This window comes from Serinus canaria, chromosome 3 (genome assembly GCF_022539315.1).
Source record: "Serinus canaria isolate serCan28SL12 chromosome 3, serCan2020, whole genome shotgun sequence".
Lineage (NCBI taxonomy): Eukaryota > Metazoa > Chordata > Aves > Passeriformes > Fringillidae > Serinus > Serinus canaria.
Window position 1 is genome coordinate 22661295 of NC_066316.1, and position 142938 is coordinate 22804232.

The following is a 142938-nucleotide window of genomic DNA, read 5'->3' on the forward strand; positions in this document are numbered from 1 at the left end:
GGGCAGAGGTTCCACAGCCTCTGCACAGCCTCCTTTGATGTTTCCCCCCTCTCACTGAAGCTTTCATTCCTGGATTTAGGCTGTCCAGCAGGTCTATTGAGACACTTGTCCCCAGTGTCCAAACCAGCCTAAGGGTGCTATTATTTTTTTCAGCCTGTGAACCAGGTGCTCCCAGAGAATGTCTCCCTTCCCTACCCTCCCTGTTACCCTAGACATGGAGTCATGGGATGCAGGTGAGGATGAGTTGATTTGAACAGCCAAGTGGTGCTTCTGACTTCTGCAGTGTAGATGTTCTCACAGCCTCTCTTGCTGTAGAGCCTTTCAAGTGCTACACTTGGGTCTGCTGCCTGCCAGCTGAGTGACCTCCTGTGAAAATGCCTTTAGAAACTGATCTAAGCCTGCTGTAGCATGCAGACTGGAAGGGAAGGGTGTGGCTCTTTTCCTTTTGGGGTGGCTGTTCTAAGATAAACTCTTGCACTTGGCACAGCGAAGGCAAACTTGGCAAAGTGAGGAACGGTGACTCTGCAGTGCACCTCAGCCAAAGCAAAGTTGTGAAATGGGCCTTTATCATCAGCTTCCCCTGTTCCAACATGTTCTTCTGTTGGGATTAGAGTGAACACAGTCCTTGCAGGACATATACAAGAGGGCTCTCAGCATCCTGCAATCCCTCACTGTGTAAGCTGGCTCCTGTTTTCCCTTGAATTGCAGCTGTAGAAGTGCTGGAAATAGCTGGTCCTCTGTCTTACAGTGGATGTAAGGAAAGAATGCCAAAATTACCTCTCTAGCCCTCATCTTCCCTGGGGCTGAACCCTGGAAGGAACCTGGCACACAGAGCCTTGGCTCTTGCAAAGGTTGCCATGATGGCAGAATTTCGGATCATTCAGTGACCAAAACCTTTCCGGTGAAGATTTGCTGGGAACAGCACCTGCCTTGTGGTTGTGTAACTCCAAGCTATGCTGTAAACAAGCCACTTCAAACCCTTGGGATTCAGAGCTATCTTTACCATGCCCAGGGCCACTGAGCAAGGCCTGCCTGGCTAACAGGTTATTTCCATGACAGCAGGCTTCATTTGCTGGAGCAGAGAGGCCCCAAGGTTCATCCTCTTCAGGAGAGTATTAAGCTGAGCCATATACAACTTGCTGCTCTGCTATTTATTTTTTGTTCAATTGATACAGATCATGCAAGATGCCTGATTTCAGTGCAGCTTGTAATGGTTGTTCAGGATTCAGCATACTGATGGCAGTAGATAAATGTACTCAACAACGTTGGTGGACTCTGTGTGGGCATGATTGAAGGCTAAAACCATCCTCTTAAAACTCCTCTTAGAAACAGGGTGCTGTCATAAATTGTATTACACTATGATTTGAGAAGTGGCGTGTTTTACATAGCTTGCATGGTTAGCAGAGCCACACTAAAATAAACCCTCAGGATTTCATAGCCTTTGTTGGTTCAGTTCTGTGACTGAGAAGGGGCTGTCACAGCCACAAAAATGGTGAGACTGGATTGTGTCAAAGGTCTGGCTGATCTGGTGAGCAGTCTGTATGTGACCAGTGGCATCTGTGTAAGGAAAAGAGCAAAGGACAAGGAAGCAAATCCAACAGCAGGGACAATTACACCTCATATATAGAACCCAGCTTACTGTGCCTTGTAACTGGGAGACTTTTGGAGCCACAAGTGGACCTTCTATCCATAATTGGCTCATGCGCCTTTTTCTTTCAGTTTTTTAGGTGGTGGGAGCTTTTCTCTTTTTGAACACATGTAAATTTATAACATTTTGGCACCCTGTGGCAGAGTTCTACTCCTGAACTGCAATTCTGTTACAAAAACCTGTGTTTTGCTTGTCTTAAGCTAATGTGTCCTAGTTTTATTCAAGAATCCTTTCACCTTCTGTTGGAAATGTTAAGAGTTGACCCCTCTTCTTTTCTACCTTCTAACTGAGAGCTCTGTCATTCCATGGAATTTTCATTGCTGGTGAGGAAACAAAGAAAAAGAATGGGGCATGCCATGTTAGGAGAAAGAAAGAAAAAAAAGAAAGAGCCTGCAATTTAAAAGAAACACAGCCAAAATTGCATAAATTCTCTTTTCAGAAAGAGAGATCAGATGGAGATTTTAGTAACTTCCCCAAAATTCCACAAGATGAGTATAACAGGAATGCAATGAAACCTCCCCATTTCCAGTGAAGTACTTTAATAATAAGATCATTGCACTGCTGATGTTTTCTCTCAAGTACTCTGTGACTTCCTAATATGTAGCAGCTTTTAGAAAAATCTTCCACCCAAAAAAAGTTTGTGAGTTTGCATTGGGAAATTCAAATGCAGAGCGTGTACCCTACCAAAGTCCTTGGCTCTGACTGAAATAGTAAGCTTGATCCCTTCTCTTCCATTTTAGACATTTGAAGAGCTGAGGTCCTTTTTGAAGTCCTTTTTGCACTCAACAAGCACGTAATTCTTAAATAACACAAGTAGCAGGCATCTTGCAAGACTGCAGCTTGTTTTGTTTGTGTCACGCAAGGTCTCCTGCTTTGTGAGACTCTGAGTTCAGAGTCAAAGCCAGAACAAAACATTTTTGTATGAGTTGTCAGAGATGTCACTTTGTTCTCTAAAGGTCTAAATGATTATCCCAATTGTCCTTTTCTGTGGGTATGGGCTCATTTACTGAGAGGCAAAGTTTCTCCAAATTTGTTTCATTAGATGTGGAGGAGGCTGGAAAGGAGCACTTCCCAAATGAACAGGGTTTTTTTCAGCTCTAGATTGTATTTTGGTTCAATAGAAACTTCTCTTTGAGGCTCTTGGAACTCTGGAAGGATTCAAATACACTGCAAATAGTATCAGATATCTGGAGACTCTGATTCACCTCATGCAAATAAAGCCATTGCATTCAGGAGTAACTTTACTTTAGGTTACTGGGTTAGAGATGGCTGTTTATTTAAAATTAAATCCTGGAGCAAGCTGAAGGAAATGACAGTGAGTTTGGTGAGGTCTGTAGTACCTATCTGCCCTGGTTAAACTGAACAAGTAGAATAGTATGTTGCCAATTAAAAATGCTGGATTTCCCCCATCTTTACTCAGAGCTTTAACCCTAGTTAGAGCTAGTTAAAGTCTGTTTAATTTCTTTCAGTTTCAGCAAAAGTGAAACAGTTGGTTTCTGTTCTCCTGTGCCCAGAGGGAAACAAAAAACTCCCTAGTATGGAAATGTAAACCTTCATTTTGGTGATCTGAGTTGTTATCAATATCACAGGCTACGGACTGTCATTTTATAAAGATTGTATACAGCTGAAGTGGCCTTCCTAGTAAGACTTAATGTAAGACAAATGACTAAAATCAGAAATGGATTTATTTACAATTACAAGCTTAAGTTTGAGGTGATGTGGCATGACTGTCGCAATTAGTGTGAATGCTGTAATTTTTGGGGAGTCAAGGAGCCTTTTCTAGCAAAGCTGTTTGAGTGTTACCCTAGAACCAGAATTACTGCTCAAAATATAGATTCAGGAGTCAGCAGCTAATTATTAGCACTAAGCAACCCCACATTTTCTTTGAATGACTAAATCTACTTAGAGCTCCCCATTCAGACAGGCACTCAGGGATACCCTGAACTATAAGCACATTGTTTAAATCCATTGACTTTCATTGGATTTAACAGGTCTTTAAAGTTCAGGCTGTACTTAGGGAAGCCACTGTACAGGGGACCTACAGAATAACACAGGCAGGTGACAGTGCTTTAAAAAGCAGTGCCAGGATGAGCCAAGCACGGCAGGATTCTTGAAATGTGACAGCCCTGTAAAGCAATGAAAGGGACAAATTTGTTTGAACTGTGATTCGAACACTGCCTGGACTGGGGAATGTGCTCCTCCCTGTGTATGCCTGTTCATCCTCCCCACATCTGTGCTGGTTCAAGGTGAGCTTTTGTCACGTCTCAGTCACTGTGTGACGTGCATGATGTATTCCAGGAGAGCTACCAGCACTTCCATAGCTTGAGCCACAAATAAGATAGAGAGGTCTGCTTTTGGGATGAGTAAGGGAACCCTGTTGAGGTGTTTCTGGACATGGTTGTGCAGTTGCCTAGTTTGAAACTATCCCATGCAAAAGTGTAAGGGTGTTAACCTGTGGTAGAAGACAGATGAGCCTTGTGCAATTTTGTGTTCTTAACCCCACTGAGCAGCTTTGTGTGGAGTTTGTTTCCCAAGACACAAGGCCATACTCCCTGATTCCAGTGGTTTTCTGGTTTTATGTACTGGCTGTTCTGTGCAGAGAGCAGACTGCTGGAGCATCCAGCACACCAACTGGTGGTCACTGATACCTGGGGAAGATGGCTTTGGTTATGTGTAGGTGCCTGCAGCAAAACCATCCTTTTTTTCTGATACACAGACTGGTTTAGCTGGAGCTCAGCCCTGATAACCTGTCCATCTTTTCTGTTGAGAAATATTTGTGGTGTGCACTCCTTTAGGACTTCTTACACGAGTTTGTCCCTTGCACAAATGCTCTGGTACTGAAGTTAGGTGGGCATTAATAAAGGGGTGAACTTAGTTCATCCTGTTAGGGGAGAGAAAAGGATCCCCTTTCCCTTCTCCATCAGAATCAGGGTGGCTTTCCATTGTGGGACTAGCAGACAGCCTTTTGGATCGCTTTCTCTTTGTTTCTTAGACCTGCTCAAATCCTTACAAAGTAGTTTTGGTGTTGGTCCTGAAAAGTTAGAGGTAAATCTTAACAGCAGAGTTGACAAAACTAAGCTAAGAAGAGTGCAAAACAGGCAGATAGCTGTGCAGGTGGAAAGCTACCCTGATTTCAGAAATCTATTTCAGCTGGATTGGTTGGGAGTGTTTTCAGCAACCCAGGGCATTAGCATTAGAGCTCTCTACCCAGGAGGAATATTTGCTGTCATTTCATTCATTTTCCTCTTGTACCCAGAGCCAGGCACTGGCCCAGTAATAGCCTGATGAGTGCTGCTCCCTGCTCTGGAGCTACAATCCAGCAGTATGATACACAGCCTCTGAAAGTGGAGGCAGTGATGGGGCCTTTTGGGTGCACAATTGCCAATACAAAAGAGGAGGATTTAATTATATATATATATATATGTATAAAATATGATAGCAGCTCTCTTTAAAACACACATTGAGATAAAATAATGAAAGTCTCATTTTAGTTCACTTCTGCAATAGAAATCCTTTGAAGCTCATTTCCCTGGTATAATAATAAGAATGTTGTGGAGACTTGAGTTTCCATGGACTCACTTGTCTATGCTTCAAATAGGATAAGGGGAAAAATGCATTTATTGTGAAAACTGTATTTTGGGCTCTTTGATAATGCAACTGAAGTGCCTCCTCAAAAGGCAGAAAGGAAGTTTGCAAGATTTCTAAAAAATCCCAGTTCCTGCTGTTGTCTGCTAACCCTCAGCAAGAGAGCATCTCTTTCCCTTTCAGGCTCTGCACAATTCAGTTTGGCATCACTGTGCCAGTGCTTAAATAAGCAGCATGAACTACAGCACTCAGAGGCTTTTTGCACCCAAAAATTCAATGTTTTGAGGTTTTTGCTGAGAGGGCAGAGGAGGGAGATAAAGAATTCATCCAAAGCGACTGAAACAGTTAAGGAATATTTTGGTGACTTTGGAAGGTTTTGTGTCAAACTGCTCTGGCTTGACACTGGAAGGGACTGGTGCTTCTGCTGACGCTGAGCTCCCTCAGTGAGCAACACTGGTGTCTCCACAACTGTACCTGTAGCTGCCAGTACTTGCTGGGAGAGAAATATCTGGGATATAGCAGGGTATCAAGATGTGTGGCAAATTTCAGGCCTCCACAGTCAGAGTCAAAATACAGAAACATACAAAAAGTCTTTCTGGTTTCTCTTTGGCTTGCTTTCTGTCCCTATTATCTTGGGTATCCTTTGGCACACTATTAAGCAATGCAATTCCATATGTGCTAAACTCCTTCTTACATTCCTGGGGCTTTTCAAAAACCCAAGAGGCAATATCTCATTGTATTGGCTTCTGCTGTATTGGGCTCATTTAAACACAGTCCTACTGTTTTCCATCCTTGTTTGGTTCTGTAGAGGAAAATATCAAAATGTTTCCCTTATACACTTTAGCTTCCCTGCAGTACAAATTCCATGATTTTAGTGAAGTAGTAGTTTAGCTCTGTGTCTGCTTGCAGGTATAATTTTACCTTAAGAACTGATTATTTATGAGAAGAGCAGCCATATTACAATCTGTCACAAATGTGTACTATTGCAGAACAATCAGAATATCTATGTGACCAGAGGGTGAGCCTTGGCAGTGGCTCCCACACTCTCCAGGCTGGGGACAATTCACCCAACAAGGTGTCAGCAATGCCATGATCTCTTTGTTGCCCAGCCAGTGGCCCATTTAGTGGCTTCAAGAAAACTATTGTGCCCTGCATCTTATCTTCCTCACCTGCAAAGTAAACAGTGGTGATTCTTCACTTCCTTGGTACTAAGCTAGGTTAATAAATTTCAAAAAAACCTCAGTTTTGAGCTCTTTGCTGAGAAGGCACTGAAGTAATTCAGAATTATCTAATTAGATACAGCATTGTGCTGCCAACCAAGATGTTTTCAGCTGAGCCAGTCCATTATGTTAAAGAAATTCATAGGAAGATGAAACACCACGGAAAGTTAAATATTGAAAGACTACCAAAGAAAGTGACTGGATTTTCCTTTGTCTAGAGGCCATTGGGTAATGCTATCGGGAACAAGAATAGAAAACAGGGGAAGTCATGTGGGGCTTTCCCTGGTCTACCTTGAGCTTCTGGTAAGCTGCAGTTCAGGGAACTACCTCGAGCAATGATGTGCATTTGGACAATCACGTTTAATCAGCAGTGCTGGGGACATTTTCCACAAACTTGTCCAATTTTGTTTCTTAAGCTATTAATAGCATTGAGTTCTGGTTTAATAGGTGGTGTGTGAAAAGAGCACTTCCTTCTCTTTCAAACTTGCCTTCTAGCTTTGTTTGGTTCTCCCTATTATTTCTTGTGCTTATAAGAAACAGTGATTCATCTCTTCCTTACATTCCCTGGCTTGCTTGTGATTTTAGAGACCTTGGGCATATCTTCATGGCGCCTCCCTGTTGTTGTTCCCTTCCGTCCAGGGAGTCCCATTTAGCAGGAAAGTGCAAGTTCCAAGCCTAGCACAGCGATTTGGCAGCAATCTGGGATTTGATGTTTTTAATCAAAGCTGTGCCTCGACTGTGCTTCCAGGTTCAGGCAAGTGGTTGCGGAGTATGAACCAGAAGCGCAGGAAGTATCCCGGCTCTTCCGCTCCGTCCTGCAGGAAGCTGCTGAGAAGATCAAAGAGGAGGAAGAGGCCAAGAAGCTTGCAAGGCAGTGGAACACAAAGAACAGAACCAGCCTCTCCTTGACAACATTTAAATCTCGGTCCAGGATTTCCCCATTCATCAGTGACATCAAGACCATCTCTGAGGATGTGGAACGGGGCACCCAGCCCAACAGGAGGGTTTGGAGCATGCCAGAGTTTCGGAACACCAAGGATTTCTGACTCTATACTGAATAAGGTTTTTAGACACTGATCTTTCAAAAGTCCAGTTAACCCTTTTTTAACTCTACTGTTTCTCCTTTTTTCCATCTCTCCTTTCCTGCCTGTCTGTGTCTTGGAAACTGTGTCTGTAGTAACCGCTGCTGATGCCTGCAGTCTGTGACACCATTTATTACCAAACATGGTAGCCTTTCCTGTAACTCAGTAGCTATTCAGTAACCTTAAGGACAAGGCTCACTTACTATCTCATTTTTATTACTGCTTTATTGTGGAAAATGAATTAGGTTTGCTATGTTTGTCTTCTCCCTTTCCCCTCCAGCCTGGATATAGTTATCTATAAAAACTTTTGGCTCAAGCTACTGAGAGCTGCTGGCTGCACCAATCTTGCTGAAAGCAAGACAGCCACTTAAATGAGTGAGGCTTGCAGGATCAGGCTTGTGAGCTAAAGCTAGTATCTGATTTGGAACTGAACTTCCTTTTCTAACTAATAGCCTTCCTCAGCGCTACAACAAACTTCACAGGTAACCTCAGCACTGCTCTTGATCCGCTTTTTTGCTGACAGTTCACAATCCAACCTGAGTAGAAACAGACCCAAGCTTTTTGAGATTGAACACCAATCATGTTCCACAACCACCAGTTTATGCATGTTCGAGTTTCTTGGGCACTTTCTCTTTTGTGCAGGCAGAACCCCCAGAACTTTGCACCTGCAGAGTAGATAGAAATTTATCAACCTGCTGTGTAGATACACAGGTGGATACCTCAGTGATGTGTCAAGTGCTGTTCTGGGGCCTCAGTGCTCTGTGTTGTTAAGTGCTCCACCCTACACCCAGAAATAAATCAGAAATCACCCTATATCCCAGAAATCAATGTTTATGGCCAAGCCTGAGAGAGGCCTGAAGTAGAATATCTGTGTAAAGGGAAGGGTGAAGGGACTCCGCATTTATCTCCAGGGCTCTCTGTACAGTGGCAACAGTTGACATCATGTGAACTTTTGCTGCTCTGAGTGACTCAAGTGCTCTGGCAGATGAAAGTTCTTCTGAGACCTTGAAGAGACAGGAAAATGCCACTAAGGAAAAGCAGCTAAGGCCCTAACTCAGCATTGGCAGGGAGAGCTCTCACCAGCAAAGGAAACAGCAGGGCACACTGTGAAAGTCAAGTGTCCTGCAGAGAACCCAAGGGCTAGGATGCTTTTTGGTGACCAAGGGGAGATGGGGAATGAAGAGAGGGGTTTGCTTGGATGACAGGCTTCTGGGGAATCATCTCAGTGGTGTATAGCCTCCTGAAGGACCCTGAAGCTTTGTTGTTCTTTTGTCCGTTTCCAGCTATTTTTCCCTGGGGATCTTTGCAACAGCATGTGGGTTCTACAGCCAAGATTAAAACCCTTTGAAGCTGTGCCAACTCTGGGAAGAATTCCAGTGCATGAAATCTATCCTAGACTAGAAATGTGCAGCTTCTTCCAGAGATGGAGAAAGGCAGCATAAAACAAAGATCAAGATCAATCCCCTAAGAGCTCTCTGAGACTGGGATCCTGACTCTTCCCCTCTCCTCTCTGGGCTATGTAGGATTGAAGACAAGGCTTTCTTAGCAGCAGCAGGCTGCAGTTTCTGGCCCTCGGTAAACATTGCTGCCAGCAACCCCTCCTAGGGACAGAAAGCAGCTCACTTTTAATTAAATAGTCAGGGCTTCCAAATACAGCATCCAGTTTGGGACAGGCTATTCCAAGTTTAGGTCAATGAGGGAGAGTTTAAAGCCTTCTGACAATCAGCTTAGTGTTTTTCAGCATATGTCCTTGTGAAATAACGTGATTCCGTACATGAAGTAAAAACCAAGGCTAGACATACTTAGCATAACCTTAGCTGTCAAGAAGATGTAGGATCTCTAGCAAGGGGTCACCACAATTTCCAGAAACAATTCTTGTTTGGAAAAGAGTCAGCCATATTTTTTTTTATGTATTTGCAAGCCACTGTATGGTGCTGAAGACTGAGATGAGTTCCTGAATTTCATGCTGCAGCTCTGGATTCATTTTATTTGCACTTATGTTCTGTTTGGCACCTTCAGTATTGACTGCATCGATGTGATGTTTGATGGACTGCTGGGAGACACGGGACCTTCTGCCACACAGCTCTTTGTTACAGCACAGTGTCAGTAGCATGCTCACTCTTTCTTAAGGAGAATCAGCAGTAAGTACCTTCCCTGCAGCAATGTTCTAAGCCAAGGAAATCCCTGATGGGTGTTCACACTATCACAGCAGCCTGTGATTGTGCTGTGTCCTTCATTAACAGCTTCCAGCTGGCAGACACCATTCTGGTGCAGCCAAGGAGACAGAGCTGACCTTTGGTCAAAGCCCTGCATGTTATGGAGACCAGGCTGAGGCAGTGCTTGTGACAGCTGTTTTGCCTCAACTTACCTATCATTTATAATTCCACAATAAAATGTAATCCAAACTCTCTCCCTGTACCACTTGTGGAAGTTACACTAGGCTCCAAGTAGGATGGTAGAGGGATATTCAGACACCAAGCTATGAGAGATCTGTTCTTACTCCATGCTCTCTAGTACTCTTACAGAGTAGAAGTAGTACCATGTTTGACTGCAGCCAGCTGAAGGAGACTGACTGAATTCTTGCATTGTGTGTGCAGCAGCAGGTACTGAAGCAGAGCTGGGAGGTGATCAGGGTGCATGACTGCTGCACTGCTTCTAGTGCTCATTTTTCTTAGAAATGCTGTACACTGAACCTTAAATGATCCTTTGGTCTCAGCATGCAGCAACAACTATGCACTCATGTTTACCTTGTCCTAATTCCACATTTGGCATGGCTAAATTAGTGTCAGTTTAAATGAGGAGCATGAAACACCTGACTGTCCCCACCTACTGTGCTATGGTCCATGGCACTGGGCACACACAGCAGGCTAACCAGATTGTTTCTGGCTAAAGCCAACCCAAATGATCCACTGCAGGAGACTCACAAACCATAAATCTGGACTAGTGGTGGTCTGAAACAAACTCTCTTGAAACTTGTGTAGTGTGAAGATCAGGTCCTCATTGGTAACTGTCTGACTCCACAGCTCTGTTCCTCCTGGGCTGCACTACTTGCTAGTGTAGAAAAACAACAACAAAAAAATCTTGATGAGACCCTCTGATCTGTTTTTAGCACCTCCTGAGAGCTTGTCCTGTGTCTTAACTCTTTAAGGAGAATGAAACATTAACTATCAGCACATCATCATTAACAAGCAGAAGTGATCCAAACAAGAATCATTCTCAATCCTCAAACATTCTTTCAGAACTGAGCAAGGCTTTTGGTATCAGCTCAGAGCATCACTGTGGCCCCATTGCTGACAGTGTTGTGCTGTCCAAAGGACACTGTCACACCCAGGAAGAAGCAGTCCTAGACTTGCTATACCTGCTAATAAGTAATGGCAGCAGCTCAGCCACACTGCCCAGCTTCCAGAGGCTGGCACTCCTTAGAGCCACTGCTCTCCTGAGGGAGGCTGTGCAGCCCTGCTCCTGTGGCTTCTAGAGATGAGCCTGGCCATGGGCTGTGGCAGCCAGAAAGGATGGGGAGGCAGGAGCTGAGGTTCCTCACCCACAACAGCACAGAATTCAGGCAGCTGTCATGCCATGGGGAATTGGAGTAAGCTCTGAGGGAAATAGCTGTGTGCTGACACTGCACTGTTTATACATTTCAACACAGAACCTTAGAGAATTAAAGCAAAGCTGTGGAATATAAACCAATTTATTTGTACTTGTTGTCTTTAATTAAAGGTCTCCTGAAATATAATCTGTCTATATCTAGCCAAACACAACAGCTGTTCCACTGCCCTACTGTGTATGTATCAAAGCAGGAAGGCATGAATGCTAAAGGCATTTGATCTAAACAAAAAAACCCCTCCATCCTCTCTCTACAGACTACACATGCAACTGCCCACCTTCTATCTTGATACCTCTGCAATCAGATCTCAAGATATAAGGTGATAAAGAACCAGGATTAAGCAACTGCAAAGGTCTGAAGTTCTCGGAAGCTACATGGTCTGCAGATACAACCTTGAATCAAAGTCTTCATCAACATCAACATGCTTCTGAGCACGTCTTACATTAACCAGTATTACCACAAAAGGAGATGACATGAGAGACAAAATGGGTGTTTTGTCTCCAGACACTTTTGAGTCACTCTGTTGATTCCATACCTGATTCTGTGTACTGGAACACTTTAATATCAGCAGATGGCCCCAGAATGCTCAAAGCTCCCTGTGCTAAGCAACGTATATACAAAGCATGCATGTGTTCTTAACAAAAGGGAACCATTTTCTCCCCACATGAGGTATTACTGAAGCATGAATTGCATTGCTTAGCACATTCTGCACATCAGTCAGACAAGTGGCTCCAAAAGGGGACTGTGTGAGTACAGGGGTTAGAAAACCACAGTGCCCTAGACACAGCCTATAGCACAGAGTTACTCCTCACCAGAAGCTGGGGACAAGCAAATCTGTGTTGCTGCTTACCCTGCTTCCCCCAGACACTGCTATAGGCCTCTCCTAGAAGGAAAACTACAGTTCAGCTGAATGGCCATTCTGTTATTCCTGGGTCTTGCTGCACCTCCCTGCTAAAGGATATGGCACTGCAGTTTTGCCCAAAAAGCATTCTTACAAGCACTGGACTGCATCAGTCACAGCCTTCTTGGTGTGCCCTGCAACAGAGGAAGGGCTATTAGGCCTCCCTAGTTCCACCCACCTGTGCCAGGCAGAGCCATCATAATTTCAGTGCCTGCCTTTCCCTGGAACTGCTGTCTGCGTGTGGGCTGCTGGCACAAGGGACCTCTTGTTCCCTTTGCATGGTCGGACAAGCCATGTCTCAAGCTGGCTTACATCAGAGAGATACTCTGCTGGCCCTGAGTGCTGGGTCTTGGGCCCAGGTCTCCCAATGACTACCAGGTGTTTTCTGTGCATTTCCTGCTCAAAGATATTCTCAAAGGGAAAATCCTTACAGAGGAGATGTTAAAAAAACACAACAGAAAGGTGAGAAAGAGGAAAGAGGCCTGCAAGAAAACACCATATACACTGTCACTGGACACTTCAATTCTAAATTTTTAGGGTCTTGGCTAGGATTATCCCATATAGCATCTTACCTCTATATTTTGGCCACAGACACAGGTTGCCTTTACCAAATAAATGTAATCTAACCCAGGAGCAGAGACACCAAAGTGAGGAAAAGAGCTTCTGTGTTTTTGACATCAGAGTATCTGCTCTCAGGATGTAATTACTATTACATCTGTTTAGTGTTCACAGTGCTGTATCCTCAGAGGCCTCTATCAGGTCACAGTCCATCTGCAGTACCTTTCCAACCTTCCCAGTGTCAAGTGGCTTAAAGCAACAGATTGCACTTAATTTGACCTGAAGACTATTTAAATAACCAGATGTGTTATGAAGCAGTGACACTGAAATACTTCTTACGTTGGAGAGTTTTCTTTCTATATTCCTGGTACTGGTATTTAGGAGATGGAGAAGAGCAGAGTGCAGTTTCTGGAGAACTCAGCAGCCCCAGATAGGGTGGTGCACCTTCCAGGCCCCTGCTGGCTCTCAGCAACCTGCTCCTGTTGAATTCAGCTACTGAGAAGTTAAAGGCTTCCTTCTGCCTTTGGCACACAGGCACCAGCAGAAGAGACTATTGTCTGTCCTCAGCACAGCCAAGGGCAAGAAAGGAACAAAGACTGGATTAAATTCATAGGACAGCAGTAATACATGTTCCCCATAAACAACCATAATTAGGAATTTGCGAGCTAATTATAGGGTTTCAGAATAAGAAAGTGCAAAGCCAATGTCCAAAGGTTAAAAAAAAAAAAACAAAAAAAGATTTCTGTGACATTCCAGCTGGACAGCATTGCCACCTACCGGCAGATATTCCAGCACCGACCAACCAGGGAACCGGCAGCAGCGGCTTCTTAAGCAGGTCTCTCGGGACAAATGCAGATTGCTCACTCCCACACCACTGTTCTGTTACCCCTGGAGCAGCTCACGAGTGGAGAGCAAAGTGAACATAAGTGATGTTAGCCCTGGTGTTCAGTGCCTGAGAGGAGCACAGCACCAGTGGCCAGCACGCTGCCATGGGAGCAGCTGCCACCATGGACATGGTGCCTCTCAGGCTGGGTGGGGATGATGTTCCTCAGGCTGCCCCAAAGGGCTCTCGGGGGGCTCCTTAGATCCTGCTCATTCCTCAGACAACACTAGGTCACACCTCTGAAGCACAATTTAACACTGAAATTGAACAGGCAGGGAGAAAAAAATACCTGTTGCCAACAGGCAAAGAAATCTCAATCTCTGCACTGGACAGTAATTTTGATGATTAATTTTGTCCAGGGATGGAACTAGGTAGATGGGTGTTTGCCAATAATGTTAAGAAGTAGGTCCCCAAAAACTCACCCTATAACTTGAAATATAACCAAGTGCAAACTGGTTATATTCAGTATCCCCAGGATCTCATTCCTTCAGGAAAACCCACTATGACATAAAATCCAGCCATTCCACAGAGTCCAACCTTGAGTGCTGAACCAGAACTTTGGAAACTTGTTTCTAAATACACACAGCAAGGACCATGAGGAGGGTGTTCAACACAAGAAAAGACAGAGCTCCACCAGCCATCAAGGCCTTGCCCACACCAGGAAAGGCTCAGCAGGTGACCTCAGGGCAAGTCACTTCAAGCCTCTCTGACCTCTGCTCTTCCCCTGCATGTAGAGCTCATTCAGTTTTTCCTGCTGCAGAGGATGATTGGGAATGATACATTCTTGCAGCATGAAACCCCAAGTACATCCAAACAGCACAACCTGCCCAAGTTTAACCACATGAACTGTTACCCAAATGGCAGGCCCTGCTCAGCTCTGCAGGATGAGACACTTTAGTTCCATGGAGCCAGGCACTTCCAAGTCAAAGTGGCATTTATCAATATTGCCTCAGCTTTTCATCTCTGCTACGTTTCTGTGTGGGCAAAAGAGTGAAGTTCAAGCCAATTCTAAAGGAAATGAGTAACAAAGGATTGCACTGCCCACAAGAACTGGCTGGGATAGAGTATTTTAAACAGTGCCAGGGAAGATGGGCATGGCAGCAGCAGCTCAGAGAATGTATCCTTCATCTCCTTCCCCTGACAGTGACTTCTGCTTCTGAAAATTCTTCTGCTAAAAAAAGTCAGTTGAGTTCTGCACAATTCTCAGAATGGAAAATGGTGCAGAGCACAGAAGGTGAGTCTGATAGGGAAGACTGTCACACACACACATACACTCACACCAAAGGCAGGTTTCACATCTAAAGGCTTCTATTACTTGGCATTTTAGGAAGAACCTCAACTTGCCCAGCCAGATCACCTGCAGCCCCTGCCTCACCTTTTCCACTGCTCTCTTGTTCCAGCCTTCACCCTTGCCCACAACATGCACTTCTTAGTGGACCTGGCAGCAAGCCTCTCTATCAGCCATGTATGTTATCAGGTTAACATCCCACAGTAAACTAATTCACATTTCCCTCACGCAAATTTCTCAACCTGATTTTCATCACATTCCTCCTACTGTAACCTTCTCACCTGGTGGTGCACCTGCCACAACAGGGATCTGAAGCAGTATTAAGAAGCCAAGCTCTAGTGAACGGGTCAGTGAAATGAACTTCTTCCCCGAGGGTGCAAGATGTGGAAAATTATTCTGGCTGTAAGGGCCTGTGCTCACTAGGGAGGACTGGAATCTGTTGGCCTCTTCCCAACAGCAGATACTCAGTCCCATGAAGGGTTTCAGTGCTTGTGGGGAAAGATGGAGAAGGGAAGGATGCAACAAGACTCAAGCCTCTTTAGAAACCTGAGAATCTACATGGAGATGGGTAGAACAGAAAAGGAGGCTTACAAAAGCAGCAACTGCTGGGAAGTTTCAGAGAGCACTTGTAACTGACTGGGCAGGAGAAAATAAAGCAGAATCACTGCCACAACGTTTAAGCAGCTTGGCTTTGTAGAAGAAATGATGGCTTAGAAGTAAATGCTGGCACAAAAATATTTTAAAGCATCACCAAAGTATACCCAGCATGTCAGGAAAAACAAACAGAAAATTCCTCTGTCCTGAACACACACCAAAAAAAGGTTTGTTTTGTAAGAAGAACTAGTTTGACCCATTTTCGTACCATGAGAGACAACTACCAAAACCCTAAAGGAAGAAGAGTCCACATCATATTATGAAAGGCCCTTTGCCTTTCCCCAACTAATGTGGAACAGGGCTGGAGTTTTTATGATCTTGACCAAGGCAACAAAAAGCAAATTATTTAAACTAAGTATGAAGATTCCAGCCAATGCAGTTGTTTACAACTGTGATCTCTGGGTTTCCCATTGCTATTTTCTTTCCATTTTCCAAATTTCTATTCCCTACCCGCACCAAGTTTTCCAAAATTACACTGTCTTTACATAAAATATAACCTAGGGAATGGGACGGATGCTGTCTTTTAAGAGTGTGTTTGGGATTAACCTTGTTATGCAAAGTCCAAAGACAAAAGCTGCTTATCTGGGCAAGATGCTTTGACATCACTAGCTAGAAAACACCAAAGTAGTATAAATCAAAGCATAATCCTCATGATAAATAAAAGGGGCTTTCTTATTTGGTTGGTTTTTTTCCCCCCAGTGACATTTCAGAACAGTGCTTTCAAAAAAACCCTTTTGATTGTTGGATTATATGGCAAGGAAACTCCATTCCTCACCTATGCTTTTGCAAGTTTTATGTTCATAAGGATGTATGGAGTTTCTCTGCTGGATCAGGGCTTTAGTTTCTAAAGAGTCACATCTCTGCAACAACTACAAAATGCTTCACAACAAAAGAAAACTAGGGAAAGGAGAGGATTCTAGCATCTTCAGAAGGTTTCACACATCAAAACACTTATAAAATTATCCCTTGAGCAATGGTACAAATCTTTAGGTTCACTTCAAAACACCGTAGCAGACACAGACACAGTTTTCCATTTACTCTTTAATGATCTCCCCCCCACTCTGACTGCTGTACACTTAATGTTTTTGTCAGTCAACTCCCCTTGAGTCCTTCCTTCAGGCATTCCTAAACCACAGCTCCTGAGGAGCACCTGCTTCACGAGTGATTCCAGTGAACTCCCACAGCAGGGCTATGTACAGAGGGACCTGCTGGGTAACCTGGAGTCAAGGTGTGGAAGGAAGAGTGCAGGCTCTGAGCAAATTACCACAGCTGGCACACCCACAAGCTGTGCTGGGCTCCTGCTGCCTGTCCAGACCTCTCTCATCTCACAGTGGACTGCCAGCAGACCTGTGAAGTCACTGTCACTGCCTGCCTCAACACCATTCCACAGCTCTTTCTCCATCAGACTAAGGCATGTCCATGGTATGTGCCTTGCTGCACTTCAAAGAGAGAAAGATTTGATATAGGCTCACAGGATCAGAAAAGCAGGCCACAACTCCAGACTTTCAGTCTAGGAACTGCAACTCCAGATGGGGGGTGTAAACTATCTATTACGAACTGAACAACTGATTCAGATAAGCAAACAAAACCAGAGACCTTTCCTGCTTCTATTTTAGGATAAAAATAATTTGCTACCATTATTGCTCTAGAGTATTTTGCTGTTACACTTTCTAATGAGAGAGAGCAATAAGCTGTCCAGAGAAACACCACATCTCAAGTTCTAAAAGAAAATAACATATCACTGAATGAACTTTCAAAAAAAATCATTTATGTAAAAGGATGTTCTATTTACAAAGGTCAGTTTGCTCTTTATGATACGCATAACCACTACCAGAAAAAAAATATACATGAAAGAAACACTTCATCTTTCAAATACACATTTACAAATACTCTGCTTAAACTACTAGAAAAATTAAGACATTTGAAATTAAGAGTGCATTCTGCATGCAGTTAAGATAGAAATTACATTGCTGGACTTCAGTGTGTCATTTCCTATCATTGTGAACAACACACACACTTGGGCTTTTCTGAAACACCACAGCCTGGCTATTACCTTAGGATCTCAAAAGGAGGACATGGATCTCCCTTAACAAGTTATCAGCTACTCTGTGTTTTGCCATTAAGAAAGGACATTCCAATTTTCTTCTCAGTAGGAGGGTCTGGTCTTGTCCAACTTGGTGTCCTTTTCCCTGAGTTTCTCTTTAGTGTTCTGCTAGGATGATGGTTGGCTTGGTACATCTGCTAGTCCTTGGTGAGGACTCTTCCCGTTACAAGGCAGAGTTCAGAAATTCCAGGAGCTGGGCACGGTTCCGGTCTCTCTGTCGAGCAGACAAGCAGAGGCAGTGGTTGAACACATCTGTACTCAAGAGCAAGGCCACAGATCCCTGTTTTCTGCAGGGTTTCCACATCCCAAAGCAAGTGCCATTGACACAGCTGGCAGTGAGGCGTGGGTGCCCAGGGGAAGTGCCAGGCAATGGCTACTGGGGAGACAAGCTGTCACTATTCCATGAGACACTTCCTAAGTGGCCCCCTAAGGAGGTCTACTGGGCTGTCATCCTGCAGCTCACAGCCTGTCCAGGAGGGAACTCACACGCACAACAGATGCTCCTCTCTGGTGGCTGAGGCAACTTTCACTGTACTCACAGCAAGTCCTGAGCTTTGGGAAGTATCTTTTTCTCCCTATGCATAAACAGCAGCTTATGCAGCATAACAGAACCCTGAATTTGGGTTGTCTTTTCACGAAAGAGATGGCCCAACCAGTCAATTCCAGAGTTTTTTATAAAAAATTATTGAATCTTTAAATGTTGTAAAGAGGGGATGCTGTTCAATTCAGCAAAACCACAGGCCCCAATCAAAAAAAGGACCAACATCAAATATTTGACATCAAATATTGTAACAAGCAGGCTACTGGAACAAAACTAGCAAACATTCAGCATAATTTAACACACACTTTGGTGTCACAGAGAGCAGAAAATGTGTTTTCAGTCAAATTTAACTCAGAATGCTCAGGAATGCTTTGGTAGCTGCAGAGTTAACTACTAGGCTGAACCTGAATCTGCCAAGCTGGATACCTCAAGGAAGTAACATTTCCTGACCAGTACCAGAGCCCTCTGCAGGTCACCCTACGGTGTGGAAGAGTGAAAGTATTATTTAAGTGTTGAGTCCAAACATACACAGCAATAGCACACAACACAGTTCATAGTATTTATTTTCCTGGGTATCTCAGTAAAAACATTTGACTGCTCTGAGAAAATGCAGGAGGATTTGGTCCTTGTAATACAAGTAGGTTTTTAAAAATTCCTCTCTAAATAAAGGCTAGTCTTGCATGTGATAGAAAAACACAGTGAAGTAGCAATTACCACAACTGATCACAAGAGACTGAAAGAAGATGAGTACAATTAGCACCAGTGTAACAGAAAGCTACAAACTGGCTAATGATTAGAGGCTCAAAGTCTAAGAACCTGCACAAGCATCCTTTGGTTTATCTGCTCGTGACTGAGTATTTCAAGCCCCTTCATAACATAAAACCTGCCAAGAGAGTGAAATTTAACTCAGGGGGCATCACAGACACATTAAAAGCTACACTCAGTTTACAACTCTTAAATGCAAGACCCACTCTTCTACAAAAACTACTACTAGAAAAAATATTTAAAGATCCAGTATTTTTTCTTAGGGACATTTAGACTAATTAACTCTTACCTCTATATCTTCCTTAGTCTTCTTTATTTTCATCTTAATTTTCTTTCCAGTTATCATGCTGTAGTTCTCATTCTTCTTTTTGTTTTTGAAGAACTGAAATGAGATCATATGTTAAAAAGACATAAGCTTTTTGATCTGTACAAATCTTAAGTACAATTACAGACAATAATCTTTTATACTTCCTTACTGTCCACAACAACAGAGAGGTTTCCACTGGTTGATGACCAAACTGGTGATCCTATAAACATTTTTATGACAGAATGGATTAAGTATGTAGGTGAGAAAAAAACAGGGCTTCACACTCAGACCAGCATACCTTGGAAAGCTGGACAGGTCCTGTTTTCTCTTTCCTTTTCTTCTTCTCTTTCTTTTTCTTCATCTTGTTCTCCTTTTTCCTTTTCTACAAGAAGAAGACATACACTCTTATGCTTACAGACTAGCAAGGGCAAAAACCCCCAAACCCACAAGGATCTCTCAAGGTCACTCAAGACAGACACTGCTGCTTGCCCTTACCACTGCTGGACAAGTAGTAGAAAGTAATGCACCAGAGTCAGCAACCCTTGGGACTCTGAGCAACAGAAAAGGTCTGATTCCCTGTGCTCTCTCTTTTAAAGTAAGCCCAATATATAAAATCACTGAAAATTGAATAAAAAAAATTAAATCAGCAAGAATTTACTACTTACTGACTATAAATAATTTCTTCTGGCAAATTCTATAAAGTTATCAAGATTCCCCACTTCTCTTTTTTTCAGAGACTACTCTAAACTCCAGCTGGACCAGCAATGATCAGCAATAGTAACTTTTAAATTATTTCTCTTTTTGTCTAAAGTCAATTGTTCATTTATCAGTTCAGCTACCACAACCCTAAAAGCATGATTTAGATTTACACAGCCACAGACAAAAGGCTTGTCTTACATGACATTTAAGGTTTTGTTTCTTAACTACCTGTTTCTCTTTGTAAACTTTTACCTTTTTGTTGTGTTTTTCTTTTTTCTTTTTCTTTGACTTAGACTTAGGAGAATCTAAAATTAAGGAAAAAATAAACAACAAAATAAAACACTCAGTTTAGCATTCTGAAAATGGCATTTGATTTACAGATAAGACAGAAAAATGTGAAACCTATGAAGAAAGTGCTTCAGTTCAGCTATATGTATGGACACAGGTTGAACTAACCCTGAGAAAGAGAACACATAAAGTTACTGTCTCTTACTGGACTAACATGGAAGCTGAAAATACCTGATTTACTGATTCTGCAGATGTGCCAGCTTCACCTGAATCCTCAAAGTTAAATGCTTGAAATGTTAAGGCCAAAGGAGGACTAAATCAAACCCACAACTCTGGTCTAGATAGACTGGTGTAGTAAAAGAGATCTGCGTTTAGAAAATGCAACAAATTGAGGGGCTTAAATATATACAGCATGTTGTTACCAAGTAACATTTCTATGAATAGCAGTTTCTCTTTAGAAGGAATTCAAATTAACAGAAGAATATTGCAAACTGTATGTGAAGTGGCACCTTTACATACAATAGGAAAGGGTTATGAGAGAAACACCCTGAATAAGCAGTACTGGTATTCTGCACTGTCACTTGGTGGTGGTTTCACCACTTCTAAAGCAAGTTTTAAATGCTCTCAGGAGTGCTGTCAAAACTGGAAAACATATGTGCATGTGGCGGTAGCTTACCTCTACTACTACTGGAAGAAGATGACCTTGTTGATGAACGTGATGAGGAGGAAGAAGTGGATGTACTGCTAGAAGACGATGTGGATGAAACAGATGAGGATCTGCTTCTGCTGCGCTTTCGTTTCCTTTTCTCTTTTCCTTAAGGCAACACAAGGCAACAGTGACAAGCCTGCTAGTAACTGTGGCCTACAGAAATTACTTCCAGTAGAATTTAAACACAATAAACCTCAGTTTTGAGGGGTCAGTTGTGTTTTACCCCACTCTCCCAGTGTGCCATGGTCTACTGGCATCAGCAAGCAAGCAAACCCAGTAAGTGACACAGAGGGTGACACACAAACAAACACCAGAAAACAACAACAAATCACAGCACCTACCTCGGGCCTTCAGCCCTTCTTCTGAGGTTGCACACAGCGTCCTGCTTTTCTCATCCTTCCTGTTATCCATATCTAGTCAGAGGCACAAGGACATTCAATAATATAATTTCCAAAACACTGTGGCGGTGGGGGGGAAATTCAGAAACAGAGGACACGAGCGAGCAGCCTGAGGGCAGCGCCATGGAAGCACAGGGTGGGACAGATTGCAAGGGACCACAGAGGGTCTCTGGTCCAACCTCCCCGCTCCGGCAGGGTCATCCCAGGCACACGGCACAGGCCGACATCCCCCTCCCATGACACCGCACCACGCTGCGGGGGGGAAGCACGGTCATGCTCTTGCACCAGGAACCGGAGGCCAGACCCGGCTCGGGCGCCGCAGCCGCAGAGGCCAGGGGGGTTTTACCCACACCTACGTGTCGGGCCGTCGCTGGATCACGGATCCCGCCCACGGCCCTCAGCGGCCGGAGGGCCCCGCGCCCCGGCCCGGCCTGGCCCGGCCCACCCTTCCCCGGCCGCCGCAGGGCCCCGACCCACCCGCGCTGCAGCCGCGGCCGCCCCGGCTCCGCCGCCCCTGGGCCTCCCGCGCCCCGGAAGGGCTGGGGCCGCCCGCCGCCGCTTCCTGCCCTCCCTCACGGCGGCCGCGGGCACGGGGATGGATCGCGGCCCCGCTCCGCCGCTTCCTGCACTCCCTCACGGCAGCAGGGGGCACGGGGATGGATCGCGGCCCCGCTCCGCCGCTTCCTGCACTCCCTCACGGCAGCCGCGGGCACGGGAATAGATTGCGGCCCCGCTCCGCCGCTTCGTGCCCTCCCTCAGGGCAGCCGCGGGCACAGGCACGGATCGCGGCCCCCGCTCCGCCTGCCTGGGCTCTGCCCTGCCCAGCGTCCCTTCCCGCCGCACAGCTCCGCGTTCCCAAGCACGCCGTAGTCGTGGGAAACGGGAACGGTTCCTGCTGCTCTAAACCGAAACAAATCCAACCCCTGCTGAGCCCAAAGCCTGCCCAACCACAAATTGTCACGGCGGTGCAGCTTCACACCTCGAGTAGATTCATGATCTAGTTTAGGATTTACTGAACTTGGTTCTACGATATCCAAGTGCAAACCAAAATACCCACGAAGCACATTGATTCCTAATTTTAAGCAGTGTTGGTTTGTTATTTTTTTAAATTAGTGTAAACAAATGCCCAGTACTCCACATCCTTCAAAGTCTGCTTCAGTCCAGCCAAAAGGAATATAGGCCACAGTCCCTCCAGAAGGATGATAAAATTATTTATTCTTACATTAGTTTATGTACACAGTAAAGACATTCGGCTAGAAAAATGCCTCTATCGAAGTAAGAGATTTTCAAACAACTACAAACTATCAATAAATACATTAGAAACATATGGTATGCTGATGTAGAAATACCCTATGCTCTTTTGGTTACTTACCCAGTACAATATTATTGAAAAGGTTTTTGGCATTCTTCATGCAACATCAAAATTCTTCCTGACAGTTCATGCTACACAACATTTTTTCTTTGGAATGGGATGAAATTTAAAACCCTGTTTACAAGCAGTAAAAAAATCACTGAAAATTTTAACATAAATCTCTTAATTTTTGTACTAAAAAGAACAAATTTAAAGAAGGTTGTCTTTAAAAAAATTAATCTTCTCAACTAATTCTTTATAAAACAGGCAATATTTCAAAAGGGATGTTTCCATCACCCAGGATGAATTTGTGCTTTAGAATTCTAAAAGGAATATTCATGGCAAAAACCTAAACCCAACCAGTAGGTAGAGGAGAGACTGCAGTAGGAACTGCCTAAAACCAAACATGCTTCCAAAATCTGTCTAGGAAAACACGAAACACTTATCCACATCACTATGTTATCTATTCTAACAATTAGAAATGGAGTTTTAATAATACTTAGCTCTTTTCATGCTCAAACTTCTTCACAAACATTTAAATAGCCCTAACACTTCTGCAAGTATTATTATCCCCATTTTACATTTGGGGTGGTGGAGGCAGAGAGGGCTGGGAATTTGCCAGGATACAGACCACACACATCCTTTCCATCCTGCCTCCCTTGCTTGTCTGAGTTCTTTATCACTTTCTGTATTTAACACTCAGTGTACTGGAGAGCCCCAGGACACTGGGATGGTAGATTCCCATCAGCTGTTAGTGGTTATTATGGAAGTTGTGTCACTTTGAAGGTTACATGACAAATATTAAAGTAATGAGCGACATGAAATCCAGGCTCAGGGTTGATGTCACTGTCAAAACAAGCCTGCTCTTTCTGAAACCAAGTGTTATGCCTAATTCATTCTGGTTCACAGCTGAAATGACTCCTGAGGTCAGTGGTAGTGGTACACAAGAATAAATTTGTTCCTCACAGTCTGTCTCCGGGAACATGGAAAGCCCCTATGGTGGCTCAGTACATCTTGACATTATAAAACAAAAAGGACTTCTAGATCAAAACAAAGATTTCCCATGTGCTAACCCACCATGAGGTACAGATTACTAAGGTCTCTTCCCCTCCACCCCTGAGTTAGAAAATACATGTGTCTGAATTATGCCCTGAAAACCAGGTGGGAAAGTGAATGTCTAGCAATAAGATTACAGATATAAAATATTTTGCCTTCATCTTAGTATCAATCCTGGAATTATTTAGATTGTTATCAACATCCCTCAAGGGAAGGGCATTTTTCATTTTACCACATTTGCCCTCCTGAATTTTCTATCTTACACCTTTCAGTCTGTGGCCTGTTTTGATTTTTATCCTGCCTAGTTTACTGTTACTCCAAAACCAGCTTAGTTTCTTGCTGTCTCTTGATAAGCTTTGGAGCAATGGATAATGCTGTGGTGTTTCCCTACCTGACCTGTAAGAGATGAGAGATGCAAAATTCTGCCACTTGTAATAACAAAATCACTGAGCATGCAGAATTACAAACCTCTTACAGGCACCCAAAGGGCTTTAAAAAGGCACATGTGTTCTGTGTCACTTGTTCCTCAGTGTCTGACCTTGGTGGTTTTAGTCTGTCTCCAATAAACCCTGTATAATGCACACATTCCTTTGCAATATGGAAGGAACTTGGAATAAAAATTAATATCTTCAGACACCACAGTCAGCAGCTGTGTCATCCTTTAACAAACACTAAAGCTGCACCGATTGTCAAAATTGGGTTCTTACAGCAACCTCACTCCCTAATCTATTTTCCACCTTCTTCCCCAAACTTCTAGGAGAGAGGAAAAGTGCATGTTACATAAGTGAGCTATTCCCCAAGCTCTTCCTGCCTTTTATAGAGCTGGTAAAGCCAGAAAACATCTCTTTTGCACAGATGTGGAAGCAAAAGAACAGGAGTTTTGCCCCTCTTCCAGCAGTGCAGCCAGGAGCTGGCAGGCTGGCTGAGTGCTCTGCCTCTGGCCATGTCCTGAGAGGTGAGAAGCACCTGCAGCTTTTGGCTTCAGGTGGGGACTGTGGATGTTTGCCACCAATGGAAACCAGTCCCAAGGCACTAGGCAGGAGTGGAAAGGACACAAGAAAGCTGTTGTGACCTGGGGTACTCTGTACAGCTGAAAAAACAGGCTAAAAAAGTAAGAGGCATTGGCTCCTTCCTCTGGGCTTTCTGAAAAAACACGATTAAAACAAATAAAAAAGATGTAAGATACTTGGCAAATATTTACCCTGCCTGACTGAAGCCATTCTCCCTGCTTCAAAAATCCAGGAGATGGAGGGATCAAGACACATTGATTCAAATTTGCTAATGTTGAAATGTTTCCATTACAGACAGATGAAATGCACTTGTGTGTTTGGGCATGGCTTCACTTCTGTGTGAGGGAGAAGAGCCCACAGGCCTGCCTGGGCTCCTGGGAGTTTACTGGAGGAGGTTCATCTCCAAATGCCAGTCTGGTGATGGGAGCCAAGCACTCCCCCCAGTCTGGACTGAACCAATCTGGACTGAATGCATGTTTGTACCAACCTGGACTTCTAGCTGTCTTAAAAATGCAGTCTTGAAAAAAAGGGTAGAAAAAGAGAGGCTGATGCTTTGGCAATTCATTATCTGTCCTGTAGTCCAAAGCCATTAAGCATTCTCAGTAGCCTCACTGGTGGCAATTTGCTATTGCATGGCACCACAAAAGCAGTTCCTCATGCTTACAGCAGTCACATTGACCCGGCATGCTTTTCACAATTCCTCCAGATCAGTTAGATCCACGACCACTTTCAAGAAGAGAGTGTCATCTCTGATGTAGGTGTTCTTTGTGCTCTCCAGGACGGTGTGTGGCACGAAGCGCGGACAGCCGGAGGCGATATTCATTTCTCCATCCGGCCTTTTGAAACTGCTGCTGTTGGGGTCAGCTCTAAAGACTTCCACAATGTGATTTTTTTTCCCACTTTGGTCCAAAAGCATAAGTGTAACCTTCTGCTTGAAAGGCCACAGCAGCAGCGAGTCAAACTCGCCCCTCATGACCACAAAGTAGAGGGAGATGTGCGTTCCCTTTCCCGAGCCGTCCCCGTTCAGGTAGGCTCTGGCACACAACCTGTACCCACAGCGGCTGGTGTAGAAGGGCTGGCTGGCTATGGACAGCACACGGCCTTCCACTGCCTCTCTTTTCTTCTTCTTGTAGTCAGTGATTTTCCAGATTAATTTCCCATTGTAGCACGTGCCTTCCAAAAGCTTAAATCGTTCTTCGTTTTTATTGAGCTGTGCTTTGTGAATATTGATCTGGAGATCATGTTTGCTGGACTGATCTTCCAAAACAACTGAGAGAAGAGGGAAATAAAAAGAAATTAAAAAAAAAAAAAAAAAAAAAAAAAAAAGAGATACACATTTGTTAAAATAAAACTATCAGAGCCCTGGATAAAACGAGCACCCAGACTCAAGCTGGCAAAACTGATCTACCCAAGCCTGAGTACAGGCTATGAACTACAGCTGTTAACTTTTTAAAACTGTAATTGCAGCTGGTAGTTGAATAAGAAAAGCTGTCAACTATAAATCGTGAATGCCTGAATAGCACCACAGCCTCCATCACAGTGCAGGAGGCAAACCAAGACCAGCTCTGTGGCTCTATGGCCCTGCAATGTCACTGGAGTTCAGGAGACACTGTGCAGTAGGGAAAGGCGGTAGAACACCACACACACCATCACAGTTTGGTCTCAGAATGCAAGAAGAAAGCCCTTTCTAGTAGCACCAGAGCCTCTACTTAGCCACCAGTAAATCAGCAACCCGCCCTGGCTGTGCAGGGAAGGACCAACATACCCAAGCGCTGGTCATAGGTCTCCATCAGGGCAATCTTCTGTTTCACGGTTTCAATTGTGTCAAACAGGGGCCGCAGGTCTAGTTTACTTTGCTGCTGGTTTGCCATCTGTATTAGCTGTTTCACTTGTGATTCCAGGCGTGCAGACTTATCCAGGTGACTGGCCAGTGCCTTCCCAGTTCATGCCATTGGAGGAGGGTGCGAAGTAGAGACAAGAGATATCCATAAAACCAGGTATTTGCTTTGAATTAAGATAGTGAAGTCTTTAGCATGTCAGCAGCAGCAACAATATGATGCATTCAAAGTGCTCTGCTGGCTTAGGAACTTATCCCAGTGCTCCTTCTTGATTAATTCAGCACATTTACAGACTGAGAAGCCATTCCTCATTCAGAACCCATTCACACTGTAACACTTCATTCAACTCATTATTCCAATTTACACCTGCACATTTGCCCTGGGCATCTGACCATGAGGATTTGTACTGTGCTTTTTGCCCAGATCATGTATCCAAACTTCTGTATTGATTAAAATGAAAAGACAATACCATATTGTAAAAAAATGAGGAGGTCTTGGGGGCATTTGTTATTGCTGTGCTATTAATAACAACTATTACTGGAGAAACATATTTCAGGATGCAAAAAAGCAATTGGTAAAAAAAGTAAAATCAATGTCTCACCTGAGTGCTTACCATCAAGTTGCTATTGTTACCAAACAGTTGTGTATACTGTCTGAATTCTTTCTCACACTTCTTAATGGCATCTGCTAGCTGCTGGATTTTAATCTCTTTACATTCCAGGCTCTTATACAGGTCAGATATCTACAGATGGAAAAATCAGAGTATAAATGCTAAGGAACACCAGAACATACAGTGCAGAAATTATAACGTATCTGACTATATAAGAGACAGTGGTAAAGTTTACAAGGCAAATCCTCTAAGTGAACTAGATAGTGCACTCCTTCATTCACTATTTGTGAATAAGTACTAGCAAGAACTGAATAGATCTGTGTGGCTCCAGGTGCAAAGAGGCTCCTATCTCTCATTTCCATCGTGATGATCCATTCAGCTCTATAGTGGGATAATACATACTTACATGCACAGGTGCCTGTGTGCGTAAATGCATTTTTTTCCTCTGCTGAGGTCTAACCAGCAGAAGAGATGAGTCAGTGAGGGATACACACTTCAAAACCAAGTTTTAGCAGTTTGGGACTCTTATTTCTTGCATCAACAAGCAAAGAGTTAGTCCCCCATCAACTCAATTAATAGGACTGGGGGTACACCCAGAGTATCCTGCTGAGAAGTGATCTTGAGCAGAGAGGTGCTTGCAACTGCTTCTGCTGTCCTCTGTGCTACCTCCACACAGAGCAGGTGACCTGGGCAGCTAAAGGCTGCTTTTTGGAGCAACCTGGCTAGTCAATTAAAATTAAAATACTTTATCTCTAAACATCATATCCAGTGTAAAGCAGAGAATGAAAGCAATTGAGGTGAGCAATAGCAAGGAGCCTCCCACTGTGCCTGGTGGAGAATATATATGCCTGAGCACGGAGAGGTTTCCCTGTAATTGACTGGCTTCACTAGAAGAGCTTATTCTGTCTTCTGAGGTGTGAAAAACCACAAAAACAGTCTTTTAAAATGTACCTGATCTAAACCAGGCAACAAATGTAGAATCTCATATCATCCTCCAACCAGTCAAGAACTGCTGAAGAGTGCTCATTAAATATGACTTACTCGCTCTTCCAGCCGGGAGTTCTTGTCTAAAATCTGCAGCATGTGTTCCCTCAGGGCACTGTTTTCATGTTCAGCAAGTTTCCCTCTTTTAACCTTAGTGAGGCAGAAGGAGGAAGTGAAAGAATAAAATAATAAGATAAGCAGATTTTTGAAGCTGTTGGTAAAAAAATTATTGATGCAAACATTCAAAATGTCTCCTTTATGCCTTGAAAGGGAGGGAAGGGCAGTCCTGATTCTCTAGTATTTCAGCTTAGCCAGCAGAAATGGTTGTGAAAGGACATAAATTGGTTTTTTTAATTATTCTGATGGTTTGGGAGACAAAGTCCAGTCCTAGTACAGACAAAGATCTGTAAAACCGTACCTTTACATGACAGCCATACTGCTTATATGGACAGTCCACTTCTGCCTCGGGACACACAGCGTGGTGCTTTTCAATCTGCATGTATTAATGAAGCAGTTTGTGATTAAATAAATACTTAGTAATTCAAAGCACTAATAAAATCTAAATGCCAGCAAAAAGGGTGAATAAAGGCCATTGTCATGACACCACCAATCACTTTACCAGGAAAATGAGTATTCAGAATCAATAAGCAAGCCAGGTATTTTTCCACGCTGCAAAATACCCATGGCTTGCAGTGACAGAATAATCCACTTAGAAGATGGGAGATATATCCTTTTTAGGATCGAACAAAGGAAACTCTTAGAGCAATGAAATTTTATTGGCATGGGCCAATGTGGTCTGCAGCTTTCAGTTTTCATAAATTTATGTGATCTGCTGAATTGCAGTAGCAGAAAAAAAATAGTAGTACCTCTTTTTTCAGAATTATTTGTGAACAGTTTTGGAGACAAGGCACAGGATAATCGGGACAGTCATTTTTCTCATGATTCTGAAGAAGAAGAAAACAGAACAAGGCAATGCCTTTCATTTTTCTAAAGTAGTATATACAGAGGAAGCGATGCAAAAAGTAATCCCAAACATACAAATGCAAGTCACATATCACTTTGTTGTTCATAAGAGAGCATCAACAATTGGTGTGATTTAAAGCACATTTATTATACTTTCTCCTTCAGCTGCTCAGCCAAATTTTGTTTCAGGAGTTAAGTGCCATTGCAATGCTGGAAACTTTTCACTCAGCAACATCAAGGGGAAACAGGTGATGGCTTCCCAGGAATGCTTTATAATCTTACCTTTATGTTAATTAACACCACATATGTATTACAGTACTGGCACCTCTCTTCCCGAAATTTACAGTGCTGGCTCAAGTGCTCCTTCAGGTCTTTGCGAAGAATTCGATCCCCACATCCATCATTAGTGCACTGCATGCTTTCGAACAAACACTGCTGCAGATGCTCCTGCAACACACAGCAGCAGGTTAAATGCCAAATGGCCAGGGTGGTTTCCTCCAATCAGCAATCACCTAAGCATTCAGAATATGAATGAACACTGCTATTTACAAAGCTACAAGAAGCAAATGGTTCTTATTAAAAAAACAACACCCTAAGGCAAAGCTGGAACAAGCTAAAAGCTGTAATGTATGCTACTTACACTGTATAGCTGTCATAATCCTTGTACTTAAACCACCGTTACTACAATAACTCTGAAGACAATCACGGGAATTTAGCTGATCATAAATACACAGAGCTGTCATGAAAATCAAAGCCTTCAAAATTTGATCAAGCAAACCAACCTGATATCGCCCCAGAATTACTTTTGAATTGCAGTCAGGAAAGTTTTTGCAGAACACATGCAAGTTGAGAACTTCTCTTTTACAGCAGTTGTCTTTGAATACCTGTAAAGGAAGCAAACCAGCCTTAATTTGCAGTCACATGGGATGTTATAAATAATATAAAAGAACAAAACATCACTATAGATCTTCTAGGTGTTCAAGCATAGACACCATAATTGTGAGTATGGCTCTTGATAATTCATATTAAAAATTTGTATTGAAACTATAAATTCAACCATAGTAAGTATAGGGGTTTTTTTCCACCACGTAGTTATTCCAGAGATGCTGATCCATCCCAAACCAGCAGGACTAGTAGCACAGGAGCTGTATAACCACTGCCAGAGCCTGCCTGTAGGCTCTAGAAGAAAGCAGCTGGAGCTAACAGGCTCTGAAAGCCAAACCAGCTCTGTGCATGCTCCACTCTGTTCAAGCAGTGCCTTTGGGACAGAGGTGATGCCGAGATATCCATTCTGTACCCTCTGAGAAGCAGCACTGTTCTCAGCTGTGTGTGCAGAAGCAAATGAAGCCCCCAGAGCAAACTCTCAGCCTTATTTAGAGATCTTCCCGCATTGTTGTCATCAAAATTTGCAAGAAGTAGAAGATGACAAATGAAAAACAAAAATCCTGTGGACAGTCTGATTATAATTTCCTATCAAGATTAGGAGAGAGAGGAAGGAGACATTTTATTTCCCTGGAAAATTTCTGGTAGGACCAGTATATAGTATACTTTTAAGCTTTGGAATATAAATAAGCATAAATTAATCCATTATAAAACAAAACAACCAAAAGCAACAATGGCTTGCAAAATAAAAAGGATTATCTCTCTTTTCCTCTAAAAGTTAGCCAAAAGTAAATTAGGTCTTCAGGGTTAATGAGATCTAATAGAGATAATCAAGAAAGCAAATTATAGCCAAGTTAAAACAAAGACAATCAGATAAGCAAGATACCCTAGCAAGACAGGGCATTTAAAAAGCAGTCAGTAAAGTCTCCATTAAAAAACCAGGCATCTGATGACTTGGCAGGATTCAAAGCTTTGTGAAATTCTTCAGCACTTTACTGAAATACAGAGGACTAAAATGAAATTACTTTAGAACATGAGGTATAAAATGAAGCTTAAGCTAGGCAGCCATAATCCCTTTCTGGGAGAACATCACTGAGTAGACTACTTCCTTTAGCATTATTTCAGAGACAAAAAATCTGCTCTGCCCTGAGGACTGAAAGCCACCTTATTCTCAGCTGTCTTGCCTTTCCCATGTAAATGCTGACTGCTGAAATAAAGCTATAGCCACTTACCTCATGCATTTTTATTGTTTCTTTGTCGACAGGACAGGTGGGTACTGCATTTAACTCTCTAGATCAAAAGAAGAGTTGTGTTAACCCACAGGAAATTCAATTTATTTTATGCAACTGAGCTATGCATAATCCGACTCTGACAGAAGTCAGCAGTAGATAGCATAAAAACAACAAAAAGTCCTTTAAAAACACTTTCATCTGGCAACTGCACAGCCAAATTCTGCCCACAGCTCAAAGAGGACATAAAGCAGTAACCGTGAAAACGTAACAGAGAGCAGAGTCTGTCCTAAGAGTGTTCAATGGTAAAAACCACAAGCTGTTTTTTAATTAAGAGAATGTCATCTGACCATCTGCAGATCACAAATGTCATATCTCAAAATTCTCATTGTGTGCTTTAAACTCAGCCTTTGTCTACTAGAAGCAGTGCCCTCCTTGCTATGCCACTAAAAGGAGATCTCATGGCTTCTTTCTTAAAAGGCATAGGAATCATGTAAAATCCAGTCATGGAGGCAGTGCAAAAGGAGTCAACCCAGAGACAAAGCAGCAAACATGAAGCATCTAAAGTTCGCACAGCTAATTAGTGACATCCATCCAAATAAAGAGGCTCCTCTGCAGCCTTTCCAGGTGAAATCCTGCCCTCAGGTACACCAAAGAGTCCATAATATATTCCCAGACAGGTCCCAGGAGGGTAAAATCATTTGTACCAAGCAAGAGGAATGCCAGTAGCCTTGTGATCTGACTGCAGCATCTGGTAATATTAACATCAGTTTAAAATTCTGCTAAATTCAGAGGAATTATACAGAAGCAAATGAACACAGCCTAGTCTAACCATCAGCACCAACACACTGTGAGATATCAATGCAGCAAATTCCTCTGAAGAGCACCATGGCAGACAGACAGACCACAGCAGCAACTCACACAGCACTATCAGCTTACATCAACAGTTTCTTTATGCTGACTTCCCTGTGGCTCATCAGCATTGGGTAAGGTCTTTAGAGACACCTTAAAACACTGAGCATGCAGTCAGCGGTGTGAAAAGTGCATATGATGTGGCTCTACACAGATATTTACTGTATGTATTTTGTTGTATTGATTAGTAGTACTGTATTAACATTTTAACAGTATAGTAAATGTAGTTTTGTGGTTAAAAGGTAACTTTTGTAGTTAAAATAGGACCAATATCCAATATGTATGTTGGATATTTTTTTAAAGAAAGGAATGAGATACTCACACCAGATAGCAGCCACAGGACACCTAAATCTTTTGGGGAAAGAGAATTTATTGCTCTCTTATCAGAAGGAACTAACTTCTTCCTGCCTTGCTCAGCCATGAAGATGCCATTTAGGATTAAGAGGAAGAAGTTGACACTGATCAGACTGAATCCTTTGTTTGAATGGAATTTATGCATCATGTATGAGATGTAGGAATATTTAACGGGCTCTTGCTTTTAAGGGTTAATCTTCTGTAAACAGGTGTCCTTTTTCGGGCTTGTGCTGCCCACAAAAAGGTACTGGGACGTCTGTAACTCTTTGTTTCGAGACATCTGTAACTCTTTGTTTCTGTTGTCTCATAATGTCCTAATCCAAATTGTCCAAATTATTATTACTCTAATTATATTATTATTTTTATAACCATTTTATTACTATTAAACTTTTAAAATTTTAAAACCAAATGACTGGTGTTTTTCACCCTGGGTTCAACAGAGCCCTGCCATTGACTCCTTCAGCCTCTCACGTTGTGGGTAATATCATTACGGCACTCACTGCTGATTTATAGGAGACGTGGGCTGCTGTTTTTAGGAAAGGGAACAGGGGGAGCCTGCAGACACGGGAGGAGTCTGCTCTCACCTCAGGGCGAGGATGCACTGCTGGCAGAAGCGGTGCCCGCAGCCCGTCTGGTGGGGGTTGTGCAGGACCAGGTGGCAGTAGGCGCACTTGTACCGCTCCTCCAGGCTCTCCACAAACTTGTAGTCGGCGTCGGGCTCGAAGTCCAGGGAGCCAGTGCTGGAGGAGTTCTGGCGTGTGAAGATGCCCGAGAGAGCGGCGGGTTCGTCACAGGCCATGGGAGCTGCGCTGGGAAGGGAAGCAGATGCAGGGAGAAGCTCTTCAAACACTCCCTGGCAGCCACTCTGCCTCGGCTACCGCTTGCAGCAGGCTGCTGCTGGCAGGAGGGCTCTCATCTGCAGGGGGGAGACAGATTTCAGAGGGAAACGTGGTGCCAGCTATGGAAGAACAATAAAACACTCACAGAACCACAAAACAACGATCACGCTGCAAGCATCAAAGCACACTTCTTTGGAAAAGAGCTTCACAGTCTGAAAATCATTCCACAGAACTGTGATTTTTATGGTTTGGTTGGGTTTTGTTTTTGTTTTTTAGTTTTTTTGTTTTCTTGTAGCAGTTCTTAGTCTTAAAAAACGACAAGAGTCTCAGACACAGCTGGGGAAAGCAGAGGCCAAGTCTTGGCCTTAATGTTCACCAGGAAAGTCTCCACTTCAAGTAGAGCCCACCCACTTGAATTTACAAGTTCACTGCACTGGTTCAAGCAGGAGATGGCATTGTAGTTCACAGCAAGGAGCGTACAAAAAAGAAGCCAGCAGGGGGATTTTACCTTCGGTTTAGGTGTTACAGGAGTTGAAGCCTCTTAACTTGACATCTTTCTTTTTCCCGTTGATCATTCATTTCTAGCAGTAAACTCTTATTTTACTGAATTATGTGCAAGTTTTTTGGCTATATTAATTCTGTCTGAAAAAAGTGGTGGGAAAAAAAAGAAAGAAAAGCAGGGTTGCAATCAGAAGTGTGCCATAAGTTTTTCTTTCAACCTACCATAACTCATACACAGCACAGGAATGTAACGTTAATCTTCCAGTGGGAAAAACCATCAAGCCTTAAGCCACAAACCTTGAGATTTGCCACCAGTCCCTCAACCTTGGAGTTTTTTAATTTTTTGCAAGTAGCTCAAGCCCTAGAGGCACTCTGGTTGGCATTTCTTGCAGCTTTGCACTCAGAAGACATTTTCCTTACAGGACTGTACAAAAGCACAGCACACCTCAGCTGCCAGATCCTGATTTCATGAGGGAAGTGCTCAGTTTTACAGCTGTGCTGTAAAGGATGCTGTTTTTCCTCTGTGTGCACCACCCACCCTGTCAGTCTTACTGGCATCAGCACCAGTCTGAGAGCTCTCACTCATCTCCTCTAAGGTCACCAAGGGCATTTGCTGCTTTTGGAGGGAAGCAGGGCCAGCACATCACCATTAACAACCTTGTGTCTGGCATGAAACAGAGCACCCAGTGCTGACACTCTGCCCTCCCTCTCTGCTGCAGTGGCCTCCTGGCCTACAAAAGCAGCAATTAGTGAGCTGCCACAGAGCACCTTGGGCTTCAGAGAGCAACATCCATTTTCCTTTCTACCTTAACAATCCATACTGGGTGAGGAAATCCTGCAGACAGATAATGTGCCTGATTCAAAAACACACCAAAGCACTTAACCAATTAAAATGTATTCCACAGCCAACATTTAAGTGCTCCTGTAACTCAGCACCCTCGTTAGTGGCTGTACACAGTATTCACCTCCCCAGCTTGAGAGAGTCTCCCTGCCTTTCACCAGGCTGAATGTCTGACATACTCCAGCACAGCTGAGCATCTAACATTGGTAGCCCTCAGGAATATGAACTGTAATCATATTCCAGCCATTAAAGACTTATTATTCCGACAGGAGTTTGCAAATTACCCTGTTTGGTTCCTCCAAATGAACAGCCTCCTGCTTCAAACCAGACAAGGCTGCCCATTTGCTTCTTTCATTTTTAAACAGCTGATCTTTCCTCCTCTGAAAATGCAGTTCCTGGTTCCCTGACACCTAATAAGGAGCAATTCTCTTTTCCTCACGTCAACCAGAGATGACAAAATGCAGCCTGAGGGATTACCAGTCTCCTGTCTGGGCTGCCTCGGTAGCAGATGCCAGCAGCAGAGGGTTCCTGCTGCTTCTAAGGCAGATGGAGAGCTGTCACCATTAACTTCCAGAGCATGGACCACCCACAGGATGAGCTGCCTAAGAACTCACTCTGCCGTGGGTCAGTGACAACTCAGAAACAAGTTTCGTTCCCCTCTCTTATTACTGCCCTCTCTCCTGTTTACTTGGCATGCAGTTGCCTCAATCCTATCACACCCCAGCACATACCTCATCTGATGGTATGGTTTAGTAAGCTAATGCATATCTGTGTAAAAACACACTAAAATAAAACCAACAACAACAACAAACATTCTATGTTTTACCCATTTTGCCTTTAGGGATCTTCCTTAACTCCAGAAACTCCAGCTGAGGTGACATATTTTAGGCAAAAAAGTTAAGGGACACATTAAAAAGAAACACTCAGCAGCCCAAAATTCCATCAAGAAACTCCTCCAGAGCTCTCACTGCTCATTAGATAAACCAAAATCACTCCCCTTTCTTTCTCCAAGGAGCCACTCTGCTGTGTACAACACCTTCCAACTCTCCTGCTGAAAAGAGAGCCTGTATCTCCTAACACCTTCATCATGCACCCGACCCAGATCCCATTCCTAAAAATGGATACTCTTGGCATCTCCATGGAAGCACCTCCTCCACCTCAGCCTCAGCCAGGATAGTATTGCACAGCTGAGGGCACCTCAGGACACAGGAAGGAGCACTCCAGGTGAAAGGGGAGGCTGCCTGCTCAGAGGGCAGAGCGGAAACCTCAGAAGATGAGGGAGTTCACCGCTGCTGCCAGCCTTGCAGGAGCTTTGCTGAAGGGCTTGCAGCTGTTCTGCTGGAAGAAATGGGCTGCTCCGGGAGGGGGCCTGTGGATGGCAGAGCTTTGCCCAAGCTGGAGAGGTGCCCATGTGAATCAGCTGGGGAGACTCAGAGGAGCTGAGAAGCAGCGGCCCCGTGCCAGCCAGCGCTCGGTGGGATGGGATCCAGAGGAGCCCGGGCAGTGCAATTCCCATGCCAGCACTCACCAGTGACTCAGGGCGCTTGCAGCAGCTCTGCTCCCACTCCTGGCTCCCAGCACGGAACTGAAACCAAAGGGAAACCGTCAGGGGAAAAAGTGCTGGTAGGTGACAGTGAGAGCAGCCCAGGGTTATCTGAATCAATTTCCTGCTTACGCTGATGCCTGGCCAGCGTAGGTAGGGGCTGAGGTACCTTTCACTTCTGTCTGCTCACAGCTTCCAGCAAAGGGAAGCTGTTCTGCCTTTGTGTATGCTGCAATTTTTCAGCACCCGTGTGAACTGTAACGCTGGTTTAAAATAGCAGAGAGCGGCAGGCTCGTGCTGCATAATGATGCTCTTGTGGCAGACACAGTGCATACTGTAAAGGGATTTTCACTGCCACTGCACTGCCACAGCACACACACAAAACCCACATGGAGGGTATGGAGACTGAAAATCGACACATTAAAAAAAAAAAAGGATTTCCCTATACTTAAATAAATAGAATTAATTCTGCCCACACATAAAAAAGTGGTATGAATCACTAGGAGCTAAGCCCAAGTCCTATAAACAGCTACCAATGAGTGGGAGCTCAAAGGCAATGCAGTACAAAGAGCTCCCAGCTGCACCTTCCCACCACTTCAGCATCCAAGCCCTGCCTGCACCACGAGCTGCACAAGCAAAATGCTTCTGGAACAACTCTTTCTATGCAGATGCCTTAACCTCACTGGAAATAATCCAAGTGGAAGAATTTTCATAACAAAAATAAACTTTATAAATTGGGAGCTATCCTGTTTTAACTACTACCACACCAAACAGAGCCCAAATATTTCCAGTAAAATGCTCCAGACTTAGAATTGCTTCTTGTTCAGAAACCGAGCAGAACATAATAATAAGGAGAAAAATCAGCATGGGCATGACTTACTAGAATATAAAATTGTATCAACATTTTAAAGCCATGTTCAAACAGCTCCCCTCCAGCATGGCTGCTCTCTATCTACAGCACCAGCAGCCAGAATGACAGAGGCTGTGTGGAACCTCTTTCACACTGAACTACTGTGGACAGACTAACTTCTTCTAGCCACAAAGACATACATTCTGCACACAGGAAAAACCATTCCTTACGATCTGGTTGCTTTTTTTAAAGAGAACATATTGTCCTGTTTTCTCTCATATCAAGCCAATCATTACCCTGTGAGCTGTGAATGCACCATTACAGCCAAAACTTCTAGGACAGCAGAAACATGCAGAGGCACTGGGTGCCACCATGTCTCAGACTGAGAAGGGAAAATATCCAGGTTGTTCTCACAGATTTGATCACCACACATGGTCAAGAAGACAGGATCCCTGGTCCTGCTGCCCAGAAAATGGAGAGAGAGGGCCCTGCTTCTGCCAGATTCACTGCATGAGGGGAGGGTGAGGCTCAGCCACCTGCCAGGACTGGGGTATTCCCAGTAAAAAGCACCTTCCTCACTTACCAGCTTCCATGTCATACATACAGCAGGGTACAGAAAAAAGGTTATGCACCTACCTTTGTGTAGCTCTAGTCCAGCTCTGTTGCTTTGCACTAAAACACTTGGTGGGGACAAGGCTGAGGAGATGCCCTGTCCCTCCCTCTAAAATTATCTACCTTTTATGGTAGATCAGAACTGTCTTAGGCACAATGGGAAAAGCTTTGTCAAATCTGGAGGTCTAAGATCAAGTCACTTCATTGGGAGGTAACAGACAGAAACAGAATGGAGGGGAACACATCTTGCAGTAAAACAACCCTCTCCAAGGTGCCTTATAAGCTATTAAATTTATGAACAGATTAGCTGCCTCCAGTACTTTTGAATTAAAATAGCAAAGTTGTATGATTTACTACTCTAAGGTCCTCCAAAACTCCACTATTTTGGGGACAAAAATATATGCCTCAACTCAACAAAGAGAGTGGAAGAGCTAACAGTTTCCTAAAGGATGACTAAAAGTACCTATACTGTTTGAGATCCATATTTAAGATATAGCAAGTTATAGGGAGTCATGTGGAAACAGGAGATGATGACATCTGACATCACTGGGGGATCATCCTTGTCCCTTCCAGCCCACGAAGAGTTAGAACATTTTGTCTGCTGACAACAGAACACACTTGCAGAGCCCCCATATGGGAGAAGCACCCTGGCTGCATCATGTGTGTCCCTGCAGCACAGAGGCTGAGCAGGGAAAGGATCCCCTGTGTCACCAACACAGACCCACTGTTAGCACTCAGGGCTCACTCCCACTCCACCTGGCAGCGAGGGAACCTCAGGAACTGCTCTGCTGTTGTCCTAATCACTTAAAAGCTGCAGGGCAGTGACCAGCTGGTACCCAGGAGAGACTATTTCTAACAGCAACAATTTCCTATTGGATATCTGAGTACCCCCAGGGGATGTTGCTGCAGAGGACAGCAGAATAAACATTTTCTTTTGTATATAGGCACCACTATGCCATTGAAGTTCCAACTGTAATATTACCTCATCCTCAAGGCACAGTAAAACCTTACCAAGCAAGCCTCAGTTTGCCTATCTCCATAGGCAAATTTTCACTGAGCAGAGTGAGACAGTAGGGTTTCCTTTGCATAGAGGTACAGTCAAGCATTACAGTAAATTCCCATAAGACTAGACAGAATCAGGGTTTTAAGACACAGGTTACAACACTGCATTAAAAAAAAAATTAAAAATACACTCTTACAATTAATGAAGTGTGTCTGGTGCTAAGGCAGCTTTGATTTTACAGCCAGTTTACTTACTTGCTATATCTACTGTTTTCCCTGGATGTTCTAAAAATAATTAATTAATTTTGCATTATCAAGAAATCTGTTTCTGATCAACACAATATTGTTATGCCTTAAAATAACCCCATTCACAGCTGGAAAATAAACTTGCCATCACTTCTGTGGCAATCCCTGAATGCTTTATCACCTTCCCAAGCACCAACAGAAATCTCAGTAAGAAGGCTCTGCCTCTCACCCTTACAACATCCTGACACCACTTTGCCGGTTCAGGGGGTGAACTTGTTCCCTGAGAGGTTTCTGGGTCTGCAGCCTTCCCCCAACCCCTGTGTGCCAAGCCCCTGAACAGCCCTTCAGAAATGAGAAATAATTCTGGCAAAGTTAAGCATTAACAAGACACATTTTGGTAAAGCCGTACCTGGAAGCTGTAGCTGGTTCTCAATGGGGAGAAAATGAGACAGAGACAGAGAGACAGAGTCTTACCAGCATGAGCTTTGTGGTTAACATAGCAGTACAAGCATTTTAAAACAGCAAGGGAGTGGAAATCCCCCAGAGTAGCTTTGAAAAGATCATGCATAAAAATGTTTTAGAAGTGTTAGGATACAAGCAAGCTACTGAAAAGTATTTTGCCTCACTGCAATGATGTAGGGACTGCAAATTTACCATCTGGAGCAACACAAGGTTACCAAGGACGTTTCTCACCGCTGGAATCCAAGATACAGAGTAGATTTCACCTTCCACAAAACTGGTGAGTGACGTGATCAAAGAAGAAGTACAAGGGCAGCAGGAAGCACGGGAGGACATAAGAAACACCCAGGTCAGTCCTGTGAAGCCCTCCAGAGTAGCCTCGGCAAAGCCGGGCGAACCCACCCATGGCAGGAAGCGAAGTGGCGGCTCACAGAGGAAGCAGCGCTGGCTCGGTCTCATCAGATCATGCCACAGGCTGCACGGGCATGAGACATTCAAACAGAATTCTCAAAGGGAAATAAAATCCAGTTTAAGAAAATAAACATTTTATTTGGTTTTGTAATAACTTAAGTGGCCATAAACCCTAATGGTTTTGTAGTCTCAACTTAATTGTGCACGCAGGATTCTTGGCAGCCTCCCTCCCCAGTCCAAAATGTGCTGCCCTCGAGGCAATGCCTTAGGCTCCATCTCTAGCCCCACTCTTTCTTTATCCTCCTCTGCCCTCTTCCTTTGCTTTCTGGTCTCCGGTTTTCATTTTTTTTTCCCATTCCTTTCCTAAAGTAACCTATTATATTTTCTCTGAAAGCAGTAATTTTTAAGTCTCCTGTTATTTAAAATACTAATTTCCCAAAGAAAGTGTCTATTGTCTTTTGTACTTAGTGCAACGTATAGCCTCTTTCACCTTTTCCCAAAGCATTTCTAACCTATTTCAATTTCCATCTCCCCTCCAGGAGGTATCTCAGCCTGTGGCACGTTTTCCTGAACCTTCCATGAAGCTCTGGAACAGACAAATCATTGCATCATGAAGTCAGTGACCAAGAGAAAGGCACCAATTTGCAGGCATGCTGCTTCTTTATGGGATCAATTAAATTGATTTGAGTTGCATTTCTCAGCACAGCCTAAGCTCCCTTCTACAGTCAATCTTTTTAACCCAGAGGGTGTCCTTTCATCCCTGCCATCAGCACCTGTCCTCAGGCTGCTTCCCGGTCAGGCTGTAGACTGCAGACAGGCTGACACCAGAACAGCCCAACAGCTTGCACACAGACTTCCCTTGAGCCTGCCAGCTCTGAGGGAAAGGCACATCCAGCCAGATTCCTCGGGAGGAGGCAGCGCTGCAGAAATTGTAGTGCTCTGCAAGCACAGCTCCAGGAAGCACCATCTGCTGCTGGGAAGCTTTGGGGAAAACCCCAAATGGAGAAGTTGAGTGGGAGCAGGATCTTAATTTTAAACAGTTTGACTCTGCAGATGAGTAGAGAGCAGCAGGCCAGTGTTACTGCTCGTGAGCAGCCCTTGACCTCCTCCAGCAGCAAGCACAGTGCTGAAACCCTGACCAAGTTTCAAGCAAACTCAAGGGGATGAACTCAAGTGAAAAGACAGCAACAGCATTTAGGAATTAGAATGAAGGAAGAGACAGAAAAACAAAATAAAGAAACAAAAGTTACTGAAAAAAAATAACAGTAAGGGACAGAAAGCAAGACGACTAACAGGCTTTAATTTTTTTATCTTTTAGTGTACTGAAGCCAAACTGAGTCATCACTTTTCGTAACAAGTAATTGGCCATTACAAATTTTGCAGAACTAGGTCTTTGGGGCTTCCAAATTCACATCTCTTTCTCTGCCCTATAGGGACACACTACCCAGGACTTCAGCTGATTTGACCACTCTGTTGGTTTAGCCATGAATAGCTGTTTAAGGCACAAGAGATCCTTGGTTTAATTTTCCACGCCCAGACCCTTTGACTCAGTCTTTATAGAGAACTTTACCAACATCTCTACAGAAATCTATGAATCAACTCAATGGTTATTCATCTGAATTACTAGGATGAGCTCAAAAAAATTTTTAAAACACATACATTTTTTTAAACACATACATGTGTCTGATGACATGTAGACACACATGTTTCCAGCCACAGCTGTCACTGAAAATGCAAATGCTAATGTAAAAACACAGTGCTCTCAGGGACCCCATGAACTTGCTCTTGGGAAAGTGGTGACAGCAAAGATTGCCACCATTTTCTTTTCTTCAAAAGAAAAAAAAAATCAACAGGAAAAAGGATGTGTTCTTAAAAAGTGCTTCCCATGAGGACAGGCTGGAGATGTACAGAGGTAAGAACCAGGAGCGGTGCTCTCCCATGGCCCCTTCTCCACATGCAGTGGGCAGTGGAAAGCTGTGCTGCTCTGCCTGAGCGTGCTGCCACAGCCAGGCAGCCACAGCATTTATTTGTTTCTTTCATAGGGCCACAATCCAGTTTCAAGAACATGGATATAGCAGACAAGACTGTGAACCAAATGATCTTAGCACAGGTCAGACCATTTCATATCCCACAGCATCTACTTTGGGAAAAACTGCTTTGCAGATGGTTCCTAACCTTGAGGTTTGGTTAATCACTAGGTGATTTGCATAATATTAGTAACTTTTATATTTTGATATAACCTTCTGCAAAGTAAGTTCACAGCAACATAATTAGCCATGCAGAATCCCTGTATGCAAACATCAGTATATTACACAGAAAAACTTGCTTTACAGTCCCACTCCCAGAGACAAATGTGCTTAGCTACTGAACACTCTGGCCAATCCCATCTCAAAATCACTGTGGTTTAGGTGCAAACAGTTTCTCACACACTTGTGTATTTGTTGCAGTATCGAGCAGGGGAAACTGGAAATTTTTGCAACATTTTTATTAACAATAAAGCATGACTCAAGTTTCCTCACTTTCCCGAGCCCAGCCACACACCAGGGTAAAGAGGTGAGCTTCTTTCCTGGGCTGAGGGAAGACAGTGGAACAACTACACACTGGCAGCCCAAACTGCTTACTGATAAGGGACTGATGACTAACAGTGGGATCATTAACCCTTCACAGTTATTGCCGAGAAACTTGGACAGAAAAGCCCCAGAAAGCAAAAGAAGAGGTTCTGAAATCCTCACCTTGGGGTGCAGAGCCAAGGGCACGGTGGCTGTAGGGTGTCCCAGCCAGCTGGCTGGGTCCTGCATCAGCACCCTGAGGCTGCCATGCTGCTCTGGCAGGGAATGCTCCCAAGAGCTGTTCTGGCAGGGAATGCTCCCAAGAACAGAATGTCTGTGAGACCAACAGAAACCACCCGAATCCCTGAGCCACCAGCAACTGCCTCCTCGGGATCAGGAGACCAAGAAAACTACAACTCACACAGACTCCCTGAAAAACCAGAGAAAGGAACATTTCTCTCCAGCCAGATAATTCCTGATGATGAATTATGTCTATTTATGCAAAATCAAAGGGTCAGACAAAGAGCTGAAGAAGATATAGGACTATAGGGTAAATTAAAGGTGCACACAATAAAGTCCAGGAGATGAAGCACCCTACAAGTCTGCACCTGCCCACTGAAGGGATTTTGCAAAGTGACCCGAGCAATACGAGGCACAGAATGAAGAGCTTCTCACCTGTCCCACAGCTTTGACAGCTGTGTAAGAACTGCTCTTCACTTAGGGAGCCTGTGTGGTAAAATAAAGAACTGTCTGGTTTCTGCCCTCTGCACTTACCTGAATTCCTTTTGTCCACATCTACAAGAGCAGCTTTCTAGCTTCAAAATCTTGTCCCCTCCTGGCTGTGATTCTTTACCCTCTCAAAACTCCATTAAATACCCTGTGAGCACCACAAGCTTTTCTTTCTTCCTTCATGGTGTTACTCTGAATCTTATCTTTCAGCTTACAATCTATCAGCAGCTTACAACTCTTCAGTTTCTAACCCTAAAGTTTCCTGGGAGGTACTCACAGATGTGCCCTATCGCTGCAGACCATCTTCCTGCACAGGCTGAACTCTCAGCCTTTCCCCTGATACCTGGGCTGTGGATGATGGCCAGCCCAGAGAGGCTTCCCCTGCAGCCCTTCTCCTGCACAGCCCGTGTCCCAGCCTGGCACAACCAGACCCTGTTCCACTCAGCTCCATAACCTTCATCTCCCTCTCAGGCTTTAAGTGTTAGATCTTCACAATACCTCACCAACTTCTCCTGCTTCGTGTCTCTGTGTGCCACACTATTTCTCATCTGCTAACACTGCCATCCATCACCATCACCCTCTGGTTTTCATCGAATCAAGGGTTTGGGTTGGAAGGGACCTTAAAGATCGTCTTGTTCCAACCACCTGGCCATGGGCAGGGACACCTTCCACTAAACCAGGTTGTTCAAAGCCCCATCCAGCCTGGCCTTGAACACTTCCAGGAATGGGAAAACACTCATTTTCAAACACCTGTTTCTCTTGAAATGTAATATTTTACTCATTTATCCACCCTGTGTGCTGCCACAGGGATAATTTTTCTAAGCCACAGCTACAACCACATCACTTCTCACCAAGCCTCCACTTTCCCACTGCACCAAAACCTCTTCACTTTCAAAGCCTGTTCTGGTCTCCCTCCACTTGCATCTGCATCGCCTCCAAAGATATAAAGGCTTCCTCTCTGTTCAAGCAGTAACAGGCTCCACTGCCTCCTTGGCATGCATTTGAGCAAGTGTGTGCTGGGAAGGCAGATTTTTTTTTTTAAATTTTTTTTTTTTTTTTTTTAGATATTAGCAGGCTGTTCTACCTCAAATCTCTTCTCCAAGATCTCCTTTGCCAAACAGCTGGGAACAACTGGTTTCTGACTATCAAGGTGATCCAGAGGGTCCCACTGTCTCCTGTTGCTTCTGCACACAGGCAGATCCCTCCCTCCTGACTTGGAACTACGAACTCCCTTCAGCCAAGGGGTGCAGTTCAGCCTTCTGCTCACACAAAGGGGTCCTCAACCACAGCAAACACTTCTCTGCAGAAGTAACAGAAACAAAATAAACAGAAATAAAATAATCAAAGCTAACAGCAAAGGAAGTTGTCATGGGTGGTTTTAGGCTGAGTGCAACACATCACCACCAAACCTCACGCTTAGCTCTGAAGCAATAATGCAACACAGTCCTAAGAGAAAAGAAGATGGTGTGAAAAACCAGCCAGGCCCAGGCTCATGCACAACGGCATTCCAGACCACCCCAATTTTACCTTCATCACGAAACCCGCATGCTCCGTGGGCAATCAGCAGGGGAGTTTAAAAATACAACTGTTTCTGCTGCCAGCCTGGAGATGTGCCTGACCTGAATACACCCAGCTATTTTTAGCACATCACTGCACTCCTTTCAGCCATCCCGTATTTATAAAACGGAAGTTATGAGGAAAGTTGTTCTTGGCTGGCACCGGGAAGGCACAGCCCAGCTAACAATAGGCAAAGCAATTCAAGAAGTGCCAACAATAGGAGTTCTTCATTTTTCCTTCTAAACATGAAGAGTGTTGAAAACGTTTGGTTAAAGCCTGCTGCTTCGAGATGCTCCCAGAGTGCTGGTAATCAAGGAAAATCAGAAGACCCCCTGCACAAGCACAGAGGAGAGACTCCCTCCCTCCAGCAGCACTCAGCTGACATCAGCGGGGATGCTTGTTACCGGTCCCTGCAGTCTGAAAAGATCAGAGCTGCAAAGACATTCTTCATTCATCCGAGCAGTCCCGGCTTTGTCTCCTTCCCAGACCCCAAAATTTCGGCCCTGCTCAACCTCTGGGGCGGACACCGGGCCTATCTTTCCCTCCGGCATCCCCGGGGGGCGGCGGCCGTGGCGCATCCCGTGCAGGGCTGGCTTGAGCCCGGCTCCACGGGGGAACCCCGCGCCGGGGCCGAGAGCTCCGCCGCACCTCGCACAACTCCCGGGGCGCCAACTTCGGCTCTGCGACCCCGGCCTCCTGGCTGAGCGGAGAGGAGCAGCCGAGCGCAGACTTGCTCTGCCCCGCGGGGCTGGCAGAGGCACTTCTGGAGCCATCGCCCCCCGCCCGCCCGGCAGCCCCCGCTGCCGCCCGCGGGCGCGGCCCCGCTCCCCGACGCGCCCCGTCCCCCGTCCCTGCCCTGTCCCGGCCCCGGCGGGTCCTGCCCGCCCGGGCCCGTCCGCCCCGCCGCACCTGTGCCGGCGCTCGCCGCGCTCCGAGCCGGGCCCGGGGCCGCCGCTGCCGGCGGTGCGGGGCCGGTGCGGGGCCGGCCCGGCTGCGCGGGCGCGGCTCCGTGCGCGGCTCCGGCGGGCGGGGGGCGCGGCGAGGACGCGCTGCTGCCGCCGCCCCCGGCTGCCGCCGCCGCCACCACCCCCGCGGGCGGGAGCCGCTTTCGGTTTCATGGCAACCCCCGAGCGGGGAGACCCCGGCGGCGGCACCACCCCGCCCCAGCAACGCCGGCGGCGCTCCCGAGCTGGGGAAGGGAGCGGCGGCGTCCCCCCGCCTCCTTAGGGACCCGCGGGTGGTGAAGGGTCCCCGGCAGCCCATCCTCACCCCCACTGGCCCCCGGCTCAGTACACCGGCCCGCAGCCTCCCGAACCGCCGGTGAGGCGCGGTCACGGCGGCAGAGCCGTGCCCCACAGGCCAGCGAGTTTTCCAGGAGCGGGTAACGAGGAGCGGCGGCGGGGCTCGGACGCGGCAGTCGCTGCCTGCAGGGAGGGCAGGTTTTGCTCTTTCATTATTTACACCTGCGGCACTGAAGGAGCGAAACAAAGCCCTGCTAAATAGGCAAAGGACGCGGACGTGCCACATGCCTGTTATTATTTGCTATTATTATATTACTGTTGTGTGCCAGGACTACTGGCTAATGATCCGAGACGTGCCGAAGGGTTCCTTACAAAGGCAGGCAACACCGCCCTCCTCCAGCCAACAGTACTGATGCGAGGGCTTTGCTGCCTGTTCCACAGCACCTGCTGCTCCACTTTGTTCCATCTTTCACATTAAACCATTTCTAGGAAAACCAGTCTCTAAGGAACATTCCATCCTAGCACACGCACAAAAGCACTGAGGCTAACAAAAAAAGAAACAATTGGGTCACTTTATCTTCAAAAGATCTCTAAAACCAATACTAATGAAATGGTTTCAGAAAGATTCTTCTTTTGCTAAAATGACTCAGAATTGCCACTCCCGAGGGAGTCAGTCCATAGTGCATTGAGTCTGGGAGCCCAGCAAAGGCATTAAAACGACAGACACTTAAAAACACTCCTTGCAAAAATTAGGTTAGTTTTATTTTTTTATTAACTTTGAGGAATATCCTGATTAGTCTGGGTACGATTCGCCGGAAGTTCACAGGAAGATCCGTCAGAACAACAGACATTATGTTTCTGTAATTAAATATTTATAAAAGTTTAAATGAATAGCTTAGAGATGGGATCGGGTTCCCAAGCTGGTCACTGGCTGCACTATCCTCCCAGTGCAGAACATAATTCCTCAGAACACTGCTTTGTGGGGATGAATAAAACCATCAGATATCAGGATGCAGGCATTAGTTTAAAAATCCCTCTTCACTTAAGGCTCAGTGAGCATAACAGGATGCCTGGTCTGCATTAAGACAAAGTTGCATCCTTGAAGCTGCAGTAGACATCACAATCCCTAAATCTCAGTGCTTCCTTTTGAGCCAATCCAAGAGGAAACTGCCAAGTCAGTAAGAGCAATGAGGATTTATTGTGCTGCTAGAATTCTTTCAGTGTACAAAACTGCACTGAAAAAGAGCTTTAAGATTAAAGAATTAGAACTAAAAAGTAGCAGCCTTCACTAGTGGAGAAAATGAAGTAATTATTTTCCAAAGTTGTATTTCAGAATTAATTTTGACGATGTCTGTTCTATAAAAGGGAGCACCTGCTAATTAAATAGTCCAGATACTGTCACCTGTATATTCTGTTTCTCCTCCCTACCTGACTGTACATTTCTGACACCTAATTCATGGGCAATGGACTGAGTAGTGTTAAAAACTTCATATTTGCCTTTATATCCTCATATACAACTGCCTAGGATCTTAAAGCAGATGTCTATCCCATCAATGCCTGGCTTTAACTCACTCTGAGAAAGGCAAACTCTACCTCAGCCTCAGGAAAAGCTGGAGGTTCACCACGTTTAGCAGGATGACTGAGCTGTATTCAGTGCTGTTTACAGTGCAACACTGCTGACTTGTCTACAGCGTCCCTTGCAAGATGAAACACATCTGCAAGCACACTATTTCATGATGTTTGGCTTTGCTTTTTTGCCTGACAACCACATTTCTGCCTGGCCTCAGCTCTAAGTTCAGTCTGTTCCTTTCTTTTGCCCTAAAGAGGTACAACACAGCCCTGGTAACCTTCATCCCAACCTACTCCCTAAACTCCTCAATTTGCCTCTGTCCATACCCAAACTCCCATACCTGTAAGCTACTGGTTTGCATTCTGTTCTTGATGTATTGTGAGGTTTCCAAAGAGGAGAAAAATCCCAACACTCTAAGGATGAAAAAAATCCTAAGGACAAAAGTACCTATTTCCTTTTGCTCAGGAGCAACAAATTAAAGTGCTTTACTATGATGTGCAATGTTTAGTGATTGTTTTATTAAATGCAGAAATACCTGCTCAACTTTGTACCCATTCTGGTTTAAAGTGCAACAGTTAAATCTGATAGTTCTTGTACATCCATATTTTGCAAGTGTTGTTTCTTGAATACACGTTGTTCCGATTATGCCTTGCATTTGTAAAATGTAATTTTTAGTACCGTTTTCCTTTATTAACTAAAATAAACTGTACAAAAAGCTGTAGAGTTACATTAGCTTTGAACAATGTAGGATACACGTTCTCTGCCAAATGTTAGTGTGCAAACATTGTACATTTTTTTAAAGTGACAAAATTAAGCCAACTTTGAAGTCAGAGTTCATAACTACATTACAAAACAGGAGACTAGATATGGCAAAAGAAATTTCCCACTGAAATCAACACCATTGTATAATTTTATTTCTAATTCTTAAAAAAATATAAATGAATTTAGAAGAGAATCACAGTATAAGGGCCCTAACATATTAGACCATTACAAGGTACATAAAAATAGAAGACACAGATTTCTTTGAAACTTTAATCCTTTGATTAAGCAGCAAGCAAATCACTCTCCAGGCAAACACTGCTTAAAACAAACCCTACCCCCAAAACAGGACGTGCAAACTGTATGCACATATTCTGCAAAGCACACAATAAAGACATTTTGCTATGTACATCCTTATTTAGTACTACAAATGCTAGGAGTTCCCTACTGTGTGCTACAGTGTAGGTAAATTAAGAAATACTACCCTACCTATCTCTGACCCTCCCTCCCCCCTTCAAATACAGCACCTTTGCCCAGTTATAGAATATTTAAACAAGATTAAACGGAATTACAATGTACTGAACAGTTTCATAGCAGTTGGCGGTGGCCAACTGTACTGTAACACCCAACATTCTGCATACTGAAGTCTATCGACAAGAGACAAGACAAAAATTAGCAGATGTACAATACACACACCTGGGAGACTCAATGCTTAAAGTCAAAAAAAAAAAAAAAAAAAAAAAATTCCAAAGATGACTCTTACCACTGTTGACCATTAAACTGTAAAAATGTACCATCTTGATTTTTTATTGGTTTTAAAGACCAGAGAGCAGCCAGATTTGTGTGCAGCTGATAATGAGAGCACACTAAATACTCACGACTCCCAGAACATAAGTTTCCTTGACCACTAACTCCTTGGTGCTTGTTTTAAAATTCTGCTTTACTTAGACATGGGATCATCTGATGCTCACATAGTAGCTAAGCACCTACTCTGATGCAAAAAAAAATTTGTAAGAAAGACCTTTTGTATGACACCTCAGCACACCAGTGAAAGCTCTTCAGAAAGAAAAATCTCCCAAGTTTGATCTGAGAGTATTTTAAAATGAAGAACTAAAACATAAAGGTCAACACTTCAACTGCAATTCAGGTTACAACTATCAAACTTTAATACTAGATTTTCAAATGAAATAGAATCTGATAGTACAGCAACTTCCCTTTGCACATTAAAAAAAGACCTTATTTAGCTGCTAAACTGATCATTAGACCACCTAATTTATCTGTGAAAAAAACCTAGAGAGAGCACATCCCATTTGCATAAGAAGTCTCATTTTAGTCAAGGGCAAATCTAGTTAAAAACAAAAAAGAGTTAAAATGACTTTTAGACACCATTTCAGCTATAACCAAAAACCCCTTTTGAAATAGTATGCCAGTCAACATGAATATTGTTACATAATCAAGAATGCATTATTTTTCAATAGCTTAATTCAGATCACACAGTTTCAAACAGTGCTACTCATATTTGGAGCCTGATTTACTTGGAGGTTAGAGGCCATCTGCTTTTACAAAAAACACAAAAAAAACCCCATGCCCTGAAAGACTACTAGGCATCAATCAAGGTTTCAGATGAGAATGCAGTGAAATGAGTTTTTTTCAAACTCATACAATTTGGAAGCAACACTAATATCTATATGCAGGTTTTACTGAGTCAGTAAAATAAACAAACATACTCGTCCTTCCCCCAATACCCTCAGCTCGTGCAATCAACTTTGCCAGAAATATACCAGGAGTCAAGAGATAATCACTTAAAAGACTGGGTTGGCAGCAGGTAACTACTCTCATGATACTCTACCAGCACCACCAGCCTCTACACTTCCCTCATTAATGCTCAAGCAAGTTATCAGTGATCTAACATACACGAACTGCAGACAGTCATTCTCAGAGGAATGGAATTCTACTGTACTTACATTAGAAGAATTAGTGGAATAACAAATTAAATTAATACTCCTTGCTAGATGGTTCCTGTCCTGTCATCCCCCTGGGTGGTGGAAGCTGCTGCTGCTCTATTCTGCCCAGCCCACAAGACAAGAGTGCAGCAAGAAACTGGACTCCTGCTTCCAGTTAAATTCTGAGTAGAACACGCATGAGATTTAATAAATTTGGTACAATAGCTCACTGAGTCTTCAGAATACTCTGAAAGAGGAGTATTTAATAAGCCAGTACCTTTTAAAACAAGCTAAGATGTGCTGGGAAAAACACAGAGAGAAGACCTACATTTCACAAGTGTGTGAAATGCTTCTACTGTTATCTAAACAGGGTCAAACCTTCTGAACCTAAAACCATTATTTTCTTTCACTAAAAGTTAAAATAAAAAAAAAATATTAAAAAATTCACACACACAAAAAACCCCAACACTACATTTAAGTCTCCTACAATATGATCTATTTCTAGATTTGCCAGACTACTTTCCTGTAGTTAGATGCTTGACTATAAAGAACCGTAATAAAATAAATAGAGTAAAAATCAGTTAAACAAAATCTTGGTGTGTTGAACATTTATTCATTTAAGAAGTTAGCTTCCTTCAACAGTTATTCATACAGAGGAGGGCTGCAGTGTAGGCATTGTTCTGCTGTACAAGTCTTCGGCATAAAAATATTTTTATACAGGTGGTCATTGATGTCGTTCCGTTTCTAGTTCTTAGCTTGCTCCTCTGGAAAACTGGTCTGATACCTGTGAAGGCTTGCTCTTTTCTCCCCTTCATTATTTGGAAAAAAAAAGTACATTGATACAATTTTTCAAACGTGGGAGTTAGCATAATTCTGCTGGGATTTCTTCAGTGCAGAGTGGACTGAGATTCTGTCTGAATTCCGATGAGCGAGGGCGGCTGCTGGCCGCTGCCCGCGGTCAGCACGGGCCGGGGGTTGAGGCGGGGAGGCATGGAATTAGCGGGGCGGATGAGCGGGGGGGGAGGCTGGTTCAGGGTGGGCCGCGGCTGGATGAAGCGCGCCTGCTGCTGGAGCGGCGGCGGCTGGCGGTGCAGAGCAGGAGCGGCGGGAAGCGCCGGGCGGAGTAACGGGGGCGGCTGGTTTAGAGTTGCCATGGGAGCGGCAGGTGCCGGAGCAGATGCGTGTGCTGGAGGTGAAGGGCCTAAACACTGAGTGGCCGGAGTGCTTTGTGCCTGCACAAAGGACAAAGACAAGACTGTGTGAACGGCCGGCCCGGCCGGGACGTCACGCAGTTGGGCTGCCACTGGCCACCGCACAGGAAACAGCATTTAAAAAAAAATAAAACCAAAGAACCGAGAAGTTACCGAAAAGACATCACCAACCAAAACATTATAGACAGCAGAACTGAAAATATTTACAAAGCAAGTCTTCTTCTAGAACGAGAAGTGTATTTTAACAGTAAAAAGTAACGTGATCGTCACTATCAAAGGTGCAGTCCTGCTCCCGGCTGGTTAACGACATTGGCTGAAGTTCTATGCAAGCTCGTCATCATTCTTTAGAATGCGGTTTGCCACTCCACACCAGTTAACCTTATATTTTATCACTACATAAAATGCTGTTCCTCAACCCATGCTTACTTATTTCTGGTACACAAAACACACCTCATCTTCTTCATCAGTGCTCTTTCCTGATGGCACATTAGAAGTATTTTTTGTGTCCTCCCCTAAAGCAGAAGCATCACCATTAGAAGCCAGGGTTCCTTGTTCCGCTTCCCATTCCTGCAATACCTCCTCTAAGTTAAACCGACGCCTGTAGTTTACAAAGAAGTTCTTCACTTGGCCAACAGTCTTGTTGCCAATTACATCTGCAATAGCTTGAAAATCTTTACCGTATTTTCGGACACCTGGAAGGCAAAGTAAATAACATAGCTGTGAAGAATCAGTCAGACACAGCTACGTGTGATGTATTTAGAGAGAGAACCTATGGGACCCGCAAACCGAGGACTCGCTAATTAGGAGAACTTCTCAATTAGGAGAAGGCCTCGATTTTCATTAAAACAAAGTAATTTTTAATAGCACAGCTATCAACATACAAATCAAAAACTTCATTAAAAAGTCATTACCCATTCTTCTTAAAAGATCCTGGCTTACTCACCAAACCTCTCAACCTAAAACCACAGAGATCTGGCCTCTGACAAACAGTGAATCTTTCAGTGTGCTCACAGTAAGGGCAGAAGCCCAGGACCAGCTAAAGAGGGGAGGAGGGGTGACTGAGCAAGTGTGACAGGCTGTAAACAGAATAAAATGCTAGAAATACCAAGTGACAAACACTGACAGCTACAGGCTCCCTCCACACCAGCTGCATGCAGAGGGCTCTTTCTCATGGCCAGTGGGGCAGGAGTGGCAGAGGGCAGAACAGGGGGGCACAGCTCTATAATCACAATATACTGCTCATTCCTGCATTTGTGACATGCTCTACTCAGGCTACACAGAGCAACTGGCAAGTGTTCACCTCACAAAGCCTGCTTCAAGCTTTCATTCACCATTCAAACTGGGTAGAAAAATCTGGGGGTTTACATTTACATTCTCCACCTTGGAGAATGTAAATATATTTAAGCTACTAGTGTCTGCTTATAAGATGGCTCAGCAAAAGCCTACAAGATTAAATCCCCTACTGATATGCAGCATGACAGGTGAGCTTTGCGTTGTTCTTGTCATTAATTTTTGTACTGACATCATTAGTCACTTCTGCTTATGAGCACTTCAAAAGAAAATCCCAACATATATTTTAAATACTTCTAAAACTATATTTGCATATAATACAAAAAAATTAAGTGCAACATGACATAGTTTTTAACTTAAAATTTAAATTATAATAATGATATATATTCTGTAATATATTCTGTTATATTTAGGCTATGTGTCTAGTTCTTCCCCTCTCCTGCTTAAGAAAAAAAAAAAATCCTCAACCTCTCCCACCTCCCAGAACACAGCTTTTAGCTGCACAAAGTATATTTTAAATTACAAGTGTCAAAAAGTTTGGAGACTTGAAGAAATAACCAATTTTGTTCCAGAGTGAGTAAACAGAAGACTTTTTTTGCTGTCAGTTCTGCATGAGAGGATTACAATTTGACTTCGCCTGTGAAGCTTGTGATAGTTAAACTCATTTGGAACATATTACAGTTCTTAGAGGACAGGCACTCTTTCTCATTACAGGAAAAGAAATTTATGCCTGATTTCATGCCTCACTTCAGAAAATGAAGCAAAGTGTGCAGAAAGTGAGAGTTGTTTCAAATCTGAAAGCTATGTTCCTTTTCAACTTAATTGTGAAGAGTGTGACCTTCAGTTTGTTCTGCTCCTTTCTACTTTCCTTGTTATTAGGCACTTCTGATGTGGTAATGTACACCCTGTGCAATTCAAAAGAAAAGTTCACCTCCAGGATAGTAACAAATTCTGTAGCTGAAGCTGATGTTTCAGCTGCCAGGAGCCCAGCTACATTATTTAGTATCTTTTTCTGGGGCATACAAACCCTCCTGATTGCAGGAACCCTGGAAAGATTTCAGATCCATGTGGGAGGGCATGGATCCAGGCAAAGCAAAGACAGGGATTTGGCTCTGTGCTTTATCAGCTGTACAAGGTATCAGCTGTACTCCTTAAAAGCTGTGTGTGCCCACAGAACATTGCCTCCAGTATTTTAATATTCTTTGTCTGCCCTACCATTACCACGCTTACTGATTTATAATGAACATGAGCCGTCCACTGCAATATATCTAACATCCTGTACAATTAATCAAGTGAACAAGGTGCCCAGCAGAACAAAGCACATTTCTGTTAGAAAACTAATGTAGACTTTTAGTGATTTCAGCCTTTTCTGTCACTATGGTGGCTACACTTCTTTCCTCCCTTTGTCTGCAAAACAACTGAGCCTGCTGGTTATCTTCAACTCAAGTTGTCAAAAAGTAAGGTCTTGAAGCCTATTTCCAAGCAAGCAGCTTGAAAACAAGGTGTTCTTGCCTTCACTGAGAGCCCAACTCTTAAAAAGAAAATCTAAATAAACGAAAGTTTCCTTAGAGGTTAGCTACACACAGCACTGCTCATTTTGGATTCTTTTCAATGTTATTAGCACTGCTCTACCAGAATGACATATTAAAAGCCTTTCAAGCCACGTAAGAAATAGAGAAAATTCACTGTGTGTTTGTAAAACTTTAATGTATAAGGTGATGGCATATCTCTTAAGAGTTGTTGCCAAGTCATCATCCTTGTTAAACTGGTGCAGATTTCTTATGCATCCTTATACAAATTCAGTGCTAAACACCCCCAAATTATTTCTCACGTGTTCAAACCATCATGCAATAATTTTATTAGGCTGATGAAAGTGAAGCTGAAAAAGGACAACTGCATAGCTTCACTTCCCATGTATGAATGGTTTTCTCCCAGCTCATTTGAAAGCAGGCCGGCTCACAGGAATCCTTCAAGCTCTTCAGAACTTCATCCAGCTGCAAAGGTACACTGGAACACGTGCATGCTCTTGATTACAGTATTTTATCTTTAATGTCTCTCTTGGAGAAACTCATAAATCCAAGTTTGATTCTGTTTACACTGCTTCATGTTGTACAGCACAGCAAACACAATATTAATCAGGGTGCAAAGCAATATGATACAGCACCACAAGAAGGCAGAAATAGTTAATGGGAGCTGCAGTTCCACTCTGATGGGATTACAGTGCTCCTGGCAACTATCTTATGTAGAGTTAGATCCTGATTGTCCCAACTGTTTTTCCCTGCAATGCCATGAAAGTCATGCACAGCTTTTCAATGCAAATTTGTTGTCTTGAACAAGTGTTAAAACATTTTTGCAATTGCATTTTTATGGCCAAGATCTTAGTTTGAAAATTGTGATTGTTCTTATACATTTCTGTACATAAAAGTTTGTAATTTAAGAATACTAACTGATGAACTAGCCCATTACATTCAACAACTATTCAAAGCTGAACTATTAGCTGAAAAATTATACTGTGAATATAATGGCTCAGAGATCATAAATCTGAGTCCACAACCCCACTGCAGGCACCCACACTGCTTTTAAGATTACACACAGCTTTATTTTAAGATAGGTTTTCTCATTACCTCTTCCTTAGTTACTGGCAATCCCTTGAGATTAGCCTGCAGTTAACGAGTTTTCATGTTTACAAAAAACAGTACCAAAATTATATTACTGCAGATTATATTTACAGTTTTCTTGGTTTGACTTATTGTCCAAATTCAAGTGAACAAATCATGGAAGTGCCACCTACCTGCTTAATGCTTGTGATTTCTGTAAAATTAGTAAAAGCATATACCAAAATATACCAATACATTTCATGAAATTAATCTCTTTTAAAGTCTATGAACTAAATGTCTCCATGCTCAAGTCAACATTCACATCCAAGTCTAATGCACATTATGGAAGCTTTTAGTAGAGCTACCGTGGCTACCTGCTAAAAACAAGCCAGGGAAAAACACAGCATGGCTCCCTCATGCCTAGAGTCAAGCAACTGCTTTGAAGCAAGAAATCAGGGTCCTTAGCCTGAGGGATGGAAGACAGCACTCTCATTCCAGGAGAGAGAGAAAGCAGTAAGTAAGGGAGGGATAATGACAAGAACAAAGTGTTCTAATTAAGATTCTCTCTCATCTCCATTTTATATAGTGACAAGGGAAAGGGTCCACAGAGAAAACAATACATATAAGAGGCACTTGTCAATGAAAACAGATTTCTTCCAAGCAAGCCAGATTTCTCACCCCATCCTTAGGGCTGACTACCTTTATAAAACACAGAACCATCCCTAGAGACCAGAAGGCTGGATCTCCTGACAAGGAGTCACCACCAACCCTCACTCTCTTTTGCTCAGGCTCTAGTTTACTTGTCTTGTTGGTCACAGAGTGTCATAGCTTAACAAAAACTGACTGAATTCTTATCACTTCCCAAACTGTTGCTTAGAGAGAACTCCAATAACTAAACTATGAAAAGGTAAAATGGTTTGAATCCTTTCATTCCAAGGCAGGCACAATGACCCTGGATTTTCCCCACTCTTCCAGCAAGTCTATCTTGCTAGTCTATCATACTAGAGACATCTCCTTCAGTTACATCTGGGAACAAAACACTGAAGTATTTAGCAATAGTGAGAGAATGAACTCAGGACAGGACAGTTTGGAGATGCAAATCCAAGCATGAAGTATGCAAGTTGAAAGGCATGATTTAAAACTCACCAGGTCTTTCAGCATTTCCATTCACACTTAAAAATAGCCTAACTTTAGGTTCAGTCATCTGACTAACAAATAAGTACCAGGTATGGCATATCTGACAACTTTACACTGATATCCTGATCCACTGAATATTTTAAAACTTGGTCTCTCATTTTCAAGGTGAAGAATACAGAGGAATAAAGTACATAGTATAACTGAGCTATTATCTTTGTAAAAGATGATCCCCATAAGTGAGTCAATATATGCCTTCAAGACAGCGTCTCCAGATATTTCCCTTACACTTTCCTTGATCTGGCAGTGCGTGCTAATACAAGAGTCAGTTTACCTTCACATAAATGAAATAAATGTAAATAAACTGTATGAATAACTTATCAGAAAATGCTGGGGGTTTGGCCCAGTAAGACTGTTAGTCAAGCATCCATATCCACCTTTAGACTCTTAAAAGGCCTAATGAGTAGATACCTGCCTATTACTCCCTCATAAACAGAGAAAAGCAACAGTAAAGCATATTTACTTCTGCCTTTTCCTACTTTAGGATACTGGAGATGTCTTCAAATTTTATTACTTTAACAATTGCTTTAGTCTTCCACATTCAAGAAATTCATGTAAAGTGATTTAGAAGATGATTGAAGGGACTTTCTGGTACTAATACAGTTGTTAAATCCCGCATAGTTTTTCTCTTTGAAATTTAACATAGGTAACAGAAAGCCTAATGTCATGTTGCTTGAATAAATGTCCTAAATATTCGCAATAGTTTTGCTGTTTTCCTGGTGACCAGATAAAGTTTAGCTTTGCATTAGAGGAAAATACAAATATAAGCCTAAGCACCTCTTCAAATCCTTTGCATCAGATTTCAACTTGCTGCTACTATTAACATACCTTGTACTGCAAGAAGCTGCTCTTCTGTGGTCCAACGGGCATTGATTTTCTGATTAGACTATTAAAATTAGAAAAATGGCACAAAGATCATTAAATTGTTTCAACAGCTGCAAGGTATCTGAGCATCAATGTATTTTACTTGCACTACAGTTTGCAAAATAGATAAAAACCTCTTGCTTATAAGCCAAAAATTTATAGTTTAAGATTACTTTAATGCAATCAGATTTGAGCTTAAAACCAGCAGTTTTTCCTCTGTTTTATTGCAATTCTTGGTATCAGCTATTTAATAACTTATGCACAAGCTAATGATCTTTATGCAGACAGAATTTGAATTTTTTGTAACATTTATCTAAACTATTTGGACTAGGTGTTTAGAGCATTTTGCATTCATGTTATGTTTCATATCCAAGCCTTTAAAACAGGCAAACCCAGATCTTCAGTAGTAATAGATCATTCATTTAGGGATGCCAAAATGTATATATAGTCTTGTTTTCACACAGAACACCATTTATTACTGGCAATCTACATTACCTATTTTTAATCCAAAAAGCCCCCATGTATCAAGGCTCAATTTCAGCTCCCTATTACTGTGAACACACATGATATTCCAGTTTTTTCTGCTTTTTTTCAATCAGTTGCCAAAAAAAAGCGCCTACCACCGATTTCTTGTAAAGAAGCCAGACTCCCCCCTGCATGTAATTTAATGGATCCTGTTTAGGCTGCTGCTGGAGTGCAAACACTAGGCTGCAGCAAAACACATTTCTGCAGCTTCCCACTAATGTAAGAGCAAGGCCACAAGTTTCAGTGTTTGTTCTGATTTACCTCAGGAGGTTTGAATTCTTCAATCCCGCCTTCCATTTTCTGTTTAAGTGCACTGTTTACTTGCTTAGCATTTTGAACCTTGGTCAAAAACAACAAAGTTAATCAGCTCCACAAAGAAAGTTGGTCACTTTACACATTTATCTTCACTAGGATTGCCACAAGTGTACCTCCTAAGTTAAAAAGAGAAATATTATGGTTTAAGGCTTCACTACTTTTAACTGTTTAAAAAAAACTTTAAAAAACCAAACCAAAACACATCAGTTTACTATGGAGAAAAAAATTAAGCCAGTCTTTCAAAAGAACAGTTTGTTTGCAAGAATATTAAAAGTTGTTCACAACAAGTAATTTTTGATAAGGACGCCTAGGTTCATGAAGATTTAAGAATACTCTAGACACAAAACTTCATTCTTAGACATGTGAGATCTACTGCATATATTAACTTCTTCCCTCTTAAAAAAAAAATCATGAAATGTTTTCAATTAGTTCCTTCTGACAGATGCTTTTCATTGACCTGAGATCATTCTAATTTAATTAGGGGGGATCTTGAAATTATTTTAAATATTTCTTAGCTTATAAAAAGGACAGACCTTCCAAATTGTACATAGACACATCTATGAACCACTTAAATCTGACATTGATGCACATGATATAGGTAAGAAAATAGTTTTGCATACTATGGTGCACAGCTATTACAAGAGTTCTTAAGTATGGACACAAAAGCAGACAATTCAGTGGGAGATTCCAAAGGCTGCATCTCTGAGATCACTGCAAGAAAAGAAAAAAAAAAAAAAAAGAAAAAAGGAAAAAAAAAAAAAAGAGAAACACAACCTCAAGGATGAAACTCACCTACACTTAAGGCTAAAGAGTGAAACCCACCTATGCTATTTAGCCCCAGAGTCCTGCTGTGACAGAAAGAAGCTTATTTCTCCTGTAAAAGAACATAAGGGAGCAAAAACCCCGTGAAAAAACCCCTTTATTCACTCCATGATTTTACAACATGGCAGGTCTATAAGGAGGCAAAAATTCCAGAAGATAAGCCTTGACTCTGTAGCCCCATTGCTCCTAGAAAGCAAGCATGCACATAACTACTGCACCCTTAGAAGCTGAATAATTACATGTTTCAACTTTAAATGCCAAAATTTAATTTCTTCATGCAAAGGATGCAGGCAATTTTCCTCTTGAAGACTAAAAAGCTTTTCTAAATTTAATAAGTAGAAAACTTATCAAGTCAAACAGAGAAATAACTAGGTCCACACATCTAGGTTCCACACACCTCTCATACTTTCATAATATGTGGGAAAGGACATCCATAAAAAAAGCTACAATTTAAAGCATAACAAATGTAACTTCCTCTGCTCCATTGGTCTCATTTTTGCTTTTCAAACAAATACTTCTAACAAAGTAAAAAAAAAATTCAAATTAAATGTGACTTTTGATTTTTCCTGTCCCCAAATCTGTAGCACTGTTTTAATGCTACACTTTTTTTGAAAAAAAGTAAAAAGTAATCTTGCTTCATTTTATCCAAAAGAGCAGATGAACATAAAAAACAAAACTGAAGAGCAGCTACTATCCAGCATTTGTGGTGATAACTGTGGAACAAAATGAGGAAAACTCACATTAAAGAAGTTTCAGAATCTTCACAGATAATCTTCAAAACCATTACAATCAGAACAATCTGAGATGAAAAAAAAAAAAAAAACCAAAAACAAAACAAACCAAGACCAATAGCCCATGGTACCTGTCGCTTTAATGAGATTAGTTCCATATCCAGCTGTCTAAGAATTGTGTTGGCTGCATTGGGGCTACAGGAAACAGCTATCACATCTTCCTGGGTCAGGTACATGCCTTTGGGTGGCCGGCATTTGGAACGCTGGGAATGGTGGCGATGCTGCAAGCTCTGATACTCTCTTCTACCCAGACCTATTTTGCTGGTCTGAACAGGCTGCTCATTATTGCCCTTTAATTTACAAGAAATAAATCATTAAAGAATAACAGTATCTTATATACAACTTTACTAAAAAGAATGAAGTATCAGATAGCATTGTAATGTCATATTTATGACAAATAAAACTTAAGCTAACGTCCTCCTTTGCACTACCACCCTCCTCACTCGTCATCTCTCTTCACATAACATCATGGCACTTTCTTAGCTCTAAGCCATTGCTTCTCTTTAAATGCAGTCTCTGTGTTACAAAAAAAAAAAGTTCTGTCTACAGCTATACAAGACAAGTCTAGTTAAAAAGCTACTCTATTATCTCTTACTTCCCCCTGAAAGTTCTCTCCTTTTAACCCCCTGTGTTCTCAGAAGCGCATCTATATCTTCAATAGCCACACTAAGTGCCAATATTCAAATCCCAGCACTTATTAGTCTGACTACTAAACTCTTAAAAACCTCACTTCTTTTTCAAACCAGGACAACTCTGTCTTGCAGATGAGTTGATGGAGCATACCAGTCATCTGCTGGATAAGCCTGCATTACTCTAAGAAAGGTCAGCTTTCAAAATTTTTCTTTAATATGGCCACAAATACAGTAAATGGTATGGAAATCTGAGTACTGTGACAGAGGGCACACATTATGGACCTCTTACATATACAGAAGATAAGTAATATACATGTATGCATCTTGCTTTTAAAACAAATAATCAGTGACTTTATACATTTATTTCTGATCAAATATGAAGAATTTGGGCAAATACTAGAGGAGAAGAACGACAAAGTCAACTAGGCCAGGCAAGAATGCAAAATTACATTTCTCCCTGCTGTAAGCACTCTCCACAAAGAGACTCTACTGTTTGGTTTGGGGGGATGGGGAGGAGCTGATTTGAGATTTGGAAGAGAGAGTATGGACATACCCCTGCAGTTCTTATAAAAATCTATGTAATTCAGATAGGCCTTAATTATTTCCTTCTTTGGAAAGGAAAGGAATGGCAAAGAGGAAATTAAGTCTTTGTTTTGGTATGTATGGGCACCTAAACATTCTCTGCATGTATGTGACTCCCTCAGAGCAACTGAGTAGTTTCCCTGCAGCCCAGGAGCAGCGACACAAAAATTACTTTCTCTGCAAAGATATTGTAATTCAAAGGAATGCTTAGTACCAGAACAGAAAGAGAATTCAGGCTTTTCCCTACTTCAAGTAGCTCCCTACTGCTCCTCCCTGCTGGCATCCATGCATGTTAAGAGGAGGTGGTCATCTGATCACAGTGACTGCAAAACCAAGTGCAGCAGCCATTATTATAATTATTATTTTTCTGTAGTAGTAGTGCAGAGCAGCAAACAGAGTCTTGTTTTACTACACTTGACCTTGTGCCACATTCTCTTCCCCAGCTAATATAATATCTTAATCCAGCCCACAGACTTTACATAGAGGCCACCTTAGAAGCACTTAAGATATGTGCTCTTCCCCAGAAAATTGCCCTGTTTATAGTTTTTTGGGTTTTGCTTCTGCATTGCTCTTTCAGTATGAAATTGCAGTTCCCATGTGTTCAATCTGGATTTAAAGTGAAAATATTCTCTCATAATTTTGTCTTGCCATGACAGAGAGCTTAGGTTATATTTGTTTTATCTGGTAACAGAAAGTTTCCATTGCTCTGTGTGCTCAAGCAGCCTACTCAGTTTATATTCTGCTTAGGAAGTGAAAGCATGCAAATCCTACCAGAACTATTAGATCACAAAATTATCTTGTGCAGATCCAAACAGCTCATCAGAAACTACAAACCTCTTTGTCCTTTTCCTAGAAGTCTATCAACACACCACTTGCATTCTGGACTGTATGTCATGATTCAAACTATAACCAAGTAAATTGAGCAAAATAGCCCTTATTTAGACATGGCTAAGGCAGCAACTCCAATCATTAGATTGCAGGGACATTGTTAGAACAGCAGAAAGTAAAAAGGTACATAATCAGACCATGTGACATTGCAAGTACTATAAAACATCCCCGTGTTAAAAAAGTAATCTCAAAGTCTTTCACTGAAAGGGATAATTGTCCTTTTTTCCCCCAAGGCCAGTAGATAAAGGGATACATTGAAGGTCACTGCAAAGCTCAGAACAGAAGCTAAACTTATCAGTCTCTTACTCAGTATTATTTTCATGAAAAGTGCAAAGTTTTGTTCATAATCCTAGATACCACTTCATGGGAGTGCTGAAGTTTTGCATAACCTCCCCTCTCACTCTTGAGAAGCATGAACTGGCTGATTTAGGAAGATGACAAATGCTTAAAGCTGATCAAAGAAACAACTAAACACACACTTAAATGTGTTTTTCTAGTCTTGTTCATAAGATAGCTTAATGTTTAGAACAAGAACTCAAGCTTCTAAAACCTGAACATATCCTGAACACAGCAGTCATCTGTAAAGCTAACAGTAAGTGCTCATTAGGACAAAAATGTTTTTCCTCTACATCTATTAGTAGAAAGCATCTCAGTAAAACCACATATTAGTTGAAATGCCTCACCTCATTGTGGCTTTGAACAAACAACAAAAGTTGTTCTTTGAAAAATGTAATTTAATTTTAAAATTCAAAGAAAACATTTTGATTCAAATAATTCACAACCAGTAGAACTGTAAACATAATAACAAGACTGAAGGAGGGCAAATACAACCTGTTTTACTAGGTTGTGAGAGGATACATCTCTTACAAAACTTGAAGATCTCTCAGGACACAGTGGAGGTAATGAGATCTGCATTTACAGCCACAAAATGGCAAAAATATATGACACAATTTTGTGCCCATGAGAAATCCTCAAGATATTGACTACTTAAAGACCCTGGGAGTTTGGAAGGCTGAAAAAACCTCTATACTACAACGCACTCTTCACAGTAATACATTCACTGAAAACAAACAAACTGACATTCACCATTAAGTTATCTGTTACCTCCTTTTTGGCTTCTTTTTTGGGATCATAATCACTATCATTTCCATCCATTGGATGAGATTCTTCTACGTCATCATCACTAAAGACAGATTATAAAAAAGCTGGTCACTTGATTACTTCTTAAACTTTATTACTTCTTAAATATTAGTATGCACCAGGGTAAGAGTTATCTACTTGAATTTATCTATTCTGAGTACATGGCATCTCAAAATTATTTGTAGTTTTCAAAAGATGGCTGCTACAAGCATGATTTTCTGTATTAAATTCCAGTAATTATTATGATAAACAAGCAATCCTAAACCACAGTTTCAAAGTTACTTTAAGCAGTGCTGATACTGCTGCCAAGAATTTTGGTGTCACCTTTCTTCAATTCAAGCACTTGTGCCAGCGTGAACACTTATGTGGCCAACTATATACCAAGGGTAGAAATAACCTTTCATTTGCCCCATTAGTTTTAATGGACCAATTTTCAAACCCCTGCACCAGGTGAATAAACCCTTGCTGAAGTCTGTGGGGAGCATAAGGCATATGATGGGAAAATATGGGACTGCTTTTTCACCTACATGCTTAAAATCTAGCAATTTAGGGGAGGGAAATGAAATTTACTGAATTAAATCAAAGAAAAGGTTAAAAAGAAAACAGTCAATTTGGAGCCCAATCCAGTCATTCTGACAATATAATTTCTGAATAAATTAATGCAAAAACAAACTAAAATTGATAGTTATTACCAAACCCCTCCAAACTGCTTTTTTAAAAGCAAACTAATTTTAGCTTGCAATTTTTCAGAAACAGGATCACTAAATAAGCACATGAACTTTAGACTTCAGAAGTTATTGAAAATAACATATAATTAAAATGACCCCTTTTGCTCCAGTTAAGCAATTTTCTATAGATATAAGATTACAGCTTCCCATACAAACATAGATTATGTTATACATGCAATGCATATCACTTTTTAAAAAGTGCAATTTTTACATATACTGAACACAACAAAATTTTAATTTTATAAAAACTGTGAGAAATGCTATTCCCTTTTATGCAAGACAACAAAACTACTCTGAGCTCTAATTGTCTCTGATAGCAGTTGTAAGTCTCCTAAAAAACAACTTTATATAATTTTTGTTATAAAACAACGCAGAGGCGTTCTGTGTCAGCTCTTTATAGTGGTTGCACTTTCAGTTGTAGTTCCATATTAGCTCAAAAATCCAAACAAAGAAACAATCCCACCCCTCTCCCCCCCAAAAAACATTCTCCTGCACAGACAGTAATAGACTTTAGGGTTTAAATCCTCGTTTTCACAGAATCCATTAAAACACTCCCTTCTCCTATTATAACTAACACAGACTGGAGTGATAAAGTTCTTAAAGCACAGGTACCAAACCCCTTGCTAAAATCAGAGATAGCCCAACAGGGGCTCAAACCTGACACACATGGTTCACACACTGAAACAATGGCTAGAAATTAGTCCACATCTCTACTTAGGAAGATTTCAGTCTCTGGTTAGCTAGTTAGGAACACAAAACTCACCTGTCACCTTGATTATTTCTATTAGCTAGTTTACGAGCCTGACGATCCATCAAACTTGTTCTAGAACGAGTTTTTTTCCAAGAATAGTAATATTTTACAAGGCTTGCAATGGTCTTGTCTGGGAGCTAGAAGAATTCATTAACAGATTAACACTTAAAATTTAAAATTCCACCCAGAATTATAATTCTGCTCTGTTTATAACCATCCTTACACAATATTTTAAATGCACTGGTAAGATTGAAAGGAAGGATGCATTTCATACACATTTTTAAAAGGGAAGAAGGCTTCTTTTCATTAGACTGAAAAAGCTGTATGTCTAAGACACATGATGAAATTAAATTAAATCTTATATTCAAGGTTCTTCCTGAAGCTTTTACACAGAAATCAACATGAAACTTTAGCCCAACAGGAGCCCTTGTTCTTAGTGCATCTGAGCTGTTTAATGCTTCTGATTAAAACATTACTTTACCATTTGCTGGATCCTGTGAAAGCTCTTTCCATGGAAGCTAAATGCTTGTTCAAATAGGACTTTATCTTCAACTGTCCATTCATCAGGGAAAGGAGTGAAGTTAGGGAGATCAGCAAGGGACTTCTCAATATTGTGTTTATGCCAGAACAACATGCCGAGAGCCTTTGAAAAGAAATAGTCCCTCTTTGGATTTAGTCAATTTTCTAAAACATTGAGACAAGTTAAATAAAAACAGGCAATTCATTTGTTTGAAATAAAATTTGACTAGCAGAATCCTTTCTCAAAATGTATTTACAATTTTATTGGCTATTTACAATAGGTTACAAAATTCTCTTTGGACTCAGTAGGCACAACTATACTTTATTAATGGTATGAAAGCCAGACAATTTAAGGTTGGCATGGCAGCAGTAACTCTAGAGCAGCTTGAACTAGGCTGTCAGGCTCAAATCTGACCTGCTTTCTTACTTTACAGGCATGTATCACCTACACAGCTCCTTACAGGCCTTTACTACCAGCCCACTCTAGAAAGAAACTAAAAATACTTTGAAGTATTAATACTTTTAAATAAAAATACTTTTCAGTAGCCGGAGGATCATCCAAAATGCAAGTCTGAAAGTTCAAAGTGAGAGTGGTCTTTCTACAACTCTCCAATCCACAAATAACAGCATGGCCACTTTGTCATGTGCACCTAATAAGGAATGGAAATTCAAATATACTTTCTTATACAATTTAATTTCTCGATAGTCTAAAAGGATTTTATGTTCGTTGGACTTTCTGCCAGAGAATCACAGGCAGATTTGATGCCAAGATTTGGGCATGGGAATTGGGCCATGTAATCCACTCAGTTTCAGTCACACAGCACAGACACGATCACCAGGCATCTCTCCAACCCCCTGATTTCACATCTTCTAACAACCTGGACAGAGCAAAGCTCTGCTCTTGTTAAAATGGCAAGTGACAAACACCTCTTGCAAAGAGAATTTCTATTCCATTGTGAGGAGTCTACAAATGTTTTGTACCAGAAGTTATTTTGGAAATCCATCTCTTGGAGACTTGAGATCCATCAGTTCCTCCTCTTGCCTAACAGAAGTCAAGGCATAAAGAAGTAACACCACACCACAGGTATATTCTGGACATTGTAACACTGGCAGCCTCTTTGTCAGACAGCAGTTAATGAGCAAGCTTCCATCCTCCAAAACTTGATTATACAACTTCTTTTCAATTGTACAGCAAATATTTTTTTGCAACAAGTAATCTCACTTTTACATGAAATGGTTAATTTATGAAGAGTTTTGTGACAGAACTACATGCAGACCAGCAAAGTTTTATCCTTATATTTTAAGGAATGGTGGCCAAAGGCTGGTAAATAAAAAGCAAACTTGTTTGTTTTGGAGCTAAAACTTGAGTCTGTTCTCCTGCCTCTGAAAAACCCCACTCAACTGAGGTTGGTTTCCAGGTTTTTTTCAACATAAAAAAAAACTTTTTCAGTGCCATCCCTATCAATTAATGGTTCAAAATTGAACCATATTTGCATTCTAATGTTAAACTTTAAATTTGTAAGCTGCTTCCCTACGAAACTCTTTAGCTAAATATAAACACACAATTGCATGACATGCCCAGTGTATCAAGAAACATACCAAACCTTTCAAAAGTGCACATTACAAGCTGAGCATGTCATGAAAACAAAGAGCTCAATCTTTTGCAGAGAATCCAGACCACAACTGTATGCAGATCCATTTAACTGCAGTATTTGCTGCCGTGCCTGAAGAGAAACAGCGTTAATTAATGGTAACCAAGGGGAAAGAGAAGAGTTGTGTTATAGTTTTATATTAAAAAAATCCTTTAAATGAGCATTCTCATTCCACAGCACTTACCTGTTCCACATTGTATCCATGTTTTTCCTTTGCTATTGCTATATATTCATCCACTGCAACAAAGCAATGTCAGAATTACTCTTTAATACTTTTAGATCTGCTCTATGACAGAATTAGTCATCTAACATGGGAGAAGAGTCTCCCCATGCTTTAACACACTGCATAGGCCCAGGTCCCCCAAAATGTTAAATGTACTCACAGCTTTAGTAATAATAAATAAACCCACTGACCATTATTGAACATTTAATTTCATAAACTTTTTACACAAGCTAATTCTGCTTTCTTTCACATTTTTACTACAAAAAATACACAGAGGCTCATTATTTTGTTATTTCATTAAAGCAGAGACTAGCTGGCTATTGAAAGGCTATGCCTTTTTGGAACCCCCTCCTGGGTTAGCTTTAAATTTAACTTCTACTGCTTGTATTCCCAAACATGTTGAAAATTACAGCAAGGAGATCCTATATCAATGATTATGCATATCCTCAAGATTACTACAGCTTTCACAAACCAATATGGGTTTTAACTATGACACAAAGTCAGTTTTCAATAGAAAGCATGAAAATTCAATAATTAGATAATGAAACTAAGGAATAAAATTTAAAAAAAATCATATTTAGCAATATTAGAGCCAGCTTTGAGTTTAACACTTTTCAACATTTTGAAATTAAGTCCCACTTCTTATTTTTAAACAAAACCTTTTCCTATTCACCTTCTAGAGCTCAAAATTAAGTGGCAACTAAATAGGTGGAAGGAAGTACAATCAAGAAAAGGAAATAATCAAATCCTCCTCCTTCAGATGGACAAGGAATATTCTTGCCATGCACTGTTGCTGCAAAGAGTTAATTATACTTGAAAGGAAAGAAAAAAGTTTAATTATCACAGCTGTATTTTACTTCTAACTGCTCTGCAGTAGTTGAAGATGCACTCCCTCAAACACAGAGTTACACAAATCTCTTACTACTGGAATTAGACAAAAACTGTCCTGAGGATGAGGTTCTCAGGGCTGAATCCTCAAAGTTTACTACCCTATATTACATATGGGAAATTCTAGCACAGGAAACAAGTTAAAACTAGATTAAGCAGATAACTGATCACATTTAGTCAGATGACTCCTGTATTTCAGGTCACTCCTAAAGGAAGGGAGCAAACATTTTTTCCTAAAGGGAAAAAATGTTTGCTTTTTCCTTCTCTGACAGCAGTAATAATTTCCCCTTGAAGTGGGCCTCAACAAATCTTTTCTAAATTCATCCACTGCAACTCCTTCTCCTAGGAATTTAAAGCAGCAAGTTCCTCATGTTCAGATATTTTGTTCTTTAATTAATAACAAAAGGTTTCACAGACAATGATGATGATAATACAAAATAGGCAGTATGATTTGAAACAAAGGCTTTACTAACATAAGAGAAGATATCTCTGCTTTACCTGGAGTTCTCTAAATAAAGAACAAGAAGCTTTGTGTTAATTATTTGCAGTTTCACTGTGTGTAAAATAGAGAGCAAACAGGCACACCAGAAGCAATTATTTAGTTTACTTAAGCACCCAAATTCCTAAGCAGGCAAGGACTTACACTTGGCATCAGGAATATTATGATATGGAGACCATACAAGCATCCCTCCATTATCTTTATCAGTGTATTTTGTGGCACCTGTAAGAAAACAAGTAACTCTCAGTATTTATTTAATAACTATGATCTGAAGAACAACTATGTGACAGTAGGAAAAGGCTAACCACAGTAAGAAGTCCAGTTACTAAGGAGGGGGGGGAAATCATTAATTCACAATTAATTCCTTAAGATATCAAATGGCTGAATCTGAACACTACTCTGAGGATGTTCAAGTACAACTAAATATTAGACAGTATCCTGGTTACCACAATTAAACCAGTGAAGTGCATTGCTTCAGCTGGAAGGAATCTTATCTAGTTCCAAACCTCTTGCCATGGGCAGGGACATCTACCACTAGACCAGGCTGCTCAAAGCCCCATCCAGCCTGGCCTTGAACACTTCCAGGGCATCCACAGCTTCTCTAGGCAACCTGTGCCAGTGCCTCACCACCCCATAGTGAGGAATTTCTTCCTCATATCCCAATCTACCCCCTGTGAAGTTGGCAAAGATGGAACTTTGTTCTCCTGAAGTTTGATAGTCCATTAGGGCTCTAACATTTATCACTATCATAGGAGTACTAGGACCTACTGTGGTTAGACTTCCTTAAAACAAACAAAAATAGATATGAGCTAGAATTCAGTCACCATCCCTGATCCCTTTCTAGAAACTATACTAATGACAATGACAGAAACAATTCTGTTCATCTCTTTCTAGTTTTGATTTTTCCAATTTTATAATTTTAATATTCATAGCCAACCAAATTGCACAGTTGGAGAAAGCAGTCAGGTGTAAAAGTAATTTTTGGTTTTGGTTTGTTTATCCCCACCTCAACGTAGCAAGGGAAGCAGTACAAATTACCCAAGCCATCAGGACAGAGCAATACCAATGCAAACACTGAAGCACTAAATCAGAGCATATGATTTTTGAAAACATGCTGTATAAGAAAACTCCCTGATACTGTAAAAGCATTCATTCAGAGTCACTTTCCATTACTCTTTCACAAATGTATTCTAAAATATTAAGGCCCTTACAATCTATTTGCTTACAACAGTTTATCTCACTAAGAAATTGCTCAACAATTGGATTTATATCTAATGTCAGTATGAATTCCTTGAGTAATCACCCACAGAGGAAAAATCCTTGCATCCGTCTTGGAGAAGAACAGCTTTTTTTACTCTGTGAAACAAGTAATTTTACACTCCATTTTAAGCTTACGCACTTTATATTTAGGCTCTACATCTTGTTTGAGGCAAACAAAACACCAAACCCAGTGCTTTGGAAAAAAGAACAGTGTGCTATGTTTTGTTGCTCTTCCCTTCAGTTTGGCAGTGTTTTGTATTTGCTATCATCTCTGCAATCTTGATCCATCACAACTGTGAACTTGAAAACAGTTAATTAAAGAACTCCTGCGCCTTTCCAAAATGAGATGTGGAAGGCAGATAACTTCAGTGCAGCATAAACTCTGTAACAGGTTGAGAATGTACATACACTCACAAGGCACAAGCACTACTAAACCCTGAAAGGCTTTTGGTATACAAGAATAAACTCCTTAATATAACATTCCACTTCAGAATAAAAAAGCATGACATTTTTTAGTCATTAGGAATGCAAGACTTCACAAAGAGTAGGGCAAGCTGTGCCTGTGTGTGTTACAGGCACAACACTTCTCCTATCACAAGTAAATGACCACTATCCTGCTCTTCATTCTAACTAAAGATGAGGAAAAAGCAGGATGACCAGAGAATGTATAAGTCTCAGGTCATGAGGAAAAAAAGTCTAAACTTAAGACACCTGCAGACAACTGGAATATCATGGACATTACTCATACTGAATACTCAAGTACTAAAGCAAAAAAACCAAAAAATAGTTTCAGAGCTCTTGTGCCTGCAGGAGATCATGTATGTGGTGACACTCCCCTAATGAGGTGTGACCCTCACATGACAAACAAGCAGCAACCACCAGAACATCCCTTTTCAAAGCAGTGCTGTGTTGTGTCCCCAGCAGGAATCAGACATCTGCTTCCTTCAGGTGGCACCTTCACACTGCCAAAAGAAAAGCCAGGATGACAAAGGAATAATGAGATGCATGCAAGCAGCTTGAAGGAAGGCATCCTGACCTCAGCATGGGATGTCCCTAGCTGTAGGACAGGGTTCCCTCCATCTCTGATGCCTTGAGAGGCTGATCTGGAACAGACACTAGACAGAGCTAAAAGAATAAAGTAGGTATTTTTTAAAAGGCCTTAAAAGGATACACCTTGGGCAGTACAAGAGCCTGGCCAGGACTACACCCAAGATGGACCCAAAATGGTCACAAGTTGGACAACCGGTCACAAGGTTTCACACTTTTATAAGTTTTGGTCCATTTGCATATTGGGGTTAGTTGTCCAGTTACAGCTTCAGGTTATGAAGTCCCATCCTCCTTGTTTGCTCTCTTCAATTCACTGTTTATGGTTTTTGGGCCTGAAGGTTGCAACCTTGGTTCCTTGTATCCTTGGTTCCCAAGCTGGAAAAGGATTGTTTTGTCTAACTACCCTGTGAAGACAGCTTACTAACACTTAATATGAAGCTCAGAGCTACACACCAATGCAGCGCAGAATCTGAAAAATATGAAAACTATAACTTAAGGTGTCATCTCCATATGCAAGACCATGACCTACCTTCCTGGGAACTTCCTGCCTGTCCTTTGCGCCCCAAGAACTCAAGGAAGCAACCCTAAACCCAAAGAGGCTGTGCTACACCTGGAGGGCAACATGATCTTTTTTACAAAGGAGGGGGGCTGGAAATACCCTGCAACATGTTAACCAAAGTGTGTTAGAAGACTCGTAAACCAGTAAGGAAGAGAAGGACCATGAGTTACATCTGAAGAATAACAAGTCTCCCTTTCCCCAAAACAAACCTCCAAGCCACTGAGGAAGAGGCTTCTGCACTTCAGCTGCTGCACCCCTCTGCCAGTACCAGTTAGGAAATGCAGCCAGCTGAAGATGACCAACAGGCACTCTGCACCACTTATAGAACAGGGAAATCACATCAAACCTCTCTAAATTGCAGCTTCACATTAGAAGTTGGGTATGCACAGCTGGTGCAGCTCTATACAGGATTCCAGGTACTGAGAATAACATGATCATCCAGAAGCTCACAAGACAGTGAGGGCACTGTCAGGCAGCATGGCAATTTAAAAGTATTTTGGTTTCCAGCAGAAAATGTACCTTCCTCGGCTTAAGACTAAGCCTTTCCCACACCATTTAATATTTCAATTTAAAAAAGCCTGTTTTCCTATTAGAAGACTAGAGAGAGAAAAGTTACAAAGACATCCAGACAAATGCTTTCCTAAGTGACCTTAAATGGAACAAAACATTCTTCTTGACAGCCCCAACTCCAGGCCTGAAAAGAGGGTAAATGGGAAATTAAGTATTTCAGCATTAAGTAGGCAAAAATTCATACTAAAACCATTGTGAAGTCTAAATCTGAGTAGAACAAAACTTTTCTAGCAGTTCTCTGTGGGTGACACAACAGGGTGGTACATTCTCTACTGTGATTTCCAAAAGAATGCAAACAACCCACAATATAAGGATACTAGCTTTGTAACATCCCGTTGGATCCATAGGTGGGTCAGAAATCACAAGCAGAAAAATTTTCACCAAGAATATAAAATACTATAGCAAAACCAGGAGGAGGAGACAGAAAGAGATGGTATGTTAACTCAGCAAATTAGACAAAGTAAAAAAACTTCAAGTTTACTCATTAAAATTGTTTGTTGCAGTAACAAAATCTCTCTCATTGCTGTAATAGTTGGTGACAATTAAAAACTCTACTTCTCTTAAGCTCTATCTGAAAGTCTGCTTGTAAAAGTAATATGGTGTGGAGGGGGTAAGAGTAAATTAAGGTGAACTTTGCCTAACTGCTCCTTCCAACCACAATCCACTTTTATGAGACAATGAGAAACAGTGGAACTTTTCCTTTAAAAAAAATTATATTGTTTTCTACATAAACGAAATGTAAAAAAAATTTACTGCCATCATAACATTAATCATGAATATTTTGTTCCTATTGTTGTAGAGCATTGCTTATGGCTATTTTTCAAGACAGGCTAAGTGAAAGGATTAGTATTATTCCACTCAATTTAGGATTTTGTAGGTTTATCAGGGCTAACTTTTGTGTCTTCGAGTTATATCTACTTTTATCCATCATTGATTACCTTCTCCCACCTATTTATTTCAAGAAGCTTAAAAAACAGCACTCAAGAACACTGCAAATAAACACATACTCTAAAGTATCTGATAACCCCCCAAAAAAGAGCATTAGAACAATTCCAAGAAGAAAAATAATTAAAGATAATTAAATGCACTGTCATGTCCATATATGCAAACCGAGAACTAAAGGGGAGTTTGCTACCTCACTTGCTACAAAAAAAGTAACCTAAATGTACCTGTAAGAGCACAGATTATTGTCTCTCATTACTTCTGTCCCTAAGAAATTATGCCTCAAAACTCATCAGAAAAAAAAATTCAACCAAAAAAACAAAGAGATGAAAGAATGAGATCTCACAGATATCTCCTCAGATAAACAATCTTTTAACTTGGTAAGCACTGTACTTTTAAACTTGATGGACTTTTAAATTTATTTTGTAAGACTTGTGTTCCAAAATAAATCACTACCTTCTTGTCCTAATAAGCAAAATATACACACCAAGAAGGATAATACCTCAAAATAAAACATTATGCTTCTAACTCAGGAGTTATTAAAGAAACATTTCCATTATTAAGGAAACTGATAGGGTGAGTATATATTAACCCCAGTTATTGGAGAAAGAGGCATTAATTGAATACCATCCCCCAGAAACACTTAGGAGCTCTAAAAAGTCTGCTTATAGGAGAGCATAAAATTAGTTCTGTAGTCACTAATGTAATGGTCCTATTGCATATACAGTTTACAAAACTGAAACCACAGAACCTCAATTGCCCTACAAGGGCTGAAGAGTTCTTTTAATCAAAAGAAAAACAAACACTAGGTGTTTTTCTAATTTAAGAGGCCTATAGGAAAAGCAAATACAGGCTGGAGGTTAGAAACCATCATTTTCATCCGTGGATATTTTTATGTAGGCAATATAAAAATAAAGGGTGCAAACAATTAGCCTTATTAACAAAGGGACATAGACTGCGTGCTCCTTCCTAGGGGAAAGGCATTCCCTTAAGCCAAGATCACGCATTCATTTAATCGCACCCTGGCGCTTTCCTTCCCCCGGCCTTTTCTTTGGCCGGTGGGGACTTGCGCCCATGCAGAGGGGCTCGCTCCAGCCCTGGGAGGCACCCTGGGAGCAATCCTCTTCCGGTGAGAAACCACCCGACACCCATGGAGCCTGCCTGGAGAGCAGGAAAGTAGATAGGCTTCATCTGACCGCTACACCAAAACTGCTGAACGCTCCTGTGCTCTCCCTGCTCAGCGTAGTAAGGCAGGGCAGCATTCTCGCAATTAACTTGCTCAAGCTGAGTACCAGGCTAGGCGAGCGTACCCATATTCCTCGGGGCGGGGCTGGGGGGGCGAGGAAGGCGGAGGAGAGCAGCTCAGCCTGCCACGGCGGGGCCAGCGAGGCTACTACAGCACACAAAACCAGGAGCAGGAGTTTCCCACCGAGCGCATCTTCCACCCAGCAGCCAGGTCTGCTCCGCTTCCGGCAGGGCGCATCACTTCCCACCCTTGCCCGACAACATCCATCACCCCTCGTCAAATATTTTTTATGGTTGTAGGTTTAAGGACAAGGAGGAGGGGAAAAAAAAAAAAAATCAAGCTTTTTCTGCTTCACCGCCTCCCGCCGGATACACATAATGCGGCCGATTATGAAGTGAGAATCCCCCGCCGCGAAGCCCCCCGCCCCCGGAGCGCAGATGCTGCCCCGGCCAAGCCTCCCGCCGCCGGCACCGGGTCGCCGACACAAAGGCTCAAAAGCACCGTAAATACAGCCCCGCGGCCGCCTCCCGCCGCCGGAGAGCGCCGGGCGAGCCCGCCCCGGCGGCGAGCCCACCCCTCCCGCCTCGGGAGATGTCAGGTTACAGCCGAAAAGCCATTTACCGGGCTCGAAGTCAGGAATGCGCGCCTGGTATTCCGCTCCGACCCTCATTCCTACATCTGCAAGGCAAAGGGGGGAAGAGAAATTAAGGGCTGGAGCGTCCCCGGGCGCCGTCCCAGGCTCCCGCCGTGCGGCGGGCGGGCGGGCTGGCGGAGCCCCCGCCGCGGCCGTGCGGAATAAGCCACCTCCTCCCCCCGCCACCCCCCGCCCACCGCCGCCGCCGCGGATTAAGCCCCGACGACCGCCGAGGAGGGGGCAGGAGGAGGCGGAAGGGGGAGTTTATTCCAGCGGAACAATGGGGACGGCGGCGGCTCCCGGGAGACACTCCCTCCCCATCGTTAAGTACCGCGGGGGCAGCCGCGGGGCCGCGCCGCGCGCTCCCGCCCCCCCGCCCCGCACACGCGCGGCCGCGGCTCGGCCGCGGCACGGACGGAGCGGCGGAGCCCCGGCACCGGGAAGGGGGAGGCGGCTCGGGTCGGTTCGCCGCCCCTCCCGCCGCCTCCGCCACCCCCCTGCCGCCGCCGGCGGGGCGGCCCCAGGCTCGCACCGTGCTCGTCGCCACTGTCGCCGCCGCCGCTCTCCGGCTCCGAGTAGTGCCCGTTGGAGGGGCTGCTGCTCTTGGCGCCGTTGGGGGCTGCCCGGCTCTTACCCCCCAAGAGCTCCGCGCCCTTCTCCATCGTGCCCGGCATGCCGGGGCTGGGAGCGGGGGAGAGCGGCGGCAGCGCTGGCTGCCGAGGGGGGGGAAGTTAATACGGAGCCGCCATGTTGCCCCCCTCCCCGCCCCCCCCTCGGGCACCTCCTCCCCCCGCCCGCCGCGCCCCCCTCCCCCGGCGCCGGGAATCCCTCCGCGCCGGCCCGGCCGGATCTCGCCGAGGGGCGGGGATGTCGCTGGAGCGCCGGCGGCGTGGCCGGAGGAAGGAAGAGTTGCTCCTGCTCCCGGACCGCGGCCGCGCCGCCGCGCCGTGGAGCTCACCCGGCCAGCGGGCCCAGAGCAGAGAGGGGACTATTTCCCGGCGGCGGCGGCGGCGCAGGGATCCCGGCGGGCGGGAGCGGCGGGCCCGGTGGTGCCGCGGCGAGGGCGGGAGGAGCAGGGGCCGAGCGGGGACGGGAGGTGCGGGAGGGGGCCCGGCCCGGGGCCGCGGAGCGGGGAAAGCCGGTGCTGTCACATCGCTGAAATCACACGGGGTGTGAACCCGTGCTGGCTTTCTTGCTAAATTCAAAAAGTGATCTGTTTATTTATCTGTTTAGTGAATTCCGGTGCGTTACCAAGTGCTGCGGTGTTACCATCCAGTTTGTCTCCAATATTCACTTTTTATGAGGTAAAAAAGGGCTGAGACGGGCTCCAGACCGACTCTGAGTTAGTGTGACAACAGTCTTGCTGCTTAATCTGGAGATGCATTATTATTCTGGTTTGTTCTGTGAAAATACATGTAATGTTCCTGTGGCTATGATTTAATATGTGCTATAGGTATTTTTAATGATGCAGCGATAGATTGTCAGTCTGATTTCCAGATGTAGGGAAAAAAGTATAAATTTTAATTGCTGTGTATCAAATTAAAGTCTCATGTTCTAGCTAAGAGTCTTTGACACGATCCATTACCCTTTCTCACATCCCAACAATTTTTCCCAAACTTTGCCCTGGCAGCTGTCTGCCCCAAGCTGATTGATTGATTGATTGAGGAGTGCTAGCAAAAATAGTGCAGGTGCTTTCTTAGGGTGAGTTAAAGGGGAGATGACTACTCATGTCCATGCTTATGGCTACTAAATGTGGCTCATGGTTGGATTGTAACATGATGTAGTTGTGTTTGCTGTTCCTTGATACTTGCCTTGAAAACAGCACATTATGCTAAAATGATATACTTTTGAAAAACCTTTGGTGTATGTGTGCTTTCTAGAATATGTCAGGAAGATATTGTCAAGACTTTTCCTGCTTTTGGGAGTTTTGTGGTCTTTGAAGAACTGGTTTCTTGACAGCTTTTGGCAGATGGCTATCAGAAATGCAAGTAAACAAGCTGTGACTCCTTTATGCTTGCTGTTTTTCCTGAGCTGGAGAGAAAGATTAGCAAGGACAAGGAGCAGCAGTGGTTGCCTGCAAGTGCCTCAACAATTGAGGATTTGCAGTCTCACAGTTTAATGTACACAAAAGAGCTCACAATAAGCAAACACTGAAATGCCAGAGCCACAGGAAAATCTTGAACCAAAGTTTGTACTTTTAAGGCACAAAATTTACAAAAAGCCAGAAATCATTACGAAAACTTGCAGGAAATTGGGATTTGTTGTTTTAGTTTTCCTAAGGCCATCTAGTTGAGATTTTTTTATTTTCTGTGGATGTGAAATTTGAGCATACATGTGGCACTGTGACTGTATTTGTCTGACAGTTCTTTACTAGGGATAAAAGCTGCTGGAAGTTTTAGTAAGCTGTTACAGCTTTCAGTAATATTAAGTTCTTACAGGTGTCATGAAAGTAACTACCTGAAAGGAAGAAAGATTCCTTGTGGCGTGGTTTGGAGGAGAATTGTCAGAAGAACTTGACCTTTTCTCTTTCTGCTGCTGATGAAACTGCAATTTGGAGGTTACAATAAAAGGGCTTAGGTTTGCTTAGTCCAGCACTTAGATATTAGCAGATCCATATAATGATTTTTTTTCCCCATGCAGTCTGGAAGTTGGCTTGCTTTGGGCTATTTCTTCTCTTTGATTCTTTTCTTTTCTTTCTCTTGTCTTCTGTTTTAATTTTTTTATTTGGTTGTGTTTTTTGGTTTGGTTGTTTTTTAATCCCTCTCTCCGCAGTTCTTCTGTCACATTCAGTACATGGGTGCTTCTGGATTAGATGTGACATAATAATCAAATAGTTATTTGTGAGATTGGTGCTGCTTTTGTTATAGAAACTATGCATAAGAAGTTATCTTAGATTTATGTTAGCATATAGAATCACAGCATAGGTTGGGCTGGAAGGGACCATCTAGTTCCAAACCCTTGGCAAGGGCAAGGATGCCACTCCAACCTGGCCTTGGACACTTGCAGGGATGGGGCATCCACAACCTCTCCTTGCTTTATGTTGTCTCCTTTCTTCTGTGTATCCTTCCTTCTCTGTATCCCTGTTTGTAATTTTCGTTTCAGGACATAAGCCCTAGAGGGCAGCAAAGCAACCAAAGCGTTCAGAAGGAGCAAATTGGGCCAGTCTGAAGATTCTCTTTATGAGCCTGTCAGTTTTTCATTCTTGGACATTATGCCTTTCTTCTTAAAACGTGTTTCCCAAGTCATAGCTTCAGGGGTAATGTTTGTGTTTGGGCAGGGATCCTTGGGGTACAAAGTGGATTGCACAGAGGAAGGGAATTAGGGAATGGACAAGTTGAAGACAAGGAAGGAGAAGCAGTTGCTTCCTCCCTTTTAGTGAAATTACTAAAAAGTAGAAACAGAAGCTCAGAAGGAAACAGCTTTCCCTATCCATTAACTAACTCAGCTTAAAACCTACACAACTTCTGAGGATGCTCCTGAGGCCTCTTGCAATTTTTGTTGGTGTGGGTTCTTGGAGTTCATTGCAAACCAGACTCTGATTGGAGTGTGGACTCCTGCATATTATTGCCTTACAGTGAGGCTTAATGATGGTATTAACTGTTGAGTGGTGAACTAGGGGAAAGTAAAGACTGTTTAGTCAAAAGAAACTAAATTCTTAAAATGAGATTTTACTGTGTCTGTATTACTATAGAATCATTTAGGATGGAAATGACCTCTAAAATTGAGTCCAACCACTAACCCAGCACTGCCAAGTCCTTAATTAAACCACATCCCTAAGTGCCACATCCATGCTTCCTTTAAATACTGCCTGGGATGGTGACTCCACTTACTTCCTTGAGCAGCCTGTTGCAATGCTTGACAGCTCTCTCTGTGAAGAATGTTTTCCAAATATCCAATCTAAACCTCTCCTGGTACAACTGGAGGCTGTTTCCTCTCCTCCTGTTATTACCTGTGAGAAGAGACCAATCCCCACCTGGCTACAGCCTCCATTCAGGCAGTTTTGACAGCCGTGAATATTCCCCTCAGCCTCCTTCTTTCCAGGCTTAACAACCCCAGCCCACTCAGCTGCTCCTCATAAACTTCGTGCTCCAGGCCTTTCACCAGCTTTGTTGCTCTTTGGATGCTCTTCAGCACCTCTTGGATGTTCTGCCCATCTCAACTATAAATTTCTAACTCATTAAATTCTAGGTCAGGGAAAGTATTGCAGATCACATGTTTGTCATTTTTATCTTATGGTGACAGTTTCATGCTCTCAGTTTTTTTGGAAAGAGCATTTTGACAGTTTCCTGTCTTGGGAATGTTGCCTTACACCATTTAAAATCTGTGTCTTTAAATATTTTTAGAAACAGGTCAACAGATTTGTGATGCTTCACTAGAAAAATTATAGATAGCTGATGTGTGTTGTGTGAAACCCAAAGAAAATAGGATGACTATGGAAACCTTTTGGCAATATCCAGCCTGGAAACTTGTGCTTTAATGTGAAGGTTTATAATTGTTCCATAAAGAAAAGTAAGCTCTTTGTCGTCATAAGCACATTAAGAAAAGCATGCCTGGGATCAAGGTAATTTCAGATAAATTACACTGCTTGGAGTCTGTTCACGCCTCTGCTGGAAAATATATAGGTGTCATCCATCAAGTGCTGTGTTTCTTTTATATTAAACACAACTAGACCTGCTGGGTGGTAAGTGGGAGGCTTAGAGTGGACAGGGTGAGATTTTTTAGTTCTTTTACACTGATGGTTGTTGCTATGTTTCATTCAACATTCTTGAATTTTTCAAGGACTTCACATTTTAGTGGAACCAGTGAAAGATGGTGGGTTTTCTACAGCTCTAGAAAATCAGGCCTTCAGTCTCAAGCTAGCATTTATTCGTATTTTTGAATTCTAGTCTTAATGTTTTAAGGCAGAAATCAGTAAAAATTTGTTCTATAACTGGCCATTAAAATGAAACAGCAAAGCATCTCCTGCCTTTCTACTGTTAGTATCTCCCAAGTAAGAATTTTTTCTTAGTTTTCTTTCATTTTGTAGTGTTCTTTTCCAGTTGAAGATGTCAAGAGTTACCTGCTTTCGAGATCTGAATGGAATTCTTCTGCATCAGAACAGTTGGTAACTTATTCTTGGGAGATGAAGAAAGTCATGTTGCAGTTCTTTGAGAAGTTTAAGGACTTCAGCAGCTGTAGACACTTTTTCCTATTTAAATGCCTGTCACTAGGTATCATATCAAAATTTGAGACTCAGACTGTGTTGTACAGTGTTAGTGGTGGATACATTGAATGGAGTGGGGAGTGTTAGGACTTGGCACTCTGTTAAAAATAGTATTTTGAGATAAATTATTTGTTGCACTGTCGGAAGGCATGTTCAGGAATGAGCATAATGGGTTAGTGCGAACATCCCTCTTGCCCAGTACTTTGATCCCGACAGTTCTACGGAGGAACTCATTTTGGAGTGGGTTCCATAGTCTCCATTCTGTGTTGGCAAGAAGCCTATTCTTGGTCTTCTAAAGATTTTAACTCTGAAGTGTAAAGCTTGGCATCTTTAAAAAAAATTCTTTTTCCTATGGATGTGTTACAAAAACTTCTGTTCCACCTTTACGTATTTGTAGACTTGCTTCAGTGACTTCCTACTTGTGAATTTTACTGACACTGTATGATTATATTTTTTTTCTTAAAATAAATTATTTTCTCTTTTTCTTGACAGGAGGGACAGCTGATCCTGCTCAGCCCTTTCAGTATCATTGTTTCATTTCTCTTCAGTTTATGTAAATATCTGGTGAGCTGTACAGCTTGCAAAGAGTAAAGAGGTTCTGTGTCCGTTTGAATATGATAACACACTGCGGGAAAAGCTGAGTGTAGCTGACTTCATCTTGTGCTACATAGGCAACTCAGGACAACAGGTCATTTCAGAAAGTCAGTCTACAGATGCCATTTAACCACTTATAATTTTGCATTCCCTTTTTAAAGGAAATTTTGGTAATAGTTGGCAGTATGTCTTTGAATCAGAGCAGTGACATTCAGTATTGTCAGTGAAGATAGCACCTCTTTACAAATAATTTGGGTTTAGGGCCAGTTGTTTCCCACAAAAGGGAAAAAAGATACTGTACTTATTTTGGTAAGGTAGTGTGCTTTTGCTTTGTCCTCTTTCACTTTTGCATAGTTACCTAAACCACTTTTCACAGGACTGTTCAGCAGAAAGCAGAGGTCACCTAATTGATACTTAAAGTTGTTGAACTTCTGTAAGAAATGTAGTTTGTTTCTCCTGCATGATGTTTACATTTTTGTGTGTTTGTTGTGGTTTGGGAGGGGTTTTGTTTGTTTTTCTAAATGAAAAGCAAGTGCTTTGATTCCATGTGGCTGGGGAAACTGTGCTAAACTTACACTTTACTCTTGTCAGGTTCCCTGTCGCTGTGCTAACTTGAAAACTTGAAGAGGTGACCATTTGCTGTGAGTTAATGGTGTTTATGCTCTCTCCTATGAATTTCTCCTCCTTTTCCTTCCATGAAGCAACATCACAAAAGGAATACACTGTGCAAGATTTTCTCCTTGCAGTTAATAGTACCAAGTGCTTATTTTGATGAGAAAAATGTTCTTTAAAACATTCTAGAATAAGAAAAGAAAATGCTTTGCTGTGTTACCATTGCTGCATGCCTAATTTTGAAAAAGAGAGAACTTTGCCCCAAACAGTTTGTTTGGGATCCATCCAGTGTATGTAATTGGAAATTGAATTTCCAATCAGGAAAGAAAAATGAGGGGAGAATAAAGGAAACCTCAGTAATATTTGGACAAATTATGTAAAATTACTGTAACCCTCTACTGCCCATCCATTTAAGATCCAGTGTTATTGCAGGAGTAATCTTGGGGGATCTGAAAGAACCAAATGATAAGAACTTCACTTGAGGAAGATGATGTATTTTTTTTCCATATGATGTACATGTGGAAAAAAGGTGTAAGGAGTGGTGTAGTAACCTGAAGTGGCAACATTTTTTGCTGTATGTCTTAGACCTTGGACTGTCAGAACATTTTATGCTGTAGCAGACTGGCGCCTTCTGCTAAATTTTGTCCTCCATTGGTCATCCTACCTGGCTTCTTGTGATTTAAGGCTGGGGGAAGGAGGGAAGTGTGAAGTAACACTGTCTAGGGCCAAAAGAAGGTCCCTGATGTATTACAAGAGTCTGTATTTCTGCTTTCTATCTTGTTGTTTCTATAGAAAAGTCTACACTGTTTCTTAGAAGTCCCTGTGTTATGGAGCTGTGCTGGATTTTGAAGGTCAGTGTTGCTGGACTGTGTAGATACCAAAACATTACTGCTATTTAAGAGTCATATATTTTCCTGCTGTAACTACTGTTTGACTCACAGATATATCTCTAAGATGGAGTTGCAAGCAACAAAAATATAATAATTAATGAATTTTTTCTCATAGAAGTAAGATTTCTTTTTGCTTGTGGAAATTGTTATTATAATACCATTTCACTGGAATTTTCTAGGAGTACAAATGGTTCTCTTAAAAGTATCCTGTTAAAAAACCCAGCAGCTAAACAACAAACAAATCAATATGGCTGGATCTGGCTCTTCAAGTTGTATTGTACAGTGTTTCCAGGAATTATGTTCTCTCTTCTCCTGCCTGAGGCAGATAATGACTGCATAAATATAAAACTGAAATCTGCAATTTTGCATTTGAGGGTATGGATCAGTACATAAAGGGTCAATCTACAGTAGCAAAATTGTCCTTGGAAAGAATGAACTGTTCACAAAATTTCTGCTGAAGTGTTTGTTAAACTGAGAGAAAAAACAAAAGCTCATGCTTACACAACTTCAGGGTGGAGATGTTGGATACCACTAGTACCTTGCTATTGTTGGTTTCCACACAGTTTTTAGTAAAATACCCACTCAACTTCACTCTCAGCCAGTGCTTTAAATTCTCTTATTTCTGGAGATGATGTTTTTACTTGCTCTTGTATAGTTCACTATCTTCCATCTAAATTACATCCCTTTTAGTGAAGGTGGCTTTTGTCCTCAGTTAAATTAAACTAATTAAAATTGAAATATGTTACAGTCTGGGAACTTGTTATTAGAGGTCCATTTGTGTTAGAGCCATATTTTTCTACAAAACCAAAGAGATGAGCCAGGTTTCAGAGTTACACTCTGAGATGAGCCAGAGATCCCTCCCTATGGATACTGCAGAACTGGCAAGGGCATTTTTGATATGTGGTGTTCTGCTGGTTTGTTGTGTAAACCTACACTTCTAACAAGTGCATTCCCACCCCATCCACTCGTTCCCTAATTTCACCTTCCCATGTGCCACATGCTGTATTTTAGCTTCATAGCTGCAGACAGGTCTGGATATTCTAAAAGAATGTCCTGATACCTCTCTGCACTGTGTGACTTTACAAAGAAGCTTTTGTATTAATTAACTGGTAGCAGTCTTGGCTTCACAGTAATAGATGGAAGCAAAAAAAAAGAATCCGCTTCTACTTGTAAAAAAATTAACCAAAATTACAAAAGACAAACCTCCCCCCCAGCAAGTATGCAAGTGTTTATGAAAATCAACAGCTCATGTGTTACTAGTTACTAGGTATGAATATGAGTCCAGTACTGATAAAGACCATGGAAAAACTGCTTTTAAGATATGATCAAATTTAGAAAATTAGTAATTTTTTTCTCAGTGCAATTGCTGGAGATAACAATAAGACACTAGTTAGAATGAGAAAGTTTGTTATCACTTAATTTAAATTTTAAATGAAAAAAAAGGCAGTACTATGCTAGTTACAAAACCCTTCCCTCCCTCCCTCCCTCCCTCCCTGCCAGATTCATGCTCCTCAGTTCTTTGGCTGCTGCTGCTTTTCTCTCCCAGTGTCAAAGAATGCAACAAAGTTTTATCTACGCAGAAAGCAGTAATGCATGTGAGTAATGCAGTCTGCTGACATTAGTAAGTGGTAAATATGTGATGAAATGCTAAACTCAGAAAAAATATGAAATAAAGTGACATGAGTTTAGTCTGCTTTTTTTTTCCCCTTCTCTATTCTAGGTTTTTTTTTTTTTGGGGGGGGTTTGTTTGTTTGTTTGTTTGTTTGTTTGTTTTTTAGGAGAGGTTGATTTCTGGCTGTTGATAAACCTTCCATAACTGAAAAGTATGAGGAACTGGTATGGTAAAGTCTTAAGGTAAACTTTATAAAATATGTGGCTTCAAAGCAGGAATTCTGAGTACATGTAAGGCAAAACCTATAAAATGTAAGCTCTGTGCAAGAAATTTATTCACTGTGCTGAGGATAGTTTTATGCTGGGTACTCTTTAAGGTGTGTTTTTTTGGAGAGGCTGCTTGGAAAGAAGCACTAGCAGTGCTTTTACCACTGTCAGCCTCACAGGTGGGATGCTTCTGTCCAGAAAACAAACAATGAGGCTTTTAAGACTGTTGGGCTTTTTAAATTTACCAGAGAGTATAATCTGGGGAGTCTGACTCAGTATTATTTGGGAATTCTTGGTATTATTACAGTTTTGGAAAGTGCTACATAGTAGATTACAAAGGGAAAAAAAAAAAAGAGGTCCTGCTAGCTAGCACAAGGATATTCCTAACTAGGAGTGATTTTTTTTCTGAATCTGGGTCTAAACCATCTAATTTTCAGTTTATTCCTTGGACAGTATGTAATGAAAACATAGGATTAAAAGTGGCTTTAAAAAATACTGTTATGTTAGATACTACTAGACAACAGTTGAGACATAAAGATGCAATTAGTAACAATACAGTAATTCAGCCTTCAGAACTCCTTGCTACTTTACAAAAAACAATCACCCAGAACTGTGGGTTCCTAGGTTTATTGTGGACAGAGCATGCAGATAAAATTATTTGTTACAATTACTTAGCAGGGCCCTGCATTCTGTTAGAATTCAAGCAAACTGCATCCAAACTGTAATGCTTAATTTTGCTTTGTCTTATATTGATCGAGAGACACAGGAAAAATGAGGCCAGTGAAATACACAATAGATGTGGTAATTCAAAAAAATCCCACCAAACCTGGAACCAAAGAAACTATGGGTATTTTCTATCCCTTCTCTGAGTAACACCACCAGCAGGTCACTACCTCTGCTCTGGGGCAGGGAGAGACTGTGGCCATGCCAGGACAGCTTGGAGCCAAGAGGATTGAGTAGACACAGCTGCAGTGAGGGGAAGGGTGATAGTGGCTGTTGTCCCAAACAAGATGTGTGATGACTTTATGTTGGGTTCTAGGAGTTTTATTTTTTTCCCTTCCCTACTCTGGAAATCCAAGATGCTTTCTCCTATTGAAATAAATGGAGATGGACGTGCTGTCCAAATGGGGGAAAAAATTCTATGCCCTTTTGAGGTGTTCTTTAAGAAGGAACAGTTCCTCCCTGTTAGCCCACACTCCAAATGTTAGATGTATAAATAAAAACTGGCTGTGTACTCCCGCATCAGTTTTATTTTGAGATTTTTTTTTTCCTTACTTTCAGAACATTGGATTTTTTTTGTTATTTTTCCATAATTGTTACCCATAAAAACTCTGGAGGAAATTCAGTAATGCCAAAACCAGAAAAGTGTTAATATTTATTGTTTGGCAAATGTTGTGGCTGCTTAGAAATATTAACATATCTCAGTTCCTAGGTCTACAGTCTGCTGTGCAACTGGATATTTCTTTGAGTTTATTTCAGACCCCAGAAATAATTGGACCTTTAGGAACCTCAGGCTGAACTTGATGAGTCTCTCAAGATAGTGTAGAAATAAATGGAACAGTTTCAGTAATATGCACAGATATCTTCTCAAATTCTTTCCTTTTCGTGGACACATGTGCTTGTTAAACTACTGACTTGCCTTTGTTTTAAGGACTTTTGTTACTCATTTCTCTTCCCAAAAGATAGCAAATAAGGTTAATTACAAGCAACTAAGTATTCATGGATGTTATTACTTAACAGGAGGCCTTTGCCTGCATTCCTCTGGGAATAAGAATTTGTACAATAATGACTGCTTTATTGATCGAATGTAAAAATAAATAAATAAAGCTATAATTGTTTCTCCATCTTAGTTGGGATTCAGATTTTTTTTTTTTTTTTGTTCAGTATCTGTATGGCAGTGTAACTTGTGTATTACCTTCTGTAATTTGTTATTCTATCAATTAATGTATTTTATTTTGACAGTTTATCAAAAGCCATATGGTAGTATACAATTTGAACTCAAACATCGAATGCTCTTTTTGTTTTTAGGGTTGGTGGTAGTTTGTTTTAGCTGTGTTATGATTCTTGGTTTTGACAGTTTATTTTTTAAAAAGAGCCAAAGGAAGCGTGCAAAACAGAGAAGAAATCAAAAAGACCTTAAATAAACCAGTTCTTTCCAATATAAACCAGCTAAATTCTTAACCTATGAGATGTCCCTAACTACCATGTTTTATTACCCATTTGATGCTGTGACAGTGAAATGAGAAGTCCCAAAGTACTGGCAGAATCTTAACAGCAGAAGCCTTGTCCAACTTTGGAAGAACTGGGTTTGTCCAGACTGCGAGGCAGCAAGAGCTGACAGATGAGCATTACAGCAACTTTTCATGCATTTGAAAACTTGCAAAAGGGTTGGTGATTTTTGTGACTGCAGAAGAAAGAGTTTTTACTGGCTTCAAAGACCAGATGACTTAGTGGCTTTTCCTAGGAAAAGCCACTTTCTCACAAGATTTGTTAGAGGTTGGAACAGATTGCCGAGAGACTCTAGTGGCTGACAAAGGGAAAGTTTTTAAAGTTACTTTAGTGTCTCTCAAGGGTGAACCATGTGATACAGTGAAAGAAGTGAGCTCTGTCCAGTTCCAGTGTTTTTATTTAATAAATGTTGTGGGGTTAAATGACCTTCTCATAAATTAATTCTTGGAATTGATGTTTTCAAGGTGTTTGTGTGTATGAACACTGGAAGTTGACAGTCATGTTAGTAAATGGGTTGATATAAACAGGCTGCTGCCAAAGAGGGAAATGTCTTAGCTGCCCTTTTCAGGCTGGTTTTCAATTCAGTGGGGTGACAAATATGCACAGCTTAGATGAAGGCAAATCTGTCCCTTTTGCAGCAGCAGCTGCTCAGTGTGATCATGGAACAGGAGCTTAAGGCTCTGCAGGCAGAGGATGGTCACTTACTGGGGTGATTGATCTTACATGTCCCAACCTAGAGCCATATTCAGGAAAGAATAGAGGCTGAAAGAGCAGCATAATGCAAGACAGCTGAATGTCTTCTATAGCAAACTATCACTTTTTATATTAGCCTTAAGTGGAAGTGTTAGGTATTTAGTTCTCTCCAGTAGGCTTAAGCAAACCTGCAAATTAAGCAACTTCAGTTTTCAAACGTAAAAAAAATGATAGCTGGAGAGAGGTAACCCACTAATAATGAAGTCGGACAGAGTACGTGTCCTGCTTCAAGTGGGGCTTTACCACCAGCTCTGCATCATTTCCAAAATTTACCAGTGATGGTGAGAAAATCAGTATAGAATTCAAAATAATCACAGTAAGACGTTGCAGTGTCCCTCTGCTCTAGTGGTGAAAAATTCATACTTGCAGATTCCAAAAGAATCATATTTTGCAGGGGGGAGAAAGTCCAAAGGAGGTAGAAGATACAGGAGAAATCTTCCATTTGTTATTGGGTCTGGCAGAGACGGAGTTCATTTCCCCCCAGCAGCTCCCAGAGCTGTCCTGTGCATTGGCAGCTGGGAAGGTGCCCATAAGACAGCAGTGTTTTGGCTGCTGCTGAGCAGCGCTGGCACGGTGTCAGTGCTGTCGCTCCAGCATCTTCCCCTTACCAGGAGGGTGGGGCTGGGCAAAATCTTGGGATGGAACATCACCAGGACAGCAGACTCACTGACCAAAGGATATTCCATACCATGTGATGCCTGCTCAGATACAGAAGCTAGGGAAAAGGAGTAGGGAGGGGGGGACATTTGTTATTTACAGTGTTTTTCCTCCGGAGCAGCCACTGTGTGCTGAAGCCCTGCCTCCTGGGAAGTGGCAAGACATCACTCACTGATGGGAAGTAGATAATAAAATCTTTGGTTTTATTTCCTTTGCTTGTGTGCACACATTTTTGTTTTTCCTTTTGCTGTAGTAACTTGTTTTTTCTTGACCTACAAGACTTTTTTTCCATCTTATTTTGCTGGGAAAGGGAGTGCTAGAGCAGCTTGATGAGCATGTGGCACCCAGCCAAGGTCAATCCACCACAATTCGATATAGCATTTTAGTCATTTGCAATGTTGCAGGGTAGATGTAAAACCAATGGAGATAAAATAGCACCTTTGACATGAAACTTTGGATTAAGCATGACAATAAAAAATTAGGTAATCAGAGACTGGACCACGCAATGCAACATAAACTGCAGCCAGTCCACACTTCATGGAGTTCTAGGAAAAAAGTCTTCAGTTTCTTACTCTTAGGTCACCTCGTTCCCACTTCTGATTCTGTACTTGCTGATTCAGTTTGAACCCTTTTTCCTGTAAAGGCCTCAAAATTCCTGTAATGTATGTCAGCTGCCAGGTGTCTCCTAAGTCATAGATATTCCAGCAGAAGCTAAGATACAGTGTGCATTTATTCCTCTGGCTCAGTGGTTTTGAGGAATAATGAAATAGTACTCTGCATCCCAGTTTTTCAAATCTCACTCTTGGTTGTTAGCAGTTGTGTAAATTCAGAGTCAAAGGCTACATTTACAATTTTGTCAGAGAGCTTAGAATCTCTTCAGGTTTGGCCTGTGGTGCTGAAGCTAGCAGGAACTAAATAAGCTGGGGTCTTTGTATGGATTTGTTGGTTTTCTTAGCTTTTATAGAGATGGGGCAACTAAGAGATGTTTTAAAAGATTTTATTCTGTTCTCACTCTCAATGAAGGGTGAGACATAAGAGATGTAAAACTCAATGCTATTCCATCAGAAGCTAACTTATTTTCTGGTTACAATGCTTTTTAAATGTTTTTCAGCCTATTGGCTTTTACCACACAATCCTGCTATTACTCCTAACACTAATCACCTAGATTTTTACCCCGTGTAGTGTTATTACAATATATCTCCCACAGTTCTAAATCTCTAAAATATCAAGTCTTTTTACAAAACTGTATTTTACAAAATCTTAGTTTAAAACTTATTAAAACCTATTTCTAGTTCAATCTCTCTCTCAAGAATGTTATCTCTATTCCATGACCTTTCAAAATCAACACACCTTATTTCAGTGTTTATATACAAATATACAAAACTAGATGAACCTTCTGTCAAGTTTTAAAAGTTCTGTATAAATCCGTTTCTTACATGGATGGTTGTTAGGGGTACTTAGATGTGTAAAGATGCAAATAAATGCTTCTATGGGCTCTTTTAAACCCCAACATTTCAGGGACAGTTAGTGGCCTTTTTGCAGCTTCAGGCACTTGTGGGTTTTTTGTTTTTTTTTTTCCTCTCCTAACCTTCCTCTGTTTGGCAGGAAATACAGGTGTCCAGCATACAGATAATCACCAGTTTAAAAGAGGCTTCTGTGGCACAGCTAATTCCTGCCTGGCAGCTGGGCTGTCCCACAGGGGCTCTGGAAGTTCCCAGGTGCCCAGCTGTGTGAGGGGCTGCTGGCACCAGGATGCTCAGGGACTCGATCTGTAGCTGCTGCGGCAATGAAATTGTCACCTGCCTTCACCCCTCGTGTCTCACATTTTTTGCTTAAAAATGCTGTAGGAGGCTGGTGGCAGGGAGATCAGACTTCTCAGGCAGGACTGTGTCACAGTCAGTGTTTGGTCGCAGCTGTGTGGCTGAATCAGATCGTGCGTGGCTGTGGGTTCCTGGCTGTGCTGTGGTCCCGGCCCAAGCCTTACCCAGGAGAGAGCAAGCTGGGCAGTGCCAGCATTCTGTGGGAACAATGGTAGTGGTAAAAATCCCGGCTGACACAGGCCATCGTTTTTGCCGTGCTTTATTTGCTCACACTGTGAGAAGTAGCTTTTCCTCTAGCAGATGAACATGCAGAAACATACTCTCCACGTCTCCAATATGCCTTGAGCTGCGGAGCCTGAAGGTGTTACACTTAATGAGGCATTACAGCAAGTAAATGCCAGTGCCAGAAAGAGAAAATATGCCTTTTAAATTTAAAAGATCTGAGTATTTCCATTTACTGATAGATTGGTATGGGGGAATAACAAAGTCGATTAATCTCTGAATGAAAACTTGGTGTCAGTTAAATATCTCAAAGAGTTCAAGACCTGTCAAAGGTTATACTTAAACGGTTTGTCTCTGCTTTCACGGAGCTGTTAATCAGTTTGACCACTTCCTACTAAGGAGCCTTCTAACAGAAATCATCGTAGGCAAGCGTGAATCGCGACCCGGGATGAGGGTGGCGAGCAAAGGCTCCGGGGCTTCGCGGGGACCCACCCGGGGTGGGATATAGCGGTGCCTCCCGCCGCCAAGAGAGCGGCTGCCGGGAGTTCTGAGCGGTCTTTGAGCACTCCGCGTTTCTCACCGGCGAGGGGTAGAGCACGGCGGCACCCACCCCCGAGCGGGGGAAGAGGCCGGCGGAAGGCATCGACAGCCGCGGACGGGCCGAGCGCTCCCGGGGCTCGCAGCTGGCGGCGCGGCCCCAGACGATGGCGCTGCAGCCCCGGCGTTGTGGCGCGGCGGCGGCCGGCGGGGGTCGCTGCGGGGCGGGCCGGCGGCGGCGACGGCGGCGCGGGGCTGCGGTGCGCGGGAGGCGGCGGCGGTGCCGCACAGCCGCTGGTGCCGGTCCCGGCGGGGGCATGAGGCGCGCGGGGCGGGCGGGCGGCGGCGCGGCAGAGCGCGGGTCGGCGCGGCCCTGAGCGGAGCCTCCGCGCCGCGCTGCCCTCCCGCTCAGCGACTATGGCCGGGGGAAGGCGAGGGCTGGTGGCGCCTCAGAACACGTTCCTGGAGAACATCGTGCGAAGGTCTAACGGTAAGGGGGCACCGGGGGCCAGCTCTCGCCGGCCGCAAGGAGCCCGCCGCGTCCTCGACGGGGACAGCGCCGGGAGGTGGGCGCCGAGCCCCGGCCGCCGCCGGGAGGCTTCGCCGAAGCGGCGAGTCCAGGTGCCGGAGCCGGTGCCGGCTGCGCCGCCCAGGTCCTGCCGAGAGCCCCCGGCCCGGGCGGCGGGGCTCGGGCTGCAGGTGCGCCGGCACGGCGGGCGCCCAGCAAGCCCCGGCGGCCGCGCCGTGCCCGCAGCGGGCCGGGATCCGCGCCCCGGGGCGAGCGGGGGCAGCGCCCGGCCCCGGGCGGGGGGATCGGGGCGTCCGGTGGGCGGCGGGGGCGGCGGCGGCAGCAACGGACCGGGAGGGGGTGCGGGGATTCAAGATGGTCCCTGGGCTGGGAGAGCCCGGTGCGGGGGCATCGGCCAGGGCTGCCTGCCCGAGTTGAAAGGGAAGGTTTGTCTTAAGTGAGGAGAGAGTTTGCCGTTTTAAGGGTTGGGGGCAGATATTGCTTTTTTTGGTGGGTTTTTTTATTTTTGGTTTTTTTGGGTTTTTTTCCCCTGGTGCACTGTAACCAGGTCTGTCTCTTGGAAAACTGTGGAGTGGAAAATGCCTCGAATTTCACAATTGCATGCAAATATGTATTAATGCTATCCAGATTCTTTCACTTAGGGACTTACCAAAAGCTGCTCCCTCTGTAAGCCGGCGACCATGCAAGCGTTCATGGATTTGTTTAACCTAGGCATGTGCATTTCTTTTAAAGCCCCGAGCCTAAGTTGTGCCATTTTTAATGTTCTAGTGACTTCAATGGGGCTACTTCAGGGGTTAAGAACTTGTAGTATTGGTGAGAATATGAGGATCAAGCTCCTTTTGAAGACAAGACGAGTTAATTAATTAAAAACATAGTCAGTTTGTTCTGATAAGGCAAAGACAATTAACCCTCTTGATAAGTGGCTAAAAACTCAAATGATCACAAGAACGATTTTCAATTTTTTTTAATTAGGCAGTATGATTGGAGAACAAGCCTTTGATATGACCATATTTTCACATAAAATTGTCAGGCTGTTTTTATAGGTTATTTCTCTCTGCAACTTTCCTGTAGAAGGAAGGGGGCTGGAGGCTGCATTCCTGAAAAAATTACTTTCCAGTCTTACAGTGAATCTTACCCTCTTTTTTTTTTTAATGTCTTTAAAAATGAATGTTACATGTCATCACATTCAGGCTGCTTCTCTAATCTTCCCACAACAGTTATTGAAGGTTTTTCTCAAAACTGTCTCGACTTCGTAGATTATTTTCTTCATTAAAAACCAATTTCCTCTTTTGGCTTTCAGTGCCAAAGCCTCGATGCAATAAATCAGTTGAGGCTTGGAGATGGGGGGAATTGTGCAGCAGAAGCTTTGCTCTGTTTCTTCCTCTCTTCCCCCATTATTAAGAAGGTGTCAGAACAGAGTGTGGTGCTAGACAGCACAGGTAGAATGACAGCACTCCATTTCCAAATGCTCAGTAAGTCCTGAGGACTGTAATCAATACAAGTTTTTAGATTTAGCTGGGTGGGAAGTGGTGCACAGTTCAGACACAATTTCTAGTAAGACTAGGATAAGCTTAGGGAGTTGACTCAGGTTTAGAACCCTATTTTTTCTGTGATGTGCCTTCAAGCTTTTGCTGGACCCAATCCAGCTTTGCTGTAAATGTGGTGCTGTCACATACCAGTATTGGATGAATCAGTTTTTCTAACCTTAGTCTGTTTGAAGAGACAGGGATAGACTCCTTTCTCTCATGCTGAGGCAGGGTTGTGCTGGCCAGCATGGGGGCAGTATGGAAACATGCCGCATCTCATCTTGTCATGCCTACTTGGCCATTGAGATGATTTTGGGATGCCCACAGGATGAGTGCTTAAATGGGCTCATAAAGATTGAGGTTTGGCTTCCCTTTCTTGGTTTTGTTCAATTGGGCAGTTATATGACCCACAAGGAAGCTGTCTACGCCATTTGGGATATGCCAAATAAACCTTGGGCTTGTTGTCAAGCTTGTATTTGCTGGCACATGCAAGCAAGTTGAGTAGTGCCAACAGATATTGGGTGATAGAGATAGAGGAATGCTCCTAATTTGCAGAGGATTCCCTTTGAAAAGAGAGGAATTTTGTCATTGAACAGAAGGGACTTGTACATGATATGGGTATTCTCAGTCACAGGTGGACTGAGGAAAGGGTGTTTTGGGGCAGGGGGTGTTAACTCAGTGGAAGGGGCTGTATGGTGGTAACAAAGGAATGGGCATGCAGCTTCTTTTGCAAGCATTGCTCTAAGGACAGCACTAATTACACTATTATTTTACCAGTAGTTTTGACAAGGAATTCTTTGGACAGCCTTTCTGTCAGGTTAGATGTGGGACTGGTGAACTGATGCACATTCTGTGGCTAAAGGTAGTAGCAGTGTATGTAGACGTGCAAGCTCAGGGGTTTTGCCATTAGGGTTAAAATTTGGCTCATGTTTATAGCTCACCTTCTGCAGCAAGACTCACCTCCAACTCCTTTGGTCTGAATTGTCTGCTTCAGAGTTATTAGGAATGAGAGCTTCTTCACAGGCTGCAAATCAACTGAGACAGGTTCTCATGCACTGAATGCCAGCCAGAAGAGCTGTGCTAGGGTTAGAGCTGCAAACCACTGCCTTCCCACACACGGGAGTAAAGAGAGCATGGGATGGCCTTAGACAGCACACAGAGGAAAGAACATGTCATCTTCTAGACCTGTGGACCTTGTCTGATCCTCTGTGATTTCTTCTCACACAAAGACCTTCTGCATGAAGTGTGAGCTTAAGGGTTGTCCTTCTTTGAAACGAGGGACACCATCATTCTGATTTTCTTGTATTTAATGTTCAAAATATGTGTTTCTGTACTAGCCATGCAGAGCTAGAAAGATAAATGTTGCATGCAGTGGTTGGCTGACAAAAAATTTCTTTGAAGCATTGAAATATTTAAAGACCAGAACACCCAGTGGGACAGAAAATGAGCCCATGCTGTAACGCAGTGCAGTGTATAAAGAATCACTAGCCCCTGATGCTTACTGCTAATGTGATATTAATATTTTTCTTGGTAATATAATACCTCCACAGTATACAAGCACTGTAATAATAATAGTTATAAACCTGGATCATGGCCAGGGCATCCAAGTCAACTGGTGCAGCTTATTGTAAAGGATAGTGATTATTTGTGATATTCCAATGCTTTATCAATATCTGGAGAAAAAAATTGGTTTTGATTTCTGTAAATGTCAGCCAAATTTTTCAGTCCTTCCTTGGTCAAGATTCTCATTGAGGTGTGTGATAACTGTGCATGTATAAGGATAGCAAAAGTAAGTCCTGTCTTTACATGGCTTTGGAATTTGAGTGGAAGTCACAGGTACTTTTCTGATTTATGGGCAAAATAAGAAGGGTTAGTAAGAAGGCATAAGGCTTATGTGAATTTAATTTTCCTTTCACAAAATCCCCTGGGAACACACTAAGGAGACATCAGTTATGAAAGCAAACCTACATCTTTTGATGGAGAATGTAGAGAGTTCCCTGTAGAGGGAAAGAAAAAGCACCTTCAGACACAGATCTCGAGTATAACAGACATTTGCATGCTTTATGGCATTGCTTTCATTACAGGCTATAAAGTCCCAGTACAATAAACATTTTGCATCCTGGGCATGCTAACCTTGTACCATCATCTGAGACCTAGAAGAGAAATTAACTTTATTGTAAACACTTCTGAAACTGAAAAGACTGTTTTCGTGTTCAGCCAGAGAAAAATGCAAAGGAAACTTAACAGAGAATGAGGAATGAAAACAGCAGACCTTCAGAAACTGCAAGAAGACAGCTTGTAGGTTCTGTGTTAAGGACATTTTCCCAGAAGAGAATGAAACAATGGGTTTTATTGCTTCCTGATCTTCCTTCTTTCCCATGTTTACAACTGGAGTGGAGACACATATATTTTCATATATATTTTCATCCATGCTTTTTGCCAGTTGATCAGTACATTGAAATACCTATTCACTACTGACAGTCTTTTTTTCTCAGTATCCCTGGAATTGAATGTAAAATGTGTTTTTTTTTCCTGCTGGCTTTTACAAGGCCAAAAGTCTAGTTTTGAATGTGCACCTCTATGCATTTAGGAACGTAGGACCTGATTTCGTTAAAATTACTTTTATAGATAGTAAGGGAAAAAATGTACAGCACAGAGATGACAGGTAATGTGCTTTAAAATTAATGTTCTGAAAGCTCAAGAAGTTCTCCTGTGATAATTCAATGTACCAATCTAGTTTTACATTAAATCCTAGAACAAGATTATGAAACAAATCTTAATGAATCCCACTTCTTGGAGAATTGGTTAATGCATTTTTGTAACTCATAGATAAAAGTGAGTGGGGAGTTAGGTCTTGTCTCAAATGTTTTTAAGGCTATTATCACTAAATCAAATGGCTTCTTTAAACTAAAGAAAGACTCCTAATCAATGCAATTAAAACATGCCTTTTCTGCATTAGTGTTCAGATCATATGGGATGGGAAAAACAAACCCCCCCCGACCAGCAGAATGATGAACTCTCACTGCCAAACAGTGGTTTTGTCCTTTAATAAGAGTGGTGCAATGTCTGCCTCTCACCAACTGATGAACTTTCTCATTTCTGAAAATCATCTAATTATCTCATTCTAACATCACATGTGTGTAAGTGTTGTGGGATTTGTGTTTTAGTGTTTATTTTGGGGTTTTTTGGGGGGGGTTTGTGTTGGATTTGTAGTTTCTCAATATGGACAGTACTTCAAGGATATGTGACAAATCATGCTGTCCATAAAATACATATGATACCTTTGGCACAATTTTGGTGCCAGTTCAGCTATTCTTGTTCTGTTATTCTGCAGTAATATGCTTTATTTTAAAAATATAGATAATTGTGGAGATTTTATAGCTACAAGTGTTAGAATAATGCATAATTTTCAATTTAAATTTTTCTCATGGTAGATGCCTACCACGAAATATTTTCTATAACAATGCAAAGTAAGAATGTTGAGATGGAAAATAGTTTTTTTGTCTATTCTGCTGGCTGCAATTAGCGTTCATTTTCTGTAATGATTTAAAGTGACTCACTTGAAGTTGTTGCTTTAGTTGGAGTCTCTTGATATTTGTGGAAAGACTGATGATACAAATTTTTTAATAATTCTTTTCAACTTGCACTTTGCTCTGGTGTACACATGACAGTGTAAGTCATGTTTGAGTAAACATGAAATATCTGTATTTAGGGAATTGTGTTCATGCCATAGCAACCAAGGAACTTTTAAATCAATTTTGTTTTGGAAATTAAATAAATAGTTATACAAAACTTTTATAAAACAGCCCAAATGAACCTATCTGTAGGGGTTTATGTTTTTTGTATTACAATGAGCTTAAAAATTTTGACCTCAGTATTAAGGAGGGATGATTTTGAGGCCACTATATCAATTATCCTATAGAATGATCAAGTTATTCAATGGGATATTTAAACACTGAAGCACTTTCACTTTAGGGATGACTCAAGGAGATACTGAGTGAGTAACACCACTGCCTTTCACAGGAGGATGTGGGTGACAGAGCAGAATTATTCCTTATTATTTTTATTTTACCAAGTAAATAGTCTTTCTGTCATTTCAGCAGGTCTGTACTTGCTCTGACTAGAGTTACACCACTTTTGTTAGGATGAAAATGTGGTTGGTCCCAGAAGTGCAAGTCTCGAATCACATGTGTGCAAAGAAAGGATTGAATAAATACTTGAAATTCAGTGTGACTTCTTTGAACTGACTTAGGGCCATATTTTGATCTCAGAAGTTACATCTGAACAATGTAACTAATCAGTGTGACTAAGTGCTTCTGGTTTTCCTTTGTTTTTCAAAGCTAAGACTAAACATGAGCAAAGATTATCGTACCTATCCTTTGTTAGCAGTTTTCACAGCCTGCTTATACACAATGTTTGATTTCTATGCTCTGGGAAGAAATTAGACAGAAATTATGCAATCTCTTTTCCCCCCAGTATCCAAATGATGCTTTTTGTTATGCAAAGTCACAAGTTTGTAAGTACCAATGTCCCTTGTCCTTAAGCTGTATGATACTATGACAGCAGCACATGATTTTTGCCTGCTGCACATTTCTTACCCTGGCTGTGACACAGCATCTCTGCTGTTCTGGGCCCAGCTCAGGCAGCAGTAGCTGCATCCTCCACCCCTGTTCCATGGGGAGGGTAAGAGACACATGTGATGTGCAGGTCTGTGAGTTCTGCTGTAAGAAGTGGTTTGTGCTTGCTAATGCTAAAGAACTGGGTTTGCTCTCCTGAAGATCCATGGGAAGAGTTTGAGACGGGATAAAAAAAGACCTGCTGATCTCAATAACCAGGGCTGTCATCACCCAGCATGTGGGAGGCTGTGGTCTCAAATGAGGAGGGCAGTCCTTCTCCTCCTCTCATCCTCTCCTCCTCTCCTTCCCTCTCTCCCTCTTTCATGGGAGAGCAAGAAGCTTTGGTGAGGAGCAGGTCTTCCCACCATACTGAGCCTAGTTCTCTTTTTACTCAGGGGGGGATAAATTGGGAACAAACCTTTTGAGTGTTGCATTTGTATGATGACTGTGGGGAAATACATTAATATATTTGAATCCCATTTGTGCACTACACAAGCCCAAGCACCCTGGGGGATTTGAGTGACCCAGACATGGGAAAGTGCCGTGGGCACCAGCCTCTCCTGTTACCGAGGTGTGCTCTAGGACTGCCTGGGCAGAGGTTTTCCTTCTGCTTCCTCTGTGCAATGAGGGAACACCTTCAGTGGGGGAACGTGTCTGGCAGTAGATATTTGGCTGCTGGTCTCTGACCTTCTGCCTCTGTTTCCCAGAAGAGCACCTGGTGGGACTGGGAAGGTAGAACCGGTGTGCTGGCCTCTTGAAAGAGGTGTGTGGGGGGGTCTCAGCTTGCCAAGATCCATGTTACAGGAGAGGCTGGGATGCAGTGGGAGCAAATATGTAGCTGTGCAGGGCAATGAATGGTAGGGGGGAGGCATTTCAGTGACTTGCTCCACCTTTGTGCAAGGAGGTGACCACTCCTTAGTCAGTTAGTCCTGCCCAGATAAATGTCTGAGAGTGCAACTTATCTACAGGAGTTCTGGTAGCTGATGGACAGTTTTGGTTAAACAGAGTACTAAATGTAACAGTAGGATTCAGGAGATAGAGTAGTTTTGGTAAAATGGGTGCTCTAGACACCTGTGATTGTTAGTGTTTAAAGGACCAAGGTTATTTAGAAAGACATTTTCTGATTCTTCTGTGATGGTCTGTTTTCTGAGTGGAGGAAAGTACTGGTTTCAGTGACTGAGTGAAATCCATTCTTACATTTTGGAAGGAGCTAAAATGTTTTTCTTGTTGCTTTTAAGTGGCCATGTCTACTTTAAAGTGATAACCCAAACTGGATCTGACATTTGAGTGTGTAGATGCTGACGTGAGTATACTGCAGTGAGCAGAACTAACCTGGGGAAAATGCAGGCTAGAAAATGTGAAGTGATGCACTTCACAAAGTAATCCATGCTGCAGAAGCCTGCCCTACTGATGCAAGTAATTGTGCTGCCTTTGTGATGCTACAGCTCTTACTTGTGTTTCTGCAGCACATTGTGCTCTGTGCTGCACCTCTGCATATTTCCTTGCCTCCCAATGGTCTTGTTCAGACTGTGCCCAATTCAGCACAAGCCAGAAGCTCAGGTCTTGTATGAGCCTGCCCTCTCCAGTTCTAGCTCGTAAGAAGGGCCAGTGATGCTTGCAGCTTTTTCTTGGGCCAGGCAACACTGCTAACACAGTTGCCATTGTGATAGAAACTGATTTCCAAGTAGGGGAGTTCACTGAGTCCTTTCAAGGAGGTGCTTCATATCCCCAAACAGTTTTGATACTGCTGCTATTACTATTATGTCCATTTCATCCCTGCCTTTGAAGAGATTTTAGCAGTGGATTTCTTCATGGTGTTCCTCTGGCCAGCTCCTTTCCTGGCCTTGCTGACCCACTTGTGAGTCCCCAAGAGCCTCTGCTCTCTGATACTCAGAGTTCACTAGAGCATCCCTCAAGCTTGTTGTGTAACAAAGCTACAGCTGTTTCCTGGTCTCTGGGACCCTGTGTCTCTGCAGATGCAATGGCAGTATTTGCCTCAGTGGATGTTATTCAGTGTTTTCTTATGTTGGCAAAAATTACCAGGTTATGAGCTGTCCTCAAGCAGCACATTGTCAGGGATGTCACTGCAATTGAATGTAAATGATAGCAAAGAGGAAGCCCTTCTACTCCTGGGCTGTCTGCTGGAACAAGCTATGCAGTGGAGTTATAAGTGGGAGTCCTTATTTTGTGCTGTGTCTTGCCAGCATTCACACAGGCAAAACAGTGTTATCAGAGACACTTCTGAAGAAATGAGATGTGTTTGTCAGCTATGTAAAGCCAGGATCAAAGAAAGGTCAGGATGCATGAAGTTGGAATTAGCTAGAAGGGAGAGACACTTCAGAAACAATGGGATCATCAAAATCTCTGACTTGTTCTTTGGTTTGATAGTTGTGCAGAATTTTTCTTTTAAAGCTTTATGGGTGCATAATGATCTCTCAGCTTGCTTCTAACTCACAACTAAGCCCAGCCTGGACTCTCATGAAGCATTGTACCTCTACATGCTAGAGAGGCTCACCCAGTGCTGACTAATGGGGTGCATAAAATACAACAGTCAAGTCATGCTGACTTAAAACTCACATGGTGAGGGTGTTGACATCTATTTGCTGTGGTAGCTTGATGATTAGAACAGTCACTTGAGAGCTGAAATAATGTCTGAACTTTCACTGCCTAAGATAGCCTTATCTTCTAGGAGAATGTCCAAACTGATTTTGGGGGAGAGAAATGTGTGCATGTTCTCTATGCATCCAGTCCAAAAAATTGGGCTTTGCTGGGCCAAAACATAAGTAGGAACATGATTCTTCAACTCCTGCAATAATGACAAAGAATTGAGTGTTAACTGTGAGAACTGGGCTTATGTAAAATTTTAGGTATTGTAACAAACATGGGAAAGGGGGAAAAACAGCCTTAAAATATCCCCCTTTTTCATTGTTTCCCGTGGTGTAATTTGGTCTGATTTCTATTTGCTGTGCTAAAGTTTTTCAGTTCTCCTCTCCTACACTGCTCACAGAGCTTCCAGCTCCCAAGTCCTTGAGAGCTGTGCATCTAGGGACTAGACTCTTGCAGTCTCAACTTTAGGAGATTAAATCCCTTGTGGATTTAGGGCTTTGTTTTCACCTGTAAATAGGAGATAAGAGCATTGTTGTAACTCACAGAAGCCTTGCAAGGCTAGATAAAAGTAGTATTATCACAGTGATGGTTATCAGAAATGTGTCCTATATAGCCTTCAATGATAAAAACCCAAAAGATTATTTATCTGAAAACAATAAGTGTGAAGGGGAGGCAAATTCTTAACAGGTACTCTTTAGGAAGTGGAGAGAAGGGAAAGTTATCTTTGGAGAAGGGGAGGCAGGCAGAAGGAATTCTTAAGTAATAAATGCATGGAATAACACTATTCAGATCAGGGCAGGACCTCACCTAACTTTTGTATTTGCCCTTTTTTGTCATTTTCTGTACTTCCTGATGAAATTTTAAAATATCCTAACAGAGTCTAATGTAGTGTTTATAACATATAAGACACTCAAAAGCACTTGCTTTAGCAGTGAGAAATGACTTGGTTTATGAATGTAGGAAGGGGTAAAAGAGTTGTATTGTTTTGGGGAGAAAGTGCTTCAACTAAGCAAAACCCATGGGATTTAAAAAAAGGCTGTGAGAAACAAAGCAGCTAAAATATCCTGAAGTTATATCACTGGTGTATTTCATTCTAAAAATACACTTAATCGTGCTTGTGGAATTGGGCAGTGGATTTTGCTAACTACAGGACTGCTTTATTTAAATCCACTTGAAGTTTGGGGTGAAAGATTTTGAAAGGGGAAATTGAAACAAACTAAACTCTTTGCAATTAATAGGTAAAATGTAATTTGTTTGGAGGAAGCATTAATGAGCTCTATGGATGTGTGAGCAGCTGGGAGTTGATACTGAAAAGTAGGCAGTGTGGTGGACTCCTGTAAGGGCTCTCCTTAAAAATGAGTGCCTCTTGATCTCATGAGACTGCCCAGCCTTTCTTTCAAAAGCCAGAGGGTCTTTGCAGCTGTGACAGGAGCCACCATCTCTTGCTGCCTGCCAGTGCCCAGGGAGCAGCCCTGCTGTCTGTCTTGGCACAGGTGCAGGTTTGAGTTGGCAAGCATAAAAATGTGGCATGCACATCCCAGCAAGAATGGAGGCGTGAATCCTGCTTAGTTGTTTTGGGTTTTTTTTTTGTACTGATTGAAACTACTTCTGGCTTGCATTGCAAACAAGGAGTTCCTTCTGCTGGTGTGATTGCTAGCCCTTAGTTTGGAGTGCTGGGCACGAGTGTTTGAGCTTGTGTGTCCAGCAGTGAAGGCAGCCCCTGTGTCTGCATTCAGGGAGGAGAGGTATTGCTCATGTGTTGGTTTGGCCACCTGTAAGAGGCTTCTCATTCAAACTGAGTGTCATGTGTCTCAGTGCATGTGGCACAGAGGGAAACAGTTTGGTGGATCTGTCCTCAGTCAAGAGATGAATTTTACCTGCTTAACCATCATGTGTTTTATTTATGCTCCGTCTGAGTAATTAACACTTCTTTAAAAATAAAAGTTTACTTAAAAATTAAAACCAGGAATAATCCTGTTGACTGCAGTGGGAACGATACCTGGGAAAATTGTGCAGTGACTGAAGCAATTAGGATTGGGTTCTGAAATGAGTATTTCCTCTAATGCAACCACATAGCTTTGACTAATGTCTAACTGATGTGTTTTTTCAAACAGATACTAATTTTGTCCTGGGTAATGCCCAGATTGTGGATTGGCCCATTGTCTACAGCAATGATGGATTTTGCAAGTTATCAGGATATCACAGAGCAGAAGTTATGCAAAAAAGCAGCACCTGCAGGTATTTGAGAACAGATTTATTTTCTGTTAAGTAGCTTGTAGTGTTGTGCCTGTTGCTTGAGGAGAAAAGTAATCTGTTTATTCCAGTTTTGTCTTTTGTCTCCTGGGGCTACATCTGTCAAATATGCTTTCCAGGTGAAACAAAATCAAAGGAGAGCCATTTCTAAATGGGTCCTTTTCACACACTAAACAAATGGCTTTATGTCTTTGTCTGGTGTCTGACTTGAATTTCTCCCTTTATTTGCAGTTTTATGTATGGAGAGCTGACAGACAAAGACACAATCGACAAGGTCCGGCAAACATTTGAGAACTATGAGATGAACTCCTTTGAAATCTTGATGTACAAGAAGAACAGTAAGTAGTCAATTGGTTTGTTCATTAATGTAGGTGTGCAAAGTTGCTCTTCATTGTACTGTAAACTGCAATTCTGTCACCCTGGAGGACAGTGCTTTATCTGGGGCTAAATAAGCCCCAGTTCTGCCACTTGATCTGGAAAGGAGAAATGAGAACATTAGAGATGAAAGTCACTCAGGGAGGCAGAGGGAGCTTTCTAATTTGTTCTGACATTTGGAGTAATCTGTGTGTGATGCTTTAAGACAACACTGAAGGTTCCATCAACGATAGTAGTACACAAGCTAGGTTTAGGCAAGTTTCCACTACAGAGAACACACTTTCTCAGTTTTTGACAACTTGATATAGCAAAGCCAGTGTATAGTAATTTTGGAATAAAAAGAACCCATCTTTTGTTTTAGAATCTGAACTACTTCAGATGTTTTCAGATGAAACGTCGTTTGTTTTGGACAAAAAATCCTTAATTGGAACTCGATATTTTTCCTAGGAAATTCAGTCTGTCTGTAACTGCACATATCAGCAGATGACTTGCCCCAAACTTGGTGTGGACTATGTCATTCAGTTATTTTCATCTACTTAATGAAGATGAAAATACTTAATCTACTTAATCTATGTCACCTGAAGTGTAAATACACTGAGGTCTTCATCCTAGCCAGATGTTAAGCTGAAAAAATTGCATTCTGCAACTTATTTTGCTCCTAACAATTTTGCCTTGTAATAATGAAGCTGGTGCTGCCTGTATGCACAGTCTGCATGGCCTTGCTTTGTGCTGCTTTCCTCCTAGGGCTACCTGCCTCCAATATTTACCTATTTTCTAAAAGCTGATTTCTGTTCCTAGCTCAGTTTGTGGCCATGGGGACCATATGCAGCTCACATCTATGCATCCAAACCCAAGTAAATAAGCTGCAGTCCTGAGATCTGGGAGAGTCTGGAATTCTCTCTTAGTTATCAGTGATTTGGCACTGAGAGACGATGCAGCCACTCTTCTGTCACGCTGCAGCATATGGCCTGCAGTGGGGCCTCTCTGTCTTTTATGCAGATTTAGAGCAAGGTAGCCGTGGAGTGAGGAGTGTTTCCTGCCCTGCTGTGCACTCCTCCAGGAGAGGTGGCCTGGAATGAAGCCCAGCTGTGCAGAGGGTGTGTTGTGTGACCTGCCGAAGGACGGAGCTGCCGCGGTTCTGCTCCGTGCACAGAGGGTCACAGGCGTGGGAAAAAGGGAAGCACAGACCTTGCTTTCAAGTTTAACAAACTGCAGAGCACCTAATGTTTGTTAGATTTGCAGCTTTAGAGATACATTAACTACTGTTACACAGACTGACTAATAACACTAGAGGGTTTTAATTGAAAATTATCAAAAAGGGGACATCCTGGAACTTTTTCTCAATATAAGCCACATCACAGAAAAACACTGTCCTATTTACCACTCACTTTAGCACCCAGACTCCTAAGTGGCTTTTCCTTTGTAGTCACCTTACCTCTGCCTGCAAGTTTGGCAATGATTGAGATAATGAACCTGATTGGTTCTAACCTGCTCTCAGTTTGAAAGCTTGGGAAAGGACCCTGAATTTTGTTAGACATCTTTTTTCCTGCTCTTTGTTTCTTGTTTGGTCTCTCTGATCTTTCCTCATTCTATTTTTCTTTTTCAGATTAACCAGGAAAATAGATTTCTCTTGTTCTTTACCTGTCTACTGCCTCTTTATAAACTAACAGACATGACAAATAGCAATTTTTTTCCCCAGTTTTGAGTTGTTGGATAATTGGTACATTTTCCACAGCCTGCACATTTAATGTAATTCTGGCTGTTTAAACAGTACAGTCTCTATCCATTTGGAGGAACAAAGAAAAACAAAATAGGAGTTTTAAGTTAATAATGATGTCTGTAGTACAAGTCAATCTTGTACTTCTGGGAGCAGCTATTTTTTTCTTTCTCTGAGAAACAATTATTCCCTGGTCTTACATGTCAAAGCAGATTGAGACTTTTAATGATGCTACTAAAAGTGATGGGCTATTTTTTTTTTTAACATGGCATTCTCCATGGTGGTGACCCAGTGTTAGTATTTACTTGGTTGCCTGATAGGAATACCCCATCCAGCTGTTGATAGGTACAGTATATCCACAAAGTTCATTGCAGTTCACAGTATTAACTCTAGAAACGACTACAATTTCCTGCTTTCATCATGTTTTCATTTAGGCATGCTGCCTCTACCTTGGCCTTCCCTTCCTTTGTCCAGTCCTCCCCACATCCAAAAGTGACTACACTCCCTGTTTTCAGAACTTGAAATTAAGATGTGATAGAGATTTGATGATTCCTTGGGCTAGGCCCTTGATAACTTAGCAGATATGTAAAAATCATTGTTATTCTCTGGAAGAATTGCTTCCCAGAAATACAGAGCTTCTTCAGGATAATTGGAAGCAATTAGAGCAAACAGGTGCATAGCCACCAGATTTTTGTCATTGTTGCTTTGATGCCATCCAGTTTCATTCAGTGGGGATTCATTGTCATACCTGGCAGGAGACAAAGTGAAAGCTTTCTTTAATCAGGACTGCAAAATGACAACAGACAGACTGACAGTAATTTCACATGAGAGCTTCAGTTCCATTGTTTAATTAGATGTGAGCGCCCAGTGATGCTGGAAGTATTGTTTATTTTTATATGGGAAAATGAAAACATTACTAAATCTGAAGTCAGTGGAGATAAATGAACTTATTCCAAGGAAGGGTACAGCTTATGTATTAGAAAATATTTTATATCTACCCTTAGTCATATCTTACCTTACCTGAATTGATGTGTTTTAAACATTTAACTTCTTATGAGACTTTGACAGCCATTTGTTAAGTTTTCACACTTTATGGTCAGCCTCATGAGTTAAAAATGCCTAAATAAATTAAACTTGTATTTTCTTTGTCTTATATTTCCTCTACAATGTAGGCCTGGCATACAAGCAGTGCAAAAGCAGGCTTGTTCTATATGAACTTGCTTTCATTACTGATGATGTATATTTTTGTAAGAATACAAAATTCACTTGCTTCTATCTGCCCCTGAAGATGTGGCGTCCAATTGAAATCTAACCCCCTTTTCTATGCAGTACTTGACCCACTTTAGTGGAAGAATATTTGAAGTGGGGTGAACTCGTCAAAGGTGAAGTGCATCAAGAGTTAGAAAGAGTCTTCAAGTGTCCCCTGTCTGAGCAGAGGCATTCCCATTGCTCATGGGCTGCAGCTGTGCTGCAGAGAGAGTGTTAAGACACCTTTTTTTTTTGTGTTTCAGAAATTCTCTGCTGATAGGACCGGCAGAATGCTTGCCAGAATGCTGGCTTGGCTGTAGGTAACTACTTTGCACACTGCAAAGCAGTTTGGTAAAGCAGTAGCTCTTTGCTGAGTAGACTGACTGTGGTGAGAGTTGCAAAGGCTGGGATGCACTTTCAATTTGTGCTGGGCTTCACTTCCCTGTTTTCTGGGTGCTTGAACATTTAACAAATTTAAAAGCATGAATATTTGTGTGTGGGGTTTTTTTTTTTTTATTTGATTGTTTGATTTTTAAAATTTTCATTTTAACGTGCGCACAGTCTTCTCCCCTCCTTCCTTCTCCCTTCCCCCAGTGTATTAGAAAGCCTTCAGGTGTCAGATATTGACAAATCAGTCTAAAATAGTGATTTGGTAAATTCTACTTGCATTTCTCTTTGGGACCAGTGCTTTCTACAGAGGTTCAAAAGCAAACACCCCATCCTAGTTTACAGGAAGCAAAATTCACTTCAAGGTGGTAGACCTGTGATTGCCCACCACCCCACTTATGAGAAAAGAGTTTCTCATAACTGTTATTGGTTCAAACCATCTAAACCCATTTATACTTGTGTGTGCTGTGCCTGTAGTGTCTCCAGATGGAAACCTTTGCTAACCCTTATCATTGCATAGGAACAGAAGCAGGAGAGAAGGAGGGTGCTGGAGTCAAGTGACAGATATCCTCATCAGCCTCTCACTGAAGTGTAGCTCCATTATTTGTCAAGCAGTATGCACACCTGCATCTCCTGTGAAATCCATCTGTGTGAGTTCAGTCACCTTCAGCAAGGTCAAATTAAATATTTTGGACTCATAAAACTGGTAATTCCCATTTATCATTGTCTTCAAATGTGTTGGCAAGCAAGGCCTGCTGTCATCTCCACAAATATGCACAGAATTCCCAGTAGTAATCCTTAAGTATTTTTCCTGCAGTAAATGAAAATAAGATCTCAAAACTTTACTGTGTCTTCCTTATACTCATGTTTTGCTCTTCAGAGAGCTCAGAATCACAAGACTCTGTGCTGAACCTTGTTTTCTACTGTGCTGTTACAGTGTCATAGGATAACCCTTGTGAACAGCAATTCCACCTTTGGGGACTAAAATTGATTTCCTTATCTTAGCATGTAAAGATCTAACCTGTAGAAGCATTAGGTGCCACAGCATCCAAGCACCAGATAGAGAAGACACCAAGATAACAGCTTGAAAGTGCTGGGAGTGTATTTGAAAGGTTTTCCCTTTGAAAGAGTGGTGAGCTGCAGGCTGAGTTGGTCTGTTCTCATTTGATACACACTCTCTGCTCAAAGCTAGAGTCTATAGGAAGAATTTTGTTCTTTGTCTTGCATGGTCAAATGTCATGGGCTTCTCTGAACAGCTGGTTAAAATCTGTGTGGGTGCAATGGCTTGCCAAACTCTCTCTGATCACACCTCATCTGTTGTTTGGCTAGTTTGACATTGGACAAACTGTTCGGTCAGTGTGGGATAGAGAGAAACAATCTTATACTGAGTACCTGGGAAGAAGTGAAACCCTAAAAGGGGTGGCTGTAATGGTCAGCCATGCTGTTAATATAACTAAATTCCTGCTGTCTGCATTGCTGCATGTAGGAATTGGTGGAGAAAGGGCACATTTCTATTTCCATACTGCCAGACTGTTTCCCTCAGGACAACGGGTGTCTGATGACTGTTTGACTGAGACATTATCAAGTAATGCAGAGGTTGTGCTGCTTAGAGGAAACTTGCCTCATTCATTAATGGCAGTGTAGATGTCAGGTAAATTGTCAAAACATTTTTTCATTGTATTTTAAAATTAATTAATTAGTGGAAAGAAAAATTGTGTATTCCAGTTTTATTTAACTATGCTTTTTGTAGTTTTGAAAAACAGTTGGCCTCTTTGGTTAAATGGCTCAAGGTATGGGCAAAGAGCACATTTAAACAGTGGTTTTTACTTTCATATAGCCTATTTTTGTTTGGCAGGAGGGAAAACTTAGGAGAGCTCAATGGTATGCTCATGGAGAGGCTGGAATAGACCTTTAAGATCTCTTTCACTTTGATGTAGGGGTTTCTGAAAGACTTCAACCAAAGTTAAATAGCATGAGAAATTCTGGTGTTCCTGCCCAGTAAGAAGCTGAACATATCATTGTTGAAAGACACAGGACTGGAAAAAATGATAGGGAAGAGTCAGTAGTATTTGTCTTTCAGATGGGAAATGGAAAGGAAGGCAGGCATTTAGAGTGTGTTGATCTGGAGAAGACTTGGGACTTGAATGGGTCTTTGCTTTAAGGCAGCACCATAAGAACAGTGCTTAGGCCATAAAAGCCTATCAAGATCTGCACCTGTTAATTCTGGATTGGCTATGTAACTTTGGTACCACGAGCCAGGCTGGTCCCATGACTGCTGTCAGGCAGTCATAGTAGATTTTCATTTCTTCTCACTTGTCCCCACTGCTTGTCCTGCAGCTTTGGAGGGGCATTCCCTTTTCTAGTATGAGTGGTGCCATGCCACTAGACAAAGGCTGGATTCTCTCACTGCTGATTCCAAATCTAACAGAAGCCAATGTAGCTCATGAGTGTTTACTTTTTTGTTTGTGCACTGGTATTATCACTGAACTTTACCAGGGAGAGGGGTTGCCAGGACTAAAGACAAAATGTAAATGGAAGTAGATATATTGTTGGAAACACTGGTAAACACTTTCTGTGTGGCTGTGCATCAGTGCAGACTGGGAAGTTGCTCTTGTTTTGCTGTGAGAACTCTGGAACATGCTGCAGTTTCACTGCCTGAATAACCACAGGCTGAATCTGAAAATCACATTATTCATTAAAATGGCCTTTTTTGTGCCTCTTGCTAGTCATGGTTGTCTGGCTGAGCAGGGATGTTGGCTTTGACACCAAGAGCATGAGGTCTGCCTGTAGGACGTTGAAATTCTGGTTTCCGACCTGATTTATTAGTAGTTTATACGTTAGGCTTTCCTGTTTAATAGTTAAATAAACTGTTTAAGAAGTAAAATTCTTTTGATAATTAAACCAGCATGCAGCACAAAAGCTGAGCATGGCCACTTCTTGGCTGAGCCATTTGGTGTGTTCCCACGTTTCAGATCCCAGTTCTGCTGTGAATGAGCTCCTGGTTGCAGAGCACTGTGGAAGGCCCATGTAACCCAGCACTGTGAGCACACACCTCATGACTGTATTTTTATATCCACTTGTCTCCTGTTCACAAGAGACACCGACAAGGTGTTGGAGAATGCACTGCAGGGAAAATACAATGTTGTGGAGGCAGATACAGAATTTTTCATCTACTTCTTTCTGCATTTGAAGTGTTACTGTATAGATCCCAAACTGGAAGGTGATTTCTGCAAAAATTTTTCATTTTGCTCTGATGGTGGCACTCTGGAAATTACAAGGATACCCAAATAGTGCATTTCATCAAACACACCTACTTTTAGCTGTCAAGAACATCTGGCTCTTTCTTTTAGCCTGTGGGGCGTATCACTGAGTTATACACTTGGTTCTAGGTAAAAAAGTGTTTTGTCTTCCTTTTTCCTATAAATAATGCAACACATCAGTGGGAGTCAAGGGAGACAGAAAGTAAAAACCCTGCTGATAAAAGCTCCTTGCCCTGCAGCAGCCTTCAACAGTTTACTGGGGAGAGTCCTCTTGCCATTCAGAACATGTTGGGAAATGCTTGCAACAACATACTATAGCATAACCATAAAGGGAAGGTGACATCATTCATCTGACAATTAGCCAGAATAGGAGGGTGAATTGCATCCTTTCTGTCTTGAGTACAGCATCTTCAAAAGCACAGTAGTAAGTTTTTATAGCTATGAGAGGCAGGGAAGAAACTGAGTGTGTAATTCAGTCTCAGTGCTCTGAAGGTTAATATTGTGAGCAGCCCATACAGAATAGCTGCAGCTTGAAGTAGTGAGACAATACAAAGTGGTTTGGGGAGGGGGAAAAAAAATCCCTAATCAAAAAAAGGGCATGTAGATAAAGATCAAAAAGCAAGGCTGTTGATGGAGATGCTGGCTGATTAAAAAGTTGCAGTGTTAGTGAAGGGTGTTGAAGTGGGTAAAATGAAAAGCAGTTAGTCCCCAAGGAGTCTCTGTAAAAGCAGGATACGGATTTGATCAGTCTCAGAATAGTTCACATGTGAAGTTGGGAAAAACAAGTAGGCAAGAAGAAATTGAGATAGGCAATTTTAGGAGCTCTTGAGAAAGAGTAGTGTAAAGGGTGTTACTGTCTAGAAAATTGCTGTTGGCTGCTTTGTGGCAGTGTCTTCTAAGCTCATTAGCAAGTTAGTGATGATTTTACTGGCACGGTTACTTTGCTTAATCTTCTTTCACACTTAGCATGTTTGTTTGTTCATACTTTTTTGGAAGGGGTTGTTCAGGAATGTTAACTCTTTAAAAAAACATAATATATTGACCCTTGAATACTTTCTGCCATGCAGGCATATTTCAGAAATGGCCACCAGTGATTCCATCTGGATTTTTCTGCTTTTTGAGCAGAGGCCTCCATGCATCACAGACCCTGCTGTTTATAGAAGTGGCTGTACATATGGCATGGAATCTCAGCCAGAGCTTGAAACTGCTTGTGTGTTATGCAGGCACAGTGGGAGCCTTAGGAATTGAACTTGGTTTATGGAAGTTGTCCATGGGTTTTGGAGATGCCCTACCTTTCTGTAGCCAGAAAAGATTGCTCAACACTGAGGCTGGGAAACAGCCAGGTGAGGTACTGGTAACAGCAATCTCTCTTATATTAACATAGGTGGCAAAAAAGCTGCCTTTGCTTCCTTTTTTGGACTGTAACTTGTAAGATACCTGAGGTTTTCTTGTCACCCTTTGACAGCCAGGAAACACAAGTTGCCCTTGTTACTAAAAACTATTGCATTAAATATACCGTGGCATGCTCATGTTAAAATACTGAGCAATTCAGGTGAGAGAGAATCTGATCTCTAGCATAGAAAATGGTCCTGTGACTGAGAAAGAAAAGGAATAGTCTTCTAAGATCACTGTTTCTAAACCAGACTTTGCCACATGAGTGAAAAGATAGTGTGGTGCTCTTTGTTCTGGCTTTCCCAGAGGGTCAAACTCCTGCTGATCTTAGTTTGGCCCCTGGTATGTAGATCCTTCTCTCCAAACAAATCTCAAAAGGGACACATAAAAAAAAATATTGCTCACAGCAAGAAAGCCTGAATCTTCTCTCTTACTTCTTGTGCTTGCAAAGGCAATGGTGAGTTGTTGTCACAATCTCTGAGGGTGTAGGGACAGTCTGAAAACCCATGTGCAAACTCCCTGAAGGCTGAGGTCTGGAGTGTCCCTACTGTGAAGTACCTCAGAGTTGGAGAAGTCATCTTTTTATCTCTAAAGTTAAGACTGCTTAAAAATGGTGCCTTCAGGGAGGACATGTTCTTGCATACAGGAGCTAAGTGCTTTGTTCTGAGCCCTCCAATCAGCTTATACTGAAATGTCACTAAAATCTGTGGTGAGTCACAGGACTCAGTGGTGAACCCGTGAAAAGAGTGGTAGACACTGCCTTGTTCCATGGAACTTCATTGGTATCACTAGGGCCTTCTCAGCAGTCTCAGGAGAACTGCCAGAACTATGGAAAGGCAGGGCTGACTGACAGATTCTCCCCTCAAGGTGATCTGTGTGGATAGAGATCCAGGAGAAATGGCAGCAGCAGCAGCTGAAGGGTCGTATTGTGGGACCATCTTTTTCTGTGATGTGCAGACTTTAATCTCTCAAGCAGTTTTAATTAGCAGTTCATCTGCTGCAGTAATTAGGAAGGTGCAGTTCCATGCAGTACAACTTGATCCCATCCCCAGCATCATGTGATCTGGTCCTAATGGCTTGTTCTCTCCTGAAGTCAGTGGAGTCTTGCTTCACACTGGAGGGATTTGGAGCAGGCTCAGGCCAAGGCAAGCTGGAGAGCAGCTTGTGAAGGGTTTCCCTTGCATGGGGGGATTTGTAGGCTGGGCCAGGGCTCCTGGAGCTCAGCTCTGAAGCTAGACATAGGCTACTATAGACAGTACTTAGGGCATGGTCTTTTTTTGGGCATTCTCTGTTGGCAGGGAATTATGAAGTTGACCAAACTGGTCAAATTCCTGAGTTGAGGGTCTGTGTTATGCTCGTGTCCTAGGCACAGCTGGCCCATTCTCAAATCCTTCAAGAACCAGCAGGACACTGTCGTGTGCAGCCTTTGCACATACATGGGACTCTTCTTTCAGGAGATCACAAAGCAGTTCTTAAGTTCAAGTGTTAACTTTGCAGGTGAAGTTCAGAAACAGGGTGATTCCTGGAAGATTAAAAAGCTAAGAAGAGCCAGAGCAGAGAACTTAAATAACAGACTTGTCGGCTGCTTTGTTATTTTTCCAAATAGGTGTTTGTAAAAAAAAAGCCAACATTAAAGTAACTTCTACAGATGGCTGATTTGAGATGTAAACATCTGAATGGCACATTTTCTGTTTTGCCTGCCATTGACCAACTCTTTGATGTGTTTGTTTCCAGGAACACCTGTCTGGTTCTTTGTGAAAATTGCTCCAATTCGAAATGAGCAGGATAAAGTGGTTTTATTTCTTTGCACTTTCAACGACATAACGGCTTTCAAGCAGCCCATTGAGGATGATTCATGTAAAGGTTGGTCTTTTTCACAGTTATATATTTATGCTGCTTTTGTTTGTTTGCCCTGATCTAGAAAGAGCTGAAGTCCTTTAAATACCCAAGCCAAAGAATTAAATGTTAAAATAGCTTGTAGCTGTGCCACTGGGGATGGCATTTGTGCAAGAAATGGTTGCTGATTTCTTTAGTAAAATTGTTCTGGCCTGCCCTGGAAAGGGTCATTGCTAATGAAAGCCCCAAGTGCTTCAGAAAGACCAGTTTACATAGTAAATAGGTACTGTTCTTCCTTTAAAATACACTATTAACCCACTCTCCAGCATAGCCCTTGAGGATTCACAGTGTTGCTCAACAGCCCTGTACAAATAGTGTGTGAAACTGCATGCAAAAACTGAGGAATCAACCCTGGCTGAGTCTAGCAAAGATCAGAACAATTAAATTCTGCCTGACTTGATGTTACTTGTCATTATTATGGGATTTCTTATGTTAAAGTCCTGTTCTAGTTTCCCTTAGCCTATGTGAAGAGATTCCAGTTATCTTAAGTGGAATCAGGTTTAAGCTGTCCTGGAGAGTGAAGTAGCCCTGCAGTGTTCTGCTCTTAACCCTTTGCTGAGCTACAGCCTGGAAACCTGGCAGCAAACTCAGCTGTGACAGCAGCATAAACTTTCACTCAGGTTCAGATCCCGTCAGAAACAGACCTTTTGTACCCTGTGGAGGATTACAGAGACTTGCATCCTCTGGGGTAAAAAAGGATGTAAGTTCTCCTGTTGTTTGCATTTTTGTAGTATTTAATAATATTTGTAGTATTAAATTAAACAGGAAACTTACTGTGGAGATGAACTGATTTACATTTGTTCTCAAAATATTATTCTTTAAAAACATAGTTTCTCAAAGTGGAAACACCTGTTACCATGAAAAAGGAAGTACAACCTTGACAAACATACCCTCTTCCAGGCTATGTGGATAATTTTTTTCTCCTGTTAATGCTATTTGTTTGGTTCCTTACTGCTTTAATAAAACTAAAAATCTTAGCTTGTCAGAAAGTTTGGGTCTATTTTTCCCCTGCCTAATGGTGCTCACTGTATACTGATGAGGAGTGACAGCACAGATAAATAAGCATGATGCAGTAAAGCTGGCTCTCATTTATTTGCTGCTAGTGAAGGCCCTTGCTTCATTTAGTCTGTTGATAAGCACGACTTTCAGTCAGGAGTGCTAGCTGTGTCCTTTTGCTTTCACAGGGGTTCCCCAGTGTGGTAGAAATAGTCAGTTTGTCCTTCACTTTCAACACAAAGACACATTTTAACTTTCTTTTTTTCAATACAAGTATGTTGAAGAAAGGAACTGATAATTTTGTTTTCTTTTTAAATCTCCTCTGTATCTTGAAATTATGCTGTTCTTGCAGTGAGCATGGTAATTCTCAGTGGTTGCACATCTGCAGCAGTATAGGCACTAAACCTACATATAAATGCATGGACTTACAGAGGAGTTGATAAGCAGATTTTCTCCCTCTGGCCCACAGAACCTGGCAAAATGACTAACAGAGGTTGCAGACAGAAGAACTGAATGTATTATTTAGAGGCCACTGATTCACAGCTCTTCAATCTTTCCCTGAGTGCTATGTCTTTATGTACACAAGGGTTTGTGCACTAAATGAGTCTTCCAAATATTATTTCTGGATCTCCTAAAATTAATAAAGTTGCAGAAGTTTCATTCTGGTAAAAGAGTTCTCTGTCACTTAATGCACAAATCAATCTCGATATAAATGGAACTGCACTTTCTGTTTTCATCCTTAATTTATCCCTTTTTCTTCCATAATATACTTGCTGTAGGAATTTTGTTGTGTGATATTGTATTAATCACTTGATGGCTAGATGAGCAATTTCTTGGAGGAGCTGATTTGTCAAACGGAATTTTACATGTGTGTCCATGTTTTTAATGTACAATCTCATTGTGCAATTGTATGCTGTGAGAGGGGGAAGAAAAGGCAGGTATGAGGTGTTAGATAATCATCTGTAGTAGGCTTTGGGATTCACAGAGTGGAAAAATGTTTTTGGAAGATCTAAAAAAAAAAAGATAAAATTGTACTAGCTTGTTCTGAGAACCAGTAACACACATGAGCTTTGAAGAGGATATATTCTTGGTGCTGTGTGCAGTGTCACACAGGAACTCTGCAGCATGCTTTTGAAAGAGGGCAATTTTCTTAGGAATGTTTCTCATATTCTCAACCCAAATGAACTCTCAATCTGAAAAACTAAAACTGTGAACTGAAAACTGATTGCTAAATCAATTCCTTTTCCTTCTTTCACCTTCAGTCAGCTTAGCAAGTACTTTCATTTTACTGTGTTTGTCTGTGTAATCAGTTTCCTATGCTTATGAGTACTTGATATGTAACAGGTTGCCTGTAGATGCAGACATGTTAATAAAATGTGCTGTTTGCACAGTTGCAGGATGTTATGGTTTAAAGCATTTCAGATTTTCAGAATCAATGCCTGTGTGTCTATGTAGAGAAAAATATGAAATCGATCATGTTCTTGTACTACATAAAGAGCGACTGATCTGTCAGGCTAAGCCTGCTTAGCTGTGGTGTATCTTGGTTCTCTATCACCTGCTGGCAATTTCAAGCCTGATTGTTTGGCTGCAAATGATGCAGCTCCTTGAGTGAAAAGTGTAGAGCTGTAATGGCAGGTGTTTGACTATACAAAGATGAATAGGCATCTTTCCCCTGAAGGTGACTCAGAGGAATAGAAGGTCCCGTTACCATTTTTCATGCTTACTTTTTTTTTTTTTTATTGATTAATAATGTCAGACATTGGAATAGATGCAACAAGAAAGTCACATAAAAAGTAGACTTCTCATTGTGGCCTTTTTTTAATTGATTCAGATAATTTAGAAATGCTTATTTTATGATTTCCATGGAAGGTAAGTAAAGATAAACATCACTGACACTAAAAATAGTGTCAGTGATGTTGATAATTTTTTAAATAACCTCTTTCCACTTTTTCCCCTTTTCTTGCCCCTTGAAAAAAAAATCAGGGAAACGTAAAAGAGGTTTACTTGAATAGAAGAAGGCAAAATCAAGCTGTAGCATAGATAAGTTAGGCTTGTCAAGTTCTAGGTCATCTTCTTAGCTGAATTTTAACATTTATGCTGTATTTGGAATTAATGCACTTTGTCTGTATATGTCTCTCCTGGTTTGAGATCTAACACACCAAGAATGAGATGCTTGAGAATAGTGTATAAAGTGGAGGGCATCACTTTATGCAAAACAATTATTTGTGCAGACAAACAGAAACTGTGCTTGTACTCTGAGTGGCTTGTAAGAAGTTTGCCTGAACAGGTTTTGAATGTATGAATACAAGGTGAACATATCTAGGAGCATCTTTGCTGTCTCATAAGAGCTTGAAAACTAAGCTTTGGAACCTAATTTATGCTTTTGATGCTTCATTTTTATACAAAGAGGTGGTCAAATTCAGCATCACTGAATCAAGTAGTGAATAGTTGTTATCCTCCAAGATGCTGCTGCCTTCTGTGCTTTGTAGCATTCATCAGTTGCCATCTCCTCTGCAGAAGATGCTTATTTCATGTTGCAGCTAAGCTGTCCTTTGCATAACAAACAGGAGTACAGACACAAAAAATATTTTTGTTTGTCTCCTTCATCTTAATTCAGGGAAAATTCACATTTCCTCTTTTTTTTTTTTCCTTTTTGTTTCTGGAGGTTTTTTTGAGGATTTTTTGTTCTGTTTTTAAAAGATGTATTTATATGAACAGAGCCAGTGTTTGAAATATTTTGATTAAGATATACTCTGCTTTTATCTGGATGAAATATTTTCCTTAAAAAGAGGAAACAAATGAAGGGGAAGTAGTGAGTATATTAAAAACTTCAGTATGCCTTCCCAGTCCAGATGGAAAAATGATACTGTTTTAGTCATGAGGTTTCAAAGAGAAGGAGCACTGCAGAGAAGCTGGATGGATGTAAGCAAGGATCTTTCATGTGTGGGAATACAAAGGTGGCTTGAGAGGAGGCAAGAACTGCTGGAATCTTGATTTATTCCCATTTACACAGTTGTGTGAGCAACGGAGCTGTGGACAAACAGACTTTTTCTCTGGCAGACAATGGCTTCTTGTTCTGACTAGGAATTGTGTAAGTCATGGATCAGCAACGTGGTAACAAGGGTTCTGTAACTGCCACAGTTCCCACTGTTTGAATTCTTGAGTTATCAGGAATGAATTGAGAAGAGTGGTAGGAAACAAATAGCTACCTACAAATAAATAATAAGTGCTTTGTGCTTGAGTATCAAATACAGAAAATTCAACTTAAGGCCATTGTTAAATGAAACTGCATGCTTTAAAGAAGAAAAGTTTTGATGCCACAGCACAAAAGTATATTTCAATGCCATCTTTCCACATGAAACAAATCTCAGAGGACAGCTTTTGTAATCATCTTGTCTTGGGTGTAATCAGAAGCAATTTCTGTTCACCTTTTTGTGAAGAAATGGTGGAAAACTGAAAGAACTGTGGAATGCAGGAGTGCTGAAATCAGTGATGTTAATCTTGAAGGCTTTCCATCCTTTTGAAGCTGGAAATGTTTTAATGTCATTGCATTGCTTTGTCTGTGCATGGTATTTTCTGCAGAACTGAAAAAAGAGAGCAAACAGTGATAAAAATGGGTTAAAATCAAAGACAGGAGCACAGGCAAGCACTGCCATGGGATGGTATCCATCTTTATGTTTGGTTCCTGAGTTTCAAGCTGTCTTCTCTTCTATGTGAGCTTATCTTGTCTGAGTGATATATGCCTGTATTAGAACCATCTAGGATCACTAGATTTTAAATTTAATTTATATTTTCTCTGTTTCTAGAGGAAAACAATGGATGTAGGGCTATACCAACTGCTTGTGTTGAAAGAGAATTCCTAATCCATGTCATCTGGTCCCTCTGCTTTAGCAGGACTGACACCAGTATATTCTTACACCATTTTGAAGCTTAGTTCCTCATTTTGGAAAGCTTCATGACCCTTAACATTTAGTGTTTGTGTTCAGTCCTGTGGCTTAAGTCCATTACTTGACCTGTCTTTGTTAGATAGATAACTGAGCTGCTGTTGACTGTGTCTGTCCTTAGGGTTCTGGAGGAAAAAATGCAATAAATTCAACAGGTACTGTTGTCTTTTCAGGCATTACTGGAGATGTTATGATTCAAAAGGTTTAGTACTGGCATTCTGTTTAATTTTTTCTGTTTTCTTTTTCCTATGCCACAATCTGCAGGTCTAACTGTATGTTGGAGTTGCCACATTTTTATCTTTTTCTTTCACAAAAACCAGAACCTCAAAAGGCAATACAAGGAGGAGAGTGTTGTGTTCTAAAGATGAAATTCTTACACGTTGCACATGGGTTCACTGCCTGGTTTTAGGCATCCCATGGCACAGTGGTGGGAGCATCTCCTAGCTGGGCTCTCCAGTGTGTGGACAGAATTAGAATGTGTAGTCCCAATTTGTGTGCTGCTTTGGAAAGCCAAGCTGAAAAGAGACACAATCTCTCAGAGCTTGGAGTAGAGGGGGAGATCTAATGTTTGTGGAAACAGTTCTTTTGTGAGCCATTTAGGCACCCACAAGTGTGATGTTCAGCACGGAGGGCAGAGGAGATGCTTGCAGAGGATGCTGAGGAGAGAGGCATGGGTTGAACTGTGCCTTTCAAAAGATGACTCCTGGGAAGAAGGGGGGACACCCGAAGGTGCTCAGCATTCATAGCCACACATCATAGCACAGAGTTTTACTGGCAGTGCTTTTGTGCAAGAAAGCTCAAGTGAGGTGCTTCCTTTTCATCCTCTCTGGGTATCTCCAAATAGCCCAAATCTTAGAACAATGTTTGGAAGAAAATGCACGCTGAAAGTTTGTGCTCAGGTTTTGAACCAAATTTCGCATCTACCAGGATAATTCCCTCCCCGTCAGTCCGGTTTGAGTTAGTAAAAGGAGCTGTCTATGTTACCTGGCAATAGAAACATTTTGAGCGTGGTAAGGGAGGAAGGTTTCGAGTTCCCGGGCGAAGCTGGATCCCCGTGCTCTGTTCCGTTTCCTGCCGGGGCTGCCCTTTGCGAGCCAGCCCCGCTGGTTCCGCTTCAGCACCACGGCCAGCGCCGAGCGCCCGACCCGCCGCCGCTCCCTGCGGGCCGCGCCGGGGCCACCGACCGCCGCCTGCCCGGCCCTGCGCCAGGCGCACCTGGCATAAAGGCAGCTGTATCCTGGGATGTGTCAAAAGCAGCGTGGCCAGCAGTCAAGGAAAAGGATTCTCCTGCCCTACTCCAGTCCTGTGTGACCCCTGTGGAGTGCTGCACTCAGCTCCGAGTCCCCAGCGCAAGAAGGACCTGTGGAGCGAGTTTAGAGGAGGGTCACAAAGATGCTCAGAGGGCTGGAGCACCTCTGCTGTGCAGACAGACTGGGAGAGGTTTGTGTGCTCAGCCCGGAGAGGAGAAGACTCCAAGGACCCCGTACAGCACCTTCCAGTACCTAAAAGGGGTCTACATGAAAGCTGTGTAGGCAACATTTTCAGAACCAGGTTCTCATTATAAACTGAGTCTTCAAAGTTCTGAGCATCCTTAGTTGGAGTAGAAGATGAGGGGTAGGAGCTCAACATTTTTCAAGGTTGGGACTAAATGCACTGATTCCTTTCAGTATACCAAAAATATCCAGATGTATACTCTGCCTATCTGTTATGGCCAAGTACTGCTCATAAAGATTATAGTTGTAGTTAGCTCTTGTGACTGTCATTGAATGTCTTCTATTTTCAGGGATATTTGAAATCACTGTAAAAAATATTCTGAATTAAAATTCAGTATATGACTTCTCTGCCAGAAGCTGCTAAATGTTTAATTCGTGTTTGAGAAAATCTATCAGTATATTCCCCCTTTTGTTTGGACAGAGTAAAATTAATGATTTTGTTTTGCTTTTCTGCTTTTTATTATCTTATGTATATTTCTCTGCTTATTCCAGATCTATGCTTGATGCATCTGAGGCTAGATTCACTTCTGTTACAGGCAACTGCAATTTTCATTGTGCATGACTCCAGCCTTGCATCTTGATTAGTCTGAAGTGTCTTCTGCAGTGCTGTGAGATCCAAACCTGATCATTAGATTTAATATGAGATTATTGTATAGTGGACATTTATCCTTGCAAAATATGCAGTTCATGTGGCAGTACTTTTGTAGAGTCATTGAATACAAAGTCACAGCAGTCATGGGTTTTATTATTGTACCACGCTGACACCTATTCTCTGACTTGCTTTTATCTGGTACTTGGTTAAATTATACTCCCTTCTGGTCAGTATTAAAGCAGATTGCTCTGTTTTAACAACTTCTTCTCCTTTTAGTCATAAGAGGCTTTCTGAGGTACACTTGCAGCTTTTTTTGGTAACGTGTGTCTAATCTTGCATGTTTTCTCAAGGTTGGGGGAAGTTTGCCCGCTTGACGCGTGCCCTCACGAGCAGCAGAGGGGTGCTGCAGCAGCTTGCTCCCAGCGTGCAGAAAGGAGAGAACGTTCACAAGCACTCAAGACTTGCTGAGGTAATTTTTTCTTTCCCCAGGAGGCTGCAAAGAAATGTTTTTAGCCTTTGTGGGTATGTCATCTCTGCGTGAGCCAAGAACTGTCAGTCCTCCCTGCCCTGGGAATCTGGTACATGTGCTGTGAAATGTGTCCTAACAAATGAAAGCAGGAGTCCCAAAGACTTCATGTAACCTAATTGCAGTGTTGTGTTCCATATCTTAGCAAAGTCTTAGAAAGCTGTTATTAAAATAATACTTTCTCGCTTAGTTTCCGTTCTTCTGAGGATCTTAGTAAGAGTAGGATCTTGGACTATCTACCTATGTAAAACTGAGATGAGAAAAACTCAGTCTAGGTACACAAGGGAATCCTGGAGAATCCATGGCAGGGTTATTCTCTGAATTAATTTATGTCTAGTTACTTTTCAGTGGGATCCCAACCCTGCATTGCTAACTGGTTAAAACCTGTGTTTAAGTTACTGCTTTTATGGACAGAACAGTTGTAAGATGCCACAAGCAGCACTGCAGGGAGATTAGGAAAGTGAAACCTTGTGATTTAAGTAGCCTCTCAAAATTTTGAGATAAGCTCCAGGCAGAGAAGGCCCCTTGAAGCACTTGGGGTTTGAGGGCTTTCACCACGAGGGGGAGAGACCGTCCCAAGTTTCCTGTGGCCGTCTCCTGGGCCAGTAGCAGGGTCACCCTGGGGTAAAAACAGCCTGGGGAGAGGTTTGACATGGTGTTAATGACAGCACAGCCAGTATAACATGGCAGTCCTGTGTCACTTCCTGCTGGGAATGCTGTGGCAGCAGCTATGACTTGGCAATAATTCTTGATCTTCCTGTGCAGCTGGGGGTGTCAGGTGTTGATGAGTTCCGTGGGGTGTCCACATAGTCAGTTGTGCTACACTCTGCTGGTTCTGTTGTATCTGTCTCACTTCCTATGCAAACTAAAAGTCACCTGGCTTCTTATCCTGTCTAATGGCAGGATAAAAATTCCTGCAGACAGGATCTTACCTCTCAGTACTTAATACAGAAGAGCTCAGGAGGGGAAGCCAGTATCTGTTGGAGCAGAGAAATAACATGGATCATGCTAGCACAGGGGAGGGACAGACATTCACACGGACACCGTACTGCAGCAACACCCTGCGATTAACACATGCCCACCCTGAGGCTGCTTTAGTGTCCTGGGATTTGGAACAGTATTCCTCTTAATCCTACTCAAGGCTTCATATCAAACAATCCTTTATTCTCTTTAGATCTCTACCCTTGAATTTTAGTTAATGCCAAAATGTAGGCAGCAAAATGTAAGACACAGGGTCTGAGGTTATTCTGTTTGGCAACAGTCTGGACATCAGTGACTACACGTTACTGAAACTTTTTGCAAGTCCATGTGCTCAAGAAGTCTTTGCAAGTATTTCTACTGGCACAGCCAATTGATTCATTACAAATAATAAAGGGCAAGAGTATAGTTTACATGTCTGAAAAGAGTTTCTTTAATTGCTGACTGAATATTGCAGTCATAATTTTACAAAGAACATTAGCCCCAGCTGTGATGTTAGGTAGCTTTTTTTCCTGCTGTAATTCCATTTAAGCCAATAGAACTACACTACAGAGAAAAGAAGAGTGCAGATGATCATACAGACAAGACCACCTTTCTTTACTTGAAGATATATGGGTGCCAGGCTTCTTATTCTGCAGAGGTTTTTAGATAATATTGAATATGGGATCTCTAACAGTTCCCTGTTGTATTTTCAAATATTTTTTCTTTTTTTCTCCTTCATCCCTGCAGCAGCCTATCTGAAATTTTAAAAGGATGAATTTTTTCATCCTTTTTCTTTTGCTGCTCACTATGACATTTCACATCAATCTTGTTTGTGTGAGAAGGCTCCATGTTTATTGCAGTGTTATTTGTGTTGCTCTTAGTTATTTATCACTTGTATATTTGAATGTCTTGGGAGGCTGTTGCATCCTAGAACCTGAGTAGAGCAAGGTGTTGGAGCCTGCCACAACAGCTTACAGTTTTTTATTGTTTATGGAACAGTTTAAGAAAGGTGTTAGTGACAGACTAACAGGCCATGGATAATACAAGCACTGTCTGTGAAGCTTCAGTCTCTGACTTTTGCCAGTAGGCACAGATTTGGTTTCTTTTAGCCTGACTTGTCTAATAGCAGTCATATGAAAACTACTCAAATTAATTATGCAATTAACACAAAGGTGTTAGGTAACTGTGAGACAACATTTTGCAATAGGAGTTTGTAAAAGTAACTGGTGCATTTCTGTTGCTTAATCACCAAGATGCTGATTGTAGGAATGGTTCTTCCTGGTCACTGCTGAATGAGTATGTGTGTCATCTGAAACCTGTGGTCTTAGCTGATGTGTTCTGCACCTTTGCCAGGCAGTTCTGGGCAAACAAGACTGTGTCAAAATTAAAAAAAAAAAAAAAAAAAGTTATGAGAAATAAAAGCAGGGAAATTATAATGCTGCTTAGCAGCACTGCTTAAGAATGGAACTTCTGCCAGTTTGGGGTTTTTTTTAACATTATTTACCAGGAACTTATAACTGACATTAAAACTGCCAATCAAAATATTGAGCCTTAGCACCTAGCCCTTAGTTTGGGAGCAATTTGTGTGGGTGCTTGGGAAAACAAAAGCAAGGGAGAGTGAGAGAAAGCAAACAGGTGCAGTTGAAAACATGAAAAGGAGAGATTAAGCTGGAAATGAGAGTTTGTGTTAGCTTTTTTTTTTTGCCCCCAGTCATACTGTCATAAAAATAAATAAATCATTGTAACCACATTTGATGCAATTTATGACTCCTGACTTGGGATATATTCACCATTTTGTAAAAAAAAAAATAGGATTTAAAAAAAATTTGCTGTGTTTAAAAAAGAACACAGTCTTGTAAAACCCGTGATGAAATTTGGCGTTTCTGCTCTTGGAATAAAATTCTCCAGTGTTAGAGAGCTATTAAAGCATCATGCATCATTACCACAAATAATAAATGCAGATAATACAGCTGCATTATTCTGATGAATAATAAGTAACTGAAATGATACTTTCATTAATAAGCTTCAGAAATAAATATTTCTTTTGCTATGCTAAAACTGTGTAATAGTGAAAAGTCTTCCAAAACCAGAGCTGTTTCAATTATTCAGAAAATTGTAGTAATCAAATTGTCCAGTGCACATGAAAGGAAGCTCAGCATATTGGTTTATATAGTTGTGTACATTTTCTTCATGATTACTTTTATATCAGTCTCTTGGGGTTTGGTTTTTTTCCTCTCCAGGAGAAGTAGCTTTACAAGCAGTTTGAGTGTGGTTAGTTCATGTGTAACCACACCTGACTACTTCAGCAAACCTGTCTCAGGTTGGCACTGCTCTCCCTAGAGGCTGAAGTGCAGCAGGAGCACCTTGGAATTGGTCAGAAGGAACTTTGTGTTTGCTGGATGGTGCAGAGAGAGTGGGGTTTATGGCTCTGAATCTCCAGATGATCCAGGGGTGGTGTGTGTGTAAGGAAGGATGGTGAGGAAATAGACTTGGTGTGGTCCCTGGAGCAAGGAGCTCTTGTAACTTCCAGTGCAGTGACCTAACAAAACCTTGATCTGTAGCACTAAGCTCTGTGGACCTCCTTCCATGCTTTCTGTGCAGTGCTGAGCTCTTTTTTTGTGCTTTATGATAAAGACACATGCTTGTTCTCTGAGATTAGGCTTTGTTGTAGGCATGTTTCTCTTCCTTCAGCGAAATGAAAAATTTGGTGCCTTTGAGAGCTCCTGGCTGGCACTGCCAGGCACTGTGAGACTTTTGCCAGTGTGCAAAGCAAGTTGCCTTTGCTGGGAGAGATAGTGTGAGCTGGGACAGTGCCCTTCTTTCACCTCAGGCTGTGAAATCATCTCTAGCAGAGCCAGCAAGATGGGCTGGTTTTACAAAGGTGTGTGTTAGTGATGTAGTGAGAGGGAGCCCAGGCTAGAAGTTGTCACCTCCGTCCCACCCAAGAAGAGGACTGGAGGCACCTCTGGCTTTCTGCAGGTGGCTTTCCCCATCTGGTGAGTGACTGGAATCCCTGTGTCATTCCCTGATGCCTGTCTCCTGCCCCTTCATTCAGGATTCATGCCCACAGTGCTGGTGCACATCCTTCTGCTGGAGACCAACTAAAGCCACAGTCCCTGGTCTCTTTAAATAGCCATTGCTAGGCCTTCTCCAGAGACTCCAGGGGGGTATCAGAAGTTCAAAAGACTTATTTATAAGGTCCCTAGCTATTCAGATAGTTTAGAGTATGTTTACTTTCCAAATAGGAAGGGAAGGAGATCAATCAGTCATCAATCCTTTTATTTTCCTGTGCTATAGCCCTTGAATCTCAAACAAGTAAGGAGAGAGTGCTTTGTATTTGGTGATGACATTTTAAAACACTGAAGCAGCAGTTTATTGTCTTAACAAGTTGGAACTAGAAGTCTGGTTCTTCTGCTTTCAGTTCAGTTTTCCATCCTTACAGTTCCACTGGCTTTATTTTAATGGCTTTTTTTCTATTTACAGCAAAACAATGAGCACCATAATTTAGCCCCTTCTTTTTTGCCTTTTCCCTAATTGGGTATGCAGGTATACATTAGTATATTTTTCAGGAAATTTAGTTCTGTTGATGCAAAATTTCCACAAATTCTTGGAGTACAAAGAGAGCAGCAGTGACCAAAAGAGAGTGCCTTATGCAATTCTCAATCTATAATTTATGTATGTATAGATAAGAACCACCTGACAAGAGCAAACAATTTTTTTCCAGTTTTTCATGGTTGAGGTTCCTATGCTGATTAGAATAGTTACCAAAATATTGGACTTACTCATGTAATACCAGGGACTAAAAAGAAAGCTGTAGTAGACCTGTGGTTGCAGAAGAAGCAATGATGCTTTCCTGCTGCAATTGAAGGGTGATCCTGTCTCCCCACACCAGTAAAATCTCAGCCCTAGAACTGAAATGCTGCTCAGTGAAAAATGTTGCTATGTGATGGAGGTGCTTGGTTTTGCTGATCAGTTATTCCAGTGAGTGAGGATTGCAGAGGACTCTCCTTGCCCAGTGAAGCATATTTCAGGCTCAAGATCCTACACTGGAGCTGCTGCTCGTGCAGAGCCTCATGAAAGCCAGTAGTAACTCATTGCTTTCCAAGTGATTCAGGTACAGCTGCAATGTGCAAAAGGGAGGGCAGGAGATATTTGCAGTATTGATTTGGGCCAGAGCTTTTGTTGGGCAAAGGCATCCCAACATCTGTCACTAGCACTACAAACAAGCCTTGAAGGGAATGATGCTCTCAGTACCCACAAGGACTCAGTACAAACCTCTGCCTCTTCCAGTCACATCAGTGACTTTTGGGGACTGCATGGGCTGGCCAGTGCTTCCTGCAGGCAAGAGAGACTGCATGTGCTTTGTGCTCCTTCCAGCTCCTCTCAACACAGGACAGCTTAATTCCCTTTTATTTTTGGTTGTATGGAGAACATAGATGAATCAGGGTCAGGATCAATAGGCTCTGTAATACTGCAGTGAACATGTCTGAGTCCTAGTTGGGTCTGCTGAAGAAATGTTCATTTCTCCTCTTTGCTGTCATTCTAGACACTCACTAACAAAAATACAGTCTTCTTATTTTTTTAAAATCAAATATTTTTTCAAATTCCTAATGCCTCTGTGGTAACATGCAGGTCTGTCAGAGAAGGTCATGTTAATTCTCTTCAGAGGAACATACTCAAAGTCAGCAGGCTTGAAATTCCCATTCTCATTTACAGGTGTGTGAGGAGCTGTGGTCTGACAGTGTCTGACCCCTGTTGTGTGCACGAGTAAGTGATTATGTGAGGTTCAAAGCAGCAGGGAATTTCATCTGAGACTGTTTTGTCCAAGTAGATCTTGTGTAGCTGATCATTTTCTTTTGTCCCCTTTGGCTGAAACTGTTGGAAAAAATCTTACCAGTTCACCAAAAAAAAAGAAAAAAAGAAAAAAAAGGCACTCAGAAAAGCCTGGAGATAAAATCCACGTCTAAATAACAGACATTAAAAAAGCTGAGATAAGGAGAATGAAAGGAAGACTTCTATTCTATTCTAGCTGTGTTGTCTTATCTTTTCCCAGAGAAAAACAGACATTTAATTTCCTTCCCTGCTTCCTATTGCTCTGAACTGGGTGTAAATAAATGTGAAAAAGGAAGCATGCTCCTAAATACTTCTCACAGGTTCTGTGAGTTTGGCATTACCAAACACATTTCAATCAAGCAAGCCTTCATGTTTCTTTCAATTTTCATTCATAATTCATCCAGGGTAAAATCTGCTTTAAAATTTGACTTCTCTTTATTTGGACACAGGTTCTTGATGTTGGTTTCACCCTTGTGTATATCCACGCATATAAACAAACACATTCTTATTCATAGGGATGTGAAAGAAACTTGAGTTCCCAAGAATTACACACATGATAATGTTGTTTTTGCAGCAGTGGGCAGAACTGGAGAGAGAGCAGACATAAAATGGGCAGCATTGATTGAGACTGCAGTTATGCAAAACAGTGCTCGGTGTCAGCATGGGCTCAGCTTGAGGCCCAGGGTTTAAAACACATGCTGGCAGAGGATCTTCTGCAGAAGTGCTTTTCTGAATTCAGACCTAACTGCAGTGTAACTCAACAGTGTGCCTTGGCAGGTCCCCTGAATCCTGCAGTCAGTCCAGAGGCCCCTACAGCCAGAGGGACACTGAGACCTTGGATTGTGTCCGAGGAAGGGCAGAGAAGGCAGTGAAGGGTGCAGAGAACAAGTCTGATGAGGAGCAGCTTGGGGAGCTGGGATTGTTTAGCCAGGAGAAAAAGAGGCTCAGGGGGGACCAGCCCCTCTCTACAAATGCCTGAAGGGAGGTTGTAGCGAGGGGGAGATCTCTTTTCCTCCAGGCAACAAGTACAGGACCAGGGGAAATGGCCTCAACTTACTCATGGGGAGATTTAGATTAGATATTAGGAAATGAAAGGTTTGTCAAGCATTGGAACAGATTTCCCAGGGAATGGTGGCATTACTGTACCTAGAAGTGTTAAAAAAGGTGTGTGGATGTGGCACTTGAAGGAAGTTATCCGACTTGTTTGTTGGAGAACATGGTGGTACTGGGCTAATTGTTGAACTCAACAATCTTAGGGGTCTTTTCCAGCCTTAATGATTCTATCTTTCTGTGATTCTATACCATCAGGTAGTTAAGATACTGAACTTCTCTGAATGAAAAGGTGAAGTCCAAAATGAGTTTATTGAGGCTAATGATAGATATCTGTGGGCTTTGGACCTGCACAGCCCAGAAAAGAGGAAGAGAGGCCTGTGCATTGATGATGGGCTGTAGCATGAGACTGTTTCACACAGGGTGTAGTGAAGAGTTAAACAGCCAGTGTTGAATAAAGATGTGGTCCAGTGGTCCTGCTGCTGGACTGGAGCTCAGTTGTGTGTTGTTCCTGGTTTTGCCATCAATTTCTATTCACCCTGGCCTTCCTGCCTATTCTTGCCCATCATTTTTCTGGCTCATCTGTCTAGCTAGCTGAAGGGGTTCTCTCTCCTCTGTTTGTCTTGGATATTCCACATGTTAGACTTAGTGTCAAAAAATAATTAATGGTATCAAAATAAACAACTGTTCTTAGTTTGATGCGGATTTGTGTAACAGAATACTTTTCTTGGCTTGCTTACCCTTTGGTGGTGATAAAAGGAGTTAATGGACGTGAATTTTTATAAACTGTTGTACTGAGCTTGAGAATCTAGTGTGAAAAAATTAAGCATGTTTTCTTTTTCCTCTCAAATCTCTTTTGACTACAGGTATTGCAGCTGGGTTCTGAAATCCTCCCACAGTACAAACAAGAAGCACCAAAGACTCCACCTCATATAATTTTGCATTATTGTGTATTCAAGACTACCTGGGACTGGATCATCCTGATTTTAACCTTCTACACTGCTATTTTGGTCCCTTACAATGTCTCCTTTAAAACCAAACAGAACAACGTGGCGTGGCTGGTAGTGGACAGCATTGTAGATGTCATTTTCCTGGTTGACATTGTGCTCAATTTCCACACCACCTTTGTGGGGCCGGCAGGGGAGGTGATCTCTGACCCCAAGCTGATCCGCATGAATTACCTGAAGACCTGGTTTGTGATTGACCTGCTCTCCTGCCTGCCATATGATGTCATCAATGCATTTGAGAATGTTGATGAGGTCAGTACACCACTTCCACTTCCATTTGTTAGGACTTGATGGTTGGGGGGGGGAGGTGCAGGACAGAAGCATTGTATGTTTTTAAATTTATTGAATTACTGTCTGTCTGTAGCCACCCACAGCATGCACAGAAGTCTGCTTATGAATCCTAGCCAGAAGGGCTCATTCTTTAATTTCTGCTGTAGTTTTTGGTGTTTAAAATCCATGTTTATTTCCCTTCTTTCTGCACCCTCAGGGTTCAGGAGGACAGGTAGAGGCAGACAGCAGCGCCTTTGTACAGGTGCTGCTGTCCACAATTTTATACTGTGGTTTTTGTCCATAATGCCATAAGATATAATTTGTACAGCCCTGAGGAAAGCTGCTCTATCTGACTTAGCAGGAATAAGTGTCAGGAATAAGTTTGAGCTGTGTGCCAGGACAGTTTGTTGGGGCAGGCTGTGCTTGCTTTCACTGATGACCAGTCAGGGCAGTTCTGCTAACTCCAGTTCTGCACAGGAACAACTGGGAAGTAAATTACACATTTCTCAGCTGCTTCTGGTACACTGTGGCAGGTGGCAAAGAGGCAGGCAGTGATTCACTGAATCTTCTTAGAGCCCCAGAAAGCACTGTGTGGATACCTGGTGATTTGTGCAGCATTGTTTGGCAACAGCATTTTTAGAGGAAGGTGAAGCAATTGAAGGTGCTTGTTTGGTGGTTTCACAATTAAACAAAAGAGTGGGGAGAAATCTGGAAATCTAGACTCTTCCTTAGTTCTTCATTTCTCAATCTAGCAAAAGAACTAACATTTAGACCCTTAAATCCAGAAAACTTATATTTTTTAACTGCTTGGTTTTTTGGATCAGTCTGCCAAGAAAGTATTCCTAAGGTAAATACATTAAAGTTTCCTGCCTAAATAGTTCAGAGAGTTAATGAATTTTTAATAAAATCTTAAAGAGGATTCCAGAAGTCTGCTTTCTGGTTACATGTCATAAAATCATCAACTAGTTACGTCTCTGAATTTATCTGTGACGCATACTAAAGCTGTAGGATGCAGAATCGCAGAATCACAGAATCACAGGGTGGCTGTGCTTGGAAGGGATCTCTGGAGATCACCTAGTCCAACCCAGCTGCTAAAGCAGATCCACCCAGGGCAGGTTGCACAGGATCACATCCAGGTGGGTTTGAATACTTCCAGAGAAGGAGAGGAATTTACATTCCTACCTCATCAGGGCTTAGTATTTAAATTTTAGCCTGTAAAATTTAAATTTTATGACTTCCTTTAAAATATACCCATTTACAAAGGACAGCCTATCTATCAAAAGAAAACTATGCCAAGTGAAATATAGGCAAAACCAAACCCTATTACCTTTTAAAAATTACACTATTTTTTATAAAATTTAAAGTGGTTTTCTCAATAACTTGAGAACAGGTAGGCAAACTATTAAATGCAATGGAAAAATATGTGATGTTATTTGATATTTAATTCCATAGAGACGTTTTCATTTTATATCAATATATTTTATATATTTTCAGTCTGTAGACTGAAATAACACAAATTAGATCAAGCAAAAAAGCCTTGTGAGACCTGTCCTTAAGTATTTGTTTGCCATATGAAAGACCCAGACTGCAGATTATTCTGCAGGGCTTTCACAAATTACTTTGCTGTGACACTGATAGAGCGATGGGAGGGGTGGCCATATGTCAGGTTCTGACACTTAGACAGAAAGAGTAAAAATAATAAATAAAAGTAAAAAATAAACCAAGCAAAAGACAAAAAAAACCCCCAACAAACCAGCAAGGAAGCTTTTCTCACCTATGGCAGATAGAAGCAGCCTGGTGAAGATTTTGCTGAAGGAACACTTTTTGACTTTAGACTGGTGATGTGACCTAGAGAGCATCCCTGAGGAAAATGTCTGTACCAGTGGCTGTGACAGCTCTCAAACTGAGCTCAGATGATTTTGGACTCATGGTAGCAATTCTGCAGAGAAATTCTTGTGTGGGTTTGTATTTCTGCAGGTTCTCCATCTCAGTGTTGCTTTGTAGCAATGAAAAGCTGACTGGTACTTCAGTTTTCCCCTGACTCTTCAACAGTCTCCTAATCAGGATAAAAGTGTTAGTTTTAGTTATTCTACTGTTGTGCCCAAGGAAAAAAAAAAAAAAAAACCAAGATTTTTCTTGATGCTGTCCATTCAAGACTGTTCATCTGCATTTCCCATAGTGGCTTCTGACATTTGGCTGGTATAAATTGTTGTAGGATCATTAGAGCAGAGTTTCCACTGGTGTAAATTGCCATGCTTCTGCTGAGGGCTCATAGGCTGCTTTATGGGACCTGAGGGGTTTTGCCAGCAATGCCAGCAGAATAACACAGTGCATATCAGGAGGGGGTTTGGGACAAGATCTGCTGATCACTGTTTCAAGAACTGCCTGTAGAGAGAAAGATAACCTTTTAGTGAAGAAGAAAAAATAATAAAAGCCACATTCAAGGGATCTTGAAAGCAGAAAATCTTTGCCTTTTATCTTTTCTTTTTCTGTTGTGTAGAGCATTCCCTTGTGGGTCAACTCTCTTCCTTTCTTGCTGGCTCAAATTTACCTGTCTTTTGCCCTGGATTGTACACCATATAAGTTTGCAGCTGGATTAAGTCAGGTGTAAGGCTGCCCTGCTCAATGTGCAAATAACCAAACTGAGCTGTTATCTCTGTGTCACTTGAATTTTGCTAGAGGGAATTCCCTTGGAGCCATGGCAGTGGAATCAGTAGATAGCCATGGCTGCTGCAGGATTTTTTTTTTTTTTTGGAAGTCCTAGTGCGAGTATTCTTAAAAAATGGCCACAGATGAAATGATGCCCAGTGTCAACAGTGGTGCAAAGATGAGATGAAGAATATGAATTGCTATTTTCCCCAATCTAATGTTTTCCATACATGATTTCAAACAGGAAGAAACAGAATCCTGGCTTTGTTGCAGTCCCTGTAATGAAGAGGGATTGGACTCTAGAAGCTTGCTTATTTTGCTGGCTGCTGTCATCCTCTGTTAAAAAAAAAAGGCACTGAAGACTCTGAGAATGTCATGGAGGAACTAACTTGACAAGTCAATTTGTACTTCAAAATGTTGTAATTACTGTGATGGAGACTAATTGATTTGCAAGGGACATAAGAACTACAGCACTGAATAAGTAAAAAACTGTATAATAGGGCATTGAGATTGTTTTTTGCTCTGGGCAGTTTTGGGACTGTCCCATTACTTATCTCTAGATTAACAGTGAACCCATTTTTGTCATCTTTAAAATGATCCACTAATTGTAATAGATGATACTAGAGTTGATCAATATTTTTGTCAAGCAGATACTCAATTGAAAAAATTCTGGTATTGGATATTTTTTTCTGCTTTGAAGTAACTTTTTGTTTTGCAATTTACTTCATTATTCCATTATAAGAATAACCGAAAATATTTTCTTAAAACAAAATTGAATGTGACTTCTGTGGTTTTCAGACAATTTCAAAATGCTTTGGGTTTGTTGCAGTTTGGAAAATTAGTATATTTTCAATTCACATTTTTCAATATAATCGAAATTCCAGTCTCCTCTCTGCATGGTTGAGAATATTTTTGTCCATAAAAATAATTTGAATTCATTAACTATTAATCAATACAACTATTAATAACTACAATTAATTCAAGAGGCACTTAAGTATGAATAGCCACATTCTACAGATGGGAGAGGAAAGAAAAAACATTAATGTCTTTGTTCAAGGCTGTATAATTATATAAGAGACTGATCTCAAGTGCTGTGCTCAAGGAGACAGTACAGCATTTCATATTCAGACATGAGCAGAATTCAACAAATGAAGAAATGAATAGCTGTAGAGAAATTTCTGTTGTTACCCAAATGAAAGTAAAGTTATGGATGTTTCTCCTGGCTTTTATATATGGCAAAAAAATTATACAGTTAAATACTAATTATTTTCTTGACCTGACAGAATTTCAACAGAAGAAAATATACCACATTCATACTGATTGATGAATCAACTTAATGCTAGGCTTGAACTTTCTATTGTTAAGAGAATACATCATGCTGCAATTTAGTCTGAGTAAGAAAAGAAAATATTGGTCTAAAATTTAAACAGCCCTTGAAACATGTGGTGTTAGTGTCTTTCAAATTTGAATGATCAAAATAGCATTTGTCAGTAATTCTTTACAGTAATTAGTATTATTCCTCACTTAAGGAAATACCACCTACTTTGGGGAATAATGTTATCTTTTTGTGTTCAGACATCAATCAGTGAATTTAACAAAAACCAGGCTTAAAGAAAATTCCACAATTTGTGCCAAGAACAGTGCAATTTAAGACTTTGAATTCCAAAGCATATTTTTGCAGTGTCAGCTTGAGCAATTTTATACTGTGGTTTTCGTCCATAATGCCATAAGTTATAATTTATATTGGAAAAAAATTTGACTTATTACATGTGATGCTGTTGTGAAATCTCATGGTAGGAGTGGAATCCAGCCATGTCACCACCATATAAATCTCTGAAATAGGGAGTTTGTAGTAGTAATTGCTATATGTGTTTGAGCAGAGAGCTGTGATCAATTGTTGGCTGATGCCAAATTGAGCACCATGTATCACTCTATTAGTTGAGGTAGAAGAGAAATAAATGCATGGTAAAAGGTCATTAGGAAAGATATATTCAATATAAATGATCTAGTGCTCAGTTAAGTGAATGAGTAGGAGAGAAGCTAGCATGTAGGCAAAGAAGATGTGCAGCTTTGAATGGCCAAAATTTATGATGATAAAAGAAGTCCCAGAAAAAAATACAATACAGAATAATAGAAGTAAATGAAGATAATTAGTGCTAAGTGAGTGTGGTGTAGCTGGAAAGTAAACAGAGAGTTGAGAGAGGAAAAAATGAATGTGTTGCTGGTCAAATTGTTGGCAACTCTCTGAGGCAGTACTTTTGCAATAGATTAATTTAAACCTTGTTAATGGAATAATCTCTCATGCTAATACAAATTAGCTATTTAGGAATTACTGAAGCAGCTACACTGGAAAGCATGCAACTTCTCTTTTTTTTTTTTTTTACCACTATATGCAATAAGGGGCAAGGGAATAAATTATCATATTTACAGTTTTATGGAATAAACTGGGCCCTATAAAGAAAGATTTTGTGTTAGATGAATTTTGCAAACTGGAAAATGTAATTTTAAAAGTATTTTTAAACTGTAAACAGCTGAGTAATATGAAATCTGTTTGAAACAGTAGTTCACCACTCTTATTTGAATCTGTCCAATGAGGCAGTGTTGCATTTTGCATGGGAGTCTATTGCTAAATCTAGCAATGAATGAATAATTTTCTATGGCTAATTGAAATTTAAAGTAGTCATAACCTACTTTTTATGTGATGTTTAACAAAAAAACCCCAGCTGTGTATCACGGAGTGTGATCCAGGCAGAGAGGAGATGTTGGCAAATTGGTTCTTGGATGAGATGAGGGTAGAGGAGGAGGGATGAGTGAGACCCTGTGGACTGGGTGACACCTACTGGGGCTTCTGGGGAAGGATTGAGCAATTGGGTTATTGTGCCCAGGAGGGGCAGGGGAGGGCTGGAACATGGGCCTTGGGTTGGGCATGCTGAAGGAGGTCTACTTGGTTGGGTGTCCCTGTGTGAGAAGCCCCTGAGAAACTGGACACACCCATGGCAGGTGTGTGCTGGGGGCTGTGACCTGCCAGAAACCCTCTGAGCACAGCTAGGAAGGTCCTTGCTGAGGCTCCTGTGGTGTTTGGAGCTTCAGAAGGAGCATGACAGCCTTGAACTGTGGAAAAAGGGGAGTGCAGTGGGAAGGAAAAGCAGTGGTGGAGGAGGAGGGCTGCCTGTCTGACTTCTGTAAGTGCCTCTGTTCTGCAGCATGGCCCCTGGGGGCTGTGCCAGGCAGGAATTACTCCTTAGCAGACAGGTAGGTGGAAGGAGTATTTTGGGGAAATGCAAATGGTGTAAAGCAGATTCCTGGGGTAAATTGCACAGCCAGGATATAAACCAGGTAGGCAAAAGAAGCCCTTGCTGTTCTGAGACTCTTGGGGACTCAGGTGAGGGTGTCTCTCTTCTCTGCTTTGTTCCACATCTCCTCACCTCCTCCTCCTCCACCCATTTTTTTTTTCCAGACAAATATGAGTTTTTCTGTCTTCCTTCCTTAAAAACCCAACCTCCATGCTACCCATCACAAGCCATTTTTATGCTACCCTGTGAAGGAGCAAGATGTCTTTTCCCCCCAAATCCTCAGTTTTCCAAGTTATCTTGATGTACATAGTCACTTCAGAGCTCTTATGCCTTGGGAGGCATGCAGGGTTAAATTCTCTCCCAGGCTGTAAGCCTGATTCTGCCACCTTCCCATGTCTTACCAGGCTCATACACCTTGGTGGCTCAGAGACATCTGCTCTGTCTGCTGATGGATAGCCCCTACCAAAAGGGAATTCCAGAGCAGGATGTGTTGCTGTGTCCCTGCCTGATGTTGACCTTCTCTGTGGGTTCTACTGAGGCTGTTAAGACTCTGGTTGACTCTTCTTCTGCACTCCAAATGTTCAGATTAGTCTTTCTGCTAAGTCACAGATAAGTAAGGGTGTTACTGGATTTCAGGGCTACTTCTTCATAGCTTTGAAAGGCCTGAGATGATTTATCATTCTGTTAAAGAGAGAATAGGAGTCTACATAAGCCATTCAATCTGTATCAGGCTAAAAGAATTAAAACGCTGAATTACATTTTCAGTGATAATGTATGGTGATAGCCTTTGTCCAAGGAGGAGAGCTAATTGAATATATTAGAGTCTGAATTATTTCAAAAAGCTGCTGTTGGAGCGAGACTTGCACTGTGTATAAAGGGAGGCATGTTCCAGAGGCAGGGCTCAGTTACTCTCCTCTTCTCCCCCATTCAGCACACTTGTATCGACCTGAGGCAGAAAGTCAGATGAGATGACAAAGGGTATTTGTTTGAGTAGCTAAGTGGTTGCTCTGTAGTCTATTTCATATTGGGGATGGAATTAGAATTGGAAAAGATGGAGAGGTATTAAATGCCAGTAACACTTAATATTATTTGCGTGTTTTGCATCTTTGAGATAAGTAAAAAGCTTCTGGAACTGGCTGTTGCTTTGAATCAGAAGCATAGGGAAGCAGATTGTTGTCTATTGGGTTAATTTTTTATTTGCTACCACAGAAAGTAGTAATTTCTTTCGGTTACTTATGTGTTATCTTTATTCTTGTTTTTCCTCTCAAAGTAAAAGGAAAATAGAGTTTGTTTCCTGGTTTTGTTTTTTTTATTTTTTTTTCTGAGTGTGTATACATGCATGTAAGGCAAGCAAGGACATAGTTTTAGAAATGAAAAATCAGCCTTCCCATCTCATCCCACACCCTGTGCTCTAATACATGAATTATTGCTGTTTCTCCCCATTTCTAACCAAGCTCACAAATGTCTGACTAAAATAAGCTTCAGGGATCTAGAGATCTGTTTTCTTCAGTGCTGAAAACCACAGCAGTATCCAGAGGGCTTAGATATTGATTTTGACCTGTGCACATAACGCTATCTCATCTCTTGGTTGCTAAATATGGCCATCTGTAGGAAAGGTCATGTTCTCAGACCTAATTAAGAAAATCAGAGGAGACAAATGACAGAAATGTGTAGTCCTAATGATGACCTGACAGGGCTGCCAGGTTACTGCAGATAGGCAGAGCCAGGTTGTGGCATGGCTGGCTAAAGTGTCAAGAAAGAAGGCAGTGCTTTCTGCGGCTTTTGCCTCGCAGTAGTGATAAATTTGGTTCATTGCCTCCCATTTTGGAATAAATAATTTATTTTTTTTGTCTGTTTGATTCTCTTACTTTTAATGGTTAGCTTTTAGTCTCCTGCATCTCCCATTAATTGAGATGAAGCCTGAACTTTAGCAGTTCCATACGAGAGAAAAGTGCTGAAAAACTTAGGAAAGATTTGTGCCAATACTGAATATTTCTCTTTTTAAAAATAGGTAGTAAGTAGGAAGTAAATTATCCTGCCTTTGAGCCTAGGAAAAAAATCTTAATGCTTGGGTTAAGTGCATTTTCTTTCTGTACATGTAGAAAGTGAATAATGGCCTAAAAAGTGAATACTGTCATGTAGATTGAATCTATTAGTAAAGTATTTGTGCTACTGCAGCTGTAGGAGGTGGGGTGAATGCAGCATTTTAGTTATTTTCTGCAGTTATTCATGCTGCATCTTGTTTGGAATGGAATATGAAGTATTCCTCACGTTTTTGGGAGGGCAGGTGGGGTTACCTCAGTTACTTTTTGTGGCTGTTCTTTAAACAATTTATATTTTAATTTTTTTCTAGGTGGACTTTCATTAGTCAATGAATTGAGCTGAATTTAATTTTGCATGGCAAAGGAATAGCAGCAACTGCTTTTATCTGTACAGCATCTATCTCTGTGTGTCCACTGTTACTCTTCTTGGACCAGAAAGACACAAGGAACAGTAATTGCTCTGCTTACAGCCCTTGTTTTTTCACAGTGTCTCTGTCTCTTTTTCTGGGTGTGGAAGTAACAGCAAAAATCTTATACTGTCTTATTGAGAGGTAGAGCCAACATATGGATATCCTAGATCCTGTATTTGGAAAGAATGCTGAGGTATCAGTGTGTGACATGGGGTGCACTCACAGTAGAAGAAAACCTGTGTAAATGTGCAGAGTATATAGTGAGGAAGTCTAATTAATGACAAATTATGCATGGAAATTTACTTTTGGCAGCATTTAATGGACAAACTTATGAAGCCTTTTCTTTGAATATAAAATATGGGCACTGCTTTCCTCCGGAACTGAGGCTGGTGTGTTTTTCTGGTTTTGGGGTACAGTTCTGAATGTGTAGAAGGAGAGGGAGGGGAAGTGGTTGTGTTTATTATTTTAAGAGCTTTTGACATTCAAGTCTGCTCAGTCAGTGGCTATGGAATAATTTCTTCAGTGTCTCAATGCCTTGAGCTTGCCCTTTGGTTTGGAGGAGACTGGCTACACTTTCTTCCTTTTTTATGCAGCAGCCATCACTGGCAATGAAAGTAAATCTGCCAACATATGAAATATTTATCAACATCAATACACAGGTATCAGCAGTAGAATTTTTTAGTCTCATTCAGTCGCTTCAAAACATTTGAAATATAAGTGTTTGTGAAAGTCAGTATTTTCTGACATACCTGACCAAGTGCTGCGTATTGAAGTGAGCACTGCACCCAAGTTCTCTCTGCAAAAAAAATACAGTAAAAATGTACTATGTGTCTATTCAGACCATAGAACAGATTTTTAAAAATTTATTTTTGCAGAGCCTCAAGGGATGTTTTCTGTTGGGTAGAGTACCAGTAGTTGTTACTGTGTTGGGGTAAATCAGACCCAGTAGAACTCCATGGAATATTACTTAGCCTTGTCCTTTCCCTGGCTGCCACATAGACATTCCTTATGGTGACCCTTTAGAGCAGAGCAGCTGAGGGTGCCTGCTTGGGACATGCAGTGCCATTTCTAGATCTTCATGAGCTGAGGTTTTTCTGTTTCCTTTGGGCACAAGGATCTCTGGGTGTCTCTTCATCTGCCTCTCAAAAACTGGCAGGAGCAGCAGACCAAGAGGGTGAGACACACATCAAGAGAAGTAAATTGAGTTCAGGCTCCTTTGCGTGATATCGTGGAGCCATCTGTATGATAAAAGCATAAAAATAATCTGCACTGATAAGAGCATTAAAATGGACAATAATCTAAAAGTCCAGTTCTATTTCAGAAAGTGGTAATCTAAAATTGTCACTTTTTCAATCCAACAGATCTATTCCAGTGAGCATTAAAATATAATTTGCTAAATCTAGTTCCCAAAAGTACTGATTTAAAGTATTGCTGGGCTATCTGATTTTTTCCCCCTACTTTATAATCTGTGAAACAGTCTATTAAGTTTCAGTTGTTGGTAACCATTTGAAATTCTTTCACTTAGAAATTTTTAAGTTATATGCATAATCATTTCCCTATGCAGTTCCTGCTTTTGATTTTGATCCATTTAGGACAGACAAATCCTTTCCTTTGAGGAAATCAAGGAGAGAACACTGTTCACACTGAAATAAAAATAAATTGGAGTTTTTTTAATAGAGCTTTTTCTGAACTTTTAGAATATCATTGGCAATGCAGTCAGGTGAGTATTAGGAGTAATTTGAATATTAAATATATCCTTCCAGTGCCACCAAATCAAGTATATATTTCTTGTAAATATTCAAGTTCTTGTAAAAAAAGCCTAATTCCCTCTATCTCTTGTCAGAATTTGGTAGAATCAGTTTCTCCCAAATGATGCAGTTCAATCCCATTTAAATTTTTTAATAAAATTTCTTTTAGTGAATTCCACAAGGGAAATTAGGATAAGAGAATGCTTGAAAAAAGCATTTTGCCTTAGACTTTTAAAATCTGATTTAATGTATTTTAATTAGTATTCCCATTTTTCATATCCAATTTCTTGAGCTCCTCTTCTGTGATTCTTTTCTTTCCCTAAGTATTTCTAATCCTTGACTCTTTTTAATTTTTAATTAAGAAATAACCAATTTCTAGGCTATTAAGTCCTTCTTAAACCATTATTTTTTGGCTTTGGTAGGACTCTCGCTGACAAACACCATTTTTTTGGGGTTTATTTTTTATTTGAAGGGATATGTTTAATTTGATGAGCAGGTTTTGCACCACTGCTTTTGAACAAAAATAAAACCATTTTCTTTTATGTTGGGGTGGAGATTTTGAAGCAGTGTGTGATTAAAAGGCTTGGTTTTAAGACTGAAGCTAAAAGAGCACCATTGCTGGAGACCTCTCAAAATGTAAAAAATTAGTGTTTACTGCTAAGGTTTGCAAAGAGAAAAGGGAGAAGTGGGCATGAGCCCTGAGGGAAAAAGCCAGAAGGCTGTGTTATAATGACAGAATATTTAAAATGCAGAGACTAAATGTGCTTGTCAGTCCAGGACTTGTATATACAATTCTAAAATGTGGTTATAATTTTTTGCATTTTCCACTTTGCTTTTCCTCTCCATACTGAATGAAATACCTGCTTTCCCTCCCCTGGAAATTAAGGTCTTTTGTGTCATATTCTCAGAATTGGCACTGAGGCTTTGTGCCAGTGTTTACAAAACAAAGCTGGGTATGGTATGAACGGGAAATGGAAATTCATTTACTTTGTCTAGCAATTTTTATACCAGTGAGTTGAAAAGTTTGGCTTAAATATTCATTAAAAGAATAGTTCACTTGCTCTCTTCTAGATTTCTGGAAATATCTCTGATTTAAAGGAAGGCTGCTTTTTATTTTCTTTTTTTTTCCTCTCTCTCTCTTTTTACTCCCCACCCCCTGGTTGCATTAGATCTTGTCCAGATACTTAATAGAAATTGCTAGTGTGTTCCCAGGTAACAAATTACATCTGTCTCTGAAAATGAGTCAATGTAATCATGACAAATTCATGAAATAAAGGGAAAATATATTGCTGCAGTCTTGGGGAACATGAGTCAATATACTTTATGTAATTATTTAATAAAACATCTTTTCTAGTGCACTGAAGCAGCCCAAGATACTGAGGCAGTTGTATTTATGCAGGAATAAACAAACTTCCAGTAAAAGCTGGTGACCAGAAGTATGCAATTACGCATTTCCAGAAATACTCATTAAACCAGTCTGCTTAAATTTTAATCAGACTTCTATGTATGAAACAGTCTTGGTAAGAGGAAGTAAAAAAAAAAAAAAAAAAGGAAGGATTTTTATGATAGGCTGTTCAGATCTTCTCATGCTCCAAATGGGTTTGAATTTTTAAATTTGAATTCTTGTGCAAATCTGTATAGAAGTTAACAATACAAAATCCTGCATGCTGGCTTAATTCTGTTTCATGGGAGCCATATTATTTTCAGCACAGAAATACTGCATTGCTATCAAAGTTATCATAAAAAGGATATAATTTGGGGATTAGTGAGATATTTAAAATATTTAAGCTTTGTGTAGTTCATATGAGAAATGTCAGAGGACTGATTTCAGTGCATGAATTTGTGTAGGAAAGTGAAGTCATAGGAAATGCATTGTAGGAAATAGGAAAACTACGAATTGCCAGGTACTGCCAGTATTTTTTGGCCTTATTTATCTTCCTGATATGTCTGAGCTAAATATTGCAATCTCTGTTATATCTGAGACATTACACCTGACGTGTTGCCTAAGAATTCACAGCTGGCTATGCAATAGACAGACTGTCAGTTGAAGTTTTTACAAAGGTATAGGTAAACTTGTTCAAATAATCTGAAAAGGGAGAGTAACCCACAACCTGGTAGTGAATGAAGGTAAGGGTGGAAAGGGTCGCTCAGCTTGTTGTGTTCCACAGTTTCTCTGTTGACTATCTGCTTTTTACGGATCACCTTGTTTCTTTGGAAGCCGCAGTTATAAATACTGTTGCTTTCACGTGAAATCCTAATGGCCACTGTTCCTTGTCCTTGCAGGGCATCAGCAGCCTCTTCAGTTCCCTCAAAGTGGTCAGGCTGCTCCGGCTGGGTCGCGTGGCTCGCAAGCTGGACCACTACATTGAGTACGGAGCGGCCGTGCTGGTGCTGCTGGTGTGCGTGTTCGGGCTGGCGGCGCACTGGCTGGCCTGCATCTGGTACAGCATCGGCGACTACGAGGTCATCGACGAGGACACCAACACCATCCGCACCAAGAGCTGGCTCTACCAGCTGGGAGAGTCCATCGGCACGCCCTACCGCTTCAACACCTCCGGCTTCGGCAAGTGGGAGGGCGGGCCCAGCAAAGATTCCGTCTACATCTCCTCGCTCTACTTCACCATGACCAGCCTCACCAGCGTGGGGTTCGGGAACATCGCTCCCACGACGGATGGGGAGAAGATCTTCGCTGTGGCTATGATGATGATTGGCTGTAAGTGTTAGAGAGTCTGTCTTTCTCATATTGAGACAGAGTGGAAATTTTCCAGAGTAGAAATTCATTTAGATTTAGGTGAAATGTCCATCTTTGAGTTAAGTCTGTAAGCTTGCAAACACAGCTGTTTAGTCTGACTGCCTGTTCTCGTAAAAGTCTGTGCTCCTCGGAGAAACTGCTTCAGCTGAAGGACAAGAGATGGGGAGGGCACACAGAGAGAGGGCAAACTGACCCAGGAATTCTTTCTGATAAAGAAGAATTAGCAGCAAGTGTCCCACGAAATCAGTAGAATGAATACGTATGAACCTATTGTGAAATTGCCTGCAGATGTAGTGGAGAGGGAGATAAAAAAGGATCTGGAGTTCCCAGAGGTACGCATGTCTTTTGAGGGGAGCCGTCTCCACATGTGTCCAGCACTGTAATAAACTTTACAACTTTCACCAAAGTTGTGGAGCTTGTTTGCTTCCACAGATCAGTACGCAGCACCAAATAGCTGCATGTCATCAGCGCTGATTTCATAAGAACATCTGGAATCCTGTAAATGTGATGCAGCTAAAAATATTTTTGGTGGTAGCATAAGCATTACACATTTCCTTACAGGTTAGGTTTAAATCATAAATAGGAGTATTGTGGTGACTAGCAAAAATTCAGTCATTTTGGAAAAAAAATTCTGTCCATATTCTTTCATATGCTCTTTGTAATATCCATAAAAGGCTTAAAGACTGAAATGTTAAGAATTAATGCACCTTTTTGCTTCCATTTTAGTATGTGGCAAACTCTTTTCATGTCTGAGAGCTGTATACATTTGATAAGTGGGTCAGAGTGTGGGACGAGGTCTGGGAGCATCATCTTCTAAGGGAGAGGGAACTGGGACTCTTTAGGAGCCACAAACTGCCGTGGGCTGAGCACACAGACATATCCTGAAGCAAGGGGGGTTCTGCTGTGCTTGGGCACCTCTGGCTCAGACATCCTTGTTAGAATGGGTACAAGTTGCCAAGCTGTCCAGCTTTTGGCCAGGTTGTCATTTCAAAGCGGGGTCTGCATTCAAAGTGCCTCGAGAGCTACTTGGAGTTAAGAGCCATATGGTGGCCACTGTTAAACTAGGTCATGGTTTTCTAGATAAGGGTGGAGTTTGAACCAAAATAAGGAAAATAAATCTGCTTTTTCCATGGGAAAACTTGTCACTGTGTGGAGAAAGATAGAAGCTTCTGTATGGTAACATTGCATCCAGAGGAGGAGAAAAGTCAATCCTTGCTAAGCAGCAAATTAAAACCAAATACATAATGAAACTCAATTAGCAGCACAGTGCCTGCTGTAGAAATGTGAACCTTTGATTCTGATGTGTCCTTTTACAGCAACACTGAAGTCACACACTGAGATTATGTGTGCAATGTTAACTCTGCTGAAGGTTAGTGAAAAAAACTATCAAGACAAGCATTGTTGATCACACAGGGATTGGGATATTTTAGCTATAAAAATTGTTAATTTTGTTTTTCTAGCTTTTTCCTCTGCCAAGAGTCCTGTCATCCTAATAAAACACTCTGTAGGAGAAGGGAAATTTTTATAAAATATGGATAAAATTTTGCAGTTTTCCCATGAGAAGGTGCATTAGACAATTTAGTGGTGTAGCACAAAGCAGGCTTCCAAGCATACTTCCTGATGAAGGTGCCAGTTGGATAGGAAATATCCTGATCTTTGGCTTATTGTTATGACCACAATACTAGCTAGAACAAGAACAGCTAGTATTAATCAGTATTATTATTCAGAACTATGAATAATGATTAAGCATTGCCTTCAAAAAGTCATCAAGGTACGTGGGGTTATTTTGGACTTGTACCTGTTCCAAGCTCTTCATATGACAATGTGGCAGAAAGAAACTGAATTTATGCATAAATAACGTTGATTTAGATGAGCAGAAAGAAAATGATGACCTTTCTTTTTGTGTGTTTTATCCTCTGCTCATTTGAATAGCAAAAAGTGCTGTATCAAAAGACTAATGGCTTAAACAATACTGTGGCCAGCTAAGCTACAGTCACAATTTCATAGTAATATCACCTTTGAAATTTTTACCTTATTTTTATTTCTCAAAGAAACTGACTTTTCTGGAAATGACAGTGAAGAAGGTGAACATGTGTAAAAATGTCTTCAAGCCCCCCTTTCTTGCATGGGCTGGGTGTGAGGCTGCCCTGCAGAAAGTCAGGGGGCAGTGCATGGCAGGGGCTTGCCCTCCCACTGGTGGCTGTCACAGAAGCTGCAGCTCTGTGGGTCCTGAATCAGTTCAGAGACACAGCAGTGCCTTTGCACCCTCCCTCTGATTATTGGTATCCATGGTTTGGGTTTGGCTTCAGTTTGCTCCATGAGCTGTGCCTCCATGGTTTGGTAGGGGCACTCAAGAGCTGCTTCCCTGGAGTGCAGATGCTGGCATCAGGTGGAGGGAAAGGAAGAGTTTACTTTTAGAAGCTTGAGTTCTTCCTGCTCAGAATTATTTTTAATCCAATGGATTTGATTGTGCAAAGTTCTTGTACCTCTGGGAAAGGCTGGCCATGGTGTGGTGGTACATTGGTACACCTGGTACATTGCCAGGTGGTGTGGTGGCTTTGCAAGGCTTTCAGGTCCTTGTTTCTTGCAACTTGGTTTCTAGTTTTGTTTTGGTTTAGTGGATCCATATCTTGAATAGTTTCTGAAGAAGAAAGGTGTGAATAGTAGTGATACTTTCTTCTTTGATCTTGGATTGTTGTCTGTTAAGCCTGTTTCTGAAGAGAAC

The 142938-nt window shown here is 41.8% G+C and overlaps 5 protein-coding genes across 13 annotated transcripts in view; 2 read left to right on the forward strand and 3 right to left on the reverse strand.

Moving 5' to 3' along the window:
• The window catches only part of RD3 (RD3 regulator of GUCY2D), a 23733-nt gene extending 12508 nt beyond the window's left edge, over positions 1–11225 (forward strand). For both annotated transcript variants that reach the window (XM_030235814.2, XM_009096430.4), the window contains exon 3: positions 7202–11225. In XM_030235814.2, the coding sequence (XP_030091674.1) occupies positions 7202–7499 (298 nt within the window). In that variant the 3' untranslated portion in view covers positions 7500–11225. The remainder of the gene's footprint in view (positions 1–7201) is intronic.
• Positions 11226–16447: 5222 nt separating this feature from the next.
• Positions 16448–21919, reverse strand: LOC103821527 (pre-mRNA-splicing factor CWC22 homolog). The gene is made up of 7 exons (XM_050972937.1): positions 21715–21919; positions 21181–21252; positions 20807–20944; positions 20095–20147; positions 19442–19525; positions 19126–19218; positions 16448–17744 (listed from the first exon to the last, which is right to left on the reverse strand). The coding sequence occupies exons 2-7, from the start codon at positions 21248–21250 to the stop codon at positions 17694–17696; spliced, it is 489 nt and encodes a 162-aa protein (XP_050828894.1). The 5' UTR covers positions 21251–21252; positions 21715–21919; the 3' UTR covers positions 16448–17693.
• A 535-nt stretch (positions 21920–22454) lies between these two features.
• Positions 22455–43336, reverse strand: TRAF5 (TNF receptor associated factor 5). 4 transcript variants are annotated; one of them, XM_050972952.1, is made up of 13 exons: positions 43054–43336; positions 36136–36192; positions 33774–33907; positions 33011–33342; positions 31164–31221; positions 29832–29933; positions 29332–29496; positions 28953–29030; positions 28505–28579; positions 28144–28236; positions 27094–27234; positions 26420–26588; positions 22455–25923 (listed from the first exon to the last, which is right to left on the reverse strand). In XM_050972952.1, exons 4-13 carry the CDS (start codon positions 33223–33225, stop codon positions 25346–25348), a joined length of 1674 nt encoding a protein of 557 aa, XP_050828909.1. In that variant the 5' UTR covers positions 33226–33342; positions 33774–33907; positions 36136–36192; positions 43054–43336; the 3' UTR covers positions 22455–25345. The 4 variants fall into 4 exon arrangements, with proteins under 4 accessions (XP_050828909.1, XP_009094680.1, XP_050828908.1 ...); XM_009096432.4 differs by lacking the exon at positions 43054–43336 and adding an exon at positions 39515–39722 and having other exon boundaries at positions 33011–33230; XM_050972951.1 differs by lacking the exon at positions 43054–43336 and adding an exon at positions 39515–39722.
• A 4705-nt stretch (positions 43337–48041) lies between these two features.
• RCOR3 (REST corepressor 3) lies at positions 48042–75227 on the reverse strand. 5 transcript variants are annotated; one of them, XM_030235809.2, is made up of 12 exons: positions 74980–75227; positions 74435–74491; positions 68334–68411; positions 66764–66816; positions 64890–65051; positions 64421–64545; positions 62894–62972; positions 59759–59977; positions 58021–58098; positions 57199–57256; positions 51740–51981; positions 48042–51310 (listed from the first exon to the last, which is right to left on the reverse strand). In XM_030235809.2, exons 1-12 carry the CDS (start codon positions 75119–75121, stop codon positions 50966–50968), a joined length of 1638 nt encoding a protein of 545 aa, XP_030091669.1. In that variant the 5' UTR covers positions 75122–75227; the 3' UTR covers positions 48042–50965. The 5 variants fall into 5 exon arrangements, with proteins under 5 accessions (XP_030091669.1, XP_030091668.1, XP_050828370.1 ...); XM_030235808.2 differs by having other exon boundaries at positions 62876–62972; XM_050972413.1 differs by lacking the exon at positions 74980–75227 and adding an exon at positions 74645–74710 and having other exon boundaries at positions 62876–62972.
• Positions 75228–90259: 15032 nt separating this feature from the next.
• The window catches only part of KCNH1 (potassium voltage-gated channel subfamily H member 1), a 173821-nt gene continuing 121142 nt past the window's right edge, over positions 90260–142938 (forward strand). The window contains exons 1-7 of the mRNA XM_030236208.2: positions 90260–90332; positions 101235–101358; positions 101605–101711; positions 111487–111615; positions 119024–119142; positions 126909–127301; positions 139745–140174. Coding sequence (XP_030092068.2) covers positions 90260–90332; positions 101235–101358; positions 101605–101711; positions 111487–111615; positions 119024–119142; positions 126909–127301; positions 139745–140174 — 1375 coding nt within the window. The remainder of the gene's footprint in view (positions 90333–101234; positions 101359–101604; positions 101712–111486; positions 111616–119023; positions 119143–126908; positions 127302–139744; positions 140175–142938) is intronic.

What these genes read in the sequence shown, in the direction of transcription:
- TRAF5 (XM_050972953.1), bottom strand. Translation starts at nt 33,225, where the DNA reads ATGGCCTGTGACGAACCCGCCGCTCTCTCGGGCATCTTCACACGCCAG. An exon ending in AGTATGGCTGTCATGTAAAG is followed by an intron (nt 28,237 to 28,504) that starts GTACGGTTTTAC and finishes TGCCTCACTAAG; the next exon opens with GTTAAAAGAGGGAAACTTGC. An exon ending in ACTTGATGGTAAGCACTCAG is followed by an intron (nt 26,589 to 27,093) that starts GTGAGACATTGA and finishes TGAACTGGGAAG; the next exon opens with GCACTGGCCAGTCACCTGGA.
- RCOR3 (XM_030235808.2), bottom strand. Translation starts at nt 75,121, where the DNA reads ATGCCGGGCACGATGGAGAAGGGCGCGGAGCTCTTGGGGGGTAAGAGC. An exon ending in CATTCCTGACTTCGAGCCCG is followed by an intron (nt 68,412 to 74,434) that starts GTAAATGGCTTT and finishes GTTTTCTTACAG; the next exon opens with GTGCCACAAAATACACTGAT. An exon ending in AGGTAACAGATAACTTAATG is followed by an intron (nt 59,978 to 62,875) that starts GTGAATGTCAGT and finishes TGTAAATTAAAG; the next exon opens with GGCAATAATGAGCAGCCTGT.
- LOC103821527 (XM_050972937.1), bottom strand. Translation starts at nt 21,250, where the DNA reads ATGGATAACAGGAAGGATGAGAAAAGCAGGACGCTGTGTGCAACCTCA. An exon ending in AGAAGGGCTGAAGGCCCGAG is followed by an intron (nt 20,945 to 21,180) that starts GTAGGTGCTGTG and finishes TGTTGCCTTAAG; the next exon opens with GAAAAGAGAAAAGGAAACGA. An exon ending in AGACTAAGGAAGATATAGAG is followed by an intron (nt 17,745 to 19,125) that starts GTAAGAGTTAAT and finishes TCTGCTCGACAG; the next exon opens with AGAGACCGGAACCGTGCCCA.